The sequence below is a fragment of the Oncorhynchus nerka genome, linkage group LG4, assembly GCF_034236695.1.
Source record: "Oncorhynchus nerka isolate Pitt River linkage group LG4, Oner_Uvic_2.0, whole genome shotgun sequence".
In the NCBI taxonomy this organism is placed as follows: Eukaryota; Metazoa; Chordata; class Actinopteri; order Salmoniformes; family Salmonidae; genus Oncorhynchus; species Oncorhynchus nerka.
Window position 1 is genome coordinate 82,791,322 of NC_088399.1, and position 144,179 is coordinate 82,935,500.

The window sequence follows — 144,179 nt, forward strand, 5'->3', positions numbered from 1 at the left end:
ACTGCTTCAAACACATGAGAAAGAGGAGCAGGAGAAGATCTCATGGCCTACTATAGGAGTGTGGGAGTGGGACGTTGTTTCTACAAGACCCTTCCTTTCTCGTGGCCATTAGACTAAAAGCACTTTACATGTACCACTAGAGAATCCCCAAATAGGTGCTCCTCTGCTGCATGGTGATGTACTTAGCCACTGAAGGTCAATTGGGAATCTCACACTAATAAAATCGACAGCTGAATATAAACATTTCTTCCTCTGAAACAGTTCCTTAGATATGTATAGGGTTGAAAAGGGAGTGTATATTACTGTAAACTTTCAAAGTTTACCAGTAATCTACCTGAATTTTGGTGTCTTTCAAGGATTTTATGTAGTGTCCCTCCAGATTATCACAGGTGTCTGTAATTATCACTGGCCCTCTGTGTGGCCTTATCACATGTACAATATAAGAAATAATGAAATGACAAAGCTGCAAAACATTATCCTAAATATAAACCATTAACTTAGTGAATACCACTGGTGTTTAACATGAGTGTTTCAGCAATAAATATCCTTTTAAATGTTTTTTTTACATAGGTTTAAATTTGACTATGTCAAATCAAATCAAAATCAAATCAAATCAAATTTTATTTGTCACATACACATGGTTAGCAGATGTTAATGCGAGTGTAGCGAAATGCTTGTGCTTCTAGTTCCGACAATGCAGTAATAACCAACAAGTAATCTAACTAACAATTCCAAAACTACTGTCTTATACACAGTGTAAGGGGATAAAGAATATGTACATAAAGATATATGAATGAGTGATGGTACAGAGCAGCATAGGCAAGATACAGTAGATGGTATCGAGTACAGTATATACATATGAGATGAGTATGTAAACAAAGTGGCATAGTTAAAGTGGCTAGTGATACATGTATTACATAAGGATGCAGTACATGATATAGAGTACAGTATATACGTATGCATATGAGATGAATAATGTAGGGTATGTAACATTATATTAGGTAGCATTGTTTAAAGTGGCTAGTGATATATTTACATCATTTCCCATCAATTCCCATTATTAAAGTGGCTGGAGTTGAGTCAGTGTCAGTGTGTTGGCAGCAGCCACTCAATGTTAGTGGTGGCTGTTTAACAGTCTGATGGCCTTGAGATAGAAGCTGTTTTTCAGTCTCTCGGTCCCAGCTTTGATGCACCTGTACTGACCTCGCCTTCTGGATGATAGCGGGGTGAACAGGCAGTGGCTCGGGTGGTTGTTGTCCTTGATGATCTTTATGGCCTTCCTGTAACATCGGGTGGTGTAGGTGTCCTGGAGGGCAGGTAGTTTGCCCCCGGTGATGCGTTGTGCAGACCTCACTACCCTCTGGAGAGCCTTACGGTTGTGGGCGGAGCAGTTGCCGTACCAGGCGGTGATACAGCCCGCCTGGATGCTCTCGATTGTGCATCTGTAGAAGTTTGTGAGTGCTTTTGGTGACAAGCCTAATTTCTTCAGCCTCCTGAGGTTGAAGAGGCGCTGCTGCGCCTTCTTCACGATGCTGTCTGTGTGAGTGGACCAATTCAGTTTGTCTGTGATGTGTATGCCGAGGAACTTAAAACTTACTACCCTCTCCACTACTGTTCCATCGATGTGGATAGGGGGGTGTTCCCTCTGCTGTTTCCTGAAGTCCACAATAATCTCCTTAGTTTTGTTGACGTTGAGTGTGAGGTTATTTTCCTGACACCACACTCCGAGGGGCCTCACCTCCTCCCTGTAGGCCGTTTCGTCGTTGTTGGTAATCAAGCCTACCACTGTTGTGTCGTCCGCAAACTTGATGATTGAGTTGGAGGCGTGCGTGGCCACGCAGTCGTGGGTGAGCAGGGAGTACAGGAGAAGGCTCAGAACGCACCCTTGTGGGGCCCCAGTGTTGAGGATCAGCGGGGTGGAGATGTTGTTGCCTACCCTCACCACCTGGGGGCGGCCGGTCAGGAAGTCCAGTACCCAGTTGCACAGGGCGGGGTCGAGACCCAGGGTCTCGAGCTTGATGACGAGCTTGGAGGGTACTATGGTGTTGAATGCCAAGCTGTAGTCGATGAACAGCATTCTCACATAGGTATTCCTCTTGTCAATATGTATATTATATTTTTGGCCTGGAAACTGGTGACAGTTGTGAAAGTCAATAGTTGGAAGAGTTGCAGAGTTCATTGAAATAATGGTATTGTATTTTTTCATTAATTAGGCTATTTTCTCTTGAATCATATGGTCTATCTACTAGAAAATATGGAAACAGATATCAATACTGCATATCAATTTTAAAAAAGTAAGTTATTGAAGTATAAATGATAAAAGTTCTGATAGAATTTCTTTTAATCACCAAAATTACAGAAGATTCTGGTAGAAGATTCTGGTAAATTACTGGTAGCTTTGCAACCCTAGGCATGTATTAGTCACAATGCACACAACTTCCAGCCCCCCCCCATTTAAGGTTGTCATCATCAAATAGTTGTATTTGATTTTGGTTGACCCCTTCTTAAAGACTATCTCCCACCAAAACATTAGATTTAACAACATATGTCTGATAAAATGTAACTCTACAGAGATGCATGGGGCATGGAGTCCTCCTGTACACAGCAACATTTCCCAGACAATAAAGTCACGGTCAAGGAGCACATTCCTGTTGTGATTTATCTGAAGGAGTTAAGGCAGGGGATTATCTGTACTCTAAGTAATAAATCATTGATGAAGGCCCCTCGTTTGAAGCCAAATGAAGGATCTCTTAATTTATTTCAGTTTTCGAGAAATTCTTGAATGGTATCCAAAAAGGGATTAGCGTCAGACTGTAAGCTAGCTTTAGTAGCAGAAGGGTTCAGATGGCTTCTCTACTCACTGAGGTACGGGTTGAGGGATGTGCTTCTGTCTGTGTCTCTTGTTGTCTGCCTCTGGCTCTATTTGTGGCTGACTTTGGCCTGGATTCAATCAGATGAAGTGTTAATTAACTGGCGATAGCCGAGCTGATGTTTTTGTTATGTCGGAGGTGGAACTGCGTTGGAGCTGTCAAACCCGTTAGCAGCTGCTCTTTTGATCATTGTCACAAAGCCACACCCGTCCCACTCGGGTTAGAAGTTCACAATGAGAAAGTGTAGGCTATATAGAAATAATGACGTTCAAATCAAAAATCATTCAACTAAATAATAAATATTTCTATCAGCCTAATCGAGATGTAGATTACATCTCACTTTCCAGTGTTTGTAAACAAGGACGGATGGGATTTTTCTTAAAAAATAGACCTCCACAACATCACAGCCAGCAACATATTCTTTATTGAAAAACAATACTCATATTTCTTGACAAACACACGCACATGACAAATGCACACACACTTACACAAACACACACATACACACTTTCTAGACCATAATTTGTCTGCACTGGTCCCACAGGTTCTGTTGGGTTTTGGTCCATCTGATACGGGTCTGGATCAGGGTCAGGTATAGGCCAAGTCTGGTGCAGGTCTGGGTCAGTACGGTGAGAACAGAACTGATGTATGTGCCGTACGAAAAGGTCCTGGGGCGGGATGTAACAAGGTCTGGGGGAGGGCCTGAATCTGAAAGATGGCAGGGCCAGGTATAGGGGCAGGGCGCAAATGAAACGGGGACAGGGTTGCCATGGCAGCAGCAGCAGCAAGGGAGAGATGGCGCTGTAAGAGGCACGAGGCGAGAGGCTTCGCCAAGTCCTGCTCCTTCCTCAGAGCGATCCCAACCTGGAAACCAAAAACAACATGATCAAAATCTTTCTACAACTGTTCTACAATGTGATCACCACCATACAGCTATCACACGTTCCACAATCAGTCCACAACAAAACCTCCAGTAAAGTACTGCCACGACTGCGTGGCCAGGCACGACTCTAACACCATCATTACGTTTTCTGACGACACAACAGTTGTAGGCCTGATCACCGACAACGATGAGACAGCCTATAGGGAGGAGGTCAGAGACCTGGCAGTGTGGTGCCAGGACAACAACCTCTCCCTCAATGTGAGCAAGACAAAGCAACTGTTCGTGGACTATAGGAAAAGGAGGGCCAAACCGGCCCCCATTAACAGCAATGGGGCTGAAGTGGAACGGGACGAGAGTTTAAAGTTCCTTGGTGTCCACATCACCAACGAACTATCATGGTCCAAACACACCAAGACAGTTGTGAAGAGGGCACGACAACACCTTTTCCCCCACAGGAGATTTCGCATGGGTCCACAGATCTTCAAAAAGTTCTACAGCTGCACCATCGAGAGCATCCTGACTGGTTGCATCACCACCTGGTATGGCAACTGCTCGGCATCTGACCATAAGGCGATACAGAGGGTAGTGTGTACAGCCCAGTACATCACTGGGGCCAAGCTTCCTGACATCCAAGACCTGTTTACTCGGTGGTGTCAGAGGAAGGCCCCAAAAATGGTCAAAGACTCCAGTCACCCAAGTCATAGACTGTTCTCTCTGCTATCGCACGGCAAGCGGTACAGGAGCGCCAAGTCTAGGACCAAAAGGCTCTTTAACAGCTTCTACCCCCAAGCCATAAGACTGCTGAACAATTAATCAAATGGCCACCCGGACTATTTACATTAACACCCCCTCCCTGTTTTTACATTGCTGCTAATCTCTGTTTATTATCTATGCATAGTCACTTTACAAATGACCTCATCTAACCTCTACCCCTGTACATTGACTCGGTACCGGTACCCCCTGTATATAGCCCCGTTATTGTTATGTAATATTTTTGTGTTACTTTTTGATTTGATTTGATTTTTAAAACTTTTCTTTATTTAGTCAATATTTTCTTAACTCTATTTCTTGAACTGGTTGGTTAAGGGCTAGTAAGTAAGGATTTCACAGTAAGGTACTGTTGTATTCGGTGCATGTGACAAATACAATACAATTTGATTTGATTTCATAATACAATAATGTGGTACTCACTGACTGGTTGCGTTGGGGCGGTAGACCATACGGGCTGAACTTGGGCTTGGCTGGCTTCCCTGCTACTCGGTCTTTATGTCTTCTACTTTTGATGTGCTGAGGAGATTGGGGAGACAGAGACAGACACAGAGAGAGACCCAAACTTAAGGAAAGCTTTGACTATGTACAGACTCGGTGAGCATAGCCTTGCAATTGAGAAAGGCCGCCGTAGGCAGACCCGGCTCTCAAGAGAAGACAGGCTATGTGCTCACTGCCCACAAAATGAGGTGGAAACTGAGCTGCACTTCCTAACCTCCTGGCAAATGTATGACCATATTAGAGACACATATTTCCATCAGATTACACAGATCCACAAAGAATTTGAAAACAAAACCAATTTTGTAAAACTCCCATTTGTACACTACAGTGTGCCATCACAACGTAAACATTTGTGACCTGTTGCCACAATAAAATTACATTTATTTTCCCTTACGTACTTTAACTTTAACACTGTATATAGCCATTGTATGACATTTGAAATGTCTCTATTTCTTAGAAATTTTGTGAGTGTAATGTTTACTTTTAATGGGCTCCCAAGAGGCGCGGTGCTGCTCCCAAGTGGGCTCCCAAGTGGTGCGGTGCTGCTCCCAAGTGGTGCGGTGCTGCTCCCAAGTGGGCTCCCAATTGGGCTCCCAAGTGGTGCGGTGCTGCTCCCAAGTGGGCTCCCAATTGGGCTCCCAAGTGGTGCGGTGCTGCTCCCAAGTGGGCTCCCAAGTGGTGCAGCGGTCTAAGACACTGCATCTCAGTACTGGAGGCGTCACTACAGACAACCTGGTTCAAAACCAGACTGTATCACAACCGGCCGTGATTGGGAGTCCCATAGAGCGGCACACAATTGGCCCAGCATCGTCCGAGTTTGGTCGGTGTAGGCCATCTTTGTAAATAAGAATTTGGTCTTACAGTAACTGACTTGCCTAGTTAAATAAAGGATAAATAAATAACTTTTGACTGTTTATTTCACTTTTGTTTATTATCTATTTCACTTGCTTTGGCAATGTAAAAATATGTTTCCCATGTCAATAAAACCCATTGAATTAACTTGAGAGAGAGAGAGACAGAGAGACACCAACAGAGAGAGACAGAGAGACACTGAGAGAGAGAGAGAGAGAGAGAGAGAGAGAGAGAGAGAGAGAGAGAGAGAGAGAGAGAGAGAGAGAAAAGTAGATAGAGACATTATATTATTACAATGTATATTGTATACATATATTGTATACATTGTTGCTTTGGCACTATTGACGCAATGTTTTTCAGGCCAATGAAGCAGCTTGAACTTGAGAGAGAGAGAAAGAGAGATGAGGCCAGTCTAAATCATAGATTCATATCAGGCCACAGGAAATGAAAGGAAACACTACACCTAATTAAAGTTCCACTTTTTCCTCTCATCTCTGTAATGTACATTTGTTCTTAGCCTTCTAAATGTATAAATATTTATAAAAGGGAGGATTTGATTTTGAGTGGCGTACACAGACAGATGGTTATTAACAATCAGGCCAAACCATGTCTAATGAACTGATGAATATTCATAAGCACCTGACCTTATATAAACCCTAAACATTTCAACTTACAACAACCAGTACAACACATTTGTACCAACACAACCTGATGCTTACCTTCTTATATTTGTTTTGTGTTTCTTTGTATGCTGTTAAACTCAACCTGTATTTCACTCTCCTGTTTCAGTTGTGTCTCGGAGTTGACATAAAGTATATAACTAACCTGTTCGAGTTGTGTCTCGGAGTTGACATAAAGTATATAACTAACCTGTTCGAGTTGTGTCTCGGAGTTGACATAAAGTATATAACTAACCTGTTCGAGTTGTGTCTCGGAGTTGACATACACTATATAACTAACCTGTTTGAGTTGTGTCTCGCAGTTGACATACACTATATAACTAACCTGTTTGAGTTGTGTCTCGGAGTTGACATACACGATATAACTAACCTGTTTGAGTTGTGTCTCGGCGTTGACATACACTATATAACTAACCTGTTTGAGTTGTGTCTCGCAGTTGACATACACTATATAACTAACCTGTTTGAGTTGTGTCTCGGAGTTGACATACACTATATAACTAACCTGTTTGAGTTGTGTCTCGGAGTTGACATACACTATATAACTAACCTGTTTGAGTTGTGTCTCGCAGTTGACATAAAGTATATAACTAACCTGTTTGAGTTGTGTCTGGCAGTTGACATACACTATATAACTAACCTGTTTGAGTTGTGTCTCGGAGTTGACATACACTATATAACTAACCTGTTTGAGTTGTGTCTCGGAGTTGACATACACTATATAACTAACCTGTTTGAGTTGTGTCTCGGAGTTGACATACACTATATAACTAACCTGTTTGAGTTGTGTCTCGCAGTTGACATACACTATATAACTAACCTGTTTGAGTTGTGTCTCGGAGTTGACATAAAGTATATAACTAACCTGTTTGAGTTGTGTCTCGGAGTTGACATACACTATATAACTAACCTGTTTGAGTTGTGTCTCGGAGTTGACATACACTATATAACTAACCTGTTTGAGTTGTATCTGGCAGTTGACATAAAGTATATAACTAACCTGTTTGAGTTGTGTCTCGCAGTTGACATACACTATATAACTAACCTGTTTGAGTTGTGTCTCGGAGTTGACATAAAGTATATAACTAACCTGTTTGAGTTGTGTCTCAGAGTTGACATACACTATATAACTAACCTGTTCGAGTTGTGTCTCGGAGTTGACATACACTATATAACTAACCTGTTTGAGTTGTGTCTCGCAGTTGACATACACTATATAACTAACCTGTTTGAGTTGTGTCTCGGAGTTGACATACACTATATAACTAACCTGTTCGAGTTGTGTCTCGGAGTTGACATACACTATATAACTAACCTGTTTGAGTTGTGTCTCGCAGTTGACATACACTATATAACTAACCTGTTTGAGTTGTGTCTCGCAGTTGACATACACTATATAACTAACCTGTTTGAGTTGTGTCTCGGAGTTGACATACACTATATAACTAACCTGTTTGAGTCGTGTCTCGGAGTTGACATACACTATATAACTAACCTGTTTGAGTTGTGTCTCGCAGTTGACATACACTATATAACTAACCTGTTTGAGTTGTGTCTCGGAGTTGACATACACTATATAACTAACCTGTTTGAGTTGTGTCTCGCAGTTGACATACACTATATAACTAACCTGTTTGAGTTGTGTCTCGGAGTTGACATACACTATATAACTAACCTGTTTGAGTTGTGTCTCGGAGTTGACATACACTATATAACTAACCTGTTTGAGTTGTGTCTCGCAGTTGACATACACTATATAACTAACCTGTTTGAGTTGTGTCTCGGAGTTGACATACACTATATAACTAACCTGTTTGAGTTGTGTCTCGCAGTTGACATACACTATATAACTAACCTGTTTGAGTTGTATCTGGCAGTTGACATAAAGTATATAACTAACCTGTTTGAGTTGTGTCTCGGAGTTGACATACACTATATAACTAACCTGTTTGAGTTGTGTCTCGGAGTTGACGTGAACATCGCAGATCTCACAGTGGAAAGTTTTGTTCTGGAGCCCCGTTGACACCTCGGTGGGAGGGGCCAGCTTGGCTTTGACCCCTGACCTGGGGAATGACTTTATGGCTCCGTCGCCGCTCCTGGCCTCCAGCATTGTTTTGTGTTTCGTGCCTGACAGGGTGAAAGGTCAGATAGGTCAAAGGTGAGAAGCAGAGACGCCAACTAAGTATTAACAAAGTGGGACATCTGGCTACTACATAAAGGTGCATCTCAGTGTAAATGGAGATAATGACAAGAGAGAGGCCCTGTCCTAACATACACTTTACCTGTCAGATCAAGATGGCAGTAATGGCCTTGGCCTTGGGGTAAGGAAGGGAGTGATTGATTGGTGTGGTATTGATCTGATAAGAGCCCTGAGCTCTGTAGATGTCTTAGATTGATTAATAAGACGGACTTGTTGCAGCATGATGATGACACACACAAGTACGCACGCACGCAAACACGCACACAAACGCACACACACACACACACACACACACACACACACACACACACACACACACACACACACACACACACACACACACACACACACACACACACACACACACACACACACACACACAGGTCAGTGATGCTTCATTCTCACCGCTGTTGTGAGCCTGTAGCTGGGATGCAGAGTTGACGGCGACCTTGCAGAGAGAACAGTAGAGCAGTCTCTTAGCCTTCTCTTCCTCCGACTCTCCGACCTCCTCCACCGCTCCTTCCATCTCCTTCTCCTTCTCCACCATGGGACAGGGCGACAGAGAGCGGTCAGGGGGCGTCTCCATTGAAACTGCTGGGCTGCAGGTCGATGGCGCCACCCCAGAGGCAGAGGGTGGTGATAACACGGGTCTGAATGTGACATCTACACAGAATAATAGAATATAATAGAGCATTGTAATAAGACTGCCATCATTTTGGGTGGGATGAGTGAAATCTATACAAGTTTATCCCTCCCATCTTAGAATGAAACCGAATTTGAGTGTGTTGAGTGGTGAATTAGTGAGGAGAGTGTTTGTGTGTGTGATAGTGGTGGTGAGAGAGAAAGGAGAGGTAAGTTAACCCTGATGCTTTCTTCTCTCCATCATCAACCTTTAAAATGTGCTGGTTACTACTGCAGGCCTGCATCTAATGCTGGTTACTACTGCAGGCCTGCATCTAATGCTGGTTACTACTGCAGGCCTGCATCTAATGCTGGTTACAACTGCAGGTCTGCATCTAATGCTGGTTACAACTGCAGGCCTGCATCTAATGCTGGTTACTACTGCAGGCCTGCATCTAATGCTGGTTACTACTGCAGGCCTGCATCTAATGCTGGTTACAACTGCAGGTCTGCATCTAATGCTGGTTACTACTGCAGGTCTGCATCTAATGCTGGTTACAACTGCAGGCCTGCATCTAATGCTGGTTACTACTGCAGGCCTGCATCTAATGCTGGTTACTACTGCAGGTCTGCATCTAATGCTGGTTACAACTGCAGGCCTGCATCTAATGCTGGTTACTACTGCAGGCCTGCATCTAATGCTGGTTACTACTGCAGGCCTGCATCTAATGCTGGTTACAACTGCAGGCCTGCATCTAATGCTGGTTACTACTGCAGGTCTGCATCTAATGCTGGTTACAACTGCAGGCCTGCATCTAATGCTGGTTACTACTGCAGGCCTGCATCTAATGCTGGTTACTACTGCAGGCCTGCATCTAATGCTGGTTACTACTGCAGGCCTGCATCTAATGCTGGTTACTACTGCAGGCCTGCATCTAATGCTGGTTACTACTGCAGGCCTGCATCTAATGCTGGTTACTACTGCAGGCATGCATCCCAAATAGCACCCTATCCCTAACAAGTGTACCACTTTTGACCAGGGCCCATGGTGCACTATGTTGGGAAAGGGTGCCATTTGGGAAGCAGACCAAGTCTCTCAAATTTTACCATAACTCACTGAGATAGAAAACCACACCAGCAACAGTGTTTATGAGATTCATTAGCCTCTGTAATCTCAGTAATAACCAAAGATTTCCCATGGGAATCTGCTTCCATTTTTCAGAGTGGAAAATGAAAGGCTTCGGATTGAAATGATTACGGTCCATTATCTGCAGTGAGACGGACCAGGAACGGAAGGGCTTCCCCAGAGGGAAACCCCATAGTGGTCATGTGTTAATGGGGATTAGGCCTGTAAGCGTTTATTTATTGTCATTGACTGTCTCTCTAAAATGGCAATAAGGCTGTTTGGCAAAGTAATCATCACAAAGTTCCCCTGTTTCTTCCACGCTAAATAGAAAAACTTGCTCACTCTATCACTATGGCATGAAGTCAAATGAATAGACTCTTCCTCTAACACACTCACGCACACCACAACACATATGAACACGCCTCTGAGGCATGCATACATTTATTATTATTTTTTTATTTTAAATCCACCTTTATTTAAGCAGGTAAGCTAGTTGAGAACAAGTTTTCATTTACAACTGCGACCTGGCCAAGATAAAGCAAAGCAGTGCGACAGAAACAACAACACAGAGTTACATGGAATAAACAAGCGTACAGTCAATACAATAGAGAAAAAAGAAAGTCTATATACAGTGTGTGCAAATGGCATGAGGAGGTATGGCAATAAATAGGCCATAGTAGCAAAGTAATTACAATTTAGCAGATTAACACTGGAGTGATAGATGAGCAGATGATGATGAGCAGATGATGTTGTGTAAGTAGTGATACTGGTGTGCAAAAGAGCAGCAAAGTAAATAAAAACAATATGAGGATGAGGTAGGTAGATTGGGTGGGCTATTTACAGATGAACTATGTACAGCTGCAGTGATCGGTTAGCTGCTCAGATAGCTGATGTTTAAAGTTGGTGAGGGAAATGTAAGTCTCCAGCTTCAGCAATTTTTGCAATTCGTTCCAGTCACTGGAAGGAAAGGCGGCCAAAGGAGATGTTGGCTTTGGGGATGACCAGTGAGATATACCGGCTGGAGCGCGTGCTACGGGTGGGTGTTGTTATCGTGACCAGTGAGCTGAGATAAGGCGGAGCTTTACCTAGCATAGACTTGTAGATCACCTGGAGCCAGTGGGTCTGGCGACGAATATGCAGCGAGGGCCAGCCAACTAGAGCATACAGGTCGCAGTGGTATAAAACGGATGGCACTGTGATAGACTGCATCCAATTTGCTGATTAGAGTGTTGGAAGCTATTTTGTAGATGACATCGCCGAAGTCGAGGATCGGTAGGATAGTCAGTTTTACTAAGGTAAGTTTGGCGGCGTGAGTGAAGGAGGCTTTGTTGCGAAATAGAAAGCCGATTCTAGATATGATTTTGGATTGGAGATGTTTAATATGAGTCTGGAAGGAGAGTTTACAGTGTAGCCAGACACCTAGGTATTTGTAGTTGTCCACGTATTCTAGGTCAGAACCGTCCAGAGTAGTGATGCTAGTCGGGCTGGCGGGTGCGTGCGGGTCCGGGCAGCGAACTGTTGAAAGCATGCATTTGGTTTTGGTAGAGTTTAAGAGCAGTTGGAGGCCACGGAAGGAGTGTTGTATGGCATTGAAGCTCCTTTGGAGGTTAGTTAACACAGTGTCCAAAGAAGGGCCAGATGTATACAGAATGGTGTCGTCTGCGTAGAGGTGGATCAGGGAATCACCCGCAGCAAGAGCGACATTGTTGATATATACAGAGAAAAGAGTCGGCCCGAGAATTGAACCCTGTGGCACCCCCATAGAGACTGCCAGAGGTCCGGACAACAGGCCTCCGATTTTACACACTGAACTCTATCTGCGAAGTAGTTGGTGAACCAGGCGAGGCAGTCATTTGAGAAACCAAGGCTATTGAGTCTGCCAATAAGAATGTGGTGATTGACAGAGTCAAAAGCCTTGGCCAGGTCGATGAAGACGGCTGCACAGTACTGTCTTTTATCGATGGAGGTTATGATATCGTTTAGTACCTTGAGCGTGGCTGAGATGCACCCATGACCAGCTCAGAAACCGGATTGCACAGCGGAGAAGGTACGATGGGATTCGAAATGGTTAGTGGTCTGTTTATTAACTTGTCCTTCAAAGACTTTCGAAAGGCAAGGCAGGATGGATATAGGTCTGTAACAGTTTGTTTGGGTCTAGAGTGCCACCCCCTTTGAAGAGGGGGATGACCGCTGCAACTTTCCAATCTTTAGGATCTTGGACGAAATGAAAGAGAGGTTGAACAGACTGGTAATAGTGGTTGCAACAATGGCGGCAGATCATTTTAGAAAGAGATGGTCCAGATTGTCTAGCCCAGCTGATTTGTACGGGTCCAAGTTTTGCAGCTCTTTCAGAACATCTGCGATCTGGATTTGGGTGAAGGAGAAGCTGGGGAGGCTCGGGCAAGTAGCTGCGAGGGTTGCGGAGCTGTTGGCCAGGGTTGGAGTAGCCAGGAGGAAAGCATGGCCAGCCGAAATGCTTATTGAAATTTTCGATTATCATGGATTTATCGGTGGTGACCGTGTCACCAAGCCTCAGTGCAGTGGGCAGCTAGGAGGAGGTGCTCTTGTTCTCCATGGACTTCACAGTTCCCAAATCTTTTTGGAGTTAGAGGTACAGGATGCAAATTTTTGACTGACTGTGTGTATTGGTTCCTGACTTCCCTGAACAGTTGCATATCGCGGGGACTATTCGATGCTATTGCAGTCCGCCACAGGGTGTTTTTGTGCTGGTCAAGGGCAGTCGGGTCTGGAGTGAACCAAGGGCTATATCTGTTCTTAGCTCTACATTTTTTGAAAGGGGCATGCTTAATTAAGATGGCGAGGAAATTTCTTATAAAGAACGACCAGGCATCCTCGACTGACGGGATGAGGTCAATATCCTTCCAGGTTACCTGGGCCAGGTTGATTAGAAAGGCCTGCTCGCAGGAGTGTTTTAGGGAGCGTTTGACAGTGATGAGGGGTGGTCCGCGTTTGACTGCGGACCCATAGCGGATGCAGGCAATGAGGCAGTGATCGCAGAGATCCTGATTGAAAACAGCAGAGGTGTATTTGGAGGGCAAGTTGGTCAGGATAATATCTATGAGGGTGCCCATGTTTACGGATTTAGGGTTGTACCTGGTGGATTCCTTGATAATTTGTGTGAAATTGAGGGCATCTAGTTTAGATTGTAGAACTGCTGGGGTGTTAAGCATATCCCAGTTTAGGTCACCTAACAGAACGAACTCTGAAGATAGATGGGGGGCAATCAATTCACATATGGTGTCCAGGGCACAGCTGGGAGCTGAGGGGGGTCTATAACAGGCGGCAACAGTGAGAGACTTATTTCTGGAGAGATTCATTTTTAAAATTAGAAGCTCGAACTGTTTGGGCATAGACCTGGAAAGTATGACAGAACCTTTCAAGCTATCTCTACAGTAGATTGCAACTCCTCCCCCTTTGGCAGTTCTATCTTGACGGAAATGTTGTAGTTGGGTATGGAAATCTCAGAATTTTTGGTGGCCTTCCTAAGCCAGGATTCAGACACGGCAAGGACATCAGGGTTGGCGGAGTGTGCTAAAGCAGTGAGTAAAACAAACTTAGGGAGGAGGCTTCTGATGTTAACATGCATGAAACCAAGGCCTTTTCGATTACAGTAGTCAACAAATGAGAGTGCCTGGGGACACGCAGGGCCTGGGTTAGCCTCCACATCACCCGAGGAACAGAGGAGGAGTAGGATGAGGGTACGGCTAAAGGCTAGCAAAACTGGTCGCCTAGAGCGTTGGGGACAGAGAATAAAAGGAGCAGATTTCTGGGCGTGGTAGAATAGATTCAGGGCATAATGTGCAGACAGGGGTATGGTGGGGTGCAGGTACAGTGGAGGTAAGCCCAGGCACTGAGTGCATCTCTGGACATGCTGGTTATACTGGGTGAGGTCACCGCATGTGTTGGAGGTGGGACAAAGGAGGTATCTAAGGCATGTACAGTGGGACTAGGGGCTCCACAGTAAACTAAAACAATGATAATTATCAAAAACAACAGTATACAAGGCATATTGACATTTGAGAGAGACATAAAGCGAGGCATAAAGCAATCACATATGTTGATTGGGAGAGCTAGCTAAGTCAACAACGGGTAAGACAACAACAGCTAATCAGCTAAGTGAACAACAGCAGGTAAAATGGTGATGAATGGGCAGAGAGGGTAGGTTAGCTACACACAGGGCCTGAGTTCGGGGCTAGGGCCGACAGATAAACAAAGGTAAACAAAGTGGAGTATCATGATAAATGAACAGTCCAGCAGGCATCAGCTTATATAGCTGATGCCCTGCTGGACTGTTCATTTATCATGATACTCCACCCTACCAAGTGATCATAGGGTCCAATGTACAGCAATAGATGAAACAGGGAAGCAGCTAGGTAGTCGTTACTACGCTAGCACGCGGGAGACACATCGTTTAAAGTTAGCAGTCCAGGGTAAGTAGAAGCGTCTGCTCCGTCGTCCGGCAAAGGCCAGTTGAAGGCACAGCTGATGGAATTACGTCTGCGGACCAGTCGTGGTGGTACGGCGGGACGCCGTGTCGACGAAGGGATCGGGCCAGATGGCGAAAGAGGTATTGTAGTTGTGGGAATTTTGTTTGCTAGCCGGGAGAAGCGCCTGGCTCAGGGCTAGCTTCGGGGCTGGGTCACTCAGTTGAAGATAGCTAGCTGTGATGATCAATGGTCGGCAGGAATCTGGCGTTGTAGTGGAGAAAAACAGTCTGAGGCTGGCAAGTATTATCCAGGCTAAAAATACAGCTGGTGCCTGAGCAGAGGGTAAAGGCCGCTAGCAGTGGCTAACAATGACTAAATGGCGAGTAACTTAGCTAATTAGCTGGCTACCTTCTGATGAAAGTTTTGGCGATAGGGTCTAAAAGAATTGTGTCACAATGAGTGAGGCGGGTTACCGGAAGGTATATTTAATTTAAAAATGGAAAAAGAGATTGAAAAATACAGTGGAATATATACAAAAAAAGATTAAAAATACAAAAAGTAAACGAGAGGACAACAAACCACTTCTGCACTGCTACGCCATCTTGGATTAACAAACAACACAAACTCCTGCACACATACTCCCAGATCTGCATATGTTACAGACACACAAGCAAAGTGCTGCGTTTGAACCTCTAAAGACTCATTAGTGAGAATGTGTGTCTACATGTATACAGGGTCATTTAGAGAGAGGAGAGTTGAATGCCTTTCAACGTTTTAGTCCATCTGCTCTATATAGCAGCGAGGATAGACAGACGAGAGGCTTCCTCACACATCAAAGAGATAGAGAGAGGTGACAGGAAACGCAGGGTCTGTTAGAAGGGATGGTCTGGATGATCAAAGCTACAAGGAGCCTTTATGTGTTTGATGTCAGCACATATTTACAAATACACCCTTGAACGCACACACACATGCACACGTGCACTTACATACACACGCACACATCCTAACGCATGCACTCATTCACGCATGCACGCGCACACACACGTGCTCACACACATCATCCCCCTCTCTCTCTGTCTACCCTTTCTCCCCCCTGGCACACACACACCAACCTGTTGAACTGTAGTCTGAGCTGGGTGGCACAGGGCAGGGAGAGACAGGGCTCTTGTTGACTGCGTCAGGGGCTCTGGTCTTGCAGTCCAGTGGGTCGAGGGCTTTGAGCCTCTTGAAGTGTTTGGTACCGCTGTAATGGGATGAGGCCTGGCTCTACACAGAGAGAGACAATACAACCAGAACCACTGTAATTGGATGAGGCCTGACTCTACACAGAGAGAGACAATATAACCAGAACCACTGTAATGGGATGAGGCCTGGTTCTACACAGAGAGACAATACAACCAGAACCACTGTAATGGGATGAGGCCTGACTCTACACAGAGAGACAATACAACCAGAACCACTGTAATGGGATGAGGCCTGGTTCTACACAGAGAGACAATACAACCAGAACCACTGTAATGGGATGAGGCCTGGCTCTACACAGAGAGAGACAATAGAACCAGAACCACTGTAATTGGATGAGGCCTGACTCTACACAGAGAGAAACAATACAACCAGAACCCCTGTAATGGGATGAGGCCTGGCTCTACACAGAGAGACAACCAGAATCAGAGTGTCACACAAGATACAACAACAAGCCCAATGACTATGCAGTAGTATGTTCTTAAGTCATCAAGTCATATAGCCACAGCGTCAAGCCAGAGATCTAACATTACAGTTTCGTCAGTTAGCAGACACTCTTATCCAGAGCAATTTATATATAAACTCTCAGAGAATTTCATCTCATACACTTCATCCAATATTTCAAGCTTGCGTTCACACGGTTTACACCCACACAACACTTGCATATTCCCCAGGAAGAGTAGCTGCTGCTTTTAGAACAGATAATAAAATAACTAAATAACACATTTGACAATCCCTGCATGTTGAGAAAGACCAGGCACGAGGTGCCATCTACAACCTAAAAGGATTCATTGGCTGTCCCCATAGGATAACGCTTTGAAGAACCCTCTGAAGAACACTTTTCGGTTCCATGTACACTGAACTAAAATATAAACGCAACATGCAACAATTTCTAAGGTTTTACTGAGTTACAATTCATATAAGGAAATCAGTCAATTTAAATAAATTCATTAGGCCCTAATCTATTGATTTCACATGACTGGGAAAACAGATATGCATGTGTTGGTCACAGATACCCTTAAAAATAGGGAGGGGCGTGGATCAGAAAACCAGTCAGTATCTGGTGTGACCACCATTTGCCTCATACAGCGAGACACATAGAGTTGATCAGGCTGTTGATTGTGGCCTGTGGAATGTTCCACTCCTCTTCAATGGATGTGTGAAGTTTCTTTATATTGTTGGAACTGGAACACGCTGTCGTACATGTCGATCCAGAGCATCCCAAACATGCTCAATGGGTGACATGACTGGTGAGTATGCAGGCCATGGAAGAAATGGGACATTTTCAGCTTCCAGAAATTGTACATACACGCTGACTGCCATCTGCCCGGTACAGTTGAAACCGGGATTCATCCATGAAGAGCACACTTCTCCAGCTTGCCAGTGGCCATTGAAGGTGAGCATTTGCCCACTGAAGTCAGTTACGACACCAAACTGCTGTCAGGTCAAAACCATGGTGAGGATGACTAGCACACAGATGAGCTTCCATGAGGCGGTTTCTGACAGTTTGTGCAGAAATTCTTTGGTTGTGCAAACCCACAGTTTCATCAGCTGTCCAGGTGGCTGGTCTCAGACGATCCCGCAGGTGAAGAAGCCGGATGTTGAGGCTCTGGGCTGAAGTAGTTATGCTGCCAAATTCTCTAAAACGACATTGGAGGCGGCTTATGGGAGAGAAATGAACATGTAATGATCATGTTGTTTAATCACCTTCTTGATATGTCACACCTGTCAGGTGGATGGATTATCTAGGCAAAGGAGAAATGCTCAACACATTTGTGCTCACAATTTGAGAGAAATAAGCATTGTGTGCATATGGAAAATTTATGGGATCTTTCATTTCAGCTCAGGAAACATGGGACGAACATTTTAGATGTTGCGTTTATGTTTTTGTTCAGTGTAGAACCCTTTTGGTTCCAGGTAGAACTCTTTTGGGTTCCATGTAGGAACCCAAAAGAGTTCTACCTGGAACCAAAAAAGGTTTTCCTATGGGAACAGCCAAATAACCCTTTTGGAACCCTTTTTCTCTGAGTGTTGAGACAGTAGAGTTCTCAAGCATCCCTGGTACTGCCCTCTATGAGGTCAAACTCTGCCTACCTCTGAGTTGAACCTCAGTCGGCACACAACACACGATGAGCTGGGTTTCCTCATAGGGGGTGTGGCTAGCCCAACCTCTGGACCAATCAGCATTTTGTGAACGCGGTCCATCTGCAAGAACAAGAGTGAAAAGGGGGATGAATTACTGAGCTATGGCTAGGGCAGAGACTAAGGCAGGATCAAAGGTTTAGCAAGAGTTCAATGTTAGAGTACCTCAAATGCTCCCAGACTTAAACAAGCTTAGAGTAATGGTCCTTCCTTTACTTATAACAGATGGTGACTAATGCCTACCTTCCCAAACTAAACAAGAGAGAAAATGTGGTATGGATAGGGAAAAGACTAGGGTTAAGACTAGGGTTAAGAGTAGGGTTAAGACTAGGCTTAAGAGTAGGGTTAAGAGTAGGGTTAAGACTAGGATGAAGACTAGGGTTAAGAGTAGGCTTAAGACTAGGATGAAGACTAGGGTTAAGACTAGGGTTAAGAGTAGGGTTAAGAGTAAGGTTAAGAGTAAGGTTAAGACTAGGGTTAAGAGTAAGGTTAAGAGTAAGGTTAAGACTAGGCTAAAGTGTAGGGTTAAGACTAGGGTTAAGCAAGAGGTCAATGTTGAGGAAGGAGACCTGAAATGGTCCTCTGTAGCTCAGTTAGTGGAGGATAGTGTCACATGAGTTGACTTTGGTGAGGCGAAGCAGGTATGGGGAGTCAAACATTTAATAAGGAACGGACATGGAACGAGACAGGAACAGCGTCAGCATACAAGAAAACAAAGACAAAAACAATCAATGCATCAGCCATCATACGAAGCATCGGGGAGTACTGGCATTCCAGTTGGTATGGTGACATTGGCTCTGGGTCGCCACGATGGAACCGGGGGTGCCTCGCCAGCTCGTTGGGCTTCCACACCCTAGCTGGCTAGAGAGGTTTCCGTTCCACGGTTGGCTCGGATGGCGCCCATCCCACGGCGGGCCTCAGCTGGATCGTCAGCTCTTGTTCGCCCAGCCGGTCCAGGAGTTCATTTTGTTTTGTTGGTGACGTCGGGGTGGATCCCGCCGCCGATGGAACCGGGGGTGCCTAAGCCAGCCCGTCGGGCTTCCACACCCTGGCTGGCTCGACAGGTTTCGTTGCCTCGGTTGGCTCGGCAGGTTTCCATCCCGTTCGCTGGATTGTCGGGCTCCCTCTCTGCAGCGGGATCGACAGGCGTCTTGTCTCGGCTGGATGTTAGGCTCCCATGCCTCAGCCGGCTCGCCAGGCTCCCACACCCCTGTCGGTTCGTCGGGCTTCCACGCCCCAAACGGCTTGCCCAGCGCCCATGTCTCGGCCGGTTCGCCCAGGTGAGACGCCTAGTGGTGCCCCAAGAGGGGGTCACGTCTGCTCCCGCTCTTCCCCTCCTGGTGCTAGAGGGCGCCAGGTTGCCCTGCATCACGTCACCCTCGCTGCAGCGGGATCTAGCCTGCATCACACCTCATAGCCTGGTTCCTCTCTAGGTTTCTTCCTAGGTTTTGGCCTTTCTAGGGAGTTTTTCCAAGCCACCGTGCTTCTACACCTGCATTGCTTGCTGTTTGGGGTTTTAGGCTGAGTTTCTATACAGCACTTTGATGTAAGCTGATGTAAGAAGGGCTATATAAATACATTTGATTTGATCTACAGGCGTCTTGCCTCAGCCGGCTCCCATGCTCCTGACAGTTCGTCAGGTTTCCACACCCCAACCGGCTTGCCCAGCGCCCATGTCTCAGCCGGTTCGCCCAGGTGGGACGCCGGTGGTGCCCCGTCTGCTCCTGCTCCCCCCCCGCCCCCCCGGCGCTTGAGGGCACCAGACTGCCCTGCATCACTCACTCCTTTTATCCGTTACGCACACCTGCTTTCCCTCGTCATGCGCATCAGCGATATTGGACTCACCTGGACTCCCTCATCATCTGTTTATTTCCTCCCCTATATTTGTCTGTTCCCCAGCTCTGTTCCCCGCTACTGCATTGATTGTTTTTTGTCTTTATTATTAGTCTGCTGTCACTGTTCCTGTCTCGTTCCATGTCCGTTCTTCATGAAATGTTTTACTCCCTGTACCTGCTTCGTCTCTCCAGCGTCATTCCATGTGACAGATAGTGCTTCCAATGCCAGGATAGTGGATTACATTCCAGGGACCATCTGTATGTAAAATGTATTTACGCATGACTGTCACTTTAAATTCTCCCTTGACTAGACTGGCTGAGTAGCCAGAAGCTATGTCCCATATGTATCTTAGTCTATGCTGCTCTGACATTACTCGCCCAAATATTTATATATTCTTAATTCCATTCCATTCCTTTACTTTGGATTTGTGTGTTTTGTTGTGAAATTGTTCGATATTACTGCACTGTTATTCCCTATGTAATGTACTGCCTTTGACCAGAGACTGCCAGAGACTGCCAGAGGCTGCCAGAGACTGCCAGAGACTGCCAGAGGCTGCCAGAGGCTGCCAGAGACTGCCAGGGGCTGCCAGAGACTCAAAATAATGGTTATGTTCCTGTGACAGAGTGCATGGTTACTAACCTTTCAACAGCATTCAAGTGGTAAAATGTGGTTTGGGTTTGGTTGATCAAGGGGTCACGGTAGAGAAAAAGAAAGAGAAAGTTATCTCTCCATAACGGATCACAGGGTACTTAGTACCTTTTAACAGTAAATACACCTTAAGACCTCAAATTGCCCTTAAAAGGTGGGCAGGTCCAACATCACTCACTGGACACCCCTCTAGAGGGTGACGGTCATTGTTGTCCACAGAGACGGGCTTAGAAAACTCTGGGTTGAGAGGAGCATCTGTGAGTTCACCTCGACAAGTTCAAAGATGAACTCTTGAGCTTGCTTGGCCAAAAAGCAAGGTGGTCCATAGACATGGATCAGTGGTGGCTGGTGGCACTTTAAATGGGGCAGTTGAGCTCACAGTAATGCCTTTTTTGGTTTCGGTTCCAGGTAGAACCCTTTTGCTTTACAGGATCTAGATGTGAACCAAAGGAGTTCTACCTGGAATCAAAAAGGGTCCTTCAATGGGCTATCTTATGGGGACAGCCGAAGAACCCATTTAGGTTCTAGATAGAACCTAGAGTAGGGAAGTGGTGGTCAGACATCCTCATGCAGAGTTACTGGGTGTCCTAAGAGGACAGTTAAAGAACACATTTGGAAATCTTTTTTCTATGAGTGTAGAGGAATACAATTCACCACTTGGCCAGATCACAATATATACTTTAAATCTGAAATCTTATAGTTAAATAAAATATTGTTTGATTTTGTTTATTAGCTGACTTTGTCTCCCTCCTCCTGTCTCTCTCCTCTCCCTCCTCCTGTATAAAATGTAACAACAACTGGGTAGAGATACAACCACGGAACTCTCTCCTCCAGTGGAGTGCCAGAGTGTGTCTCTTTACGACCGTATAGAAACAAGTGATAAAACGGAGAGCAAAACTGCCTGGGCCTGGTGTGCTGTATCATTATCTCACTGTGTGTTTCTGGACTTGACCTGCTATCACACTGTGTTTGTGTGTGCGCATGTGTGTGTGCGTGTGTGTGCGCGTGTGCGTGTGCTTGTGTGTGCGCTTGTGCGTGTGCTTGTGTGTGCGCGTGCGTGTGCGCGCGTGTGCGTGCACGTGCGTGTGTGTGTGTGTGTGTGTGATTCTGGTATTTACCTATAGTGGGGTTTTAATAAGCAGACACTCCAATAAAAGGGGAATGGGCTTTCTGAAGCAAAACAAAACAATGACCTGCAGTGTAAAACGGAACGAGCAGTAAAACAACACTGATATTCAGAGAGGCTGTAAGTCACGTCTTCAAAGGCCATCTGGTGGGAGTATGGAGATGTGGAGTGTGTGTGTGTGTGTGTGTGTGTGTGTGTGTGTGTGTGTGTGTGTGTGTGTGTGTGTGTGTGTGTGTGTGTGTGTGTGTGTGTGTGTGTGTGTGCATGTGTGTGATGGAGAGCGCTGCAGAACTAAACATGCACAACACTTTCCTGGATTTAGCATCCTTCTAATAATGAACCATAACAACCCATAGAACAGGACTTCTATCATGAGGCTGTCAAACTAGACTGTACTTAGAAAATGAGGTTTTCTTCCGCACTTTTTACCTAGGGATAAATTCCTGGAGGGACAGTGTAGATGTGGGAAGAAAGGGGCTTGAGTTCCTACTGTGATGATATGTTAAGCATGTTATGTGCTCCTGATTCCTACTGTGATGATATGTTAAGCCTGTTATGTGCTCCTGATTCCTACTGTGATGATAAGTTAAGCCTGTTATGTGCTCCTGATTCCTACTGTGATGATAAGTTAAGCCTGTTATGTGCTCCTGATTCCTACTGTGATGATATGTTAAGCATGTTATGTGCTCCTGATTCCTACTGTGATAATAAGTTACGCCTGTTATGTGCTCCTGATTCCTATTGTGATGATAAGTTAAGCCTGTTATGTGCTCCTGATTCCTACTGTGATGATATGTTAAGCATGTTATGTGCTCCTGATTCCTACTGTGATGATATGTTATGCCTGTTATGTGCTCCTGATTCCTACTGTGATGATATGTTATGCCTGTTATGTGCTTCTGAGGTCCAACTGTGATGACACGCTAAAGCCTGTTATGTGCTCCTGTATGCACAAGCAAGAGTGTGTGTGTGTGTGTGTCTGCTCTAAGCCTTTCTCCTCTGCTGTCTTCTATCATGTACTCTGTACCCTTAAGGCCCCCACTCCCCACCTACTAACTCTTCAGCACCCCCCCTTCCAACCCTTCACCACCCTCCTAACAATTTAGTACCGTCAACCCTTATATCCCCCTCTCTGATCTAGCACTCCACATTCCACCCCGTCTGTTCCACGATGAACCCTCTTCACTCCTTAACTTAACTTTTACATGATCATCTTTAAACCCATAGCTCTCTGACCACTACTTTACTGGTTTTGTTTAAGTAATATTCATTAATAAAAAAAAAATCTTCACATTTTACAAACATATATGAATTCATATAAATCAACTCCTTTACACCCTTCCTCCATTCCTTCCTCCCCTCTTTCTCACCTCCTATGTTTCTGTCTCATCAATGTCACATTCAGCTCTCCCCATCATACTCTTCCTCTTAAACCGAACCCTAACCCATTACTCTACACTCTCCCCTCAACCATCACTCTACACTCCCCCCTCAAACCTTACCCTGACCCATCACTTTACAATTTCCCCTCAACCCTAACCCATCACTCTACACTCTCCCTCAACCCCTAACCCATCACTCTACACTCCCCCTCAACCCTTACCCTAACCCATCACTCTACACTCTCCTCTCCTCTCAACCCTAACCCATCACTCTACTCTCTCTCAACCCTAACCCATCACTCTACACTCTCCCCTCAACCCTAACCCATCACTCTACACTCTCCCTCAACCCTTACCCTAACCCATCACTCTACACTCTCCCCTCAACCCTAACCCATCACTCTACACTCCCCCTCAACCCTTACCCTAACCCATCACTCTACACTCTCCTCTCCTCTCAACCTTAACCCATCACTCTACTCTCCTCTCAACCCTAACCCATCACTCTACACTCTCCCCTCAACCCTAACCCATCACTCACACTCTCCCTCAACCCTTACCCTAACCCATCACTCTACACTCTCCCCTCAACTCTTACCCTAACCCATCACTCTACACTCCCCCCTCAACCCTTACCCTAACCCATCACTCTACACTCTCCTCTCCTCTCAACCCTAACCCATCGCTCTACACACTCCTCTCAACCCTAACCCATCACTACACTCTCCTCTCAACCCTAACCCATCACTCTACTCTCCTCTCAACCCTAACCCATCACTCTACACTCTCCCCTCAACCCTAACCCATCACTCTACACTCTCCCCTCAACCCTAACCCATCACTCTACACTCTCCCCTCAACCCTAACCCATCACTCTACACTCTCCTCTCCTCTCAACCCTAACCCATCACTACAATCTCCTCTCAACCCTAACCCATCATCACTCTACTCTCCTCTCAACCCTAACCCATCTCTCTACACTCTACCCTCAACCCTAACCCATCACTCTACACTCTCCCTCAACCCTAACCCATCACTCTACACTCCCCCTCAACCCTTACCCTAACCCATCACTCTACACTCTCCTCTCCTCTCAACCCTAACCCATCACTCTACTCTCCTCTCAACCCTAACCCATCACTCTACACTCTCCCCTCAACCCTAACCCATCACTCTACACTCTCCCCTCAACCCTTACCCTAACCCATCACTCTACACTCTCCCCTCAACCCTTACCCTAACCCATTACTCTACACTCCGCCCTCAACCCTTACCCATCACTCTACACTCTCCCCTCAACCCTAACCCATCACTCTACACTCTCCCCTCAACCCTAACCCATCACTCTACACTCCCCCTCAACCCTTACCCTAACCCATCATTCTACACTCTCTCTCCTCTCAACCCTAACCCATCACTCTACTCTCCTCTCAACCCTAACCCATCACTCTACACTCTCCCCTCAACCCTAACCCATCACTCCACACTCTCCCTCAACCCTTACCCTAACCCATCACTCTACACTCTCCCTCAACCCTTACCCTAACCCATCACTCTACACTCCCCCTCAACCCTTACCCTAACCCATCACTCTACACTCTCTCTCCTCTCAACCCTAACCCATCGCTCTACACACTCCTCTCAACCCTAACCCATCACTACACTCTCCTCTCAACCCTAACCCATCACTCTACTCTCCTCTCAACCCTAACCCATCACTCTACACTCTCCCCTCAACCCTAACCCATCACTCTACACTCTCCCCTCAACCCCTAACCCATCACTCTACACTCTCCCCTCAACCCCTAACCCATCCTCTACACTCTCCTCTCCTCTCCTCTCAACCCTAACCCATCACTACAATCTCCTCTCAACCCTAACCCATCATCACACTACTCTCCTCTCAACCCTAACCCATCTCTCTACACTCTCCCTCAACCATCACTCTACACTCTCTCCCTCAACCCTAACCCATTACTCTACACTCTCCCCTCAACCATCACTCTACACTCCCCCCTCAAACCTTACCCTGACCCATCACTTTACAATTTCCCCTCAACCCTAACCCATCACTCTACACTCTCCCCTCAACCCTAACCCATCACTCTACACTCCCCCTCAACCCTTACCCTAACCCATCACTCTACACTCTCCTCTCCTCTCCTCTCAACCCTAACCCATCACTCTACTCTCCTCTCAACCCTAACCCATCACTCTACACTCTCCCTCAACCCTAACCCTAACCCATCACTCTACACTCTCCCCTCAACCCTTACCCTAACCCATCACTCTACACTCCGCCCTCAACCCTTACCCATCACTCTACACTCTCCCCTCAACCCTAACCCATCACTCTACACTCTCCCCTCAACCCTAACCCATCACTCTACACTCCCCCCTCAACCCTTACCCTAACCCATCACTCTACACTCTCCTCTCCTCTCAACCCTAACCCATCACTCTACTCTCCTCTCAACCCTAACCCATCACTCTACACTCTCCCCTCAACCCTAACCCATCACTCCACACTCTCCCCTCAACCCTTACCCTAACCCATCACTCTACACTCTCCCCTCAACCCTTACCCTAACCCATCACTCTACACTCCCCCCTCAACCCTTACCCTAACCCATCACTCTACACTCTCCTCTCCTCTCAACCCTAACCCATCGCTCTACACTCTCCTCTCAACCCTAACCCATCACTACACTCTCCTCTCAACCCTAACCCATCACTCTACTCTCCTCTCAACCCTAACCCATCACTCTACACTCTCCCCTCAACCCTAACCCATCACTCTACACTCTCCCCTCAACCATCACTCTACACTCTCCCCTCAACCCCTCAAAAAGATAATTGTGTAGTTTAGAGTGTGGAGTCTTAGAGTGATAATTGCGTTATTATCGTATTTCGTCGTCCTCCTATCTGCCTAGCAGCTAGCCAGCTAGCATACGTTCACCGGCTACCGTAGCACTGTAGTAACTATCACACTCACCTGAACGACTTGATTAGTGTAGTATTAGCTAGCTACATAGTTGTCTTTGCTGTCTTCGTATCCAAGATAATTGTGTAGTTTAGAGTGTGTAGTCTTAGAGTGATTATCTTAATTCACCGAGGTTAGCTAGCCAGCTATTTTGTCGTCCTTAACGTAGGAGACACTCCTAGCTAGCCAACAGCCAGCCAACGTCTACTGAATAGAACTTTCGCATTCCGCTTCGCTCCACAGGTAGTATCACATTTCCATTTCATTTCATTACAGTCCCAACGGTGTGATTTGTTTGATCGTAGCTAGCTACATAGCTAGCTACATAGCCGTCTTTGTTTCAAAGATAATTGTGTAGTCTAGAGCGATTTTCTAGGTTAGCTAGCCAGCTATTGTCGTTCTCCTAACGCAACGTAACGTAACCAACACTGCTAGCTAGCCAGCTAGCTCCCGAAAAGCAGCATTGTAGAAACTTCACACTCAACGGTACGACTTGATTAGGGTAGTGTCAACAACGCAGCTAGCCTACCCCAGCAGTACTGTATCATTTTAATCATTTTAGTCAATTAGATTCTTGCTACGTAAGCTTAACTTTCTGAACATTCGAGACGTAGAGTCCACTTGTCATTCCAATCTCCTCTGCATTAGCGTAGCCTCTTCTCTAGCCTGTCAACTATGTGTCTGTCTATCCCTGTTCTCTCCTCTCTGCACAGACCATACAAACGCTCCACACCGCATGGCGCGGCCACCTAATCTGGTGGTCCCAGCGCGCACGACCCACGTGGAGTTCCAGGTCTCCGGTAGCCTCTGGAACTGCCGATCTGCGGCCAACAAGGCAGAGTTCATCTCAGCCTATGCCTCCCTCCAGTCCTCGACTTCTTGGCTCTGACGGAAACATGGAGCACCACAGACAACACCGCTACTCCTACTGCTCTCTCTTCGTCCGCCCACGTGCTCTCGCACACCCGAGAGCTTCTGGTCAGCGGGGTGGTGGCACCGGGATCCTCATCTCTCCCAAGTGGTCATTCTCTCTTTCTCCCCTTACCCATCTGTCTATCGCCTCCTTTGAATTCCATGCTGTCACAGTTACCAGCCCTTTCAAGCTTAACATCCTTATCATTTATCGCCCTCCAGGTTCCCTCGGAGAGTTCATCAATGAGCTTGATGCCTTGATAAGCTCCTTTCCTGAGGACGGCTCACCTCTCACAGTTCTGGGCGACTTTAACCTCCCCACGTCTACCTTTGACTCATTCCTCTCTGCCTCCTTCTTTCCACTTCTCTCCTCTTTTGACCTCACCCTCTCACCTTCCCCCCCTACTCACAAGGCAGGCAATACGCTCGACCTCATCTTCACTAGATGCTGTTCCTCCACTAACCTCATTGCAACTCCCCTCCAAGTCTCCGACCACTACCTTGTATCCTTTTCCCTCTCGCTCTCATCCAACACTTCCCACACTGCCCCTACTCGGATGGTATCGCGCCGTCCCAACCTTCGCTCTCTCTCCCCGCTACTCTCTCCTCTTCCATCCTATCATCTCTTCCCTCTGCTCAAACCTTCTCCAACCTATCTCCTGATTCTGCCTCCTCAACCCTCCTCTCCTCCCTTTCTATATCCTTTGACTCTCTATGTCCCCTATCCTCCAGGCCGGCTCGGTCCTCCCCTCCCGCTCCGTGGCTCGACGACTCATTGCGAGCTCACAGAACAGGGCTCCGGGCAGCCGGCGGAAATGGAGGAAAACTCGCCTCCCTGCGGACCTGGCATCCTTTCACTCCCTCCTCTCTACATTTTCCTCCTCTGTCTCTGCTGCTAAAGCCACTTTCTACCACTCTAAATTCCAAGCATCTGCCTCTAACCCTAGGAAGCTCTTTGCCACCTTCTCCTCCCTCTTGAATCCTCCTCCCCTCCCCCTCCTCCCTCTCTGCAGATGACTTCGTCAACCATTTTGAAAAGAAGGTCGACGACATCCGATCCTCGTTTGCTAAGTCAAATGACACCGCTGGTTCTGCTCACACTGCCCTACCCTGTGCTCTGACCTCTTTCTCCCCTCTCTCTCCAGATGACATCTCGCGTCTTGTGACGGCCGCCGCCCAACAACCTGCCCGCTTGACCCTATCCCCTCCTCTCTTCTCCAGACCATCTCCGGTGACCTTCTCCCTTACCTCACCTCGCTCATCAACTCATCCCTGACCGCTGGCTACGTCCCTCCTGTCTTCAAGAGAGCGAGAGTTGCACCCCTTCTGAAAAAACCTACACTCGATCCCTCCGATGTCAACAACTACAGACCAGTATCCCTTCTTTCTTTTCTCTCCAAAACTCTTGAACGTGCCGTCCTTGGCCAGCTCTCCCGCTATCTCTCTCAGAATGACCTTCTTGATCCAAATCAGTCAGGTTTCAAGACTAGTCATTCAACTGAGACTGCTCTTCTCTGTATCACGGAGGCGCTCCGCACTGCTAAAGCTAACTCTCTCTCCTCTGCTCTCATCCTTCTAGACCTATCGGCTGCCTTCGATACTGTGAACCATCAGATCCTCCTCTCCACCCTCTCCGAGTTGGGCATCTCCGGCGCGGCCCACGCTTGGATTGCGTCCTACTTCACAGGTCGCTCCTACCAGGTGGCGTGGCGAGAATCCGTCTCCTCACCACGTGCTCTCACCACTGGTGTCCCCAGGGCTCTGTTCTAGGCCCTCTCCTATTCTCGCTATACACCAAGTCACTTGGCTCTGTCATAACCTCACATGGTCTCTCCTATCATTGCTATGCAGACGACACACAATTAATCTTCTCCTTTCCCCCTTCTGACGACCAGGTGGCGAATCGCATCTCTGCATGTCTGGCAGACATATCAGTGTGGATGACGGATCATCACCTCAAGCTGAACCTCGGCAAGACGGAGCTGCTCTTCCTCCCGGGAAGGACTGCCCGTTCCATGATCTCGCCATCACGGTTGACAACTCCATTGTGTCCTCGTCCCAGAGCGCTAAGAACCTTGGCGTGATCCTGGACAACACCCTGTCGTTCTCAAATAACATCAAGGCGGTGGCCCGTTCCTGTAGGTTCATGCTCTACAACATCCGCAGAGTACGACCCTGCCTCACACAGGAAGCGGCGCAGGTCCTAATCCAGGCACTTGTCATCTCCCGTCTGGATTACTGCAACTCGCTGTTGGCTGGGCTCCCTGCCTGTGCCATTAAACCCCTACAACTCATCCAGAACGCCGCAGCCCGTCTGGTGTTCAACCTTCCCAAGTTCTCTCACGTCACCCCGCTCCTCCGCTCTCTCCACTGGCTTCCAGTTGAAGCTCGCATCCGCTACAAGACCATGGTGCTTGCCTACGGAGCTGTGAGGGGAACGGCACCTCAGTACCTCCAGGCTCTGATCAGGCCCTACACCCAAACAAGGGCACTGCGTTCATCCACCTCTGGCCTGCTCGCCTCCCTACCACTGAGGAAGTACAGTTCCCGCTCAGCCCAGTCAAAACTGTTCGCTGCTCTGGCCCCCCAATGGTGGAACAAACTCCCTCACAACGCCAGGACAGCGGAGTCAATCACCACCTTCCGGAGACACCTGAAACCCCACCTCTTTAAGGAATACCTAGGATAGGATAAAGTAATCCTTCTCCCCCTTAAAAGACCTAGATGCACTATTGTAAAGTGGCTGTTCCACTGGATGTCTTAAGGTGAACGCACCAATTTGTAAGTCGCACTGGATAAGAGCGTCTGCTAAATGACTTAAATGTAAATGTTTAAATGTTAAATGTAACCATCACTCTACACTCTCCCCTCAACCCTAACCCATCACTCTACACTCTCCCTTCAACCATCACTCTACACTCTCCCCTCAACCCTAACCAATCACTCTACTATCCCCCCTCAACCCTTACCCTAACCCATCACTCTACACTCTCCTCTCCTCTCAACCCTAACCCATCACTCTACTCTCCTCTCAACCCTAACCCATCACTCTACACTCTCCCTCAACCCTAACCCATCACTCTACACTCTCCCCTCAACCCTAACCCATCACTCTACACTCTCCTCTCCTCTCAACCCTAACCCATCACTACACTCTCCTCTCAACCCTAACCCATCATCACTCTACTCTCCTCTCAACCCTAACCCATCTCTCTACACTCTCCCCTCAACCATCACTCTACACTCTCCCCTCAACCCTAACCCATTACTCTACACTCTCCCCTCAACCATCACTCTACACTCCTCCCTCAAACCTTACCCTGACCCATCACTTTACAATTTCCCTCAACCCTAACCCATCACTCTACACTCTCCCCTCAACCCTAACCCATCACTCTACACTCCCCCCTCAACCCTTACCCTAACCCATCACTCTACACTCTCCTCTCCTCTCAACCCTAACCCATCACTCTACTCTCCTCTCAACCCTAACCCATCACTCTACACTCTCCCCTCAACCCTAACCCATCACTCTACACTCTCCCCTCAACCCTTACCCTAACCCATCACTCTACACTCTCCCCTCAACCCTTACCCTAACCCATTACTCTACACTCCGCCCTCAACCCTTACCCATCACTCTACACTCTCCCCTCAACCCTAACCCATCACTCTACACTCTCCCCTCAACCCTAACCCATCACTCTACACTCCCCCTCAACCCTTACCTAACCCATCACTCTATCACTCTCCTCTCCTCTCAACCCTAACCCATCACTCTACTCTCCTCTCAACCCTAACCCATCACTCTACACTCTCCCCTCAACCCTAACCCATCATCACTCCACACTCTCTACACTCTCTCCCTCAACCCTTACCCTAACCCATCACTCTACACTCTCCCCTCAACCCTTACCCTAACCCATCACTCTACACTCCCCCTCAACCCTTACCCTAACACATCACTATACACTCTCCTCTCCTCTCAACCCTAACCCATCACTCTACACTCTCCTCTCAACCCCTAACCCATCACTACACTCTCCCCTCTCAACCTCTCCCCTAACCCATCACTCTACTCTCTTACACCTCTCAACTCTCTCCCTCAACCCAACCCCCCTAACCCCCTCCTAACCCATCACTCTACACTCTCCCCTCATCACCCTCAACCCTAACCCATCACTCTACACTCTCCCCTCAACCCATCACTCTACCTCTCCCCTCTACTCTCCTCTCAACCCTAACCATCATCACTCTCAACCCTCAACTATCCCCCTCAACCCCCCTAACCCAACTCTACACTCTCCTGACCCATCACTCCTCCCTCAACCCTAACCCATCACTCCACTCTCCCCTCAACTCTCACTCTCCTCTCAACCCTAACCCATCACTCTACACTCTCCCCTCAACCCTAACCCTCACTCACTCTACTCTCTCCCCTCAACCCCTAACCTCAACCCTTACCCTCACTCTACACTCTCCTCCTCTCAACCCTAACCCATCAACCCTAACACTCTCCTCTCAACCCTAAACCCTAATCCCCACCCTTCACTCTACACTCTCTCCTCTCAACCCTAACCCATCTCTCTACTCTCTACACTCTCTCTCCCCTCAACCATCACCCATCACTCTACACTCTCCCCTCAACCCCTAACCCATTACTCTACACTCTCCCCTCAACCATCACTCTACACTCCTCCCTCAAACCTTACCCTGACCCATCACTTTACAATTTCCCTCAACCCTAACCCATCACTCTAACCCCTCATCCCCCCTCCTCCCTCACACTCTCCCTCAACCCTTACCCTAACCCTCTCTCCGCCCTCAACCCACCCCATCACTCTACACTCTCCTCTCCTCTCAACCCTAACCCATCACTACACTCTCCCCTCAACCCTCTACCCTCTCAACACTCTCCCCCAACCCCTAACCCATCACTCTACCCTACTCTCCCTCAACCTAACCCATCACTCACACTCTCCTCCTAACCCATCACTCTACACTCTCTCTAACCTCAATCACCTAACCCATCACTCTCCCTCAACCCTTACCCACTCTCTCAACTCTCCCCTCAACTCTCCTAACCCCCATCACTCTACACTCTCCCCCTCAACCCTAACCCTAATCACTACACTCTCCTCTCAACCCTAACCCATCACTCTACTCTCCTCTCAACCCTAACCCATCACTCTACACTCTCCCCTCAACCCTAACCCATCACTCTACACTCTCCCTCAACCCTCAACCATCACTCTACCTCTCCCCTCAACCCTAACCCATCACTCTACTATCCCCCTCAACCCTTACCCTAACCCATCACTCTTCTTCCCTCCTCTCAACCCTAACCCATCACTCTACACTCTCCTCTCAACCCTCAACCCTAACCCATCACTCTCCCTCAACCCCAACCTCTCTCCCCCTCTAACCCATCCTCTTACCCTCACTCAACCCTAACCCATCACTCTACACTCTCTCTCCTCTCAACCCTAAACCCATCTAACTATCACTCTACACCTCTCAACCCCTAACCCAACCCTCATCACTCTACTCTCCTCTCAACCCTAACCCATCCTCTACTATCCCCTCCTCAACCCTAACCCCCTCTACACTCTCCCCTCAACCCTAACCCATTACTCTACACTCTCCCCTCAACCATCACTCTACACTCCTCCCTCAAACCTTACCCTAACCCATCACTCTACAATCTCTCAACCCTAACCCCCTCAACCCTCAACCTAACCCATCACTCTAACCCATCACTCTCCCCTCAACCCTAACCCATCACTCTACACTCCCCCTCAACCCATCACTTACACCCTAACCCATCACTCTACACTCTCCTCTCCTCTCAACCCTAACCCATCACTCTACTCTCCTCTCAACCCTAACCCATCACTCTACACTCTCCCCTCAACCCTAACCCATCACTCTACACTCTCCCCTCACCCCCCCTAACCCATCACTCTACACTCTCCCCTCAACCTCCTCTCAACCCTAACCCATCACTCTACACTCTCCCCTCAACCCTAACCCATACCCATCACTCCTCTACACTCTCCCCTCTCCCCTAACCCATCACTCTCCCCTCAACCCTAACATCTCCTCCCCCTCAACCCTAACCCATCACTCTACACTCCCCCTCAACCCTAACCCATCACTCTACTCTCCTCCCTCTCACCTAACCCATCCTCTACCTAACCCCCATCACTCTACACTCTCCCTCTCATCCCTCTCAACCCTAACCCATCATACACTCCCTCAACTCTCCCCTCAACCCATCCTCTACACTCTCCCCTCAACCCCTAACCCATCACTCTACACTCCCCTCAACCCTTACCCTAACCCATCACTCTACCTCTCAACCCTAACCCATCAACCTTCAACCCTAACCCATCACTCTACACTTCCCCTCAACCCCCCTAACCCATCACTCTCCTCTCAACCCTAACTCTCACTCTCAACCCTAACCCATCTCTCTACACTCTCCCCTCAACCCCCCTCTAACCCTAACCCACTCACTCTCAACCTTACCCACATCACTCTCCCCTCAACCCTAACCCATCACTCTACTCTCCCTCAACCCTCAACCCTAACCCATCACCCTATCACTCTCCCCTCAACCCTAACCCATCACTCTACACTCTCCCCTCAACATCCTTACTCTCCCCTAACCCATCACCTATCACTACACTCCCCTCAACCCTTACCCCTAACCCATTACTCTACACTCCTCAACCCCTCAACCCCTTCAACCCATCATCTCTACACTCTCCCTCAACCCCTCAACCCTAACCCATCACTCTACACTCTCCCCTCAACCTAACCCATCACTCTACACTCCCCCTCAACCCTTACCCTAACCCATCCTCTTACACTCTCCCTCTCTAACTCTCAACCTAACCCATCACTCTCCTCTCAACCCTAACCTCCTCTACACTCTCCCCTCAACCCTAACCCATCACTCTACACTCTCCCCCCTCAACCCTAACTCCATCACTCCACACTCTCCCCCTCAACCCTAACCCATCCTCTACACTCTCCCCTCAACCCTACCCTAACCCATCACTCTACACTCTGACCCATCACCCTCAACCCTAACCCATCACTCTACACTCTCTCAACCCTCCAACCCTAACCCATCTACACTCTACACTCTCCCTCAACCCTAACCCATCACTCTACACTCTCCCTCAACCTAACCCATCACTCTACACTCTCCCCTCAACCATCAACCCATCACTCTAACTCTCCCCTCAACCCTAACCCATCACACTCTACACTCTCCCCTCAACCCTCACCCTAACCCATCACTCTACACTCTCCCTAACCCATCACTCTACACTCTCCTCTCAACCCTAACCCATCCTCTAACTCCCCTCAACCCCTAACCCATCACTCTACACTCTCCCTCAACCCTAACCCATCACTCTACACTCCCCCTCAACCCTCAACCTAACCCATCACTCTACACTCTCTCAACCTCTCAACCCCACCCATCCTCTCCCCTCAAACCTAACCCATCACTCTACACTCTCCCCTCAACCCTAACCCATCACTCTCCTCCCCAACCCTCAACCCTAACCCAATCACTCTACACTCTCTCAACCCCTAACCCCTTACACCTAACCTAATCACTCTACACTCTCCCTCTAACCCTCTCTCAACTCCTTACCCTAACCCATCACTCTAACCATCACTCTCTCTCTCAACCCTAACCCATCACTCTACTCTCCCCTCAACTCTACTCCCCCTCAACATACCCTAACCCATCACTCTCAACCCTAACCATCCTCATCAACCCTAACCCATCACTCTCTCCCCTCAACCCTAACCCATCACTCTACACTCTCTCCCTCAACCCTAACCCATCAACTCTACCCACTCTCCACCTCTCCCCAACCATCACTCTACACTCTCCCCTCAACCCCTAACCCATCACTCTACACTCCCCCCTCAACCCTAACCCATCACTCTACTAACTCTCCCTCTCAACCCTAACCCATCACTCTACCTGACCCATCACTCTACACTCTCCCCTCAACCCATCCTTACCTAACCCATCACTCTATCACTCTCTCTCTCAACCCTAACCCATCACTCTACACTCTCCTCTCAACCCTAACCATCATCACTCACTCTCCTCTCAACCCTAACCCATCACTCTACTCTCTCAACCTAACCCATCACTCAACTCTCCCCTAACCTCCCCTCATCACTCTACACTCTCCCCTCAACCCTAACCCATCAACCCTCTACACTCTCCCCTAACCCATCACTCTACACTCTCCCCTCAACCCTAACCCATCACTCTACTACTCCCCCCTACCCTAACCCACCCTAACCCATCACTCTACACTCTCTCCTCTCAACCCTAACCCATCACTCTACACTCTCCCCTCAACCCTCTCACTCCTCTCCCCTCAACCCTAACCCATCACTCTACACTCTCAACCCTCAACCCTAACCCATCACTCTCCCCTCAACCCTAACCCATCACTCTACACTCTCCTCTCAACCCTAACCCATCACTCTACACTCTCCTCTCAACCCTAACCCCATCATCAACCCTAACCTCTCTACTCTCTCTCTCAACCCTAACCCATCTCTCTACACTCTCCCCTCAACCATCACTCTACACTCTCCCCTCAACCCTAACCCATTACTCTACACTCTCCCCTCAACCATCACTCTACACTCCTCCCTCAAACCTTACCCTGACCCATCACTTTACAATTTCCCTCAACCCTAACCCATCACTCTACACTCTCCCCTCAACCCTAACCCATCACTCTACACTCTCCCCTCAACCTTCAACCCTAACCCATCACTCTACCTCTCCTCTCTCTCTCAACCCTAACCCTCACTCTACTCTCCTCTCAACCCTAACCCATCACTCTAACCCATCACTCTCCCCTCAACCCTAACCCATCACTACACTCTCCCCTCAACCTAACCCATTACCCTAACCCATCACTCTACACTCTCCTCCCCTCAACCCTTACCCTAACCCATCACTTACTCTCAACCCTCCCCCTCAATACACTCTCCTCTCCCTCAACCCTAACCCATCCTCAACCCTCACTCTCCTCTCAACCCTAACCCCATCACTCTACACTCTCCTCTCAACCCTAACCCATCACTCTACTCTCCCCCTCAACCCTAACCCATCACTCTACACTCTCCCTCAACCCTAAACTCTACATCTCCCCTCTAACCCACACACACTCCCCTCTCAACCCCCTCCTCTACACTCTCCCCTCAACCCCTACTCTACTCCCTCAACCATCACTCTACACTCTCCCTCTCCTTCAACCCTAACCCATCACTCTACACTCTCCCTCAACCCTAACCATCACTCTACACTCTCCCCTCAACCCTAACCCATCACTCTACACTCCCCCTCAACCCTTACCCTAACCCATCACTCTACACTCTCCTCTCCCTCAACCCTAACCCATCACTCTACTCACTCTCCTCTCAACCCTAACCCATCACTCTATCACTCAACCCTCCCCTCAATCCTCTACACTCCCAACCCATCACTCTCAACCCTAACCCACTCTCCTCTCCTCTCAACCCTAACCCATCACTACACTCTCCTCTCAACCCTAACCCATCTCTCACTCTACCTAACCCTCACTCTCAACCCCTAACCCATCACTCTACACTCTCCCTCAACCATCACTCTACACTCTCCCCTCAACCCTAACCCATCACTCACTCTCAACCCTCAACCATCACTCTACACTCCCCCCTCAACCCTCATCACTCCTTCAACCCTAACCATCATCTACACTCTCCCCTCAACCATCATCTTTCCCTCAACCCTAACCAACCTCAACCCTTACTCAACCATCACTCTACACACTCTCCCTCAACCCTAACCATCCTCTACACTCTCCCCCATCAACCCTTACCCTAACCCATCACTCTACACTCTCCCTCTAACCCTCTCCTCTCAACCCTAACCCATCACTCACTCAACCCTAACCCATCACTACCTCTCAACCCTAACCCATCCTCTACACTCTCCCCTCAACCCTAACCCATCACTCTACACTCTCCCCTCTCCTCTCAAACCCTCAACCCTTCTACACTCTCCCTAACCCATCACTCTAACCCTCAACCCATCACTCTACACTCTCCTCCTCAACCCTAACCCCATCACTCTCAACTAACCTCAACTCTCCCCTCAACCCTAACCCATCACTCTACACTCCCCCTCAACCCTAACCCATCACTCTCACTCTCCTCTCCCCTCAACCCTCTCTCTCCTCTCAACCCTAACCATCATCACTCTCAACTAACTCTCCTCTCAACCCTAACCCAACCCTCACTCTCCCCTCAACCCAACCATCTCTCTCACTCCTCCCTCAACCCTAACCCATCACTCTACACTCTCCCCTCAACCATCCTAACCCACTCCCTCAACCTTACCCTGACCCATCACTTTACAATTTTCCCTCAACCCATCACTCTACACTCTCCCCTCAACCCTCCATCCTCAACCCTTACCCTAACCCATCACTCTACACTCTCCTCTCAACCCTAACCCATCACTCTACACTCTCCCCTCAACCCTAACCCATCACTCTACACTCTCCCCTCAACCCTAACCCATCACTCTACTCTCCCTCAACCCTTACCCTAACCCATCACTCTAACCATCACTCTCTCTCCCTCAACCCTAACCCTAACCCAACTCCATCACTCTACTCCCTCAACCCTAACCCATCACTCTACACTCTCCCTCAAATCCCTAACCCATCAACTCTAACACTCTACACCCTCAACCCTAACCCATCACTCTACACTCTCCCCCAACCTCAAACCCTAACCCATCACTCTACACTCTCCCCTCAACCCTAACCCATCACTCTACACTCTCCTCTCAACCCTAACCCATCACTCTACACTCTCCCCTCAACCCTAACCCATCACTCACACTCTCCCCTCAACCCTCAACCCTAACCCATCACTCTACTCTCCCTCTCCCTCATCACCCTTCCCCTAACCCATCACTCTACACTCTCCCCTCAACTCCCCCCTTACCCTAACCCATCACTCTACACTCAACCCTAACCAATCCTCTCCTCTCAACCCTAACCCATCACTCTCTACACTCTCCTCTCAACCCTAACCCATCACTCTACACTCTCCTCTCAACCCTAACCCATCACTCTACTCTCCCTCTCAACCCTAACCCATCACTCTACACTCTCCCCTCAACCCTAACCCATCACTCTACACTCTCCCTCAACCATCACTCTACACTCTCCCCTCAACCATCACTCTACACTCTCCCCTCAACCCTAACCCATCACTCTACACTCTCCCCTCAACCATCACTCTACACTCTCCCCTCAACCCTAACCCATCACTCTACTATCCCCCCTCAACCCTCTTACCCTAACCCATCACTCTACACTTTCCCCTCTCTCCTCTCCTCTCAACCCTAACCCATCACTCTACTCTCCTCTCAACCCTAACCCATCACTCTACACTCTCCTCTCCCCTCAACCCTAACCCATCACTCTACACTCTCTCCTCTCCTCTCAACCCTAACCCATCACTACACTCTCCTCTCAACCCTAACCCATCATCACTCTACTCTCTCTCTCAACCCTAACCCATCTCTCTACACTCTCCTCTCAACCATCACTCATCACACTCTCCCTCAACCATCACTCTACACTCTCCCTCAACTCTCCCCTCAACCCATCACTCTACACTCTCCCTCAACCATCACTCTACACTCTCAACCCTCAACCATCACTAAACTCTCCTCTCAACCCTAACCCATCACTCTACACTACCCCCCTCAACCATCACTACTCTCCTCTCAACCCTAACCCATCTCTCTACACTCTCCTCTCAACCATCACTCTACACTCTCCCCTCAACCATCACTCTACACTCTCCTCAACCATCACTCTACACTCTCCCCTCAACCATCACTCTACACTCTCCCCTCAACCATCACTAAACTCTCCTCTCAACCCTAACCCATCACTCTACACTCTCCCCTCAACCATCACTACTCTCCTCTCAACCCTAACCCATCACTCTACACTCTCCCTCACCCCTCAACCATCACTCTACACTCTCCCCTCAACCCTAACCCATCACTCTACACTCTCCCTCAACCATCACTCTCAACCCTAACCACACTCTCCCCTCAACCCTAACCCATCACTCTACACTCCCACACAAACCTTACCCTAACCCATCACTCTACACTTTCCCCTCAACCCTAACCCATCACTCTACACTCTCCCCTCAACCCTAACCCATCACTCTACACTCCCCCTCAACCCTTACCCTAAACCATCACTCTACACTCTCCTCTCAACCCTAATCCATCACTCTACACTCTCCCCTCAACCATCACTCTACACTCTCCTCTTAACCATCACTCTACACTCTCCTCTTAACCATCACTCTACACTCTCCCCTCAACCATCACTCTACACTCTCAACCCTAACCCATCACTACACTCTCCTCTCAACCCTAACCCATCACTACACTCTCCCAACTCTAACCAATCACTCTCTTTCTCCTTTACACTGACATTTACTCCTGAGGTGCTGACCTGTTGCACCATCGACAACCACTGTGATTATTATTATCTGACCCTGCTGGTCATCTATGAACATTTGAACATCTTGGCCATGTTCTGTTATAATCTCCACCCAGGACAGCCAGAAGAGGACTGGCCACCCCACATAGCCTGGTTCCTCTCTAGGTTTCTTCCTAGGTTCTGGCCTTTCTAGGGAGTTTTTCCTAGCCACCGTGTTTCTACACCTGCATTGCTTGCTGTTTGGGGTTTTAGGCTGGGGTTCTGTACAGCACTTTGAGATATCAGCTGATGTAAGAAGGGCTTTATAAATAAATTAGATTCGATTTTTTATTTTAATTTCTCTCCTTTTCTCTCTCTATCTGTCTGTATGTATCTTCCTCTTTTCACACTTACAAATGTCACCTGTCATTCTCTCCATCCCTCCTATAACCTGTCTTTTGTCTACTTCATGTGCTGTAGGAAAGAGAGTTAAGGGCTACGTGTCAGTAGACAGAAACAGATCATGCATAGTATGAACACCGCTGTACTGGAGCTCCCACTTCCTGGTCCCTCTGAGGGAGGTGATAGACAGAGTTCTGAGTTTGAGATGATCAGTACAGTCAGTAGTATGAGGTGTGGCTGTGGACAGAGAGACTAGTCAGTACGGCTCTGGAGTACATGCAGAAGGATGGCGGTTTCATTCTTGACTGTTATTACATCTCTTGACCGTTATTGCATTGCAATATCTTGACTGTTATTAGACAACGCCAGTATTTAATGTGGAACTGAAATGAATGAGTGAGTGTTTGTTTAACTCTCTCAACTCACGAAGAGGCCACTTAGGACACTATGGCCCCCCTCTCTGCCTTTCCCAAAAGAAACACCACACAACAAGCCAAACAACCCATCAATCGCTCCCCTTTAGACGTGCTGCTTGGCACACGACACACACATTCCTGTAACCATGACAACCCCATGTGGGCGCCAAACAAAAATACATGCTGGAGGGTATGTGCGCTTACAGACTCCTGGGGAAAATGCTAACAGTAACACACACACACACACGCACGCACGCACGCACGCACGCACGCACGCACGCACACACACACACACACACACACACACACACACACACACACACACACGCGCACGCGCACACACACTAGCAAATACAAACACTGACAGCGCAGCCAGGGTTCAGCTCAACTGTACACACGAACGCAACTGAAACACCCACAGGTTAAAATCATCAGTGCTGTTTTTGAGAGAGGGGGCGGATTCCCATTACCCTAGCCAGATTTCATTAACATTCTGGCAAAACCTACTGACCAATCACCACCACCATACAGCCAGCCAGCCAGACAGTCAGTCAGTCAGTCAGTCAGTCAGTCAGTCAGTCAGTCAGTCAGTCAGTCAGTCAGTCAGACAGACAGACAGACAGACAGACAGACAGACAGACAGACAGACAGACAGACAGACAGACAGACAGACAGACAGACAGACAGACAGACAGACAGACAGAGTGTAAGAGAAGGCAAAAGGGTGGAATGGATGGAGAGAGAGAGAAAGAAAGAAACAGAGTAAAAGAGAAAGCATGTGAGAGGGGGACATGGAGGCAGTGAGAGGGGGACATGGAGGGGGTGAGAGGGGGACATGGAGGGGGTGAGAGGGGGGACATGGAGGGGGGGTGAGAGGGGGACATGGAGGGAGTGAGAGGGGAGACATGGAGGGGGTGAGAGGGGGGACATGGAGGGGGTGAGAGGGGGGACATGGAGGGGGTGAGAGGGGGACATGGACGGAGTGAGTGAAAGGGGAAATTGAGGAAGTGAGAGGGGAGACATGGAGGGAGTGAGGAGTGAGGAGTGAAGGGACATGGAGAGAGTGAGAGGGGGACATGGAGGAAGTGAGGAGAGAAGGGACATGGAGAGAGTGAGAGGGGGGACATGGAGGGAGTGAGGAGAGAAGGGACATGGAGGCTGTGAGAGGGGGACATGGAGGAAGTGAGAGGGGAGACATGGAGGTTGTGAGAGGGGGGACATGGAGGGATTGAGAGGGGGGACATGGAGGGAGTGAGAGGGGGACATGGAGGGAGTGAGAGGGGGACATGGAGGGAGTGAAGGGGGACATGGAGGGAATAAAAGGGGGACATAGAGGCTGTGAGAGGGGGACATGGAGGGAGTGAGAGGGGATGGACATGGACGGAGTGAAAGGGGGACATGGAGGGAGTGAGAGGGGAGACATGGAGGGAGTGAGGAGTGAAGGGACATGGAGAGAGTGAGAGGGGGACATGGAGGGAGTGAGGAGTGAAGGGACATGGAGAGAGTGAGAGGGGGACATGGAGGGAGTGAGGAGAGAAGGGACATGGAGAGAGTGAGAGGGGGGACATGGAGGGAGTGAGAGGGGGACATGGAGGGAGGGAGAGGGGGACATGGAGGGAGTGAGAGGGGGATATGGAGGGAGTGAGAGGGGGAGACATGGAGGTTGTGAGAGGGGGGACATGGAGGGAGTGATAGGGGGAGACATGGAGGTTGTGAGAGGGGGACATGGAGGGAGTGAGAGGGGGAGACATGGAGGTTGTGAGAGGGGGACATGGAGGAAGTGAGAGGGGGACATGGAGGGAGTGAGAGGGGGGACATGGAGGGAGTGAGAGGGGGACATGGAGGGAGTGAGAGGGGGACATGGAGGGGTGAGAGGGGGACATGAGGGAGTGCGAGGGGGACATGGAGTGAGTGAGAGGGGGACATGGAGGGAGTGAGAGGGGGACATGGAGGGAGTGAGAGGGGGACATGGAGGGAGTGAGAGGGGGGGCATGGAGTGAGTGAGAGGGGGACATGGAGGAGTGCGAGGGGGACATGGAGGGAGTGAGAGGGGGACATGGAGGGAGTGAGGGGGGACATGGAGTGAGTGAGAGGGGGGCATGGAGGGAATGAGAGGGGGGGCATGTCTTTCTCATTGAAAGCTAATCTAAGAAGAAGTGTATCTGTTACATGTGTGCTATTTATATGCTTCCTGTTCTTTAGTTACTATTTATATGCTTCCTGTTCTTTAGTTACTATTTATATGCTTCCTGTTCTTTAGTTACTATTTATATGCTTCCTGTTATTTAGTTACTATTTATATGCTTCCTGTTCTTTAGTTACTATTTATATGCTTCCTGTTATTTAGTTACTATTTATATGCTTCCTGTTCTTTAGTTACTATTTATATGCTTCCTGTTCTTTAGTTACATTTTTGTGTGTTTTACTTTCAGTTTTGTGCACTAGCTTCAAACAGCTGAAAACCAATATTTTTGGTTATGGAAAATATATTTCACAGGAGTTTAGATGGTACTATGATTCTCTACACTATACTTGCTTGTTTCATCACAAACTATTAGGATTTTACCAACCAGGAAACGGTGGAGTGATTTCTGAATACGGCATCATTAATTGTTACTCAGGTTTATATTTTGTGAAACTGCAGGGGGGTTTTGTTCATTTGAATTTCATGCTTGTTTTATTATTTAACAGTGGAACATGAATTGCATCATTCATGTCACGAGTCCTGAAGTTGATGGTGTCAGTAACACGTGACAACAGATGGCCCTCCGAGTGACTTGGTACACACTTAGAAAAACGGTTTCCATAATGGTTTCTTCGACTGTCCCTATAGGAGAACCATTTTTTGTTTTTACATTTACATTTAAGTCATTTAGCAGACGCTCTTATCCAGAGCGACTTACAAATTGGTGCATTCACCTTATGACATCCAGTGGAACAGTAGTGCATCTAAATCTTTTAAGGGGGGGGAGAGGGATTACTTTATCCTATCCTAGGTATTCCTTAAAGAGGTGGGGTTTCAGGTGTCTCCGGAAGGTGGTGAATGACTCCGCTGTCCTGGCGTCGGGTTCCAGGTAGAACCCATTTTGGTTCCAGGTCGAACTCTCTTGGGTTCCATGTAGAACCCTCTGTGATAGGGGTTCTACATGGAACCCAAAAGGGTTCTACCCGGAACCAAAAAGGCTTTTTCAAAGGATTCTCCTATGGGGAGGCGGTGATTTGGGATTCACAGAGGAGAGAAACGTGGAAGGGTTTGGTAAAGAGAAGTGAAATGGAGTGAGACCCTGACCAACGTGTGTTTAGTTTCCCATCAGGGGCAGAGTGGCCTTACAGAGAGAGAGTTATTAGAGGGAGAGCTGTCGTAACACACACAAACACACAAAACACACACACTTTGAAGTGTAGGTGTTAACCTAAAACACTGAAAATGAGGGAATGAAAATGAAGTGAAAGTGGCAACATTCTCCTCTGAGTAAGTGTTTTGCTGTTTATCTCCGAAACCTTGTCATACGCATAGAATTATTTTACACATTCATTACCAAGCGCAGGAAGTAGAGCCCACAGGGGCCAGGAGTAGTCAGCGTGTCTCAGGGGCCAGGACTAGTCAGCTTGTCTCAGGGGCCAGGACTAGTCAGCTTGTCTCAGGGGGCAGGATTAGTCAGCATGTCTCGGGGGCAAGGAGTAGTCAGCGTGTCTCAGGGGCCAGGACTAGTCAGCATGTCTCAGGGGCCAGGACTAGTCCGTATGTCTCAGGGGCCAGGACTAGTCAGCATGTCTCAGGGGCCAGGACTAGTCAGCTTGTCTCAGGGGCCAGGACTAGTCAGCTTGCCTCAGGGGCCAGAACTAGTCAGCGTGTCTCAGGGGCCAGGAGTAGCCAGCGTGTCTCAGGGGCCAGGACTAGTTAGCATGTCTCAGGGGCCAGGACTAGCCAGTGTGTCTCAGGGGCCAGGACTAGCCAGTGTGTCTCAGGGGCCAGGACTAGTCAGCATGTCTCAGGGGCCAGGAGTAGCCAGTGCGTTTTCAACACAGGGGCAACTCACCCACCTGCCCAAAGGCCTGGGCAGAGAGTTCTAATAGAAAGTCCAGGACAAAGAGTTCTAATTGAAAGACCTAGACAGAGAGTTCTAATAAAAATACCCGGACAGAGAGTTCTAATAAAAATACCTGGACAGAGAGTTCTAATAAAAATACCAGGACAGAGAGTTCTAATAAAAAGACCAAGACAGAGAGTTGTAATTGAAAGTCCTGGACAGAGAGTTCTAATTGAAAGTCCTGGACAGAGAGTTCTAATTGAAAGCCCTGGACAGGGAGTTCTAATAGAAAGACTTTAGACAGAGAGTTCTAATAAAAAGACCAAGACAGAGAGTTGTAATTGAAAGTCCTGGACAGAGAGTTCTAATAGAAAGACTTTAGACAGAGAGTTCTAATAAAAAGACCAAGACAGAGAGTTGTAATTGAAAGTCCTGGACAGAGAGTTCTAATAGAAAGACCTGGACAGAGAGTTCTAATTGAAAGTCCTGGACAGAGAGTTCTAATTGAAAGCCCTGGACAGACAGTTCTAATAAAAAGACCTGGACAGAGAGTTCTAATTGAAAGCCCTGGACAGAGAGTTCTAATAAAAATACCTGGACAGAGAGTTCTAATAGAAAGTCCTGGACAGAGAGTTCTAATTGAAAGCCCTGGACAGAGAGTTCTAATAAAAAGACCTAGACAGAGAGTTCTAATAAAAATACCTGGACAGAGAGTTCTAATTGAAAGTCCTGGACTGAGAGTTCTAATAACAAGACCTAGACAGAGAGTTCTAATTGAAAGCCCTGGACTGAGAGTTCTAATAACAAGACCTAGACAGAGAGTTCTAATTGAAAGACCTAGACAGAGAGTTCTAATTGAAAGCCCTGGACTGAGAGTTCTAATTGAAAGACCTGGACAGAGAGTTCTAATTGAAAGACCTGGACAGAGAGTTCTAATTGAAAGACCTAGACAGAGAGTTCTAATTGAAAGTCCTGGACAGAGAGTTCTAATTGAAAGTCCTGGACTGAGAGTTCTAATAGAAAGACCTTAGACAGAGAGTTCTAATAGAAAGACCTAGACAGAGAGTTCTAATTGAAAGTCCTGGACTGAGAGTTCTAATAGAAAGACCCGTATGATGCTGGGCCAATTGTGCACCACCCCATGGGACTCCCGGTCACGGCTGTAGTGACGGCACAACACTGCGATGCAGTGCATTAGACCGCTGCGCCACTTGGGAGGTCAAATGTAGTCCATATTTAGCAATGAATGTAACAAATGAAAGGCCTATTATGATTATTATTATTGTTAACAATTTACATTGTGAAAAGTAATGTAACATTGCTTATAATACCATTAATACTCCCAACTGTTATTATTTTTGGAATAGAAAAAACTGTAATAAACAAAAATCGGCAAAAAATAAATAAATAAATAATAATAATCGCAGACCACCTGCAGTACCCTGGTGGTCCACGGAACCACTGGAGTAAAGCTCACCTCAGGATGTGTGGAGAAATGTCAAAGAATTGTGTACTACTAACTAAGAGACAACAACAAAACAAAATGGTCGAGAGCCATGCGTCCTCCGAAACCTTGCCAAGCCGCACAATCAGCTTGCAGGCACCCAGCCCGCCACAAGGAGACGCTAGAGCACCATGGGACAAGGACAACCCAGCCGGCCAAACCCTCCCCTAACCCAAACGACACTGGAACAATTGTGCGCCGCCTCATGGGTCTCCAGGTCACGGCCGGCTGTGACACAGCCTGGGATCAAACCCATGTCTGTAGTGATGCCTCAAGCACTGCAATGCAGTGCCTTAGACCGCGGTGCCACTCAGGAGGCCCATAGTGTATTACTTATCCATGTTGATTTGAACCTAATCTCTATGGGAGATGGTTAACTGACATGTACTGTAATAAATTAGTTTCTCAACTGCTGTGTTTTACCAGATTTCAGTCTCTGCAGTGTGACATGGTGATTAAACCATTAGACGAATATCATCCTGCAGAGTCCCACCTTTCTTTGTCAATGGTTGTGGCCTTTAGCTGGGTCACTCTAGGTCACCTCAGTGTCAATATGGATTATTGTGACAGGCGCCCAATCCCAAATCAAGCCTTAGGGGGTGTTTCCACCTGGCCTATCAGAAGGGTAAAACAGAGATACCAGTAATAACATCGGTTGCTTATCTAATCTCTTCAGATCTACACAAGTGTGTAGGTGGAAACAGAGCCATATATTTACATATAAATATATGGCTCTGGGTGGTATGGGCATCAATCTTCTGTGATGACAACAAAGTGATTGACAGCATTGTAACTATGGTGATGGTGGTGATTGCCACTACTCACTTCACTGAAGCCAGGGAACAGGCTGAACGGGATGAGGGGCTTCAGCGCCATGGAGGTTTGGGCACCACTCGCAGAGGGCCCACGGGCCAATGAGTGCATGGTGGTGTTCTGACAGACGTTACCTAGGAGACGCAGTGATCAAGTCAATTCTAAACAGATTTTTCTCGTTACAAAAAGAGGGTGAGGGAGAGGGGGTCAATCACAGCTTTACTGACATTCACACACAAGGACATAAACTCATTAATGTGTCCTCCTCTGTGATTAGCTTTGTTTGTGTGGCTGAGTTCCTGATTATCGAGTGATGTTTTTGTTTTTGCATTTCTACAGAGCCTGATTACAGTTTGATTCAGAAGCAGAATATATAATCGTATCAATCAGAGGCCCACGCACACCCTGCTGCACAACCATTAGATCTGATTACCCTACAAGTGTATGTGTGTATGTGCGAGTCTGTGTTTGTGCATGTGTTTTCTCTGTTCCGGCCCCCCCCCCTCTCTCTCTGTCTCTCTCTCCCCCTTTCTCGCTCTCTCTCTCTCTCTTTTCTTGTGATAACAGGTCACAAATCTTGCTGCTGTGGTGGCAGACTGTGGTATTTCACCCAATAGATATGGGAGTTTATCAAGATTGGATTTGTTTTCAAATTCTTTGTGAGTCTGTGTAATCTGAGGGAAATATGTTTCTCTAATATGGTCATACATTTGGCAGGAGGTTAGGAAGTGCAGCTCAGTTTCCACCTCATTTTGGAGGGCAGTGTGCACATAGCCTGTCTTCTCTTGAGAGCACGGTCTGCCTACGGCTGCCTTTCTCAATAGCAAGGCTATGCTCACTGAGTCTGTATATAATCAAAGCTTTCCTTAATTTTGGTTCAGTCACAGTGGTCAGATATTCTGCCACTGTGTACTCTCTGTTTAGGGTCAAATAATGTTTGTCCCATTTTATGAAATCTTGGTAGGTGAGTGGACCCCAGACCTCACAACCATAAAGAGCAATAGGTTCTATATTTTATTTTTTGCCAGATCCTACTTGTGACTCGTTTCAGGAAACTAGGCGTATGTCGTGGTCACTACTTCACATGAGAGTCATTTGAACTTAAAGTTTTTTGTTTTATCAAAATGTGTTGTTTTTGTTGGCCGAAATGCCTTCTGGAACATATGAACCTTCATGTGCCTTAATAACAAACTTGTATGCCATTTCTAAATACGAATACAATTGTTAAATTATGAGCCAGTTGGTTTAACCACAGAAAAAGCGAGCAACCTTCCCACTAGCCATGATTGGCTGAGATAATAAGTGGGCTGGACATGCCGAGAGATGAGTTCAGATTGGTCTGCCATATAGCATGCTTCTGTCTATTTGAGCTGGTCAGTATGTGTAGGTAATCCTGTCTAACGCAGCTTAAATTCGAGTATGATAGCTAAAGAGATGGAGAAAACAGCTGTCTCCGGATTACATCTTCAAACTAAGCACAACCATGGCATCCATGACACGAAGAAGTGTCCATCCATAATGTATACAGGTAAGATAGTCTAGCTAGCTACATTTTCAGATATTACACATTTCTAATTTTGACAGAACGTTGTTTTCATTTCAAGTTAAAGTGTTAAAGTGTAAGTTAAAGTGTACTGTTAGCTAGCTAGCTGGTAAATTCCCTCTGGCTATCTACTCTGAATGTGCCAGAGCGCAGAATAACTGACACATTTCCGAACGCTCAACACCCGCTAAATATGGCCGGTGTCAGTAAACGTTGGCAAAAAAGTGTACACTCTGGATAACATAAAAACAGCCTAACCAGCTCTGCTAGGGCTAGTAAAATGGTCAGTGAGCTGTTCTCTCATTTGTGTCTGGAAGTAGCTAGCAAGCTAGCCAATGTTAGCCAGTTAGCTTGGGTGCTTGACTGCTGTTGTAGGGACAGAATGCTCGGATCAACCCTTAAAGAGATGGGTGGGGGTAAAGCTTAAGAGGGTGTGAATGATGCTGAATGGGTGTAAACAAATTTTTTAATTTAAATTTTACCTTTATTTAACCAGGCAAGTCCTTCTTATTTTCAATGACAGCCTGGGAACAGTGGGTTAATTGCCTGTTCAGGGGCAGAATGACAGATTTGCACCAGGGGTTTGAACTCGCAACCTTCCGGTTACTAGTCCAACACTCTAACCACTAGGCTACGCTGCCACCCCAAAGAAGAGCTCTACAGTAGGTACCAAAACATTCAAAGGCCATTTTCTCAAAAGTGAGGATACAAGTTTATCGAATTTCAAAGCAGAATTACTTTTTCATTGTTCCTCAAATGCAGTGTATGATGTACCATTTTGTAACTCTGTCTCGGCTTTAATCCAATGTAAAAAACACAATTTCATATTTTGCTACATAAGGCCGAATCAAGGTGGTTGGTCACAATTAGTATGTCGAATTTTGTATTCCTTTTGATGGCATAGAAGGCCCTTCTTGCCTTTTCTCTCAGATAGTTCACAGCTCTCTCTCTCAATTAAATTAAATTACATTTCAATTTAAGGGCTTTATTGGAATGGGAAACATATGTTAACATTGCAAAGCAAGTGAAGTAGATAATAAACAAAAGTGAAATAAACAATCCAAATTAACAGTAAACATTAGACTCAGAAAACCTCCAAAAATAATAAAGACAAATAGTGTGTGCAAATAGTTCAAGTACAAAAGGGAAAATAAATAAACATAAATATTCTCTCTCTCTCTCTCTGTTTCTCTCTCTCTTGCAGTGTCTCTGTTTCTCTCTGTCTCGCTCTCTCTCTCTCTGTGTCTCTCGCTCAGTCTCTCTCTTTGTCTCTCTCTCTGTCTCTCTCTGTCTCAGTCTCTCTCGCACTGTGTCTCTCTGTCTGTCTCTCTCTAAGTCGCTCTGTCTCTCTCTGTCTCAGTCTCTCTCTCTCTCTCTCTCTCGCTGTCTGTCTCTCTCTCAGTCCCTCTCTTAGTCCCATGCTCTCTCTCTCTGTCTCTCTCTCTCTGTATAGAGTATAGCCCTGTAATGGAAACTGTATAGATAGTAATAACATTCCCTGTGGCTGAGAGACATGCAGGGAGGCAAATGCATTCTATTATTTGTAATTAATCCCATTGGTCACTCTCATAGGGCTCTGGTCAAAAGTAGTGCACTATGTACAGAATAAGGTACCATTTGGGAAGCAGATAGACTGTGGAGGAGTATTATGTAGCAGATCAGGCATGAAGTAGGGAGTATTGTCATGCTTTATCACCACATAGAGTTCTGAGGTGAGGAAACAGGAGTATCATTATTACAGTAAAGACCATGAATGAAAACATAGTGAAATGCCAGCAGATTGCCTTGAGGCCATGGAGACATTCAGACAGAAAGTGGTAAGAGTTGTGCCCGATCTCTGGGACAATGTGTAGGCCATGTCAACTTAAACATAAACTAAGCGCCCTGGGCACATACGTCAGTTCAATGTCTAGTTTTGATTTACATTCGGTTGGATTTGTCAACTAACGTTTTGTCCACTGGGACTTGATTAGGCTATACTATACTGCATTACACAATAATACATTTTGTAAAACATTTCATGCAACATTAGGCTACACCAAGTGCTTGAAATATATAAAGAAAACAAAACAAAAAGGCAGACTTAACAACTTTGCCGGATGGGCAACATACAGGATGGGCAACAGGCTATTTCTGTTTCACACGCCCGCAAAGAGCGCATCTTTTTACCTGACACATTTTAAATGAAGCAACTATCTGCGCATTTAAGCTACTGAGCCATAAAAAACAATATCGATTAGACTTGGGACATACATTTTAATTTGTATAACCCGTTTCCGTAAAAACAAATATATATACATATATATCTATTTAGGCTACCTAAAAGCATTCTGATAATTTCCTACTGTAGAAGTACCTACTTACCAAAATACATCCTGGTTTTCGTCAATTTATCAACAGGCAATAGTCCGTCTTCATGCAAATTCAGCTCCTGCCGCTCAAGTCTTTCCCCCGCAGCCAAATCGACTCTAGCACAAGGTAGCTGTGCGATGGGTCCGGAATGAGTCTTGTCTCCTCCACAATAGTCTACCTCTCACTGCTGTAGTAGGCTACTCTCCTTCCTCTCAACTCCCTCGCTGCCTCTCTAGCCTTGTTTACACCTTGCTCCAACATGTGGGTTTTGTCATCTGATCATGATGTTCCAATCACTATCTGATCAAGGTTTGTCCGTTTACACATCCTGCTAAAATGTTTCTCTTATCTGTCCACTGTGTCTGCATTTTGACCATATTTCCTGATACCTCCATGTAGGCTATCCAAATTATTTTAGATATTTATTCAAAATAATATGTATGTATTTATTTAAAACTATTATTGATGCTTTTCATCAAGCTACATGTCAATGATTTTAGAGGCTGGTATAATAATAATAATAAGAAGAAGAAGAAGAAGAAGAAGAATTTGGTGGATTATATTTGCAATTGGGTCTGGCTTCAGCAGATACCTTCTCAGGACACAGACGCTGTGAGACGTGAGCTGAGACAGGATGTGGAATGGTGACAGAGAGCTAGCTAGATAGCTAGTGTAGCCAATTTATTCAGGTGACAGCTGAAGTTTGGTTTAGCTTGGTTGTATAGATTTTTCACAAAAAAATTTACAAGTATGGCATTAACAAGTATGAAAATTCGTAACATATAATAGTAATTGAAATTCGTAATTTATCATACGGATCGGTGGATGTAACCATATCATACAAATTGGAGGGAAAGTTACAAATTCAGACATATCGCTGAAACATAACATATCATACAAAACAGAAGGACACAAGAAAACGTCTACTGTGTTACGGCTTGAGTAAGGCCGTTTTTTTACTGTATTATTGACTGTATGTTTGTTTTACTCCATGTGTAACTCTGTGTCGTTGTATGTGTCGAACTGCTTTGCTTTATCTTGGCCAGGTCGCAATTGTAAATGAGAACTTGTTCTCAACTTGCTTACCTGGTTAAATAAAGGTGAAATAAAAAAATAAATAAATAAAAAAAGGGTTGCGCGAGCACATACCATCTGTGTTTTGAGATTCGCCGAGCAGGCGTTTGAGATTCATAGACCAAGCGGTGTCAACCCACATAATCTACAGCTGCATGCTTCTCTATATTGGTCCTATTTTACACATGTACAAGTGTGTATTAATACGCATGTATAATGATGATTTAAATGGTTTGACCATCCAGATCTGTTTACACTTGATTGATATCTAGATTCAATGAGTCTCTGACTACCTCCGAAGGTGGTCAGGAAGATGCATCTTTTAATCGTCTACACCTGTCTAAAAATGTGGGCACAATCAGAATGTGGACAAGATCAGGACAAGGGACGGATGCTAGCACCAGGTGTAAACGGGGCTTCTGTATCCCTCCCCCTCCACCTACCTCCTTTCTAGTGTTCTCTCTCTCTCTCTCTGAGAGTGAAGATTTACTCCACTGCTCATGCATTGTGTTATAAATATTTTGAAAGCACCTGTTGGAAGCACCTGTTGCAAGGTTGTTTATTGTCCTTTCCCACAACTTTATTGGGGTGTAGGCGCCATATGCAGGGTGTGCCTGTGTTATCTGTAGTAGGCTATTTGACGTTATTGGTCAAGTCGTGACTGAGCCAGGTGCTCTTGTTAATCTAAAAACACGTACACACACAGAAAGAGAGAGAAGGAGAAGGAGAAAGAGCAGAGAAGTGGTGTGATCTAGTGGGGCATATAGGACATTGTGATCACATCCAGCCTTAAAAAGGGGGAAATCCCTGCTTCCTCACTGTGATTCATTCCATCCACTGTGAGTCTATGGAGGCTGCCCAGGCTGTTGTCTTTGGATGAGCCTGTGTGTAAATATGTGTATAAATTCTTTCACATCCTCACTCCATTCCTCCAGAGGCAGGTATTTGTTAGATGCATCCCTGGCTTCACTGTGTCAGAAGGAAACCCCATCATATGTCAGGCAGACATGTTGTGGGACCATAACATCCCACTAGGGAAGGGCAAGTGTGTGGTGTGCTGGAATCATCACCATCACCATCATCATCACATGTGCATGTACTAACGCATGTACTCAAGTACACAACAGTCTCTGTTTCACACACACACACACACACACACACACACACACACACACACACACACACACACACAAACATAATATAAATGAGTTTTGGTGTGTGAACCTAGTTTCCTGTCCACTCTCTGTTCCAGCCTCCCCTCTTTTTGGGAGGAGGACAATAACATGTGTTTTCTCACATTCCGTGGCACCTGGGACAGATTAATCAGGAAGAGATTGGCATTTAAATGGAATGGTGTATTGGATCTGCCACTCTCCAAATAATACAAGGGTCTGTGGGTGCGCCAGGGAGGGAATAGGCCCACCCACTGGGGAGCCAGGCCCAGCTAATCAGAATAAGTTTTTCACCACAAAAGGGCTTTTATTACAGACAGAAATACTCCTCAGGTACATCAGCTGTCTGGGGGGCTGGTCTCAGATGATCCCACAGGTGAAGAAGCAGATGTGGAGGTCCTGGGCTGGCGTGGTTACACGTGTCCTGCGGTTGTGAAGCCTGATGTGGAGGTCCTGGGCTGGCGTGGTTACACGTGTCCTGCGGTTGTGTGGCCTATTGGTCGTACTGATAAATTCTCTAAAACAACGTTAGAGGCGGCTTATGGTAGAGACATTAACATTACATTCTCTGGCAACAGCTCTGGAAGACATTCCTGCAGTCAGCATACCAATTGCATGGTATTGTCTTGTCTGACAGAACCGCACATTTTATTGTCCTTTTATTGTCCCCAGCACAGGGTGCACCTGTGTAATGATCACGCTGTTTAATCTTGATATGCCACACTTGTCAGGTGGATGGATTATCTTGGCAAAAGGAGAAATGCTCACCTACAGGGAGGAAAAGAAAATTGTGCACAAAATTTGAGAGAAATAAACTTTTTATGGAACATTTCTGGGATATTTTACTTCAGCTCATGAGACACGGGACCAACAATTTACATGTTATATTTTTGTTCAGTATATATAGTCCAGACTCTGATATTGCTCGTTTTGATAGTTCTTCATTTCTTTCTTTTCATTCTTGGGGTTTTCTGTTCTGCTCGAAGAGGTCACTTCTAGGTTCCATCCATATACTGTATGTACTTCCTATAGTAATCCAGATCCACTCTACATCTCCTGGTCGAGAGGATTGAAATGCTACGTCAACAATCATTCAGGCCACCTGATTGGTGACCACAAAAACATCACCATGGGGATCTGCAGGCCATTGGATCATGTGTTTATGTGATGACGTTAGTCAATGAAATGTGGGATATGTATTTCAACAAATACATTGGAGACATTCCAATGATAAATCTTCAGCGGGGGAACTTGGAATGAGATTCCACATCACAGATACATTCCATGTGGGTAAACACGATACACAAGCATTTCTCTACACCCGCAATAAGATCTGCTAAATATATGTTTATGACAATATGATTTGATTTGACACACACCCACAAATCAAATCAAATCAAAGTTTATTTGTCACGTGCGCCGAATACAACAGTTGTAAACCTTACAGTGAAATGCTTTCTTACAGGCTCTAACCAATAGTGCAAAAAAAAGTATTAGGTGAACATTAGGTAAGTAAAGAAATAAAACAACAGTAAAAAGACAGGCTATATACAGTAGAGAGGCTATAAAAGTAGCAAGGCTACATACAGACATCGGTTATTCAGGCTGATTGAGGTAGTATGTACATGTAGATATGGTTAAAGTGACTATGCATATATGATGAACAGAGAGTAGCAGTAGCGTAAAAGAGGGGTTGGCGGGTGGTGGGTGGCGGGACACAATGCAGATAGCCCGGTTAGTCAATGTGCGGTAGCACTGATTGGTCAGCCTAATTGAGGTAGTATGTACATGAATGTATAGTTAAAGTGACTATATGATAAACAGAGTAGCAGCAGCATAAAAGAGGGGGGGCTAATATGCTAATCACTTCATGGTTAACCTTACAGTAAACACTGCTAGATAGGCTGGAGAGATATCTGATGGCTGCATTCTGTCTGTGGATACTGTAGTTACCAGAAGGGTCTCCACCAGATTACATCTTGTACCTAGATCTAGGTGCTACATAGTGCAGTATAGTGCAGAGAGAAAGAGCGAGAGTGATTGAGAGAAAGAGATCGAGCGAGAGATTGACATCCATCATTTGAATCATCCATCACTTTACAGGGTACCGGTGGATTCTGTTAGATAGGTTCTCCGCTGGGGTTGGGGAGAGGTCCATGCTCTCTGCGGTCAAGGATCAGGGTGAATGCAGAGCTCGTAGGGGTCGTGATAAAACACAGGTGGGGTGCGACAATCGTAAATCCTCACGTTAATCAGATGCCAATCGAGCATAGACCGGAGTGGACGGATAGCACCCTACTCACATGAAAACTGAAACGGGGAGACAGGACCAGTGTTGCTGTTTTAAAGGCTCCGTGGTACTCAACCATTCGCCATGAATGAATCCCAAGGTTTACACATGGTTTTACAGGCTAGGCACAATGGCCATATACCCACGCTCACTAAGACCACTCTCCAACTTACCTTCCATAGCTAGGGGTCAAACCGCAGTCAGACAAGAAAATATGGGAAGCATTTGGGGATTTCGGTCAAATGCACAGAGTACAGTAGAGTAACACATCTCATGCTGCCTGTAAGCTTTCCTATCCCACTCCACAGTGCAATAGGTCTTGAGATTTTTTTTCATGATCTCCCTCACCTTATTTGAAGCAAACTGAGATTTACGGACTTCAAGATCAATCTCCTCAACCTGTAGATCCAGCTCCGCCTGCCCCGATTATCAAACCATATGTTTTCCCCCCGTCTATAACAATATCACAATTCACAGGAAATTATTAAACATTTACTGCCCTGTGCAGAAATCTCAGTATTTTGCGTTTATAAAAGAATTGTAAGGAAACCTATGTGATCATTTCCAGTTGAGACACACACACGGTAAAGGTTCTCTGTAGACATCTGTGAAACAGAGACAGAGCAGTATCTGTCATGAATGTCACTAACCACCAATAGTGGAGATTTATACTCCCTTGGCTGAGCTACAAAAAAAATGAATTTAAACCATGGTCCACAGATGAGCTACACACCATAGATTGATAGTGGACTCCTCTTTGTATCGGTGCCATTACAGCGACTGTGCAGCATGGGCAGCGCCATTGAGGCCATCTCCATTTTCAATTAGTCCATTTTCTTCTTCACGATTGTTTTCTTCTTCACGATCCTTCCTGATGACCTGGTCGGACATGACTTCAACAGGGTCACCAGGAGGAATCAGTCAATGAAGTTGGAAGTCTCATCCAGTTGACTACATTAAAATGATGGAAGCCCTCAATGATGCAGCCCATGGTATTATGGCCTTTTGGCCACTAGAGGACTCTATCAATTCTCTATGGCCACAGACACTTTTATACAGACATGTTCACATGCCCACACTCAAAATGCTTGATCAAAAACGAGGTTTGTTTATGCTTTTTTCTATGGGTGTGAGATGGAATCCCTCACTCCATTAGAATGGTGTCGTAGTAATGTCATATGTAGACGTGCCCCAGGAGCAGACAGGTAGCCACCTCAGGGGTTCTCATCTGTCATGTGACAGCACTAACCTGTCAATAATCTCTATAGAAGTGCATAGGCTGCACTGCTGTCCACTCTAACTGTGTGTGTCTATGTGTGAATGGGAAAAGACAGGTATAGGCGTGTGGGAGTGTTTTGTTGTTGAGAGGATGATACAGGCCATGACCCACATAAACACTCACATAAGCACCACACCCAGACTGACTCAATTATAGATGACGCCATCCATTTCGGGCCGTTTTATTATAAGATTGAAACTCCTGTGCGTGTGCTCTTCATAAACTACTGCTTATGTATGTGTGAGGTAAAGTTAGATATCAATAGCAGATCTGATTTGGAGACATCACTTTCAACTGTGTATTTTGGAGACACCATAGATGTATTGAAAACAGCACTGCCCTCTACAGGATAATAGCAAATGAATAGTGAATGAAACCAGAAATCTCTAAGCATTTTTTCCATCACAAAGATTAATGATACAAGTTTGTCATAAAAGACATGTCTACAAAAGATTAGATACGGTGCATAGTTGTTGCAATATAGAACGTCAATATTTCAAAATCATGAAGCAAGTCACTTTTCTACTTGGTCTCCGAGCCACACATACTATTCATTAAGTTAAAACCTTCACAAGTGTTCTCATGTAGTCAACACAAAACCTCCTACAGTTTTTTCATCTTGGTTACAAACAATACATGCACATGATGAATATCCAAAAATAATGCAGTTCCTCCTTTCAAATAAACCCCAACAAGACGTATTTGGTAACAAGCATAAAAATAAAAATAAACTTTCCACACAAATATTTTCAAGTGGTCTGCAACCTTTCGCCAAACAGGGAGAATATAGGTGACACCAATAGTGTATTTATTAACCAAGTGTAAATGTGGCCTGTGGACTGCCTGGTCTTTGGTTCAGACAGCCCGCCTGTCATAGATGTGGGAAGATGTCCGGTGGTTGGGGTGCTGCGATATTTTTGCCGACGGGGGGGGGGACGGGGGACGGGGGGGGGCAGAATTATATGGGTCTTCTAATACAATACTAGTAAAGGCCCAGTGCAATTTCATTTTCAGGTGTGTGCTGCAGCACCCTGAGCACCCCTACTTCCCACAGCTATGCCTCCTGTAGTCATCAACATAGACTCCCTTAATCCTGAATGCGGGCAGAGTAGGAAGATTCTGTTTAATACCGGAAAGAACCGGTCAGAGCTAGTCAGAACCTGTCAGAGGTTCTTGCAGCAGGTCCTACGTTCCTCCTGGACTTCGCTAGCCGTTCCAGTAGCACTGGACAGGGTCACGGCACTGATTGACCCGCGGGTTACCTCTCGACTGGCCACCTTCTTGTGGATGGCTGGGGGTAACAGAAATGTTCACGTCATGAACACACACATCACATAAAAGGTGCACACAGAAGAATAATAGAGATTCACATGACATGCTGTTGTCCAACGTTTTGTATACAAAAGTATGAAGCACAAGAGCAACATAATAAGAACCTGTGAGAACTTCCTGGAAAGCAGCTTCAACGTTGGTCGAATCCAGAGCTGACGTCTCCATAAACAAGAGGCCCTTCGATTCTGCATGAGACCGATTACCTTGTTGAGTATATTCTCACATACATCATACTCAATCGTGCCATGAAGAACCAACCATAGAATTACTTGTCATTGGTGCAAAGCTGGTCATTTTTTCACATTACTGTCAGAAATGTATATGCTATACTATGAAAAAACAATATGAAAAATGTTGCAATATTCTGTCACTTCAGAACTGTCATTGACTGCATATTCCGCACTTGTCTAACTGGTAACTAAGTAACTGGTAACCGATAAATACCTGGCAATTAGTAAGTAACTATTAAGTTAACTGGTAACTAACTGCTAACTAACTGCTGACTGGTAACTGGTAAGTAAGTAGTAGATAACTGGTAACTAATCTCTCGTGGACAGATTCTGCATTTAACCAAATTACCCAAGATTTCTGTTCTGGGTTAACCAAGATTAACTGAAACTACTGTAACTAGTAAGTAACTGCTAACTAAGTAAATTATCACCTGCAAATTCCTTGGCCTCCACGGTGGGCACGGTCCTCAGGGTATCCAGGTCACTCTTGTTGCCAACCAGCATGACCAGGATGTGAGGGTCAGCGTGATCGTACAGCTCCTTCAGCCAACGTTCCACACTCTCATAGGTTAGGTGCTTGGTGATGTCATACACCAGCATAGCACCCACCGCCCCTCTGTAGTACCTGGAAACACACACACACACACACAGAGGATCAGATGAGTCGAGTCAGAGAAATATGTTCACTTGGTGGGTGGGTGTGTTTGCATACATGTGTTTGTAAATATCTGTGTGTATCTATTCATACTGAGGTGATTGGCTCTGTAGATCTCTGTATTCCTGTGTGTGTATTGTGTACAAGGAGTGAGTGTGTGTGTGTGTGTGTGTACCCACGCTGAGGTGATGGCTCTGTATCTCTCCAGCCCTGCCGTGTCCCAGATCTGAGCCTTGATGGTGAAGGTATCCAGCTGAACAGTGCGAGTGCTGAACTCCACTCCGATGGTCGTGCGGCTGTCATGGTTAAACTCATTCTTGGTGAAGCGTGACAGCAGGTTGCTCTTCCCAACACCAGACTCACCAATCAGAACCACTAAAGGATGATAGACATATTATCAAGTGTAATATATCAATACTGCATTTCTCAATGGTGAAAAGAATCATGACTTAGGTGCAATGTTAGAGGTTTCAGGTATAACTGTAGCACAGGAGGCTGCTGAGGGGAGGACGGCTCATAACAATGGCTGGAATGGAGCAAATGGAATGGCATCAGACACATAGAAACTATGTGTTGGATATATTTGATACCATTCCACCTATGCCGCTTTAGCCTTTACCAGTTAAGGTTCCAACCTCCTGTACCATATGGAGGTAGCATGACTCTCTGCTACATAAAACAGAATAAGGAACTGTTACTTCTCTCAACCCCACTTCACCCTGCTCAAGCATCATTCTGACACATCACCTGTACCCACTACCCTACCTAACATCACCAGACTTGGTGTCAAAGAGGTGCATGTCTAGCTCCGAGTGGAAACTTCTATGAAAATACAGTAATTACTCTTGACACTGTTAAACCTTATTCTCCACAAGTGCATATTGGTGGTAAGGTGACAAAAATCTATTACAAATACAAATAAGCCACAGTAGTCAATATAACCCTCTTTTAGGTCAAAGGTCACATTGGTTCTCTGCCATGCCCAGGAAGCTACTTCCTGCTTTCCTTGTCACCTCTCTTCCCTAAAAATATTAAACACCAAAGATCAAACTGCTCTCTCATACTCTAACCTTTGCACCCCTAAACTAAGCCCAAGGGCTTTGTGCACAAACCAGAGAATGGGGGATTTTTTTCCTTATAGAATCAGATTCTTTGACTAACAAAACACTCACCTTTGAAGACAAAGTTGTAGCTTTCGTCACCCATACTGTGCCTGTGTTGAGCCCTGGCAGGATCCTCCACCTGTTTCAGTCAATATCCTAGGGCTGTTACTGCATTAGATCCCAGGACAGGGAGGACAGAACAAGAGAAAAAGAGAGAACAGCAGACAAGCTACTCTCTTCTCTCCCAAAGAGCCAGGGTGGAAAAACAGCTAAAATGAATGAGAGAAAATGTTAGGGCTAACACTCCTCTTCCTTTATCTGTAGATAGGGGCAGTTCGTTTGTGGTTAGACGATCCCTGCTACTGCCGATCCCTCTGTGGCTCAGCTGACACATGGGAGAGGCAGAGGGGGAGGGAGGAAAGGTGAGGTAAGAGCAGGTGTAACAGGTAGAACCACTAGCATTAACAGCCAGTCATCATAAGAGAATAGACTCTACCCTCTTCATCTAGTCTGCCTACCTCGTCTGACAGGTGCGTCTTCAGTGTATGGCAGTGAGCCAGTGCTACGGCAAATAGGATTACATTTCCCTTAGACAACACTGATCTAAGATCACTTGTGGGTTCCCCCTCAGGTTAGCATTTGTGGAAGATAAATGACAGTATTATATCAAGGAGCCTCCAGGCTACCAGGTAAATGTATTATTAAACTGTGAACTGTGAAGTCATCTAAAAGGTGGCCATTCATTCCAATGGAACCACTTTAGAATAAAAAATAAAAAAAGTTCCCTTCCCCATGATTTGAGGCGATAAAAAAATGACAGTAAATATTGTAGACATTTCAATTTAGCAACGCCATTAAGATACCAAACTTTTAGGTAATGCAGACAAAATATTGAGCGGACTACTGAATGGAACTTGAATAATTCAGGGTTTGGTTCAATTCAGAAAGTAAGCAAATTCCATTTCCACATTTTCCTAATGGAAAAGCATTGGAATTTCAGTGTACTTCATGAATTGCCTGGAATTCAAATGGAATAGACCCCAGCCCTGGTATAATTATATTTTTCCTACAAGTCAGGATGGACACACTTAGAGGGTTCTTATTGACCAACTTTGTTTTATTTTGTAGTACAGTACTGTTAAAGGTTAGTTCCAACATGTTGAATTGGGTGATAGATTTAAGCTGAGGCCAACAGACAAAGCACAGCTATAGAAGCCATTGCCAAGGTTACCATAACGCTGAGATTCTCAGAAAAGCAAAAAGCTAGAACTTCACTGCCACACCATACCAAAAATGGAAAGCATTTTTTTCATTATATTTTATTCATACATTTTCCAGGAAGATTTTTTTTTAATGAGACAAAACAGATTCTATATGTACGACTTACACATCAAATTAAAATACATAATGAATCAGAATAAAATGAAAAGGAAATCTGTCTGTCTTGTCTTTGTGTCTTCTTCCCCAGAACTCCTTTCTGTCTTTTTAATAACCATTATGACAGTTCTCAATCTTGTGACACACCGGTGTGTGAAGTCAATCTAGACCACCAATGGCAGACTCATTTGATTTGACTAGCCAGGGTTTGATCAAATCGATCCATTTGATAAGCGTGGTTGGTGTTAAATGTTTTGTTGAATGTTTTGTTGAAGAAAAAAAAAGCACAGCAATCCTACCTTCAGGGAAGAACTCACAGCTGAGTGGAGATAGAGATATCCTATCTGGAATGACTATTTGTTTTATTTTAGGGAAGTGTGGGGGTTCTTTTAGCAATAAATAGAAAGGGTTTCGGGCAGGCTTAACTGATATCCGTGTGAGATTGACAAAGTTCTGTTTTGTGATTCTCTTCCTCCGGTCTTCATATACCTTACCCTGCAATCAGGGGGCTTAGTCAAAAGGGTGGAAGGTTAAACACATTGCAGCTAGAAATGCAACATATAGACAGGAAACAAATCCCTGGAATGCTTTATGAAGTTTCATAAACGGCTCTATGCCAATGCATTTCTATCTGCCGCACTACGAACCCTCCACCCCATTGAATAAACCAGGGTTAGGCAACCCTGTTCCTGGAGTGCCGCAGGTACTGCAGGATTTTATCCCAACTAGGCACCACACCTGACCAACTGAGCCAATTGATCAGTTCAGTGATTACCTAACCTCAACACACCTGGTCATCCATGTCAGTTAAATCAAAAACATGAAGTTCCTGCAGCCCTCCAGGACCAGGGTGGTCTACCCCTGGAATAAGCACAGCTTTATTAAAGAGGAAGAGGGATTAGTGATTCTGGTAGAGTAAAGAAATTCTGTTTTGGAGAGGGTTTTGAGGGAGGCAAATCTGTGCCGTTCTCGCTCACCCCCCTCCCTTCACCAGGCACCCCTCTGTTGAGGAAATGGTCTGGTCTGGTCAGTCTGGTCCTGCTGAGCAGAGCTCTATGGACGAGGCTAAAACCAGGGGATAGGGGAGCCATGGTTAGGGAATGATCTGACAGGAGACTGCGGTGGATGTTTAGAATGGTACATGTCCTGACCGGGTTTCGTCTGTGTCTTTTTTGGATGGTTTATTTCTTCTCTCTTGGTTCTCTGTAGACAATGTATATGCGTGTGCATTCCTCTTGCTGCAGAGGTGGATAGTATGTATGCATGTGTCTGTATCGATGTGACTGAGTGAGTGTGTCTTTATGAGGGCTGTGAGCCCAGCAGTCTCTCAATGGCAGCGTTGACATCTCCTCCGGTAGCGATCAGGGCCTGCAGGTTGGCCTCTCGGTTGATGAAGCCCATAGCGCCCAGCTGCTCCAGCTGCTGCTGGAACTGCACCTCTGGGGTCTGGCTCTGTAGGGGGACCAGTCAAAAATCTCTCAATCAAATGTATTTATAAAGCCCTTTTTACATAAGCCGATGTCACCAAGTGCTGTACAGAAACCCAGCCTAAACCCCCAAACAGCAAGCAATGCAGATGTAGAAGCACAGTGGCTAGAAAAAACTATTACGGCTGGAACCTAGGAAGAAACCTAGAGGAACCAGGCTCTGAGGGGTGGCCAGTCCTCTTCTGGCTCTCCCAGGTGGAGATTATAACAGTACATGGCCAAGATGTTCAAATGTTCATAGATGACCAACAGGGTCAGATAATCATAATCACAGTGGTTGTAGAGGGTGCAACAGGTCAGCACCTCGGGAGTAAATGTCAATGTCAGTTGGCTTGTCATAGCCCATCATTCAGAGTTAGAGACAGCAGGTGCGGTAGAGAGAGGGTCCAAAACAGCAGTCAACCAGTACAATCACAGTAAAACAGAACGAGGGAAGACAGGTAGGTGTGTGTGTGTGTGTGGTACGTACCGAGGAATTCCCTCCTGCGAACATTTGGAGCATCTGCTGCATCATCAGTTGCTGGGCTGGGTTTTCCCCAGCACTCGGCGAAGAGGCAGGGTTCTCTGGAGCCACACCCCCTCCCGTGGACAGGGGAGTTGTGGGTATTCCACCTGGTAATCCGCCCACTAGTCCCCCTGGTAGACCTCCAGGGAGACCTCCAGGGAGACCTCCTGGTGCCAAACTGGGAGAGACCAAGGGGTTAGGGGGAGATTGCGTAACAGAGTATCTACTACTCAAACAACTCTTTATTTCCCATTTTAACACTTTCTCCAGGTTGTGTGGCTGGAGTGTGTGTGCGTGTCATTGTTTTCCATAAGCGCTGGCTGTCGGCCAAACAACCAGTTAGACTCATTTTCAACTGGCTACATTTTCCACTTCATATTTTAATTTAAAAGTTTACATTTGCTAGTTCGTCGAGCCATCTCCCACTGGAATGAACAATGTGCATCTTCTAGCGATTTGTTGAGAGGATAGGTTCAGTCACAAAGAGAGTGATGACAGGGTCACGCAGCATAGAGGAAGAGGCAAAGCGAGGTTTCACTCCCACCAGAATTCATCCATAATAAGCCCAATGCTTTTCTATGGGCTTATTTTGACCCAAGCTTGTCGTCCGTCAACGGAACGACTCCAATTGTTAGGGCCAGAGACATGAGCATCTTGTCATTATATGCAGATCTCTGGTTGCTGTCTAATTTATATACATGGAGGGAGAGAGAGTGCATCGTGCTTGTGAACTTGCACGTCGCATGTAATGTACGTGGTAATGAGGAGTCGAAAGCCACGACTTAGCCTAACTATTGTTTTCTGACACATTCCTTTATTTCATGTAGCCAGCCAAGTGGAGTCGTGGTGCATAGTTGATTGACAACTGAACAGCAAGTGTTGACTCGTTTATGAAAGGCGTCGAACTGACTGAATAAAGTCGATCTCCTATATCTCTTTGCCATTCATAAATGCGGCAGATGGTTATATGTCCATGGTGTCACATCGGAACAAGTAAACCAAAGGATTTCCTAGGTTTTGGGCCCTAAGGGAATCCTGGTATTAAAATGGAATTCAACAAAATATTTTTTTGTTTGTTGTTGACCTTCAATAGGGTATCAAACAAATGTATTGAAAATGTATTAATTTGGCCAAGTTTATCACAAGACACGAACACAATGGATCAGTGTTTCATATTTCCTGCAACTTTCCTGGAGAGGCAACGAGAACTCCCCGTTTGTGTATGTGCGGCGCATGGTTCACCACTGCATAGCCGTTAGCGATGATGCTAATAAACACAGTCTTCTGGTAGATGGAAAGGCTTTCCCCAAAACCTTTTCAAGTACATCTTAACTACAATGTAGCCTGTGCATACCTGGCAGAATGCTATCATGATTACTTTCATCAATGTAATGGGTATTTGTTACGCAAACTCTACGATCAAGTGTGCTACAAAGACATAGCTAAACAGCCTCACGCTAGGTGCAAACTGGAATTAAAGGGTAATTACAGCCAAAAATCTAAATTTCTCAGATTTTTCCCCAGACCTCAAATGTAGTCTCCTGATGTGGTTTAAGCATTGTTGTGCACTTTCAACATCCAATTTGGCTTGTTTCTCTATTTTTTTTTTTTAAGTTTGATTTTGAGAGTGAAAACATGGGGAAAAAATTAAACCGTGAAATCATTTCCCCAGAAAACGTGGGCTACTTACTTCAGTTCTGCTTTAATACATCATTTGAAGAACAATCATTGTGGTAATTCATATCTTGCAGTAAAACTGTAAATAAGACTTTAATCTCAAGAGTTAAAAGGCTTGATGTTCTCTCTTTGACAATATCCAAAACAACTACCAATACACTGAATTAGTTCATTTTCAGTCATTTAAATGGTAAAGTCATGTCTTTCTACACAATACCACAACTTATGTTTCCAATCTGGGCGGTATTTAAGTATTGAATCATTTAGCTGTGTATTTCAGAAGCAGTCAAGACACCAAATAGACCTCTTTGGGCAAAAAGGAGCTGGGGGTGACTGGCTGGGCTGGGGGCGACTGGCTGGCTACTCTATGTACTTGTGGAGAACACTGGTGTGTGTGTCAGTGTGTACCTTGGCATGAGTCCCGGTGCCTCTGTCTGCAGTGTCTGTAGGCCCTGTTGTATCTGGAGGAGAGCCTGCATGGCCCGGGGGTTGGTCATCACAGAAAGAGCCTCTGGGTTCTGCATCTAAACAACAACAACATCAGTCAATCAAACTAACATTCTAAAACAATCCCCAAATCTTCTGTTTAGGGTCCATCCAGTCTCAAGCAATCCAATCAGGTCCTTGGGACAGGTTCAACCCTCTCTCAGTTTGAGGCAAATACGGCTGTGTGTGTGTGTACCTGCTGCAGGAAGACGGGCAGCTGGCTCCTGAACTGTTCTTGCAGCTGGGGGTTTCCAGCCAACAGAGGGTTATTCATCAACACCTGGGGGAGACACAGGATGTGAGAAAGACAGAGAGAGCAGGGGGGGGTAAAGATAAAGAAAAACAGGAGAGAGAGAAACAGAAGGTCAGGGTCCTGTCGTTCACCAGCTGCTTTCCCAGTGTTCACCCTCTTCCTCACATCTGTCTGTCTATCAAAATGGAGATAACTAGCGGCTAAGCACTGCCAGCTGGATCTGTTCTAGACACCTAGCGGCAAAGCACTGCCAGCTGGATCTGTTCTAGACACCTAGCGGCTAAGCACTGCCAGCTGGATCTGTTCTAGACACCTAGCGGCAAAGCACTGCCAGCTGGATCTGTTCTAGACACCTAGCGGCAAAGCACTGCCAGCTGGATCTGTTCTAGACACCTAGCGGCAAAGCACTGCCAGCTGGATCTGTTCTAGACACCTAGCGGCAAAGCACTGCCAGCTGGATCTGTTCTAGACACCTAGCGGCAAAGCACTGCCAGCTGGATCTGTTCTAGACACCTAGCGGCAAAGCACTGCCAGCTGGATCTGTTCTAGACACCTAGCGGCAAAGCACTGCCAGCTGGATCTGTTCTAGACACCTAGCGGCAAAGCACTGCCAGCTGGATCTGTTCTAGACACCTAGCGGCAAAGCACTGCCAGCTGGATCTGTTCTAGACACCTAGCGGCAAAGCACTGCCAGCTGGATCTGTTCTAGACACCTAGCGGCAAAGCACTGCCAGCTGGATCTGTTCTAGACACCTAGCGGCAAGCACTGCCAGCTGGATCTGTTCTAGACACCTGCACTGCCAGCTGGATCTGTTCTAGACACCTAGCGGCAAAGCACTGCCAGCTGGATCTGTTCTAGACACCTAGCGGCAAAGCACTGCCAGCTGGATCTGTTCTAGACACCTAGCGGCAAAGCACTGCCAGCTGGATCTGTTCTAGACACCTAGCGGCAAAGCACTGCCAGCTGGATCTGTTCTAGACACCTAGCGGCAAAGCACTGCCAGCTGGATCTGTTCTAGACACCTAGCGGCAAAGCACTGCCAGCTGGATCTGTTCTAGACACCTAGCGGCAAAGCACTGCCAGCTGGATCTGTTCTAGACACCTAGCGGCAAAGCACTGCCAGCTGGATCTGTTCTAGACACCTAGCGGTAAAGCACTGCCAGCTGGATCTGTTCTAGACACCTAGCGGCAAAGCACTGCCACCTGGATCTGTTCTAGACACCTAGCGGCAAAGCACTGCAAGCTGGATCTGTTCTAGACACCTAGCGGTAAAGCACTGCCAGCTGGATCTGTTCTAGACACCTAGCGGTAAAGCACTGCCAGCTGGATCTGTTCTAGACACCTAGGGGCAAAGCACTGCCAGCTGGATCTGTTCTAGACACCTAGCGGCAAAGCACTGCCAGCTGGATCTGTTCTAGACACCTAGCGGCAAAGCACTGCCAGCTGGATCTGTTCTAGACACCTAGCGGCAAAGCACTGCCAGCTGGATCTGTTCCGTACAGCTTCCCAAGGACTACTACTCTGAGCAGGGCTGGTGATTTAGGATCACCCCCCCGTTATCTTATTCATTATGGTCTAGAACAGGGATTGGAAACTTTGATGTGAATGGGGGCCACAAAATCTGAACTCAACATGAAGGGCCTCAGTGGCCCGAATTCATACCCACACATACAGCCCTAGCCTTTTGAGTGCCCTAAGTTGCATTTCGTTGCCCCCCTTGACAGGAGAAAAAAAAAGTATTAGATTTAATTTCCTGCAATTCTACACATTTTGCCACGGGGGGGCGGAGAGAAGATTGAGCAATATTATGACACATTCTCTGTAATTCCACTAATTTTGCCATGGGGCAAAGAAAAATGGAGTTTTACAGCTAATTTACTGCAATTCTACTAATTTAGCAATAGGGTGGAGAGAAATGTTTGTAGTTTTGAATATGATATCAGCATGAGACTGACTAACAAATTCAATGGGGGGGCCCCTGGCCGGTAATTTGACCATGATTACAAGTGTAGATAGCTGGCTAGACTAATTTACAAATCTAAAATGATTTAGCTGACATTGGTATTTGAGTGACTGTCGGTGACTGAGATAACAAGAGAACAACTGCTGATGCACAACCAAATTTCAATATTGCACCTTGTGTATTCTACCATTCTAATGCTCAACAATAAGTTGAGACCCCGACAGAGTTCGGGGGGGGAGCCCGTTGCTCATCCCTGGTCTAAAAGGCTAAACTGATCCTAGATCATCACTCCCACGCTTTGTGAATAAAGGCCCAGATCTGCTTTATTGTTCTCATTACAAACAACCCATTCCCACTGATTCCTATAGATCCCCCTGCGTTCAGATTGGTCTCGTCCCAAATGGCACCCTATTCACTTTATAATGCACTACTTTTGACAAGCGCCCTGTAGAGCACCATAAAGCAAATAGGGTGCCATTTGAGACACATCAATGACTTCCAGATCCATGCTAATCCCCAGGGCCCACTACTCTGCTGCTACAGACCTGAGAGGCCATGTCTGGGTTCTGGGCCAGAGACTGCATGATACTGCGCATGTAGGGAGCAGACAGCATGTTCTGCATCAGCTGGGGGTTCTCCGAGATCTGCTGCATCAGACTCTGCATGCCCGGACTGCTGAACATGCCTGGGACACACACACAGAGGGAGGGAGGTTGATGGTGCGTGGGTGTAGGTGTGTGCGTATGCATACTTTTACAATCCCCCACTTGATATATGTATGGGTATCACTAATTTATTAGTATGCATTTATGAATTCACATCCACGTGATATTGCAGAAGCTCTCCTGAATGGTATTCTCTTAAGCAGGAAGTCTATGTATTCTCGTACCGTTACCCAGACTGGCAGAGTTGACGCCCAGAGGGTTGGACACATTGGGGGTGGTGCTGCCAGTGGCAGAGGAGCCTGTGGTGCCCGTGCCCCCTCCACCCTCAGAGGGGTTAGTTGAACCCCAGGGGTTGGGCAGGGGCTCCCGGTTCTCTGTCCTCGATGGCTGCACCCCCCCGTCAGAGTTGCCCCCCAGGGCTGAGAAAGGGTTGTTTCCAAACTGGGAGAGAGGAGAGAGATAAGTCATTAACAACCTGTTTAAAACCGCTTGCGTCCCAACTAGAGCTCTGGAAATGCAAATGCGCTACGCTAAATGCTAATAGTATTAGTTAAAACTCAAACGTTCATTAAAATACACATGCAGGGTATCGAATTAAAGCTACACTCGTTGTGAATCCAGGCAACAAGTCAGATTTTTAAAATGCTTTTCGGCGAAAGCATGAGAAGCTATTATATGATAGCATTCAACAATACACTACAACACAAAAGACCCGCAGGGGACGTAAACAAAATAATTAGCATTTCGGCGTTACACAAACCGCACAATAAAATAGAAAACATTCATTACCTTTCACCATCTTCTTTGTTGGCACTCCTAGATGTCCCATAAACACTATTGGGTCTTTATTTCGATTAAATCGGTCCATATAAAGCCTAGATATCGTTATATGTAGACTGTGTGATAAACGAAAAAAACATTGTTTCAAAACGTAACGTCATTTTTTAAAATTCAAAAAGTCGACGATAAACTTTCACAAAACACTTCGAAATACTTTTGTAATGCAACTTTAGGTATTAGTAAACGTTAATAAGCGATAAAATTCATCAGGAGGCGATGTAAAAATCATTAGCTGTCCGTCTGGAAAAATGTCCGGCTAGAAACTCAACCAAAATATCCGGTCCTAGACCTGAAGAAATGCGCTGCCTTGCATGTGTTTGACCAAGAAAAAACTCGTAGGGAAATGACAAGACTCTAGACACCGTGTGGAAGCTGTAGGTACTGCAACCTCAGTCAATTAATTGTGGTTCACCTTTATCAATGGGTTCAAGTCGCGCAAGCAATATATTTTTCCATTTTCAGTGATCAGTTTTTCCTGTGCTTTTCGATATAAATGCCGTTCTAGTAAAGCCACAGCAGTGATTTAACCAGTTTTATAAACGTCTGAGTGTTTTCTATCCACACAGACTAAGCAAATGCATGTACTATATTCCTGGCATGAGTAGCAGGGCGCTGAAATGTTGCGCGATTTTTAACAGAATGTTCAAAAAAGTAGAGGGTAGAGGGAAGAGGTTAATACCGGTTTCTGTTCAGCACTCTCCATGGGATAGCTGAGAGTTAGTTTATGAGACTAAAATAGCTCCATGAGTGAATCCTTACTTCCACTTAAGCCGAATTTGTACTTCGTCAGCAATGATGTCAATTGATGAACATTTCCCTTAAGTGGAAGTTAGGATTCCCCTTATACTCTCCATCTAACTAAAAAAGTGATTGGAACTAGCGAGACCAAAAGGAATAACTTCAGTTAGTGCCATAATGGGTACCTGGTCTCGTGCGGCGCTGAACATGGGCTCCTGGATGTCTGTGTACATCCTGCGCAGGGCATTGTAGCCTCCGGGGATGCTCTCCAGGTTGCTAAGCGCCCGGTCCTGGTTACGCATCATTTCCTGCATCATGGCAGGGTTCCTGGCCAGCTCCATGGTCTGAGGAGAAGGGAACAGGAAGGGGTTTTAATGATTTGTGATGTTATGAAAGGACAATATTGATAGCTAGACTAGGTTCTGGGGTATAGGTACTGAAGAAGGCTAGGGTGTTTCATCTGTGTTCGAGAAACCACCCCTAAAACGATTTCTTTATACAACTTAGAATGCAGCTAAACAAAGATCAGCCACTCAAAGCAGTCGACTTCCCACAGTTCAAAAATAATGATAGCAAAAACAGCACCGGCCACATGCCCCTACACCTTACTAACCAAGGCCAACTTCTGTGTACACCCCAGCCAATCCCAAGCTGTCTGTGACACAGTAAACTCTGGCCAAACCCCCTTACCTGTCTCATAAGCTCTGGGTTGTTGAGCATGTGGGAGATCTCGGGGTTGCGCTCCATCAGCTGCTGCATCTGGGGGTTGGCCACGATCATCTGCCTCATCAGGTCTGGGTTGGACATCATGTTCTGCACCAGGGGGTTCTCCATGATCTGGGACAGCATCTCCGGGTTGGACATCAGCTGGCTCTGCATCTGCTGCTGCAGCTCCATGAAGTTAGCGGAGCCCATGCCCATGCTGCTCAGGCTGGACAAGCCACCGAACCCGGCTAGGAGGGAGGGAGAGGGGTATGATCAGGAAGCGGTGATGATAATGATGATGGTTGTCTTTCTGTATAAACTGTTGGGGTGGATAGATAAGTGTGTGTATTTAGCCTAGTAAACTCACTCAGTATGTTGGGGGTCTGTGGGGGTGCCGAGGCAGGGCCTCCAGTGGACCCTACAGTAGAAGGGTGGGCTGCAGAACTGGGGCCAGAGGAGTTGCCACTACTGCTGCCCACCTGGGTGGTGACAGAGGAAGAGGAACTAGCGCCATCTCCTGCCCTGGAGGGACAATGCATTGATCAGTTATGTTTAAATATTCACATCAACTTGGTATCTGCCTACAAATCTTCCATTGAAATATATGCAGGCCAGTTGTTGTGCAAACGCATCAGCTCACACACACATGGATTCAGACCATATATTGTATATGTAAATGGCTTCACTGTGCTTATAACCGTATAGCTTCCCTCGCTATCCCTGTTTGTACCACGGCTCCAACAAGTGATACTCTTGTTTGGAAACCCACATGACCGCCCGCTTCAATATGTACTAACCAATTGCGCAAGTGGAGACACTTCAAGCTGTGGAGTAAGTAAGCATATGGCCTGAGTCAATCTAAACTCCACTACATACAGTTTGGACATGACTCCAAGGGTTTTTCTGAAGTTTTAAAAACTATTTTCAACATTGTACAATAATAGTGAAGCCATCAACACTATGAAATAACATATATGGAATCATGTAGTAACCAAAAAAGCAGCCACCCTTTGCCTTGACAGCGTTGCACACTCTTGGTATTCTCTCAACCAGCTTCATGAGGTGGTCACCTGGAATGTATTTCAAATAACAGCTGTGCGACAGTCCATATTTACTTTAAGACATGAAGGTCAGTCAATACAGAACATTTCAAGAACTGTGGAAGTTTCAAGTGCAGTCGCAAAAACCATCAAGCACTATGATGAATCTGACTTCCATGAGGACCACCACAGGAAAGGAAGACCCAGAGTTACCTGTTTAGAGGAGACTGTGTGAATGAGGACTTCACGGTCAAATTGCTGCAAAGAAACCACTACTAAAGGACACCAATAAGAAGAAGAGACTTGCATGGGCCAAGAAACACGAGCAATAGACATTAGACTGGCGGAAATCTGTCCTTTGGTCTGATGAGTCCAAATTTGAGATCTTTGGTTCCAACCGCCGTGTCTTTGTGAGACGCAGAGTCGGCGTGGTTCCCACCGTGAAGCATAGTGGAGGAGGTGTGATTGCGTGGGGGTGCTTTGCTGGTGACACTGTCGGATTTATTTAGAATTCAAGGCACACTTAACAAGCATGGCTACCACAGCATTCTGCAGTGATACACCATTCCATCTGATTTGCGTTTAGCAGGACTATCATTTGTTTTCAACAGAACAATGACACACCTCCAGGCTGTGTAAGGGCTATTTGACCAAGAAGGAGAGTGATGGAGTGCTGCATCAGATTATCTGGACTCCACAATCACACGACCTCAACCCATTTGCAATGTTTTGGGATGAGCTGGACCGCAGAGTGAAGGAAAAGCAGCCAACAAGTGCTCAGCATATGTGGGAATTCCTTCAAGACTGTTGGAAAAGCATTCCAGGTGAAGCTGGTTGAGTGAATGCCAAGAGCGTACAAAGCGGTCATCAAGGCAAAGGGTGGCTATTTGAAGAAACTCCAATATAAAATATATGTTGATTTGTTTAACACTTCTTTGGTTACTACATGATTCCATGTGTGTTATTTCATATCTTTGATGTCTTAACTAGTATTATACAATGTAGAAAATATTAAAAAATAAAGAAATGAATGAATGAGTAGGTGTCCAAACTTTTGACTGATACTGTATAGCTTATTCACTTCTTCAAAATGTTATCAAGCAATTCCTATTCCTGCCACTGACATATCCTACTGAAACACACAATGTTCATGCTGCTTTGAGAAGTTGCACCATCTTACTTGTGTGCTGTCTTTATGACCAGATGGACTGTCAGGCCATCCTTGATGCCATGCTGGTTGAGAGAGTCCCCGTCTTTCAGTATCTTCCCTGCAAAGATCAGAACCAACTGATCCTGCTTGGCTTTGAACCTCCGTGAGATCTCCTCTTTAAACTGGAGAGAGAGAGGTCATTGTTTGTTTATTTCACTTTTATTTATTATCTATTTCACTTGCTTTGGTAATGTAAACATATGTTTCCCATGTCAATGAAGTCCCTTAAAATGAGAGAGACAGAAAGATATGGATGGACAGCAAGAGAAAGAGGCAGAAGAAAAGGGAGAAATCGAGTAAAGAAACAATTAGCTCTACTAAGCAGATTTGAATTCTAAAGCCTTGTTTCTGAGTAAATCCTCATTGCTTAACCTATTATAGAAATCCTACTACCTGATTACAAATATCATCTCATTCTTGGTGTTGTGCTTTTCACAATGGGAGAAGCTTAATATTAAAATAACTGAATCCAACTGTGAAACAGCAAGCATACACATTCCTCTGAATACAAGACTACAGTGTGATTCAACACCTGGCCCCAGTCTACAACTAACTACAAAAATACTACACATATGAGAAGCACATTAAACAGGATAAGATGTAGGCTATTTAGCTTTTCAGGGTACCAACCAGGACTGTAGGGACAGGAAGAAGTGGCATTTGTTGACAGATTCATGACAAAACAACTTAAAGTGAAACATGGGACCAGTGTATCATTCATTGGGAGAGGAGATTCACATGAACAACAATCTACAGTCCAGTAACTGACATTCAGAACAATGAGGTGCGGTTACATTCTGAAGAATACTGTTTCTAGACGACCTACTTAGGAAGCGCAAATGTCCTGGAGAAACAGCTAAGATTAAGAAACTAGCTAGCTAGCATACTGGTTAGCACGTAGTCAACAGAATTAGCCCAACGTTAGCTAGTTAGCAATTTACCTAATGTTAGCTACTTACCTAGAAGCTGATTAGATGTTTTTGTTGCCATGACTAACATACAGAAGTCACGCGACACATTTTACTGACTGTGTAATCAGGGAATTCCTTACTAGCAAGCCGGTTAGATAAATTCGCTAATTAGGGAACATACACTGTTCAACTGTTTTCAATACGGAGCGAGGAATAGTTGTGAGCCGTATTAACTAGCTAACTATAGAACAACGCGTGTGAATAGCGTGTCAAGTCAATAGCTAGCTTTAAATGTCGCTAAACTTGCCGATTCTGAAATGTTAGTTCGCTAGCTAGCTCGCAACATGCTTACACACACAAGCTAATCAAGCAAGGCAAGTGGGCAGGGGCATGATGATGTAGCATAGCAGCAAGTTGCCGCTCGCTAGCCAGCTATTACTGGTTCACAAAATCAACGAACCTGAGTGACAGAGGCATCTTCCGAGATGGCGATTTCCTCCTTGTCTTTCGGGGTTTTGACTGTGACCTTGATAATAGTTCCCTCCAAACCAACAGTTGTATCATTGTTGTTATTAACAGGATCTGCGCCGCCGTTGTCCGCCATCTTTACTCCTCCGATGGAATCGTTCAGATTTGGCGTCCACTTCCGGATCAATATGGGTAATTACTTCCTATCCAGAAAAGTTTACTCATATCAACGATCTATTGAAGGCCCGCGTCACGTCTATTTCTTTGTGCACAAGCACTGTTCATTACACACTGTTCATTACACACTGTTCACACCCTGAGATAACAATTAGCAGGTTTAAAGCTTATTTCCTACAATTCTACACATTTGTAAAGGTAATTTTCTATAAATGTTGCCATGTCTAATGTTTAGTCGTGCTATTTGAGTGACTCGAACATTACAAAACCTATGGGCTAAAAAAAAACGTTAGCTGACGTGCTAGTTGATTTGGACATTTTTAACCAGTTATAAATAGCGCTCTAGTGCCGCGTTCACGTGCTAGTCGGCACTAGGAAACTGACATTTCTGACTTGCTAACTGGTTGTAGTTATACAAAAGCCGGGTTCAAAGAATAAGCAATTCGGACATTTCAACGTTTCCTAGTTCTGACGAGTACAGGCTTGGGAAATTATTTTCCTTGGAGGGCCACATTAGAGTATATTCTTGCGATCGCGGGCCAGAATCATATTGCAGGATTATACATCTGTGTTGACAGATATATCTACTGTAAATAACGTCCAGATATGCTACTTATTTTACTTCTTTTTTTAACATGCACAGAAATTAACCACATCAATGTTCTCCTTTTGGTAGTTATTTCCTTATTAAATATGCAATGAACTACATGGAGGGAAAAGTACACGGACAGAATTCTTGTTAACGGGTTTGCACAAAAACCCAAGAAAGACTAATGAAATATATACACAGCCTCAGTTTCACAGGTCATGAAATTGTCAACCATCACTTTTATCTCTATAAGGTTATCACTACCCACCCACCGCCTTGCATAATGAAGCAGACAGAAACACGTCCTTATCTGCATCTGTGGTGTCTGCATCCTCTGGCCATCTGTCCCATGAATATATACTAACACTGATTGTAAGATTGTGCGAAATGAAATGGCAGTTCTAATTGCTATGTTTTGATCCATTGATTCTGTTAAATGCCACGGTGGTGGTGGCTTTTGATGAACGGTATGACATTTCTGTCATTCGAAGATGACCTATCCATTGCTCAGGTCTCACATAACCGTTTGTAGCTGTCTTAAGAATGGCAGAGTGTGTGGGTGTGTGTGTTCCTGTGTGTGGTTTAAGTGAGTGTATTGAAGTGTGTGTATACACTATATAAATACTGTGTAATGAAAAACTACGATCACATTGCTCAACTAACGGTGTATTTTAAAGACAGTATTATGAGGATGCAGGTGATCTACAGATTACATATGTATTCTGTATATTAGAGAGAGGACAACCAGTGAGACAGAGGGGCCATCTCTCCCTATATGTGTGCCTAAATGTCTATCCATGCCACCACAGCCCCAGATCCATTGAAAGAAAAATGTTGGCTTCAGCATGTTACATTGATTCCAGCAGTACTTCATACCTATGTACACCCACAATTCTAGAACATACCAAATACAAACATAAAGGATATGTAGCCCCCCAGCCAAAGCCCCTACCTTAACCCCCTGACCCCATCCCAGCTGCCCACACTGAAAGGACTGAGGGGGTCACGTGATCCCGTGCCCCACGCGATAGTACATCCGTTACATAGGGACCGATTGTTTAAGGATTCTGCTTCCATCAACAGAAAAAACAGAGGGGATAACTTTTTGGAATTCAGCCCAATGGAGTTCTTTTTCATTCTCCTATCTCCCCTCCTCGGCTTGCAACGTCTCTCCCTCTCTCTCTCTCTCTCTCTCTCTCTCTTTCCCTCTACCCTCTCTCCCTTTCTCCCCAGAAAGGTAGACGGTTAAGAGCGTACTTTTACTGAAGAAACAAGGTAAGGGACATCCTAAATATGTCTATATAATGTTACCTTGATAGAAATGTATAGTTGTGCCAAAGAATAAGTTACTCAACTTAATGGTGAACTGAAGTCTTAAAGGTAAAGACAATGTTGAACTAGTGGTTGACTAAGCCTTGATCAAACGCAATTTATTAAGTGCTTGGCAAAAGAGCTGATGTTTACCGCTGCTAGTTGTAAACGTCTATTCCATGACAATGTTTGTTTATTATATTTGGAGCACATGTTCATATATGTTAACAGGTCTCATTTTAAGACTCAGCTACAGTTGAAGTCGGAAGTTTACATACACTTAGATTGGGAGTCATTAAAACTTGTTTTTCAACCAATCCACAAATGTTTTGTTAACAAACTATAGTTTTGGCAAGTCGGTTAGGACATCTACTTCGTGCATGACACAAGTATTTTTTCCAACTATTGTTTACAGACAGATTATTTCAGTTATATTTCACTGTATCACAATTCCAGTGTGTCAGAAGTTTACATACATTAAGTAGACTGAGCCTTTAAACAGCTTGGAAAATTGCAGAAAATTATGTAATGGCTTTAGAAGCTTCTGATAGGCTAATTGACATAATTTGAGTCAATTGGAGGTGTACCTGTGGATGTATTTCAAGGCCTACCTTCAAACTCAGTGCCTCTTTGCTTGACATTGTGGGAAAATCTAAAGAAATCAGCCAAGACCTCGGAAAAAAATTGAATTGTAGACCTCCACAAGTCTGGTTCATCCTTGGGAGCAATTTCCAAATGCCCGAAGGTTCCACGTTCATCTGTACAAACAATAGTATGCAAGTATAAACACCATGGGACCACACACCGTCATACCGCTCAGGAAAGAGACACGTTCTGTCTCCAAGAGATGAACTTACTTTGGTGCGAAAAGAGCAAAGGGCCTATTTTTTTCCCACCTTTATTTAACCAGGTAGGCTAGTTGAGAACAAGTTCTAATTTGCAACTGAGACCTGGCCAAGATAAAGCAAAGCAGTGTGACACAGACAACAACACAGAGTTACACATGGAGTAAACAATAAACAAGCCAATGACACAGTAGAAAAAATAAAGTCTATATACAGTGTGTGCAAAAGGCATGAGGAGGTAGGCAATAAATAGGCCATAGGAGCGAATAATTACAATTTAGCAGATTAACACTGGAGTCAGAAGTATACAGAATGGTGTCGTCTGCGTAGAGGTGGATCAGGGAATCGCCCGCAGCAAGAGCGACATCATTGATATATACAGAGAAAAGAGTTGGCCCGAGAATTGAACCCTGTGGTACCCCCATAGAGACGGCCAGTGGTCCGGACAACATGCCCTGATTTGTCACGCTGAACTCTGTCTGCAAAGTAGTTGGTGAACCAGGCGAGGCAGTCATTAGAAAAACCAAGGCTATTGAGTCTGCCGATAAGAATACAGTGATTGACAGAGTCAAAAGCCTTGGCCAGGTCGATGAAGACGGCTGCACAGTACTGTCTTTTATCGATGGCGGTTATGATATCGTTTAGTACCTTGAGCGTGGCTGAGGTGCATCCGTGACCGGCTCGGAAGCTGGATTGCACAGCGGAGAAAGTACGGTGGGATTCGAGATGGTCAGTGACCTGTTTGTTGACTTGGCTTTCGAAGACCTTCGATAGGCAGGGCAGGATGGATATAGGTCTGTAACAGTTTGGGTCCAGGGTGTCTCCCCCTTTGGCAGCTTTCCAATCCTTGGGGATCTCAGACGATATGAAAGAGAGGTTGAACAGGCTGGTAATAGGGGTTGCGACAATGGCGGTGGATAGTTTGTCCAGATTGTCAAGGCCAGCTGATTTGTACGGGTCCAGGTTTTGCAGCTCTTTCAGAACATCTGCTATCTGGATTTGGGTAAAGGAGAACCTGGAGAGGCTTGGGAGAGTAGCTGCGGGGGGGTAGTAGCTGTTGGCCGAGGTTGAAGTAGCCAGTCGGAAGGCATGGCCAGCCGTTGAGAAATGCTTGTTGAAGTTTTCGATATTCATGGATTTATCGGTGGTGACCGTGTTACCTAGTCTCAGTGCAGTGGGCAGCTGGGAGGAGGTGCTCTTGTTCTCCATGGACTTCACAGTGTCCCAGAACTTTTTGGAGTTGGAGCTACAGGATGCAAACTTCTGCCTGAAGAAGCTGGCCTTAGCTTTCCTGACTGACTGCGTGTATTGGTTCCTGACTTCCCTGAACAGTTGCATATCGCGGGGACTATTCGATGCTATTGCAGTCCGCCACAGGATGTTTTTGTGCTGGTCGAGGGCAGTCAGGTCTGGAGTGAACCAAGGGCTATATCTGTTCTTAGTTCTGCATTTTTTGAACGGTGCATGCTTATCTAAAATGGTGAGGAAGTTACTTTTAAAGAATGACCATTCATGTGTTTAATCTGATACTGTTATAGCTCCGGCTAAACTGTTTATGTATGTAAGCACTTCAGAGTTATACCAAGCTAATAAGTCACTCGTAAGATAAGAAGGTTGTAAGAGTGTGCTTAACTGTATTTTTCATTTACTTTATAGTTCTCACGGAAGGTGATAATTCTGACTAAAACTACAGAATAAAGCCGCCAGTTAAAATCAAGGAACGGTTGTGCTCGTGGTTACTGGAGGGAGCTACACAAGGTTTTTTCAATCACAGAAGTCAACAAATGAGGGAGCCTGGGGACACGCAGGGCCTGGGTTTACCTCCACATCACCCGAGGAACAGAAGAGGATTAGGATGAGGGTACGGCTAAAGGCTAGCAAAACTGGTCGCCTAGAGCGTTGGGGACAGAAAATAAAAGGAGCAGATTTCTGGGCGTGGTAGAACAGATTCAGGGCATATTGTGCAGACAGGGTTATGGTGGGGTGCGGGTACAGCGGGGGTAAGCCCAGGCACTGAGTGATGATAATCATCTCTGGATAAGCTGGTTATAATGGGTGAGGTCACCACATGTGTGGGAGGTGGGACAAAGCAGGTATCAGAGGTATAATGAGTGGAACTAGGGGCTCCATTGTAAACTAAAACAATGATAACTAACCTAAACAACAGTATACAAGGCATATTGCCATATGAGAGAGACATACAGCGAGGCATAAAGTAATCACAGGTGTTGATTTGGAGAGCTAACTAAGACAACAACTGTTCCTAGGCTGTCATTGAAAATAAGAATTTGTTCTTAACTGACTTGCCTAGTAAAATGAAGGTTAAAAATTATTATTTTTTTAAATAAAAAAAAACAACGGGTGAAACAACAACAGCTAATCAGCTAAAACAACAACAAGTAAAATGGCGATGACTGGGCAGAGAGGGTCAGTTAACTACACACAGAGCCTGAGTTCGCGGCTGGGGCCGACAGATAAAAATAATAATAATCATTAAAAAATAAACCGAATGGAGTACCTTGTGAAGATGCTGGAGGAAACAGGTACAACAGTATCTATATCCACAGTAAAACGAGGCCAATATCGACATAACCTGAAAGGCCGATCAGCAAGGAGGGAGCCACTGCTCCAAAACCGCCATAAAAAAAACAGACTACGGCTTGCTACTGCACATTGGGACAAAGATCGTACTTTTTGCAGAAATGTCCTCTGGTCTGATGAAACAGAAATGGAACTGTTTGGCCATAATGGCCATCGTTATGTTAGGAGGAAAAAGGGGGAGGATTGCACAGCCGAAGAACACCATCCCAACTTGAAGCACGGGGGTGGCAGCATCATGTTGTGTGTGGGGTGCTTTGCTGCAGGAGGGACTGATGCACTTCACAAAATAGATGGCATCATGAGGCAGGAAAATTATGTAGATATATTGAAGCAACATCTCAAGACATCAGTCAGGGAGTTAAAGCTTGGTTGCAAATGGCTCTTCCAAATGGACAGTGACCACAAGCATTTACATTTACATTTAAGTCATTTAGCAGACGCTCTTATCCAGAGCGACTTACAAATTGGTGCGTTCACCTTATGACATCCGCATACTTCCAAAGTTGTGGCAAAATGGCTTAAGAACAACAAAGTCATGGTATTGGAGTGGCAGTCACAAAATCCTGACCTCAATCCTATAGAAAATGTGTGGGCAGAACCGAAAAACTGTGTGCGAGCAAGGAGGCCTACAAACCTGACTCAGTTACATCAGCTCTGTCAGGAGGAATAGGCCAAAATTCACCCAACTTATTGTGGGAAGCTTGTGGAAGGCTACCCGAAACGTTTGAGCCAAGTTAAACAATTTAAAGGCAATGCTATCAAATACTAATTGAGTGTATGTACACTTCTGACCCACTGGGAATGTGATGAAAGAAATAAAAGCTGAAATAAATCATTCTCTCTACTACTATTCTGACATTTCACATTCTTAAAATAAAGTGGTGATCCTAACTGACCTAAGACATGGAATATTTACTAGGATTAAATGTCAGGAATTGTGAAAAACTGAGTTTAAATGTATTTGGCTGAGGTGTATGTAAACCTCCGACTTCAACTGTACTTACAAAATGAAAATTGCTCAAATTAGGTAATATTCACTTAGCATGTCTTTAGTCGTCAAGCTTTGATTCTCGTCGTCAAGCTTTGATCCTAGTCGTCAAGCTTTGATTTAGCTGTCAAGCTTTGGTTGTTTCTCATTTATTGTGTTTGCCATAGCATCATACAAAGTAGTTATAATGAGTGAGCACAACTGATCCTCAATATCAGCTCTGTAATTTACAGTTTGGACACACCTATTCATTCAAGGGCTTTTCTTAGTTTTTTACTATTTTCTACATTGTAGAATAATAGTGAAGACATCAAAACTATGAAATAACACATATGGAATCATGTAGTAACCAAAAAAGTGTGAAACAAATAAAAAATATATGTTATATTTGAGATTATTCAAAGTAGCCACCCTTTGCCTTGATGACAGCTTTGGCTTTCTTTCAACTTGCGTCATGAGGTAGTCACCTGGAATGCATTTCAATTAACAGGTTGCTTTGTTAAAAGTTAATTTATGGAATTTATTTCCTTCTTATCAGTTGTGTTGTGACAAGGTAGGGGTGGTACAGAGAAGATAGCCCTATTTGGTAAAATACCAAGTTCATATTATGGCAAGAACAGCTCAAATGAGCAAAGAAAAAATAACAGTGCATCATTACATTTCAAGAACTTTTAAAGTTTATTCAAGTGCAGTCGCAACAACCATCAATACCTATGATGAAACTGGCTCTCATGAGGACCAACACAGGAAAGGAAGACCCAGAGTTACCTCTGCTGCAGAGGATAAGTTAATTAGAGTTACCAACCTTAGAAATTGCAGCCTAAATAAATGCTTCACAGAGTTCAAGTAACAGACACATCTCAACATCAACTGTTCAGAGGAGAACAGGCCTTCATGGTCAAATTTCTGCAAAGAAACCATTCCTAAAGGACACCAATAAGAAGAAGAGACTTGCGTGGGCCAAGAAATACGAGCAATGGACATTAGACCAGTGGAAATCTGTCCTTTTGGTCTGATGAGTTCAAATCTGAAATCTTTGGTTCCAACCGCCCTGTTACTTTATGAGACGATGAGTAGGTGAACGGAGGATGTGTGGTTCCCACCGTGAAGCATGGAGGAGGAGGTGTGATGGTGTGAGGGTACTTTGCTGGTGACGCTGTCTGTGATTTATTTAGAATTCAAGGCACACTTAACCAGCATGGCTACCACAGCATTCTGCAGCGATACGCCATCCAATCTTGTTTGCGCTTAGTGGGAATATTATTTGTTTTCAACAGAACAATGACAAAACACACCTCCAGGCTGTGTAAGGGCTATTTGACCAAGAAGGAGAGTGATGGAGCGCTGCATCAGATTACCTGGCCTCCACAATAACCCAACCTCAATCCAATTGAGATGGTTTGGGATGAGTTGGACTGCAGAGTGAATGAAAAGCAGCCAACAAGACTTCAGCATATTTGGGAACTCCTTCAAGACTGTTGGATAAGCATTCCAGGTGAAGTTGGTTGAGAGAATGCCAAGCGTGTGCAAAGCTGTCATCAAGACAAGGGTAGCTACTTTGAAGAATCTAAAATATATTTTGATTTGTTTAACACTTTTTTGGTTACTACATGATTCCATATGTGTTATTTCATAGTTTTGTTGTATTCACAATTTTTCTACAAAGTAGAAAATAGTAAAAATTAAGAAAACCCCTGCAATGAGTAGTTGTGCCCAAACTTTTGACTGGTACTGTATATGATTTGAGATCATTGATACTCGGCGATTTGTACTTTGTCTTTTCGATTTTGTTGTCCACTGTCACCATGTCACACTTTTCCCCAGTGTCAGGACAAGTACTAAACTTATTCATGTTTCTATTGAAGTCTGCATCACAGTGTTTTGTCTTTGGCTATGCCGGATTAAGTGATATGACATGCTATTCTATAAAATAATTTCTCCGTAATTAATATTACCTGATTGAGCTAATCATGCATGTAAATTTAATTAACTAGAGAGTCGGGCACCACGAAATAATATTTATAGAGCTATTATCTTCCGAATAAACTCTTAAAGACCTAGTAATATTTTACATCAATAGCAGTCAATATTAATCGTCATCTTAATTCAGTCTCATCTGAAAGTGGTAAATTCTTTGTTATCTGCACGAACCCTGGCTCACAAGTTGAATCAGCTATGCAAAATTGGGTTTAATTATTTATTTACTAAATACCTAACTAATCATACAGAATTACACATACACATAATTAAATCATAACTTGATTACAAATGACGTCATAAAGGAAAACGTCCCTAGCGGGCAGAACAGATATGACAGCTTGTTACACAAAAGAAAAGGGGCTGTGTTTGAGTGAAAGAGCGGGAAGACTGAGGAACAATGGGAAGACGCTGTGCTATCGTAAATACAGTATCTTATGCATTCTAAATTGCCGCCCATTTGGAAAAGGAAAATGCAATAAATATTTACTCTGAGCTGCGCTTCGGTAGGTTGGTGGTAGATGGGAGGCCGTGTTGCCCAACCGAGTCCTTTGAAGATAGTCTCTGGTTGTCAATTGGATATGTTGTAGTAACGTCGTTGGGTGATAGACGGGATACTCTGTCTGTTCCTTCCTAGCCCACGTTTGTATCTGCTGTTGCTAACTCAACGGCTAGGAGGTATCACTTCTGTAGTGAATAAGAGTTCAAAGTTCATACCATTTGCAACCAAAGCTCACGCTGATGTTAGCTTCGTTCTGTAGTTATTATCTGAACCATTCTGACATAGGACCGTCGTCCTCACGTCCTCGGAACTGGAGGTTATATTGTCGTCAAGGGCTTTAATAGGAAGGGAGAGGAGGGCGTGCTTGAAAAGTTTTATAGCCCATGTCCCTTCACAGGGGTGGGCCACTGATTGAGCAGAGCCCTATTTTATGAAAACCCAAATCTCACATTTTAGAAGCTAAAATCACATTTCATATTCAAACATTTAAATTGAACAACAATTCCATGTGAATCCGATAACTCTGATGTGTAGACTTTCCACTGTTTAGTTTATGTCATCTTATCATTGATGAGAATGTCTCAGATGACAACCGAACTGACATCATATTCATTAATATGTTCCATTTGTTGGATTACCAGAATATAGTTAATTTCCCCCCACCTTCTGATGTTCCCAGAATCTCTATGTTATTCAAGGGTTTTGCAAATGTAACCTCAGTAGGGTAGAGAGAGGAAAAAGGGGGGGAAGAGATATTTATGACTGTCAAAAACCTACCCCCCAGGCCAACGTCATGACAACAGCATGGAATAATGAGTGTGTGCTATAAAGATCATATCATACAGATACAGGTTTCTAACTCCCACATCTCCTCCCCAGTATCAGTACAGGTGTGTCTAACTCCCTCATCTCCTCCCCAGTATCAGTACAGGTTTGTCTAACTCCCACATCTTCTCCCCAGTATCAGTACAGGTGTGTCTAACTCCCTCATCTCCTCCCCAGTATCAGTACAGGTGTGTCTAACTCCCTCATCTCCTCCCCAGTATCAGTACAGGTGTGTCTAACTCCCTCATCTCCTCCCCAGTATCAGTACAGGTGTGTCTAACTCCCTCATCTCCTCCCCAATATCAGGAGCTATGAGGTGACCATTGCAAACTGAGTGTCCATCTGTCATATAATCCAGGTGTGTTTATCCAGTATCAGGTACCACGCAGCAGCCACAGCAGCATCTCTCAGGATGCATAGCTTCATGGGCGGGGGCCTATTCTGTGCCATGGTGGGGAACATCCTGCTGGTGGTCTCAATGGCAACAGACTACTGGATGCAGTACCGCCTGTCAGGCAGCTTCGCCCACCAGGGCCTGTGGAGGTACTGCATGTCGGGCAAATGTTACATGCAGACGGACAGCATCGGTGAGACCACACACCATGGAGGGGTCAGGGGATGGAAGGATATAGATTATATACAGAGGGATAGCAATGACCACTTGAGATATGTTAACCGTCTGACTTTGTCTGATGGAAGGGAAGGTCTAAGTGCATCCATTCACTGGCAGAAACGTAATAAATGGTTGCTTTACTTCAGGATAGAGACCTGTTGGTGAGAATGTCGGGCCAGTAATCAAAAGGTTGCTGGTTAAAATCCCTGAGCCACTAGGTGAAAAATCTGTTGATGTGCCTGTGAGCAAGGCACTTAAACCTAGTTGCTCTGGATAAGAGAGTGTGCTAAATGTTCAAATGTTGACTTGAAAATGAGGAGAAATGTTACAAAAGGGTACCACCTAGTGTCTGGGCATGACACTACAATACCATTCATTTTCACTCTTGGCTGGAAGAAGGGATGCATTTGTCAAAGGCCTCTGTTTTATCACCCTGCACACCTCTTTTACTGTTGCCCTCTAGCGTACTGGAATGCCACCCGGGCCTTAATGATCCTGTCCGGGATGTCGTGCTTCGCGGGCATCATTGCGGGCATCCTCTCCTTTGCCCACTTCTCCACCTTCGAGAGGTTCAACCGCTCCTTCGCTGCAGGGATCATGTTTTTCATCTCCAGTGAGTCTCATAACACACACACACACACACACACACACACACACACACACACACACACACACACACACACACACACACACACTAGTTTTGTGCAGTATTTTCACCTCTTATATCCCCCTTCCTTCTCCCAGCTTTATTTGTTCTGCTGGCGATGGCCATCTATACGGGTGTGACAGTGAACTTCCTGGGCAAGCGCTTCGGTGACTGGCGTTTCTCTTGGTCTTACATATTGGGCTGGGTGGCACTGCTCATGACCTTCTTTGCAGGTAAGAACTGACACACAGGATCAATCACAGTACTCAACCAACCCAGTCCAAAAACAATCAACCCTCAAGTCTCCCAGTGTTAGCAGATCTGAAGAGACCAGATTGTTAAAAGCAATATGGTGATGGTTTTTCCATAGCCTTCCAATGGGTTAGGGGAGCCTGGCTGCATCATATTGCTGACGCCTATCTGGATCCATCAGACCTGATTGAGGGGTAGTGGCTGAAGGGAGGGTATGTCTACAGCTGGATTCTGATGCAATGTCCATTGTCCATTAACCTGTACGTGCTCTGTGTGTTCCAGGGGTATTTTACATGTGTGCCTACAGAATGCATGAATGTAGGAGAGGGGGCGGCCCTACACGCTAGAGAGAAAGACACAGCAAGATACACAAACTGTTTTTAAAAAGAGGACCATTTTACACTGAATGAATGACCATGTTTATCCAGAGGCCAACATATGACAGAAAGCCTTTGCGACTGCATGGGCCTCCATTCCCTGATGTTTCCAATGGATTTCCTGGATAAATAAAGGTTTGATAAAAAAATATATACAACAGCTTTCTGCCATTCACATGAAAGGAACATTTACGAGAATGATAATGCATTTATTTATAAAGTCAATATGACTCATTTCATTATCTATGTGCAGTTAACAGGAGAATATGTTTCAAAATGGCTGACACGGCAAGGGTTATGATATCTCCGTAGTGCCTTTTTCAAAAGCATATATGCAAGATGACAACAGGCTTTTTGTATATGCAAATGTGTTGTAGTTTTGATAAGGAATATGGGCAGCAATGCTGACTTTACAATTTCTCATATTTTCAATAAAGTTCCTCTCTAAATGTTTTGTTGCCTCTAAGTTGATCCTTAATGCAAGGTCCACCTTTCAATGGCTCATTTTCCTTATTTTACATCCCTTTGTGATGCACACAAAGTTATACCACAAGATGGCGGCACTAAACCAGTTTACATGAGCAGGGCTTTGCACATAGTGCTAGATGAGTTGCTTCTGTTGCCTGGGAAATCCCATAGCCAAAGCTACCGGATGATGGTGAAAGAGGACCACACCTTGCAACAGGTAAAGAATTGTCATACATTGTGGATATTATTATCTACCACAATGAATCATGTTTTTACTCTCCCAGAGGCGCAGAGTCTGCCCAAGGTGGCCCCAGACACAAGCTAAAACCTGAAACCTCCAGGACATATCAAGATGCTTTTTATAGTTGAGATTAAGTTTATAAATAGCTTGGCTGGGCTGATGAGACAGTGGATTGCGCAGTCAGACGGAAAATAGTAAATTGACATTTTAACATCATAGAATCACCCTGTGGTAATACTGGAATAGGCACCAGCTGGAATGGGGATTTAACCAATCAGCATTCAGGATTAGACCCACGTCAGCCACCTGTTGTATAATCTGTAATAATGAAAGTATTGCACAACCAAGTGGAAAACAATACATCAAGGTAAAGTCCAGAAGGTTTCTCAGGGGGTTCACTAGGGCTACATGAACTGGCATGATGTCAACAGTCTGACAGGAGATAAGAATCCCACACGCTGAGTGAAGCCAGTCACCTTTATTTCACAGCTTAGTTGTTTGTGATAAAGGGCTTCCCCCGAACCCCAGCCCTCGTCCTGTGGAAACTCCTATTGTCCTTTACGGCTGTTGACGTCTTCAAGAATATTTTTTGTTTAGCAGATCTACTGAAGGAACACGGGGGGGGGGGGCACAGACAATGAGAGAAGAATGGGCTAGAATGTGAGGAAGAACAGAATGTGACGGATAATTCCTGGACCACCGGGGTGGGGTGGGGTGGCAACATGTTCTTTCCAATGCTTAGTCCATAATCACAGCTTCCTCCTCGACTGAGATATTTGGCAATTGTCATCATCTGGAAGGGAATGTAACAGTAAGCGTTGAGGTAATGGGTGATTGGGCTATTCCTGAACCACAAACCATGACAGAAATGTAAATACATAGTCGCCAAATGCATACCTCTGTCCAAATTTCCTTACTTGGTGCCTTTGGCATCCTTACTTGGCCCACACAGTGTACTGTTCTGGACAGATGTATTCAATGCCAGTAACAGTGAATCTGGACAAGCAAATATGTAATGGGTGCCGCACTGAAAAATATTTAGCTTAAAAGCTTACTTTTATTTAATTATTTTTACTGCATCATGGATACCATAGCGTCTGTCGTTTCGGCTTAACATCCTTCTCAGTGTTAAGGTCTTCATAAAACCAATAACAGTGACAGCAAAACAGGTTGTCTGCAAACAGAGGGTACATTTGGGGATAGTTCTCCACCATCACGTTGTTCTAGAGAGTCACAAGTGGATGCTATCTGTACTCTTTGACGGTATTACACATAGATCTGTTTGTGTGACTGAATGTTTAATTGTATTTAATTGGTATATTGTAATAACTTCCCCACCATTGCCTAATTATTCGCCTTACCTCCCTTATCTCACCTCATTTGCACACACTGTATATGTACTTTTTTTCTACTGTATTATTGACTGTATGTTTGTTTATTCCATGTGTAACTCTGTGTTGTTGTATGTGTCGAACTGCTATGCTTTAGCTTGGCCAGGTCGCAGTTGTAAATGAGAACTTGTTCTCAACTAGCCTACCTGGTTAAATAAAAGTGAAATAAAATAAATCAATAAAAATGATGGTCTGAAGGTTGTTTGCCAACCTACTGATCAAATTCATCTTCTTTTTGTTGGCTGAACTCACTCACTCGCTCGCTCGCACGCACGCAAGCTTGAACGATGAAACGCACGCACACAAGCACGCACCCACCAAACAGGCATGGCATGCACAGAGAACCATGAGGATGTTGGAAAGGCTATGGTGATGAGCTTTCCTCATACAGCAGCATCACAACTCAGTTAAAGTACTTACAAATAAGTAAATGAAAGTTATCATATAACCACTGTGGGCACACCAAAAAGTCATTTATTTGGGTTTCACAGTGATCAGTGATTTCACAATGATCAATCAATACATTCTCAGTCTGCAGTGGAAGAATGGATTACAAGGTCAAAAACCTTGGACATAACTCCAGGAAACTTTAGCAATAAAGGCATCACATGCCGTTAGAGACCAGCCTTTCGGTCGGTCTCTGTTTGAGGTATGGCTAGTCAGACTGGGCCGATGACACCTGGTTTTGTAGAAAGTCAAAGCAGTCCATAATCCTGATTGTGTAGACCTGCAATTATTATTCTCAATTATTATTATTATTTAATTATTATTCTCAGTTCAAAAGAAGAGATCCTCTTTCTCCAAATGAGGGTAAGCTATAGCTTCATAGACAGATGTTCAGACAGCGTGTATACACATGGTCACATATGGATGCAGCCAGGTCACCCGCAATATAAGTCCGTATTCGACGTCCATCCATGTTTGAGGACGTCTAGAGATAATGTGGAAACCGGTCACCATGGGCAACAGTTACCTTCAAATAGGTTTTGGTTTTGCTAGGGTGTTGTGGATGGGTGTAAGCATCTGCCTCTGATTCCAAAGGTTGCAAGTTTGAATCCAGTGATAGAAAGTAATTTTTGTTTTAAGCCTATCCCAAACCCTTACCTTAAAAAACTTATTTTTTTCCCGCCTAAAATGACATACCCAAATCTAACTGCCTGTAGGATATGCATATTCTTGATTCCATTTGAAAGGAAACACTTTGAAGTTTGTGGAAATGTGAAATTACTGTAGGAGACTATAACACATTAGATCTGGTAAAAGACAATACAAAGAAAAAAACATGTGTTTTTTTAGTTTTTAGTTTGTTCCACTATCTTTGAAATGCAAGAGAAAGACCACAATGTATTATTCAAGTTTAGGCACAATTTAGATTTTGGCCACTAGATGGCAGCAGTGTATGTGCAAAGTTTTAGACAATGAACCATTGCATTTCTGTTCAAAATGTTGTATCAAGTCTGCCCAAATGTGCCTGGTTTATTGATACATTTTCAATTGTGCACTCTCCTCAAACAATAGCATGGTATTATTTCACTGTAATAGCTACTGTAAATTGGACAGTGCAGTTAGATTAACAAGAATTTAAGCTTTCACTCATATCAGATATAGCTATGTCCTGGGAAATTGTCTTGTTACTTACAACCTCATGCTAATCACATTAGCGCACGTTAGCTCAACTGTCCCGTGGGGGGAGGTCACCTATCCCGTAGAGGTTTTAATGATTCAGAGTTAATGCCTAAGACTTCAGTGTTAAGGCCTAAAGTTAACCCTAACCTTACAAATTCAGAGTTAATGCCTAAACTTAACCTTAAACACTTCAAAATGTGATATTTGTGAAACATGGATGAATGTCCAATTCTGACCTGAGACTGTGAGAGACATGTACAAGCAGGTACACACACACACACACACACACACACACACACACACACACACACACACACACACACACACACACACACACACACACACACACACACACACACACACACACACACACACACACACACACACACACACACACACACACACACACACACACACACACACACACACACACACACACACACACACACACACACACACACAAACAACGTAACTGACTCTCACGCAAAGTATAAGAGTTCCATAACCCTCCTGTATTTTTGTCCCTGGATTGAGTCTGTCTGGTGGTGGAGTGAGCTGACACAGCACATTCCTATACAAATTGTCCCCATCCCACCCTTGTCCCTCACTTGTCCCATGGGCCTCTCTGTGCCCCCACCCATACCCCCACCCCCACCCTCTCCCCCAGTGTGGCCCCCTTCGTCCCAACAGAGGAGTGCCAACAGCTCCCAAAACTAAATGCCTGCTGTCCTCTGACCATTTTCTCTCTCTGACTACACTTGTTTATGAATTATATTTCCAGACACTACTAGTTACTTTTTCTTTTGCATTTGCATTTCTTTAAATGAGAAAACGTTTGCCAAGACAATGCTTCAACTCTTTTTCCGAACGGAAATCAACAGTTGACATCAACAAACAATTTCATATCCTTTTTTTCTACATTTGGACTCTGCTGCTGGTTACGTTTGTATTATGTTGGGTATTGTGTTCCACTATTAGACAATGAGTCATACGTGGATGGTTGTTTTAAGATACTTTATTGTGCCTCACAAGTGAAAACTATGGTGGTGTGAACTTAGGGCACACAATACACGAGACAGAGAGATAATAATAAACATTGCACAGAAAATATATAATTTACACATCTTGCCGCATCATAAATAAAGTATATGTATCACTGAATATGAAGTGATTCATTGACTTTGAATACACAGCTTCTGACAGGGGATCTGTACATGTTTTGAGGGTGTTTTTGAAGGACAGTCTGGTAGTATAAGATGTTTGGTTGGGTGAGTGAGTGAGTGAGTGAATGAGTGAGTGAGTGAGTGAGTGAGTGAGTGAGTGAGTGAGTGAGTGAGTGAGTGAGTGAGTGAGTGAGTGAGTGAGTGAGCGGTCTTCAATGTCAGAGTAATTGTATTAGCTGAATACCATCCAAAATGGCTGACAGACAAAGATCTTGTTGATGACCAAGATGTCATAACTCATTATTTGTCCATGGAGAGTGTGTTGTACCCCTTATCCACATACATCTTTTCATTTTAGTATCCCACAAGGATCTTCTGTCGACGGATCTTGACACCTTGGGCAGACTAAACATGGAACCCAGTGAATCGCACTCAGGAGTCACTCAAACTGAAAAAGAACAGTCTTGACTTGGATCCAGCTTTGGACAAATTCCACCCCCTTTCTCCGCATGACTTGGATCCAATCGCCTGCTCCTCTCATCCCATTGATCCAGACAGGCTTATCTGTCTATCACTGGTTTATCCCTATAAGGACACAGCTGTCTGGATGACTGCATGGGAAAATGGATCCATCTGGTTAGCCAACAGTTTGACAATAACCTCATACAGTAGGCCTACTGGTCAAGGTAGTGCACTATAGGGAATATGGTGCCATTTGGGACACAGCCCTAGTGTTTTCAGTGGTTAGGGGCTGTATCTTATAGACTAACGGGATAGTACTATAATATTCTTTTCAAGGATAAACTGATTTGACTTGCTCCCGAGTGGCACAGCGGTCTAAGGCACTGTATCTCAGTGCTAGAGGCGTCACTACAGATACCCTGGTTCAATTCCAGGCTGTATCACAACCGGCCGTGATTGGGAGTCCCATAGGGTGGCATACAATTGGCCCAGCGTGTTCCGGGTTTGCCGGTGTAGGCCATCATTGTAAATAAGAATTTGTGCTTAACTGACTTGCCCAGTTAAATAAAGGTTAAATAAAAAAATATATAAAAAATGGATAGGTTATATCTATGAACAGTTATGGTAGCTTATAACGGTATTGTAAAATCTAGAATAAATGCATAATGTGGAACACCTCCCAACTCAACTCATCAATATTTAGTCAATTGGAAAGAAGAAATGAATGCACAACAACCTGTCATTGACTCCCCCCAGTCCCAACCTCCACCTCCACTTCCACCTCCCTTCTGTCATCCATTCTTTCCCCACTGTCATGCCTCGTGAACCCATGATGCACCTCATCCCAACCCTGGCCGCATCATCCTCCCTTAATTAAATCAAATGTATTTATAAAGCCATTTTTACATCAGCAGATGTCACAAACCCCAAACAGCAAGCAATGCAGATGTACGATGTACTGTAGAAGGACAGTGGCTATATAACCGTCCGTCCTTGGAAGGAGACCAAAGTGCAGCGTGGTAAGTGTTCATGATTCTTTATTTACTCAGAACACAAAACAACAAAAGAATAACGAACGTCACGTTCTGCAGGCTTCACAGAGCTAACAAAAAACAAGATCCCACAAACACCAAAAGGAGAATGACAACTTATATGTGATCCCCAATCAGAGACAATGATAAACAGTCGCCTCTGATTGGGAACCACACTCACCCCGAAAGGGGTGTGTGTGTGTGTGTGTGTGTGTGTGTGTGTGTGTGTGTGTGTGTGTGTGTGTGTGTGTGTGTGTGTGTGTGTGTGTGTGTGTGTGTGTGTGCGCTCCAGCATTGTGCAATGCTAAAGCCACATAATAAAAACTGGAGTTGGAGGGTTTGTTGTCTTTGGCTTGGGGGGGGGGGGATCGTCGCTGGAACATGTCTCACCGGACTGAGGAGACGTACTGGCAGCCTAGTGAGTGGAGCTGCCACAACACGTCCTGGCTGGATACCCACTCTAGCCCGGTGAGTGTGGAGAGCTGGCACCGGACGCACTGGGCTATGACGGCGCACTGGAGGCATAGTGCGTATAGCCAGAGCAGGACTATACTGGACCATGGAGGCGCACTGGAGGTCTGGAGCGCAGAGCTAGCACAACTCGTCCTGGCTGGATACCCCCCGTAGCCCGGCAAGTGCGGGGAGCTGGAACAGGCCGCACTGGGTTGTCCTGGCGAACTGGGGATACCGTGCGTAGAGCTGGTGCAGGATAACCTGGGCCGACGGGCTGTGGCTGCTCACCGAAGGCATGGTGCTTGACCAGTCATTCTCTCCCCACGGTAAGCACGGGGAGTTGGCTCAGGTCTACAACCTGACTCCGCCAATCTCCCCATGTGCCCGCCCCCCAATTTTTGGGGGGGCTGCCTCTCATGCTTGCTTCGTTGCCGTGACTCCCTCGCTGCTTCCACCTGTTCCCATGGGAGGCGATCCCAGGATCTCTTCCCATGTCCAGGATCCTTTGCCGTCCAGGATGTCCTCCCATGTCCAGTCCTCCTGACCACGCTGTTTGGTCCGTTTGCGGTGGGATCTTCTGTATTTTTCCTTGTTGGAACATTGCTTACATTTTGAGTAAATTCAGATTATTACTCATACCTGTGTCCTGTGCCTGACTCCGCGTACCTATGAAAGGCTATGAAAAACTCCCTAGAAAGGCAGGAACCTAGGAAGAAACCTAGAGAGGAACCAGACTCTGAGAGGTGACCAGTACCTCTGGCTGTGCCGGGTGGAGATTATAAGAGTACATGGCCATTAAGACCAGATCGTTCTTCAAGATGTTCAAAAGTTCCCACAGTAGATGACCAGCAGAGTCATACTAATCCTCATTTGCACCGTTTGCAATTAAAGTAAAGATTCTGTAGACTGCATAGCTCACACAACACACAGCTATGTGATTCTGTAGACTGCATGGCTCACACAACACACAGCTATGTGATTCTGTAGACTGCATGGGTCACACAACACACAGCTATGTGATTCTGTAGACCGCATAGCTCACACAACACACAGCTATGTGATTCTGTAGACTGCATGGCTCACACAACACACAGCTATGTGATTCTGTAGACCGCATAGCTCACACAACACACAGCTATGTGATTCTGTAGACTGCATAGCTCACACAACACACAGCTATGTGATTCTGTAGACTGCATGGCTCACACAACACACAGCTATGTGATTCTGTAGACCGCATGGCTCACACAACACACAGCTATGTTATTCTGTAGACCGCATGGCTCACGCAACACACAGCTATGTCTGCTCTGCCTCCTATAGCCTACACTCGTAGAAAAAAACGTGTTATCTTGAACCTTAAAGGGTTCTTCGGCTGTCTCAATAGGAGAACCCTTTGAAGAACCCTTTTTGGTTCCAGTAAAGAACCCGTTTTTGTTCCAGGTAGAATTCTTTTGGATCTAGGTGGAACCATTTTGGTTCCAGGTAGACCCAATCAAATCAAATCAAATTTCATTGGTCACATACACATGTGACCAAGCAGATGTTATTGTGAGTGTAGTGAAATGCTTGTGCTTCTAGTTCTGACAGTGCTGCAATATATTAACAAGTAATCTAACAATTCCACAACAACTACCTAATACACACAAATCTAAGTAAAGGGATAAAATAAGAATATGTACATTTTTTTTTCCAATATGGATGAGCAATGACCGAGCGGCATAGGCAAGATGGTATAAAATACAGTACAGATGTCCAGGAGGAACAAGAGAACAATGATTTAGAAGAGATGGGATGAGTAATGTAAGAAATGTAAACATCATTATTAAGATGGCAGTAATAAAATGACTAGTGATCCATTTGTTAGTGGCCAATGATTTCAAGTCTGTATGAAAGCAGCCTCTCTGTGTTAATGATGGCTGTTTAACAGTCTGATGGCTTTGAAATAGAAGCAATTTTTCAGTCTCTCGGTCCCAGCTTTGATGCACCTGTACTGACCTCGTCTTCTGGATGGTAGCGGGGTGAACAGGCAGTGGCTCGGGTGGTTGTTGTCCTTGATGACCTTTTTGGCCTTTCTGTGACATCGGGTGCTTTAGGCATCCTGGAGGGCAGGTATTTTGCCCCCAGTGATGCGTTGTGCAAACCGCACCACCCTCTGGAGAGCCCTGTGGTTGTGGGCGGTGCAGTTGCCAGTATCTGGCGGTGATACAGCCCGACAGAATGCTCTCAATTGTGCATCTGTAAAGGTTTGTGAGGGTTTTAGGTGACAAGCCAAATTTCTTCAGCCTCCCGAGGTTGAAGAGGCGCTGTTTGCCTTCTTCACCACACTGTCTGTGTGGGTGGACCATTTCAGTTTGTCCGTGATGTGTACGCCGAGGAATTTAAAACTTTTTGCTAGCCAGCACCTCACCTAAACAGGTGTTCTACTCTGCTGGCCAGCTCCTCGTCTAAACAGGTGTTCTACTCTGCTAGCCAGCACCTCGCCTAAACAGGTGTTCTACTCTGCTAGCCAGCACCTCTCCTAAACAGGTGTTCTACTCTGCTAGCCAGCACCTCGCCTAAACAGGTGCTCTACTCTGCTAGCCAGCACCTCACCTAAACAGGTGTTCTACTCTGCTAGCCAGCACCCCTCCTAAACAGGTGTTCTACTCTGCTAGCCAGCACCTCTACCTAAACAGGTGTTCTACACTGCTAGCCAGCACCTCTCCTAAACAGGTGTTCTACTCTGCTAGCCAGCACCTCTCCTAAACAGGTGTTCTACACTGCTAGCCAGCACCTCTCCTAAACAGGTGTTCTACACTGCTAGCCAGCACCTCTCCTAAACAGGTGTTCTACTCTGCTAGCCAGCACCTCTCCTAAACAGGTGTTCTACACTGCTAGCCAGCACCTCTCCTAAACAGGTGTTCTACTCTGCTAGCCAGCACCTCTCCTAAACAGGTGTTCTACTCCGCTAGCCAGCACCTCGCCTAAACAGGTGTTCTACCCTGCTAGCCAGCACCTCACCTAAACAGGTGTGAGTTTCTTTCGCCTCCAGATTACCCAAAAGGGTTCTACCTCTAACAAAAAGGGTTCTCCTATGGGGACATCTGAAGAATCCTTTTGGAACCCTTATTTCTAACAGTGTACCCTTCCTCCACATTGAACATTGCTTGTCCATCTGAACCTGTCGGTTATTCTGCATCTCTATCCTTTTCTCATGAGGTGACGGTTGTGATGGGGGTTTAAAACTGAGGCCTACTCGAAATGTACGAAATTGTGTATAGGATTTACATTAACAATGTGAAAACTGGAAGACATATTGGAAAGGTGGCACAGTTAATAAAAAGACAACTTCTGGGAAGCCAAGCAGTTTATTGTGAAGTGAGACTGCACAGTGTGAACTGATACATGATGTGGTCTCTAAAAGGACAGTTGCCACCTCTGGAAACTTAGACATTAAAACTCATGATAGGCACAGAAATAATAGATCTGAATTGGAGACAGTATAAAAAGAGCACCTAGAGCAACATTACATAAGGCAGTTATATCAAGTTATATCAGTATATCAGAACCTGTGTGATTACTGGCTTCATTTGAGGATTGAACTACCTACCCAACACTTCTTTGGAAATACACAACCTTTGAAATGTCACAATGAGTCTGCTGTAGGCCTACACATGCCTATTGCTGAATACTGAAGTGTTAGTGGCATGTTGCGTCTGTGAGATTTAGGCTATAAAGAAACAGCATTTAACAGACTTTGGCAGCTGAGTCCGACCTCCTCCTCTCCCTAGAGTCAGGCACTTTGATTTTGTGTGTGTTCACCTTCAGAAGGAGCAAGTGCACCACCCAAGCACTCTTCAAAGCAGCTGGTAAGGGGAGGGGAGTGTGTGTGTGAGACAACCACATCTCTCAAAGCAAGTAAGAAAATAGGAGTAAAATACAACAATATTTTCAGCATTATAGTAACACAGTGTACACGGAAGGAAACAGATTAAGATTATAATACACAAACCATGGGATATTTTCAACCAGAGGTCGAAAAACAGCACTTATTTCTTTAAGGCATTTGATCAACCAAGACGTTTCCATGTTGAAGCAACATCTGAAAATGACATGGTGGTGGCCATTTTACCTTCTTCAAAGAAATGACAACTCAGATATTTCAATCAATGCCTCGTTTTTTCCAAGATATGTTTTTGTCAACCAGCTGATTAATAAACGGAATGTGTACACTCTTAGAATTAGTGGTAACTCGAGGAACACTGGAGGTACTCAATGAACCCCTGGAGTTCCTCAATATTTGCACCTTAGGTTAGTTGAGGGGTTCTTGGAGGAACCTTTCATGTTTCAATGTAGCAAAGGGTTCCTGTCGGAACCCTGGACTGGAGGTGTGGCTTGGTAGGGGTGTGGCTTTCAGATTTTCTGTTGTATTTTCATCACATGTTAAGGTTGAACAATGACAGTTCTGTAGCTTCAATGAGGCTTACAGAGGTGTACGAGTTCCTCAAGAGCCTATGCAAATCCCAATTTTGGACCTTATGTCATCAGCAATGTTAATATTATTAATATTATATTAGAATATGTAATATGCATGAATATTCAAGGAAAATAGAAATTTGCATGATGAAACATGATGAACAGGAATTACATTTACTGTAATGGGTGGCCAAAAATAACTATCTGAAAGCCATACCTCCAATAAGATACACCTCCAATCTTCTGATAGGCTGCCACCTCTGCAATATATTATTAAAAATGTTCAGATTTGAACCTCACTCATCACAAAAAGGTTCTAATGTGAACCTTTACACAGGGGTTCCTCGAATATTTTTTATAATTGCTTCTTTGGTTCTAAAGGTTCTTCCAGGCTCTGTTACTTCTAAGAGTGTATACTGTCTATTAAGGGAGATTTATAAATGGTTGACCCACTAAAATGATTCTTACAGAAACATTATGTTCAAGCAGTTGGAATCAGTCAAGAGCTGTCATGGTCATGAGACTGAAGTTGATTTGATATCATTGGAAGATTGACACCATCTCTTCCATAACCAGACAGGTTATGTGGTACTGAACATTTCCAGAGCTTGCTGAGAATCCATCCTGTACTATACACTTAGTATAGTATAGGATTGTACTAAAAAGAAAACAGTGTTTTTTGGTAAATGAGGTGAAATAAATTATTGGTCAAAAGGACAGTTCACTAAACTCAATCCCACCTACCACCAAGCCTTAGACCAGCACCCTTTCCAGTGTAAAATTCTGCTAGAAAACTTTTTGGGGAATGTGTAGAGAGATGCGTGGCTACTGCAACTGCAGATCTGCTGACAGTAATAGGAATACATTAATCAATGATATAGCTAGCATGATTAAGAGTTAGGTCCTCAGTGATAACACTAACTAAACTGTAACACAAGTGGATTGTTAGTTTATCTCTGGTGCTTGTGTCATCTAACATTCTATCTCTCTGGTTCTCACTATCCCAATCTGTCCGTAAGGGGTTGGCTTCCAGAGAGAGAGAGCGAAAGAGAGAGAGAGAGTTCAGATCAAGCCAGTCCTTTCATCATCATAGCAGTGGAAATGGAGACTTCTGAACAGAAGCAGGAAGTAAACAGTCGATCCCAGGCCAAAGCCAAGGAGTCTGGGAAGTGTGGTCTTTGGGATAGTGAGTCCTGAGGTGATTATGGCTGTGTCCTGAAGCCGGCGAGGCTGTATGGAGGAGCCCCTCTAAGCCTGCAGGCCGTGAGTTTGTTTTGATGCCATAAACCTTGAGTTATGTTGGGGGTGGCTGGAGTTTCAATACCTACAGTGTTGGGTAAGGGGATATGGGTGTAAGGGGTAAGAGTAGTGGTTCTTGGGGTAGTTGGTTCCTCGAAGGGTCAGAGTGTGAACTCCGGGATTCTGGTTGTGTTGCTCCCCCAGAGTTTAGTACGGGGCTGGTTGAGTGCCACCCCGAGGGTAGGAAGGGGAAGTGGCTAGGGGGTGAAGGGTAGGGGGTCTGGGGCTGGTTGTGCTGCTCCCCCAGGGTAGGAAGGGGTAGAGGGTTTGGGATGAAAGGAAGGGGCTCTGAGGATGCTGAGTTCCTGGAGTGCCTGTCTCTACTTGCGTCGGCGATGTTGGTGGTGATGGTGGCTTTGCATGTCTTCCATGGTGACCCTACCCCACACGCCGATCACGAACGCCTCGATCTCACACTCATTCTCTCCACGAGCGATACGGAAGTAGCCGTTCTCCCCCCAGTTCTTCCCCCACGAGTTGGCAGCAATCTGGGAAAAGTCATTAGAAAGGGTGGCATGGGTTAGAATGTGGATATAGTAGAGAGAGACCACAGGAGGCTGATGAGGGGAGGACGCTTCATAACAATGGCTGAAACAGAGGAAATGGAATGGCAACAAACACATGAAAAACATGATTTTGATACGGTTCCCTGAATCGGCTTTGGCCATTACCACAAGCCTGTCCTCCCTAATTAAGGTGCTACCAACCTCCTGTGGTAGATACAAAATAAGATATTTACACAAATAAGAGACAACAAAGAGAAAAAGATGTGATGAGTAATGTGATAGGAGACATTACTTACCCAGTACTTCTTAGTTGTCCTATCATAGTTCCTCTCTTCTCCCCACCTGGAACAGAACACACAGACAAATTACTGACATGATTGTTTTAAACTAAAGGGAATACATTATTATGAACTTCAGAGGTTTCTTCATTTTTCACTGGAAGTAAAAATAATCTGATAATTATTCTGTTGTGAATTGGGTTGTTTTTAACCTTTTACAAGAAGCTTTTTAAATATATCCCACGCCCACATAGGAATGTGCACACCTGAGAGTGTTTTGACACAACTGACACAATTTGAGTAAGAGCTATAAGTATAGGTAGAGATGCGGAGTACAAAACATCTTTCATCTCTTAACAGCATCCTGAAAACAAGACGTTATTTATGACCATGGCTAAGGAAGACCAAAGCGATTATACTACCCAAACACACACACACACACACACACACACACACACACACACACACACACACACACACACACACACACACACACACACACACACACACACACACACACAATCTACCCTGCATCCCACATCATTCAGATTCCTCAGCAGCAGACAGAATTCCCCCCTCTGCCACTTCCCCCCTCGCAGCTCAGGAAACAGGAAGGAGAGGGATGGCCAGTGAGGAAGTGGTCACCGCCTGACTCCTGTCATCTCACAGACAACAACAACATTGCTGAAGGTTGAGTGAGGCTCTAATAAATACACCTTACTCCTGTAGAGGTCTCTCTCTCTCTCCTGGCCAATGCCCATAAATTCCCATCATCCTTAGCTTCTGGTCCTATCTGTTTGTGAACACCAGTTCCTAGGGCCCCTAGGAGTCTCATATTTTGTAAGGGAATAGGAATGCTGGGAAAGAGAGGTGGTGTTTTCAGTTGTTGCCAACTCGGTAGCCTGCCACCAAAACATTGGCGAATAATGTTTTATTACTTGACTCTGGTTTGGACAAGAGTTCAAGGGTCATCATGCTCTGAAAAAGCAAATACAAACAGCTGTACAAACATCACAACCACATCTGAAATAGATAGAGACTGGATGTTGCCTGACGACTCAGACTGGATTTAATTCCGCTATCGCTACATACATTCAGTCTGAGACTGCCATCCTAGAAGCCATTTCTGCTGACACCAAAGTGAGGGACGTTGTCCCCCACGCCGTTTTAACCACTTGTGTTCAGGCTCTGGCCCAACCCATCGGTTTCTAGGACCAATCAGAACAGTTAGAATGGGAGAAGTTGTCGGGGAGGAGATCAAATTCAGACTCACGGTGGAGAAGAAATGTTAGTGGGCGTGGAGTTTGGCCGGAGCGATGTGGATGAATAGCCAGGCAAGGCAGGATGTGGGTTTTGGGAGGCCAAACTGCGTGTGTGTGGGTGCGTTTGCGTGTGTGTGCGTTTGTGCATGCGTGTGTGTGTGCGCACATGTGTGCATTTGCATGTGTGTGTGTACTTGTGTGTATACGGGCTGAGCCAGAGAGCCAGACAGAATTGGACCACTACGGAGCCCTTATCTCCCCCAGTTAGCGTTGTTCCCCCTGGACAATGAGGGACATACCAGTCCTCCCCCACCTTACCCCTGATCTCCTCTATGGGCCTGATCCCCTCTCTGTCCAGTACAGTTGGGATCAACACACCAGACAATTCCCTTTCCACCAGAGTGGACCTCAATGCCCTAAACACAAACTTTCCCAGGCCCTTGGCTTAATAGAACGCACTGCAGCAGGATTTTGCTTGTAAAAACATCAAAGCTTGTGACAGTCAGGCTCTACGCACCCTGTCCTGACCCCCTTCTTCCCCCCCAACCCGTCCCCAAATCCATACCCTCGGTACCCACGAGCCTCGCGTTCGTAGCCCAAACCAGCGAAAGAACCGCAGTGTCAGCGGAGGTTGGATGCAAAGGGAAGTTGAGCTTCAACAATCATCCTCATCATCATCAGTAGAGCATGCTGCTCAGACTAGACAACAGCAGCGTTTTAGGACAGACCAGACAGGACAGACCGACCAGACAGGACAGACCGACCAGACAGGACAGACCATACTCCAGCAGTGTTCCAGGACAGACCAGAGCTAGAGTGCACCCCAAATGGCACCATGTTCCCTATACAGAGCACTTATTTTGAGCTGAGCACTATGGGCCTTGGTGAAAGTAGTGCACTATAAAGAGAATAGGGCACCATTTGGGAATCAGATTTAAGCAATTGATCTTGATAGACAGAGACTCTAGACCAGAGTTCCCCAACTTACTTTTTTTTATATCTTTTTTTTTATTGTTGGAAATCAGCTCCAAATGATTCTGTTCCCAAGTATTCCCACGCATAATAGAGAGACACGTGATTGCAGGGAAACTTCTATCAACATGTTAAATGTGCAACCAGAGGGAAAAAAATTCTAGATCACCTGTACTTCCCACACAGAGACAAAGCTCTCCCTCGCCCTCCATTTGGAAAATCTGACCACAACTCTATCCTCCTGATTCCTGCTTACAAGCAAAAATTAAAGCAGGAAGCACCAGTGACTCGGTCTATAAAAAAAAGTGGTCAGATGAAGCAGATGCTAAACTACAGGACTGTTTTGCTGTCACAGACTGGAACATGTTCCAGGATTCTTCCGATGGCATTGAGGAATACACCACATCAGTCACTGGCTTTATCAATAAGTGCATCGAGGACATTGTCCCCACAGTGACTGTACGTACATACCCCAACCAGAAGCCATGGATTACAGGCAACATCCGCATCGAGCGAAAGGGTAGAGCTGCCGTTTCAAGGTGCGGGACTCGGAAGCTTACAAGAAATCCTGCTATGCTCTGCGACAAACCATCAAACAGGCAAAGAGTCAATACAGGGCTAAGATTGATTCATACTACACCGGCTCCGACGCTCGTCTTATGTGGCAGGGCTTGCAAACTATTACAGACTACAAAGGGAAGCACAGCCGCGAACTGCCCAGTGGCACGAGCCTACCAGACGAGCTAAATCATTTCTATGCTCACTTCGAGGAGAGCAACACTGAGGCATGCATGAGAGCATCAGCTGTTCCGGATGACTGTGTGATCACCCTCTCCGTAGCCGAGTAAGACCTTTAAACAGGTCAACATACACAAGGCCGTGGGGCCAGACGGATTACCAGGATGTGTGCTCCGGGCATGTGCTGACCAACTGGCAGGTGTCCCTGATTGAGTCTGTAATACCAACATGTTTCAAGCAGACCACCATAGTCCCTGTGCCCAAGAACACAAAGACAACCTGCCTAAATGACTACAGACCCGTAGCACTCACATCCGTAGCCATGAAGTGCTTTGAATGGTTGGTAATGGCTCACATCAACACCATTATCCCAGACACCCTAGACCCACTCCAATTTGCATACCGCCCAAACAGATCCACAGATGATGCAATCTGTATTGCACTCCATAATGTCCTTTCCCACCTGGAAAAAAGGAACACTTAAGTGAGAATGCTGTTCATTGACTACGGCTCAGCGTCCAACACCATAGTGCCCTCAAAGCTCATCACTAAGCTAAGGATCCTGGGACTAAACACCTCCCTCTGCAACTGGATCCTGGACTTCCTGACGGGCCGCCCCCAGGTGGTGAGGGTAGGTTGCAACACATCTGCCACACTGATCCTCAACACTGGAGCTCCCCAGGGGTGCGTGCTCAGTTCCCTCCTGTATTCCCTGTTCATCCATGACTGCATGGCCAGGCACGACTCCAACACCATCATTAAGTTTGCAGACGACAACAGTGGTAGGCCTGATCACAGACAACAACAAGACTATAGGGAGGAGGTCAGAGACCTGGCCGGGTGGTGCCAGAATAACAACCTATCCCTCAACGTAACCAAGACTAAGGAGATGATTGTGGACTACAGGAAAAGGAGGACCGAGCACGCCCCCATTCTCATCGACGGGGCTGTAGTGGAGCAGGTTGAGAGCTTCAAGTTCCTTGGTGTCCACATCAACAACAAACTAGAATGGTCCAAACACAGCAAGACCGTCGTGAAGAGGTTATGACAAAGCCTATTCCCCCCCCAGGAAACTAAAAGATTTGGCATGGGTCCTGAGATCCTCAAAAGGTTCTACAGCTGCAACATCGAGAGCATCCTGACTGGTTGCATCACTGCCTGGTACGGCAATTGCTCGGCTTCTGACTGCAAGGCACTACAGAGGGTAGTGGGCTAAACTGCCTGCCATCCAGGACCTCTACACCAGGCGGTGTCAGAGGAAGGCCCTAAAATTTGTCAAAGACCCCAGCCACCCCAGTCATAGAATGTTCTCTCTGCTACCACATGGCAAGCGGTACCGGAGTGCCAAGTCTAGGACAAAAAGGGTTCTCAACAGTTTTTACCCGCAAGCCATAAGACTCCTGAACAGGTGATCAAATGTCTACCTGGACTATTTGCATTGTGTGCCCCCCCCAACAACCCCCCCAAACCCCTCTTTTTACGCTGCTGCTACTCTCTGTATATCATATATGCATAGTCATTTTAACTATACATTCATGTACATAGTACCTCAATTGGGCCGACCAACCAGTGCTCCCGAACATTGGCTAACCGGGCTATCTGCATTGTGTCCCGCCACCCGCCACCCACCACCCGCCAACCCCTCTTTTACACTACTGCTACTCTCTGTTCATCATATATGCATAGTCACTTTAACCATATCTACATGTACATACTACCTCAATCAGCCTGAATAACCGATGTCTGTATGTAGCCTCGCTACTTTTATAGCTTCGCTACTGTATATAGCCTGTCTTTTTACTGTTGTTTTATTTCTTTACTTATTGTTCACCTAATACCTTTTTTGCACCATTGGTTAGAGCCTGTAAGTAAGCGTTTCACTGGAAGATCTAAACCTGTTGTATTCGGTGCACGTGACAAATAAACTTTGATTTGTATACAAATGATAGTAAGGTTTGAAACTGCTATGTTTTAGTCAGACATTATATATGTTTGGTCTTTTTGTGGTCAATTTGCAGTCTATAAATGATTTGTAATTATGTTCCTCCCACCCGACCATCCGCTCAAGAAAAAAATCAGCCTGCTGCCCGAATCTAGATCATCTACTGCATTTATAACATCCATGTGAAATACATACTCACAAACAACCAAGCAAACAGAGCACTCACTTGTTGTCAGAGACAAACCAGGTAAATAAAGTCTTCAGACATGGCTATGAATTATACCACAAAAATGCAGGTAGAAATACACACGGACAAATACACACATTACTAAAAGTTAAATGACACAATATCACATGGAGACCCAAACAAAGGCAGCAGGACGGGGCAAGAAGTGGATCCCCACTTCTTGATCAATGGCCGATCAGATAAGAGTTAGAGAAACTGCCTCCATGACGGCTCTCAGCGGCTCTGCTCAGAGCTCCTTTTTATTCAGCTGACAGCATTGTTCAAGCCAAAGACAACAAACTCTCCAACTCCAGTTTTTATTATGTGGCTTTAGCATTGCACAATGCTGGAGCACACACACACACACACACACACACACACACACACATGCCAAAAATTCCACCGGTAGCTAACAGACTCAGATGGTGATAATTTCCGATAGGAAAGTATAGCATGTCATTGACATTTAAAAACCAGCTGGAGAAAAACACATCAAATGTCTCTTTACAAGAGGAAAGTGTGTTCATAACACATGCCTTTCCTCATTCTAGTCATAAGGGTTGTAATGCCTAGAATAGACAGCCCAGACAAACAGTAGAAAACAAACACCTGGTCACTCAGACTAAACTATGATGTAAGTATTTGGGTGGGATGGGGTGTTGGGGGTAAAATGTGGGGAGGGGAGATTAAGAGAATACTGTCTGGGAGGAAATGTGAGCTCTTCATAGAAGTTGCCCTTAGGCACAGATCTAGGATCAACTTATCATCCCCAAAACCTAACCTAATCTATTAACCTCCAAACATCAACATTGACCTTAGATCCGTGTCTAGGGACTAGTTCATTCTACTCCCAGCGGGAGACAGAGGGGTGGGGGTGGGGTGACAGGGGCGTGACGAGAGGGGTGGGGAGGTGATCCAGGTGTGTAGTGTCTGCCTGCATTTTTGTGGTCTCCGTAGTAACTAAGGGGCTTGTCTGGGGAATAGAGGACTGGAGCCAAGGTGTGTCTCCGACAGAAGGAGCGACAGACAAAACGGGAGGGAGACTCTCTTTGGCACACTGGGGAACATAACACACCTGTGGTAGCATGCGGTCTGGGACTGTATACATGAAGATGCTTTCAACATTTGATAACTTGGAAAATGCAAACAAGTACACTGAGGTTTGCTATTGTTGGTAGACTTAGGCCGGAATTCAATGCAAGGTGAATTATAGCACAGTGCACTGTAACATACTGTAAAGGTAATTTACACGTCAGCTGCAATGTCACCTGTATAGTGTGCTGCACTATAATCCACCTTGTATTGAATCCCTACCTTAGATATGAATTATGGAACATTTGATAAGATATATTGAATGCATTTAGCCTACAATAACATTTGAGGAAGGTGAAGACTGAACACAAGACATCCACAGTAATACCACCCTTTTCTTCCCATACTGCCTCCCACATACTGACTGCCGAATGAAATGTAATCACAGAGCAACGGATAGAAGACAACACAAAGCTATAACAGACAGCAGATGATTGACAGCCTTACCCTGTGATCCTGACGGAGTGTGTGTTGTGTTTGCGGTAGTGTGGCGGTTTGGTGAAGCTGACATCTGTGTGTTTATAGATCCCACTCTTATAGACGAAGAAGTCCTCATGGACCTCCAGGATGGCTGCAGGATACACAGGAAGAAAAACACAAGCTAGATGAACTGGAAACACAGAAACACACTTTATACAGGCAGACAAATCTATAGCTTCTCAGATGGTTACAAAAGGACCAACCAAAGGCCCTTAGTTCATTCTTCAATATTGTTTGAAAACATAGCTATAATCAACTTTACTATTAACCCATATTAGGTAAAGAAAGCATCACTGTAGTTCAGAGGTAACCAAGGCCTGGTTTCCCAAAACCATCTTAAGGCTAAGGTAATTGTTCAAAGCTTTTTCCCAAAACCATCGTTACTAAAGTTGCGCTTTAAAACGCTTGTTATTTATGGACTGCCTCAGACCACTCATCAAACAGCTAATTACTTCGTTAGATGTTTTTTTTTCTCTACGCCACATTATACACAGAAGATCTCTGCTAAACATAGAATCAAGATGTTTATCTGTCTCTCTGTGACCGCCAATAACTTTACAATGAAGTTGACTACAAATTAGTCCTGGGACGATGAATCGAAAATGATTGACACCGACCATGCCGATCACTTATCGCAGGCATTTTGCTGATATCGTTTATTACGATAAGTAGCCTATACTAGTGAAATGTGAAGTTTGAAATTAAAGAAGTTTGCTAATATTGGTGATTGGCTACAACCATCAATCTAGTAGTAGTAGTTGAAAGGATCATTGAAAAAACTATTGTGCACATTAATGTTGTACACGTATCGTTCTATGTATGATTGTTGCATTGTTTTAGGCAATTTATTGCAACAAGCATTTTTTTCCCCATATAGCACAGCTGTACTACAAATATAAAGTTGCCAATTACAGCCTTATTGTAGCAGCTCTCGGTGGTGGTAGGAAGAGTAGAACTAAGCGCAGCGTGGAAAGTGTTCATGATTCTTTTATTCAAGAAACACTCAAACAAAATAACAAAAGCGAAAACGGAAGCGTACAGGCTAAGACACTAAACAGAAAACAAGATCCCACAGCCTAATGGTGGGAAAAGGGCTGCCTAAGTATGATCCCCAATCAGAGACAATGATAGACTCTGATTAGGAACCACATTCGCCCAAAAACAAAGACACAGAAAATATAGAATAGAATTTCCCACCCGAGTCACACCCTGACCTAACCAAACATAGAGAATAATAAGGATCTCTAAGGTCAGGGCGTGAAACTTATTCTAAAATGGATTGAAAAATATATATACAGTACCAGTCAAAAGTTTGGGAACACCTATTCATTCAATGGTTTTTTTGTTGTTGTTTTTTTTTACAATTTTCTACATTGTAGAATAATAGTGAAGACATCAAAACTATGAAATAACACATATGGAATCATGTAGTAACCATAAAAGTGTTAAATAAATCAAAATATAGTTGATATTTGAGATTCTTCAAAGTAGCCAGCCTTTGCCTTAATGACAGCTTTGCACACTCTTGGCATTCTCTCAACCAACTTCATAAGGTAGTCTCCTGGAATGCATTTCAATTAACAGGTGTGCCTTGTTAAAAGTAAATGTGTGGAATTTCTTTCCATCTAAATGCGTTTGAGTCAGTCAGTTGTGTTGTGACAAGGTAGGGGTTGTACAGAGAAGATAGCCCTATTTGGTAAAATACCAAGCCAAAAGTATGGCAAGAACAGCTGAAATAAGCAAAGAGAAATGAAACTCCTTCATTACTTTAAGACATGAAGGTCAGTAAATCTGGAATATTTCATGAACTTCGAAAGTTTCTTCAAGTTCAGTCGCAAAAACCATGAAATGCTATGATGAAATTGGCTCTCATGAGGACCGACACAGGAAAGGAACACCCAGAGTTACCTCTGCTGTTGCAGATAAGTTCATTAGAGTTACCAGCCTCAGAAATTGCAGCCCAAATAAATGCTTCACAGAGTTCAAGTAACAGACACATCTCAACATCAACTGTTCAGAGGAGACTGTGTGAATCAGGCCTTCATGGTCGAATTGCTGCAAAGACACCACTACTAAAGGACACCAATAATAAGAAGAGAGTTGGTTGGGCCAAGAAACACAAGCAATGGACTTTAGAACAGTGGAAATCTGTCCTTTGGTCTGATGAGTCCAAATTTGAGATCTTTGGTTCCAACCGCTGTGTCTTTGTGAGACGCAGAGTAGGTGAACGGATGATCTCCGCATGGGTATTTCCCACCGTGAAGCATGGAGGAGGAGGTGTGATGATGTGAGGTGCTTTCCTGGTGAGACTGTCTGTCATATATTTCTAATTCAAGGCACACTTAACCAGCATGGCTACCACAGCATTCTGCAGCAATATGCCATCCCATCTGGTTTGCCCTTAGTAGAATATAATTTGTTTTCAACAGGACAATGACCCAACACAACTCATTTAAGGGCTATTTGACCAAGAAGTAGAGTGATGGAGTGCTGCATCAGATGACCTGGCCTCCACAATCACAAGACCTCAACCCAATTGAGATGGTTTGGAATGAGTTGGACCGCAGAGTGAATAAAAAGCAGCCAACAAGTACTCAACATATGTGGGAACTCCAAGACTGTTGGATAAGCATTCCAGGTGAAGCTGGTTGATATAATGGCAAGAGTATGCAAAGCTGTCATCAAGGTCATCTCTGGACTGATGAAACCAAGGTTGAACTCTTTGGCCTTAATGCCAAGCGTCACGTCTGGAGGAAACCTGGCACCATCCCTACAGTGAAGCATGGTGCTGTGGGTACAGGGACTGGGAGACTAGTCAGGATCGAGGGAAAGATGAATGGAGCAAAGTACAGAGAGATATAATAAATCTGTTTTTTATTTTTAATACATTTGCAAAACAATCTAAAAACCTGTTTATGCTTTGTCATTATGGGGTATTGTGTGTAGATTGATGAGGGAAAAAACTATTTAATCAAGAATGGAATAAGGCTGTAGCGTAACAAAATGTGGAAAAAGACAAGGGTACTGAATTCTTCCTGAATGCACTGTATATCATTAAATATATTGAAATAAATGTCATGTTCAATTGAGTTCTCTTTTGCAAATTGTAGGCTACTGTCTGTAATTTTGCTTAAATATATTTAATGATGTGTAACTACGTGTGCAATTTTTTGCCAAATCCTGATTTAGTGCATTATCATAGGGTAAGCATTGGAATAAGCCACCACAATATTTGAAGCCGTAGGTGATAATATCTCTCTAGGACAGTAGCTCTCAAACCCTGTTCCTGGAGAGCTACTGTCCTGTCAGTTTTCACCCCAACCCTATTCTATCACACTGTTTGATACGCTGAATCAGGTTAGTTGCGACTGGGGTTGGAGTGATAACCTACAGGAGGGTAGATCTCCAGGAACAGGGTTGGAGAACCCTGCTCCAGGAGCTGATCTGTCATCAGTATTGCGGAATAATTCTAATGTTAAGGTAAGATTTGAAAGGAGAAAGCTGATCTGAGAGCAGCGTTGCCTTTCTTTAACTCTTATCAGCATTGACACATGCCTTCCCGAATGCACTGTATATCATTAAATATGTTGAAATAAATGTCATGTTCAATTGAGTTCTCTTTTGCAAATGGTAGGCTACTGTCTGTAATTTTGCTTAAATTCAACGAAGCACTTAGGGAACTTTCTCTCTGCGTGGTGTTTTGGGAAACGTGTGATATAAATCTCCAGCCGTTGAAGGGAAGATGCGTCGTAAGCCGAAGTTCCATTGGAATCGGGAAACCAGGCCTTGGACACCTTAAACATCAGGGAAAATGTTTCTATACTGAATGTTCAACCATATTGTAGCGAACAGTGGGGCAAGGACGCGAACCTGGGGAAATAATATCCTGACTTCTTCTGAGGACAATTTGCAATTTCCCCCTGAGTAGAACACACCCAAACATCAGAGTACAATGGTAGTGTCGGGACTCTCTGATCTGGTGCACTGGAAACCCATTAGAGCTGAACTCCCTGTGACTTTCTCACTAGAAACCCCAGTGGGAAAAACAATCTGGAACTCTCGCTGAGTAATTCCCACATTTGGAGGACTACCTGTTCTTACTAGGTTACCGTTCTCTTGTTCTCTTACTGCCAATAAACAAGGACACACACTCCTCTATGGCAAAGGCAACAGCAGAAATTGAAGGAAAAAAGAAAGGACAAGTTGTCAGCAGGCCAATGTTTCAGTCCTGCTGTTTGCAACAATTACATCAAGGCTGGAACAGGCTCAGGCTACCTCTGTACAACCACACGTACACACATACACATTCACTCACACACACATAAAGGTATACAGTGTACTAGCACTCACACAGTCTACATTCCACTGTCTATTTGTCATTCTCTATGTCTCTCTTCCTTTCAGTCTCACTTTCTATGCATTTCACTCTCTCCATCCAATCTTCTGAGGAATTTGTTATTGTTTCGGACAACCGTGTAAAATGAATAGCATCAGGAACACCAGTTGTATCCCCTGGCTAGGTGACCCAGATCAAATTGAGTCCGAGGTCACAGACATCAGTCAACATCACAGTTCTTTCAAAGGTCAAATTCCCTACCTGAGGCCTCACCTTGTTACACTTGCCACTTTTCACTGCTTGTGAGAGGCAGTGTGAAACATGTGTTAAGAACCTCTCTCTGTTCTACAAAGAGAGAGGGAGCTCAGCCATGTCTGTTTGTGAATACTAGCAGATGCTTGGTGATGTTAACTATTTTCAGCCAGCTGTTTTCCAGGTGACACATTTGTGTCCAAAGTAATTGTATCTTAGGACATTGTCTACAAATCATCAGTCCAACAATGTCCAACAATGGCATGATAAATCAGAATTATAGCCAAACATCTGATACACATCCTCTCATACCCAATTGTCTTGCCCATTTGTATTCATTCAGAAAACCAAGAGATGGCTTTGAGCACATACACATATGGTTCCAGTATCTCAAAATTGTACAGTTGCCGATGGCAATTGCATACACGCGCACACACAGTAAGTCATCATCACTAGACCATCCTACCTTGCACTGGGCCGTTATCCATAATCTCCTTCATGATCTCCTTCTCCTGTGAAGAAGCGAGAGATGGACAGAACTGTGATTAGATGAAAGGAAAGAGATGGACAGATCTGTAATTAGATGAAAGAGACAGTGGAGTGAATATCAACATAAATCTGTAGATAATACAGTACATCTCTCGGTGACTTGAGAGGTTATAGAGACAGATAAATATGCTGTAATGATTTCCAACATTAGGCATAATTTAGAATGATTGATGGTGAGAGATAATACACCACAGGTAGGCTGTAGCTCAGTGAGTCTACTTTGATTAGGATATAGAACAAGTGGGTGCATGTGGGTTCTCTAAGTGTACATGTACTCTGGAAACAGTTAGGCTACCTCCTTAATGACACCCTATTCCCTACATAGTGCATTACTTTTGACGAGAGTCCACAGGGTAGTGTACTATGTAGGGAATAGGGTGCTATTTGAGACACGGACTTAATGTAACAGATACGGGCTTTCCAGTTGATCTACTGTAGCTCACTCCAGTAACATTCCCTGCTGCTACACACTCTGTCTCTGATCAGTTGAGAAATCTGGCATGTTCAAGTGTAAACCGGAAAATAGGCCCTACAGGTGAGTGATGTTGAGGGCTGATGTTGCCCAGAAGTTATCTAACTTTAGCCTACCATTTAATATCTACACTACTCTCTCTCTCTCTTTCTGACACATGGAAATGGAAAGGCCTGCATCACAAGGAATTCATTTATGAGCGAGCAAACGGAGAATTCTGTACTTTCTCGATGGTAGAGAAAACACATTAAGACAAATACTTGAGAGAGATTATGGGCTAATGTAACGTGAGGAATTCAGCCATCTGTGTACGGAGCTCATGCAACGTACTTTACCCTGTTTATGGAGGATTACAGTGTATGTTTTGCAAGCGGTGATAAACTGATGTCAGAGGTACACATCCCGTGGAGAGGTGTAGGACAGGAGATGTTTTGATGGTGGTAATAGTGTCTGTGTGTGTGCGTGTCAGTGAGTGTGTGTACATACGTTTGATGAGAGCCTGTAGGGAGGTGTAGACTGGTAGATGTCATTGTGGTAGGTGTGTGTGCTGGGGCAGCGTGCAGTAGCCTGTCTCTTCCCTCTGCCCACAGAGCGACTCTGCATCATACAGCGGCCCACCTCTGCTGTCGTCTGCTGGGGAGCAGAGAACGGGTAGCACTCCTCTGTCACCACACTAAGAGAGAGAGAGAGATGGAGATGGATAGATGATGAGAGATAGAGACATAGCGTATTCAATAAATCATTAACTTAATCATAAGGAAATATTGTGCCTGGTGTCATAGTGAAATATGTCCTACCCTCTGCGTCTCAGGTACCACCAGGCTCCGTCGATACGTCCTCCAGCACAGCCCCCTTGGTTGCGCGTGTCACAGGAAATTAGGTTCTGGGGCGACAGCTGAGGGGTCATGTGACCCATCGACTGGATGGAGATTCGATCCGATGCCACCGCTGAGCAATGGAAAGTGAGATAGAAAGAAAGAGCGTGTTTTTAAAAAAAATCTGTGAAATGTCCCAAGAGATGTTCTGTGGAAATGAGATGGAACTTCAAATGAGTCATTTTATGACCAGTATTTTGCAATATTGCTACATTTTCTTTACCCACATTTACCAGTATTTTACCAAAATTCCAGTAATTCACCAAAATACCAGCGTTTTACCATTATTCTGCTAGTATTTTACCAGCCTTTGGCCAGTATTTTATCAGTACTTTGTCAATATTTTGCCTGTCTTTACTTGCATTTTGCCAGTATTCTGCCAGTATTTAACTAGCATTTTGTGCCTCACCTGCAGTGGAGAAGGCCCAGGAGGCAGCGCAGTTGCCCTGGTCCAGAGGTTCATGGATCTTTCCAGGCCACTTCTCTGCGGCATTAAAATACTGAGGCAGACGGTCATTCTGAGTATCCATATTCATCTGAGCATGGGGATAGCGAGGAGAAGGAATTAGCTAATGTGCAGTTTCAATCCTGTTTAAATGTACTTGACCACCTTGATATTTTATTTGGATGTATACAAATACAATTTATTATTACTCCCAAAAACCTACAGTAGGTGTTGACAAACCCAGCAAGAGGAGGTTGACAAACCAACAAGAGGAGGTGAGACAAGAGGTGGTGACTGACAAACCAACAAAGGAGACTGACCCACCAACAGCAAGAGGAGGAAGACAAAACAACAACAAGAGGAGGTTGACAAACCAACAACAAGAGGTGACTGACAAACCAACAAGAGGTGACTGACAAACCAACAAGAGGAGGTTGACAAACCAACAAGAGGAAGTGACTGACAAACCAACAAGAGGAAGTGACTGACAAACCAACAAGAGGAGGCTGACAAACCAACAAGAGGAGGTGACTGACAAACCAACAAGAGGAGGTGACTGACAAACCAACAAGAGGTGACTGACAAACCAACAAGAGGAGGTGACTGACAAACCAACAAGAGGTGACTGACAAACCAACAAGAGGAGGTTGACAAACCAACAACAAGAGGAGGCTGACAAACCAACAACAAGAGGAGGCTGACAAACCAACAAGAGGAGGCTGTCAAACCAACAGTAAGAGGAGGCTGACAAACCAACAAGAGGAGGCTGACAAAGCAAGAGGAGGCTGACAAACCAACAACAAGAGAAGGCTGACAAACCAACAACAAGAGGTAACTGACAAACCAACAACAAGAGGTAACTGACAAACCAACAACAAGAAGAGGCTGACAAACCAACAACAAGAGGAGGCTGACAAACCAACAGTAAGAGGAGGCTGACAAACCAACAACAAGAAGAGGCTGACAAACCAACAACAAGAGGAGGCTGACAAACCAACAATAAGAGGAGGCTGACAAACCAACAATAAGAGGAGGCTGACAAACCAACAACAAGAGGAGCCTGACAAACCAATAACAAGAGGAGGCTGACAAACCAACAACAAGAGGAGGCTGACAAACCAAACAACACGAGGATGCTGACAAAGCAAACAACACGAGTATGCTGACAAACCAAACAACACGAGTATGCTGACAAACCAACAACAAGAGTTGACTGACAAACCAACAACAAGAGGTAACTGACAAAACAACAATAAGAAGAGGCGGACAAACCAACAACAAGAGGAGGCTGACAAACCAACAACAAGAGGAGGCTGACAAAACAACAATAAGAAGAGGCTGACAAACCAACAACAAGAGGAGGCTGACAAACCAAACAACAAGAGGAGGCTGACAAACCAACAATAAGAGGCTGACAAACCAACAATAAGAGGAGGCTGACAAACCAACAATAAGAGGAGGCTGACAAACCAACAATAAGAGGAGGCTGACAAACCAACAATAAGAGGAGGCTGACAACAACAAGAGGAGGCTGACAAACCAACAACAAGAGGAGGCTAACAAACCAACAACAAGAGGAGGCTGACAAACCAACAAGAGGAGACAGACAAACCAACAACAAGAGGAGGCTGACAAACCAAGAGGAGGCTAACAAACCAACAACAAGAGGGGACTGACAAACCAACATCAAGAGGGGACTGACAAACCAACAACAAGAGGAGGCTGACAAACCAACAACAAGAGGAGGCTGACAAACCAACAATAAGAGGAGGCTGACAAACCAACAAGAGGAGACAGACAAACCAACAACAAGAGGAGGCTGACAAAAGAGGAGGCTAACAAACCAACAACAAGAGGAGGCTGACAAACCAACAACAAGAGGAGGCTAACAAAACAACAACAAGAGGAGGCTGACAAACCAAGAGGAGGCTGACAAACCAACAACAAGAGGTGACTGACAAACCAACAACAAGAGGAGGCTGACAAAACAACAACAAGAGGAGGCTGGCTCCTATGGAGCCATATGGGGCCCTATGAGCCCTATGGAGCCCTACGGTGCCCCATGAGCCATACAAAGCCCAACAAGAGGAGGCTGACAAGCCCAACATGGAGACAAGCCATAGGAGGCTAACAAACCCCAAACCAACATAGGGGCCTGACAAAGCCCTATAGAGCCCTATAGGCCCTGGTCAAAATTAGAGCACTACATTGGGACGGAAACAGGCCAGGTATGGAGGTGGGAGGCATGCTTAACCCTGCAGGTAAAGTTGAAGTTGGAAGTTTACATACACCTTAGCCAAATACATTTCAACTCAGTTTCACAATTCCTGACATCTAAAATGAGTAAAAATATCCCTGTCTTAGGTCACTTAGGATCACCACTGATTTTAAGAATGTGAAATAACAGAATAATAGTAGAGAGAATGATTTATTTCAGCTTTTATTTCTTTCATCACATTCCAAGTGGGTCAGAAGTTTATATACACTCAATGAGTATTTGTTAGCATTGCCTATAAATGGTTTAACTTGGGTCAAACGTGTCGGGTAGCCTTCCACAAGCTTCCCACAATAAGTTGAGTGAATATTGGCCCATTCCTCCTGACAGAGCTGGTGTAACTAAGTCAGATTTGTAGGCCTCCTTGTTTGCACATGCTGTTTCAGTTCTTCCCACACATTTTCTATTTAAAAAAATATATATATATTTCACCTTTATTTAACCAGGTAGGCTAGTTGAGAACAAGTTCTCATTTGCAACTGCGACCTGGCCAAGATAAAGCATAGCAGTGTGAACAGACAACACAGAGTTACAAATGGAGTAAACAATTAACAAGTCAATAACACAGTAGAAAAAAAAGGGGGAGTCTATATACATTGTGTGCAAAAGGCATGAGGAGGTAGGCGAATAATTACAATTTTGCAGATTAACACTGGAGTGATAAATGATCAGATGGTCATGTACAGGTAGAGATATTGGTTTGCAAAAGAGCAGAAAAGTAAATAAATAAAAACAGTATGGGATGAGGTAGGTGAAAATGGGTGGGCTATTTACCAATAGACTATGTACAGCTGCAGCGATCGGTTAGCTGCTCAGATAGCAGATGTTTGAAGTTGGTGAGGGAGATAAAAGTCTCCAACTTCAGCGATTTTTGCAATTTGTTCCAGTCACAGGCAGCAGAGTACTGGAACGAAAGGCGGCCAAATGAGGTGTTGGCTTTAGGGATGATCAGTGAGATACACCTGCTGGAGCGCGTGCTACGGATGGGTGTTGCCATCGTGACCAGTGAACTGAGATAAGGCGGAGCTTTACCTAGCATGGACTCGTAGATGACCTGGAGCCAGTGGGTCTGGCGACGAATATGTAGCGAGGGCCAGCCGACTAGAGCATACAGGTCTCAGTGGTGGGTGGTATAAGGTGCTTTAGTGACAAAACGGATGGCACTGTGATAAACTGCATCCAGTTTGCTGAGTAGAGTGTTGGAAGCAATTTTGTAGATGACATCGCCAAAGTCGAGGATCGGTAGGATAGTCAGTTTTACTAGGGTAAGTTTGGCGGCGTGAGTGAAGGAGGCTTTGTTGCGGAATAGAAAGCCGACTCTTGATTTGATTTTCGATTGGAGATGTTTGATATGAGTCTGGAAGGAGAGTTTACAGTCTAGCCAGACACCTAGGTACTTATAGATGTCCACATATTCAAGGTCGGAACCATCCAGGGTGGTGATGCTAGTCGGGCATGCGGGTGCAGGCAGCGATCGGTTGAAAAGCATGCATTTGGTTTTACTAGCGTTTAAGAGCAGTTGGAGGCCACGGAAGGAGTGTTGCATGGCATTGAAGCTCGTTTGGAGGTTAGATAGCACAGTGTCCAAGGACGGGCCGGAAGTATATAGAATGGTGTCGTCTGCGTAGAGGTGGATCAGGGAATCGCCCGCAGCAAGAGCAACATCATTGATATATACGGAGAAAAGAGTCGGCCCGAGAATTGAACCCTGTGGCACCCCCATAGAGACTGCCAGAGGACCGGACAGCATGCCCTCCGATTTGACACACTGAACTCTGTCTGCAAAGTAATTGGTGAACCAGGCAAGGCAGTCATCTGAAAAACCGAGGCTACTGAGTCTGCCGATAAGAATATGGTGATTGACAGAGTCGAAAGCCTTGGCAAGGTCGATGAAGACGGCTGCACAGTACTGTCTTTTATCGATGGCGGTTATGATATCGTTTAGTACCTTGAGTGTGGCTGAGGTGCACCCGTGACCGGCTCGGAAACCAGATTGCACAGCGGAGAAGGTACGGTGGGATTCGAGATGGTCAGTGACCTGTTTGTTGACTTGGCTTTCGAAGACCTTAGATAGGCAGGGCAGGATGGATATAGGTCTGTAACAGTTTGGGTCCAGGGTGTCTCCCCCTTTGAAGAGGGGGATGACTGTGGCAGCTTTCCAATCCTTGGGGATCTCAGATGATATGAAAGAGAGGTTGAACAGGCTGGTAATAGGGGTTGCGACAATGGCGGTGGATAGTTTCAGAAATAGAGGGTCCAGATTGTCAAGCCCAGCTGATTTGTACGGGTCCAGGTTTTGCAGCTCTTTCAGAACATCTGCTATCTGGATTTGGGTAAAGGAGAACCTGGAGAGGCTTGGGCGAGTAGCTGCGGGGGGGGGGCGGAGCTGTAGGCCGAGGTTGGAGTAGTCAGGCGGAAGGCATGGCCAGCCGTTGAGAAATGCTTGTTGAAGTTTTCGATAATCATGGATTTATCGGTGGTGACCGTGTTACCTAGCCTCAGTGCAGTGGGCAGCTGGGAGGAGGTGCTCTTGTTCTCCATGGACTACACAGTGTCCCAGAACTTTTTGGAGTTGGAGCTACAGGATGCAAACTTCTGCCTGAAGAAGCTGGCCTTAGCTTTCCTGACGGACTGCGTGTATTGGTTCCTGACTTCCCTGAAAAGTTGCATATCGCGGGGACTATTCGATGCTATTGCAGTCCGCCACAGGATGTTTTTGTGCTGGTCGAGGGCAGTCAGGTCTGGAGTGAACCAAGGGCTGTATCTGTTCTTAGTTCTGTATTTTTTGAACGGAGCATGCTTATCTAAAATGGTGAGGAAGTTACTTTTAAAGAATGACCAGGCATCCTCAACTGACGGGATGAGGTCAATGTCCTTCCAGGATACCCGGGCCAGGTCGATTAGAAAGGCCTGCTCACAGAAGTGTTTTAGGGAAGGTTTGACAGTGATGAGGCGTGGTCGTTTGACTGCGGCTCCGTAGCGGATACAGGCAATGAGGCAGTGATCGCTGAGATCCTGGTTGAAGACAGCGGAGGTGTATTTGGAGGGCCAGTTGGTCAGGATGACGTCTATGAGGGTGCCCTTGTTTACAGAGTTAGGGTTGTAACTGGTGGGTTCCTTGATGATTTGTGTGAGATTGAGGGCATCTAGCTTAGATTGTAGGACTGCCGGGGTGTTAAGCATATCCCAGTTTAGGTCACCTAACAGAACAAACTCTGAAGCTAGATGGGGGGCGATCAATTCACAAATGGTGTCCAGGGCACAGCTGGGAGCTGAGGGGGGTCGGTAGCAGGCGGCAACAGTGAGAGACTTATTTCTGGAGAGAGTAATTTTCAAAATTAGTAGTTCGAACTGTTTGGGTATGGACCTGGAAAGTATGACATTACTTTGCAGGCTAACTCCTCCCCCTTTGGCAGTTCTATCTTGACGGAAGATGTTATAGATGGGTATGGAAATCTCAGAATTTTTGGTGGCCTTCCTGAGCCAGGATTCAGACACGGCAAGGACATCAGGGTTAGCAGAGTGTGCTAAAGCAGTGAGTAAAACAAACTTAGGGAGGAGGCTTCTGATGTTGACATGCATGAAACCAAGGCTTTTTCGATCACAGAAGTCAACAAATGAGGGTGCCTGGGGACATGCAGGGCCTGGGTTTACCTCCACATCACCCGCGGAACAGAGAAGGAGTAGTATGAGGGTGCGGCTAAAGGCTATCAAAACTGGTCGCCTAGAGCGTTGGGGACAGAGACTAAGAGGAGCAGGTTTCTGGGCATGGCAGAATATATTCAGGGCATAATGCGCAGACAGGGGTATGGTGGGGTGCGGGTACAGCGGAGGTAAGCCCAGGCACTGGGTGATGATGAGAGAGGTTGTATCTCTGGACATGCTGGTTGTAATGGGTGAGGTCACCGCATGTGTGGGAGGTGGGACAAAGGAGGTATCAGGGGTATGAAGAGTGGAACTAGGGGCTCCATTGTGAACTAAAACAATGATAACTAACCTGAATAACAGTATACAAGGCATATTGACATTTGAGAGAGACATACAGCGAGGCATACAGTAATCACAGGTGTTGAATTGGGAGAGCTAGCTAAAACAGTAGGTGAGACAACAACAGCTAATCAGCTAGCACAACAACAGCAGGTAAAATGGCGTTGACTAGGCAACGGGGCCGGCAGATAAAACATAAACAAGCAGAATGGAGTACCGTGATTAATGGACAGTCCAGCGTGCATCAGCTATGTAGCCAAGTGATCAGTGTCCAGGGGGCAGCGGTGGATGGGGCAGGGAAGCTGGACTGGCGAGTGTTATCCAGGTTAAAAAAACTAACAATGACTAAATAGCTTGTAGCTAGTTAGCTGGTTAGCTTCTGGAGGTTCTTGAGTGTGTTCTAAAAATTAAAAATAATAGCGATTCCGTATCACATTGGGTGAGGCAGGTTACCGGAAGGTATAAACAAATAAAAAATCGAAAAGAGATAGAAAGTAAATATGGGTCCAGTGAGTGTTTGGGACGCGGCGATTCAGACGGTTAGCAGGCCTGTGCTAACAAGCTAACAGTTAGTAGGCCGGGGCTAAACAAGGTAGAAGTTAGCGGACCGGGGCTAAACAAGCTAGCAGTTAGCAGGCCGAGTTAGCAAGCAAGGAGATAGCAAAGGATAGAGAGTTAGCCTTTGGGGGACGTCGCGATGGGGTGAGTCTGTTTATTCCTCTTCATGCGGTGACATCGATAGACCGGTCGTGGGTCCGGGTATTGTAGCCCGGTGGTAGCACAGGGCCTCTGGCCGGGCTAGCTTCAAGCTAAGTGGGTGGAAACGCTAGCCAGGAGTAATCATCCGGGGTTGCGGTTTAGCAAGATAGCTAGTTGTGAAGATCCAGCTGAAAAAATGTTCCGTTTGCGGTGGGAATCCGGGGATAAAAAAATAAATAGGTCCGTTATGCTCTGGTTAGAGTCGCGTTGTTCGAACTGGCGAGAGCTTTCCGAGCTAAAGGTTAGCTGATGACCGGTTAGCTGAAGGCCGCTAGCATAGCTGGTAGTTAGCTGGCTAGCTTCAGTTGAGGGGTTCCGAGATCCGAAGTAAATATAAATACTTTAGGAAAAATAGCTACATTGGGTGAGGCGGGTTGCAGGAGAGTATTTAGAAGCTGAGGTTTAGCAAAATGTTTTAAAAGATATGCGAAGAAAAATATGTAAAAACGAGAAAAAAAATATATATATACAAGGGACACGACACGACAGGACGTCTGACTGCTACGCCATCTTGGTTCCAAGGATTGAGGTCAGGGCTTTGTGATGCCAACTCCAATACATTGCCTTTGTTGACCTCAAGCCATTTTGACACAACTTTGCTTGCAAGATTGCTTGTGGTCATTGTCCATTTGGAAGACCCATTTGCGACCAAGCTTTAACTTCCTGACTGATGTCTTGAGATGTTTGCTTCAATATATCCACATAATTTTCCTCCCTCATGATGCCACCTATTTTGTGAAGTGCACCAATCCCTCCTGCAGCAAAGCACCCCCACAACATGATGCTGCCACCCCCGTGCTTCACGGTTTGAATGGTGTTCTTCGGGTTGCAAGCCTCTCCTTTTTCCTCCAAACATAATGATGGTCATTATGGCCAAACAGTTATATTTTTATTTCATCAGACCAGAGGACATTTCTCTAAAAAGTACAATCTTTGTCCCAATGTGCAGTTGCAAACCGTAGTCTGGCTTTGTTTGTGGCGGTTTTGGAGCAGTGGCTTCTTCTTTGCTGAGCGACCTTTCAGTTTATGTCAACATAGGACTCGTTTTACTGTGGATATAGATACTTTTGTACCTGTTTCCTCCAGCATCTTCACAGAGTCCTTTGCTGTTGTTCTGGGATTTTCGCACCGAACTATGTTCATTTCTAATAGTCAGAATGCGTCTCCTTCTTGAGCGGTATGGCGGCTGCGTGGTCCCATGGTGTTTATACTTGCGTACTACTGTTTGTACAGATGAGCGTGGTACCTTCAGTCATTTGGAAATTGCTCCTAAGGATGAACCAGACTTGTGAAGGTCTACAATTTTTTGTAGAGGTCTGATTTCTTTTGATTTTCCCATGATGTCAAGCAAAGAGGCATTGAGTTTGAAGGTAGGCCTTTAAATACATCCACAGGTACGGCTCCAATAGACTCAAATGATGTCAATTAGCCTATCAGAAACTTCTAAAGCCATGACATCATTTTCTGGAATTTTCCAAGCGGTTTAAAGGCACAGTCAAGTTAGTGTATGTAAACTTCTGACCCACTGGAATTGTGATACAGTGAATTATAAGTGAAATTATCTGTATGTAAACAATTGTTGGAAAAATTACTTGTGTCATGCACAAAGTAGATGTCCTAACCGACTTGCCAAAACTATAGTTTGTTAACAAGAAATGTGTGGAGTGGTTGAAAAACTAGTTTAATGACTTCAACCTAAGTGTATGTAAACTTCCGACTTCAACTGTATGTAGCATTAGAGCATTATGCATTGAACTCTAGCTCTGTTTAGACATACCACACCTACTGATACGGCCTAACATTCCTCCTGTTAATACCTCAACTATTCTCCCCAGACAAACACCTGATAGAAAATCTACAAATGTGTGTGTGTGTGTGTGTGTGTGTGTGTGTGTGTGTGTGTGTGTGTGTGTGTGTGTGTGCGTGCAAACGCTGTAGGTCAGAGTCCAAACCATACCTCGGAGTCACGCATGACCCAGCTTGGAGGTGAGAGCACTGTACTGATGTGTTTAGAGATAAGAGGTATAAGAAATTGGAGACAATTCTGCCTGTGCATGCGTGTGTGGCTGCAACCCCCCAGGCCTCAGTTAGGACTGGGCCTGTCCATTACCCAGTAGAAAGACTGTTAGACATGCGGGACTCAGCTGGGAGACAGACAGAACAGACCGAGAGATTTATGAATAAGCTCTCCTGCTTAAATTTGTCTCCAGGTACAGGTAGGGGCATGTTGGGAGGAGAGGGACAGGTGGATGAGGGAGTGGTGGGTTGGAGAGAATAGAGTTGAAGGGAGGAGGGGTGGGGGAGTGGTGGGTTGGAGAGAATAGAGTTGAAGGGAGGAGGGGTGGGGAAGTGGGGGTTGGAGAGAGTGGATTGAAGGGAGGAGGGGTGGGGGAGTTTGGTCTGGAGGATGTAGGGTGGGAGAGGTGGGGGATAGGGATTGGGAAGGGTAGCACGGAGAGCAGAGAGTCAGTCTGTTGTGTTGTCTAAAAGAAGATGACTCTACCCCATCCTCCACCTCTATCCTCTACCCCATCCTCCACCTCTATCCTCTACCCCATTCTCTCCACCTCTATCCTCTACCCCATTCTCTCCACCTCTATCCTCTACCCCATCCTCCACCTCTATCCTCTACCCTATCCTCCACCTCTATCCTCTAACCCATTCTCTCCACCTCTATCATCTACCCCATCCTCCACCTCTATCCTCTACTGCATCCTCTCCACCTCTATCCTCTACCCCATCCTATCCACCTCTATCCTCCACCTCTATCATCTACCCCATCCTCCACCTCTATCCTCTACCCCATCCTCTCTACCTCTATCCTCTACCCCATCCTATCCACCTCTATCCTCTACCCCATCCTCCACCTCTATCCTCTACCCCATCCTCCACCTCTATCCTCTACCCCAACCTCTCCACCTCTATCCTCTACCCCATCCTCCACCTCTATCATCTACCCCATCCTCCACCTCTATCCCTCCATCCTCTCCACCTCTATCCTCTACCCCATCCTATCCACCTCTATCCTCCACCTCTATCATCTACCCCATCCTCCACCTCTATCCTCTACCCCATCCTCTCCACCTCTATCCTCTACCCCATCCTCCACCTCTATCCTCTACCCCATCCTCTCCACCTCTATCCTCTACCCCATCCTCTCCACCTCTATCCTCTACCCCATCCTCCACCTCTATCCTCTACCCCATCCTCCACCTCTATCCTCTACCCCAACCTCTCCACCTCTATCCTCTACCCCGTCCTCTCCACCTCTATCCTCTACCCCATCCTCCACCTCTATCCTCTACCCCGTCCTCTCCACCTCTATCCTCTACCCCATCCTCCACCTCTATCCTCTACCCTATCCTCCACCTCTATCCTCTAACCCATTCTCTCCACCTCTATCATCTACCCCATCCTCCACCCTATCCTCTACTGCATCCTCTCCACCTCTATCCTCTACCCCATCCTATCCACCTCTATCCTCCACCTCTATCATCTACCCCATCCTCCACCTCTATCCTCTACCCCATCCTCTCCACCTCTATCCTCTACCCCATCCTCCACCTCTATCTACCCCATCCTCTCCACCTCTATCCTCTACCCCATCCTCTCCACCTCTATCCTCTACCCCATCCTCCACCTCTATCCTCTACCCCATCCTCCACCCATCCCTACCCCAACCTCTCCACCTCTATCCTCTACCCCGTCCTCTCCACCTCTATCCTCTACCCCATCCTCCACCTCTATCCTCTACCCCATCTTCCACCTCTATCCTCTACCCCATCCTCCACCTCTATCCTCTACCCCATCTTCCACCTCTATCCTCTACCCCATCCTCCACCTCTATCCTCTACCCCATCCTCCACCTCTATTCTCTACCCTGTCCTCTCCACCTCTAGCCTCTACCCCATCCTCCACCTCTATCCTCTACCCCATCCTCCACCTCTATCCTCTACCCCAACCTCTCCACCTCTATCCTCTACCCCATCCTCCACCTTTATCCTCCCAAGCCCCTCTGTGATGATTTGATTGGCTCTTACATAATCTGTCTGGTTAGAATGTAAACAGAGTTAAAGACAACACATAGCAGAGGGGAGGCTTCCAAGATCCAGACAGACAAAGAATTATCAACAGATCAATACCAGACTCCGCCTGGTAGCCATAGCTGGTAATGATACATGCCAGGAAAGTAGAATCTTTAAATAAAATGTTATATCATAGGTCCCTTTTGATGCATATACCTTTTTATTACACCAACTGATCTTTGGAAGATTCTTCTCAGGTTTACATAGGTCATTTTCTGAGAGCGACGTGCTTTGATAAAGTGAAAAACAGACTGTACTGTCCCTCACTCTGAATGTGAGGCCGCGACACCATGTCTGCATCCCAATTGGCTATCTACTCGCTACGTACAGTAGGGTGCTCTATGGTCCCTTACATGGGCCCTCATCAAAAGTAGTCACTTTATAGGGAATAGGGTGCCATGGCATTGGAGATCCATTCCATGAATCACCCAGCCTCACCCAGCCTCAACCTGCCCCCTATCCCACCCTTGCCCTACCCAGCAGACAGGACTTCTCACCTGCATCTCGTTCATGCTCATGATGGTCCTGGAGGGCCTCTGTGTCCCCAGGCGATACCTCAGGCCCTCATCCAGAGACATGCCATAGAACTGGCTGTAGTTTGCTGCCCGCCAGCTAGGGAGAGAGAGGAAAGTCAGGACAGTGAGTGTAAAATATGTGTGTATGTGTGTTTGCGTGTGTTTTTAAAACTTCTTCAGGATTGGTGGATCCCCTGCGGGATGGTTGAGCTAACGTAGGCTAATGCGATTAGCATGAGGTTGTAAGTAACAAGAACATTTCCCAGAACTTAGATATATCTAATATGGGCAGAAAGCTTAAATTATTGTTAATCTAACTGCACTGTCCAATTTACAGTAGCTATTACTGTCACGATCGTCGTAAGAAGCGGACCAAGGCGCAGCGTGATCTGAATACATGTTCTACATTTAATGAAGAAAGAACACTAAAACAAACTTACAAAACAACAAAGATGATGGTAAAAAAAAAATACAAAACAAAGGTTGGTTTTTTCTTTGTATTATCTTTAACCAGATCAAATGTGTTATATTCTCCTACATTCCTTTCACATTTCCACAAACTTCAAAGTGTTTCCTTTCAAATGGTACCAAGAATATGCACATCCTTGCTTTAAAGGCCTGAGCTACAGGCAGTTAGATTTGGGTATGTCATTTTAGGAGAAAATTTTTAAAAAAGGGTCCGATCCTTAAGAGTTTTTTTTGAAGTGCCCTTACCCAAAGTTTCCTCTGTTGACAGCCTGGATCATATCATTCTCTATCAGACAGGCATGCTGCTCACACTCCCAACGGCCAGTTGTTCCACACGTGCTGTAGGAGGTAGAGAAGGGGAGGGGGAGAAGAGCAGAGAGAGAGGAGAGAGGGGCAGATAAAGAGGGGGAAGATGAATGAAGAGGGCAGCACAGAGAGGGTACAAGAGCTCAAGTTAGAATGGACAGGGGTCAGAACTCAGAACACTGCTTTAGATTCATAGATAATGGTGCCACATTTTATTCATTATAATAATTGGAAGTCTACTACTGTACTGCACAGACTGTAGTTCAAGTGATTGATGTAATTTACTGCACAAAAGCACAACTGACCGTTGTCCACTGTTGTGAAGTAATGAGGCTGAATTAACGGAAGGAACAAGGAAAGCCAACAGTCAATATAGAGAGAACATTTTAAAAATAAAACATGTATAAGAAGCTACACTGTATAGCCTAATTCCCAGGGAGAGACTGAACAAGATGAACACGGGACTTGGCAAAGGGAGAGGGAAAAGAGAGAGCGAGAGGAGAGAGAATGAAGGGATGAAGAAGAGGCCTTTTAAGGCAACAGATCACAGAAAAATGTCCATTTTTAGTCCTAAGGAACCAGGGGGGAGTGAATACTAACCAGTCTGATGGGCGTGATAAGTAGATATTGAAACATGACCGCATAAAATGTTTGTGATCCACTGAAAGAGAGCATTTCTACTGTCTGTGCTGTGCTGAGTGACTGCGGGGAGGGAGGTGTGTGTGCAATGGCCACCTGAAACAACTAGTAGCTGGACAAACACATACAGTACAGTACAGTCATAGGCTAAAATCACACATTATCCCCTAGTGCACTCCTTTTGATCAGGGTCTATTAGGTTACGGTCAAAAGTAGTGTACTATGTAGGGCATGTGATGCCATTTGGGACACAGACATGAAGTCTGATAGGCCTCCTGTACAACATACTGAAAGGAAGAGAGTGGGATGTAGATATACATTACCATGGTAACAACTCTTTAAACCAGCTTCATCTAATATGTTTAGGGTCTGACACCCATAGACTTGCCATAAACATTCACACTAGCTCATGATTCCTAATAGCAATCTATGTATTCACAATGAGTTGCAATACATACTCACACAGGTGGTTCATATACAGTACTATCTAAAGAAAGATGATGAAGATGACTTAACTTCTTACCTTATCATTATCTTAAGATAATACTAACCCTATCTCTGGTGCTATCTAGAACGTAAAAGGGTTATTCGGCTGTCCCCATAGGAGAACCCTTTGTAGAACCCTTTTTGGTTCCAAGTAGAACCCTTTCCACAGAGGGGTATTAGAAAGAGGTTTCCAGGTGTCTGTGTATTAGAAAGAGGTTTCCGGGTGTCTGTGTATTAGAAAGAGGTTTCCAGGTGTCTGTGTATTAGAAAGAGGTTTCCAGGTGTCTGTGTATTAGAAAGAGGTTTCCAGTTGTCTGTGTATTAGAAAGAGGTTTCCGGGTGTCTGTGTATTAGAAAGAGGTTTCCAGGTGTCTGTGTGTTAGAAAGAGGTTTCCAGGTGTCTGTGTGTTAGAAAGAGGTTTCCAGTTGTCTGTACTAGAAAGAGGTTTCCAGGTGTCTGTGTGTTAGAAAGAGGTTTCCGGGTGTCTGTGTGTTAGAAAGAGGTTTCCGGGTGTCTGTGTATTAGAAAGAGGTTTCCAGGTGTTTGTGTATTAGAAAGAGTTTTCCAGGTGTCTGTGTATTAGAAAGAGGTTTCCGGGTGTCTGTGTATTAGAAAGAGGTTTCCAGGTGTCTGTGTATTAGAAAGAGGTTTCCAGGTGTTTGTGTATTAGAAAGAGGTTTCCAGTTGTCTGTGCTAGAAAGAGGTTTCCAGGTGTCTGTGTATTAGAAAGAGGTTTCCAGGTGTCTGTGTATTAGAAAGAGTTTTCCAGGTGTCTGTGTATTTAGAAAAACGTTTCCGGGTGTCTGTGTATTAGAAAGAGGTTTCTGGGTGTCTGTGTATTAGAAAGAGGTTTCCAGGTGTCTGTGTATTAGAAAGAGGTTTCTGGGTGTCTGTGTATTAGAAAGAGGTTTCCAGGTGTTTGTGTATTAGAAAGAGGTTTCCAGGTGTCTGTGTATTAGAAAGAGGTTTCCAGTTGTCTGTGCTAGAAAGAGGTTTCCATGTGTCTGTGTATTGGAAAGAGATTTCCGGGTGTCTGTGTATCAGAAAGAGGTTTCCAGGTGTCTGTACTAGAAAGAGGTTTCCAGGTGTCTATGTGTTAGAGAGTTTTCCAGGTGTCTGTACTAGAAAGAGTTTCTAGGTGTCTGTGTGTTAGAAAGTGGTTCCAAGTGTATTGACATGTTAGACAGATGTTGCCCAGATGTATTGCCATGTTAGACAGATGTTGTCCAGATGTATTGACATGTTAGACAGATGTTGCCCAGATGTATTGACATGTTAGAGAGATGTTGCCCAGATGTATTGACATGTTAGACAGATGTTTCCCAGATGTATTGACATGTTAGAGAGATGTTGCCCAGATGTATTGACATGTTAGAGAGATGTTGCCCAGATGTATTGACATGTTAGAGAGATGTTGCCCAGATGTATTGACATGTTAGAGAGATGTTGCCCAGATGTATTGACATGTTAGAGAGATGTTGCCCAGATGTATTGACATGTTAGACAGATGTTGCCCAGGTGTATTGACATGTTAGAGAGATGTTGCCCAGATGTATTGACATGTTAGAGAGATGTTCAGGTGTATTGACATGTTAGAGAGATGTTGTCCAGGTGTATTGATATGTTAGAGATATGTTGTGCAGGTGTATTGACATGTTAGACAGATGTTGCCCAGGTGTATTGACATGTTAGACAGATGTTGTCCAGGTGTATTGACATGTCAGACAGATGTTGCCCAGGGGTATTGACATTTTAGAGAGACGTTGTCCAGGTGTATTGACATGTTAGACAGATGTTGTCCAGGTATATTGACATGTTAGACAGATGTTGTCCAGGTGTATTGACATGTTAGACAGATGTTGCCCAGGTGTATTGACATGTTAGACAGATGTTGTCCAGGTGTATCGACATGTTAGAGAGATGTTCAGGTGTATTGACATGTTAGACAGATGTTGTCCAGGTGTATTGACATGTTAGAGAGATGTTGGCCAGGTGTATTGACATGTTAGACAGATGTTGTCCAGGTGTATTGACATGTTAGAGAGATGTTGTCCAGGTGTATCGACATGTTAGAGAGATGTTGTCCAGGTGTATTGACATGTTAGAGAGATGTTCAGGTGTATTGACATGTTAGACAGATGTTGCCCAGGTGTATTGACATGTTAGAGAGACGTTGTCCAGGTGTATTGACATGTTAGACAGATGTTGTTCAGGTGTATTGACATGTTAGACAGATGTTGCCCAGGTGTATTGACATTTTAGAGAGATGTTGTCCAGGTGTATTGACATGTTAGACAGATGTTGTCCAGGTGTATTGACATGTTAGACAGATGTTGTCCAGGTGTATTGACATGTTAGACAGATGTTGTCCAGGTGTATTGACATGTTAGACAGATGTTGTCCAGGTGTATTGACATGTTAGAGAGATGTTGCCCAGGTGTATTGACATGTTAGACAGATGTTGTCCAGGTGTATTGACATGTTAGACAGATGTTGTTCAGGTGTATTGACATGTTAGACAGATGTTGCACAGGTGTATTGACATGTTAGACAGATGTTGCCCAGGTGTATTGACATTTTAGAGAGACGTTGTCCAGGTGTATTGGCATGTTAGACAGATGTTGTCCAGGTGTATTGACATGTTAGACAGATGTTGCCGAGATGTATCAACATGTTAGAGAGATGTTCGGGTGTATTGACATGTTAGACAGATGTTGTCCAGGTGTATTGACATGTTAGACAGATGTTGCCCAGATGTATCGACATGTTAGAGAGATGTTGTCCAGGTGTATTGACATGTTAGACAGATGATGTCCAGGTGTATTGACATGTTAGACAGATGTTGCCCAGATGTATTGACATGTTAGACAGATGTTGCCCAGGTGTATTGACATGTTAGACAGATGTTGTCCAGGTGTATTGACATGTTAGACAGATGATGTCCAGGTGTATTGACATGTTAGACAGATGTTGTCCAGGTGTATTGACATGTTAGAGAGACGTTGTCCAGGTGTATTGACATGTTAGACAGATGTTGTCCAGGTGTATTGACATGTTTGACAGATGTTGTCCAGGTGTATTGACATGTTAGAGAGATGTTGTCCAGGTGTATTGACATGTTAGAGAGATGTTCAGGTGTATTGACATGTTAGAGAGATGTTGTCCAGGTGTATTGACATGTTAGAGAGATGTTGTCCAGGTGTATCGACATGTTAGAGAGATGTTCAGGTGTATTGACATGTTAGACAGATGTTGTCCAGGTGTATTGACATGTTAGAGAGATTTTGTCCAGGTGTATTGACATGTTAGAGAGATGTTGGCCAGGTGTATTGACATGTTAGACAGATGTTGTCCAGGTGTATTGACATGTTAGAGAGATGTTGTCCAGGTGTATCGACATGTTAGAGAGATGTTGTCCAGGTGTATTGACATGTTAGAGAGATGTTCAGGTGTATTGACATGTTAGAGAGACGTTGTCCAGGTGTATTGACATGTTAGACAGATGTTGTTCAGGTGTATTGACATGTTAGACAGATGTTGCCCAGGTGTATTGACATTTTAGAGAGATGTTGTCCAGGTGTATTGACATGTTAGACAGATGTTGTCCAGGTGTATTGACATGTTAGACAGATGTTGTCCAGGTGTATTGACATGTTAGACAGATGTTGTCCAGGTGTATTGACATGTTAGACAGATGTTGTCCAGGTGTATTGACATGTTAGAGAGATGTTGCCCAGGTGTATTGACATGTTAGACAGATGTTGTCCAGGTGTATTGACATGTTAGACAGATGTTGTTCAGGTGTATTGACATGTTAGACAGATGTTGCACAGGTGTATTGACATGTTAGACAGATGTTGCCCAGGTGTATTGACATTTTAGAGAGACGTTGTCCAGGTGTATTGGCATGTTAGACAGATGTTGTCCAGGTGTATTGACATGTTAGACAGATGTTGCCGAGATGTATCAACATGTTAGAGAGATGTTCGGGTGTATTGACATGTTAGACAGATGTTGTCCAGGTGTATTGACATGTTAGACAGATGTTGCCCAGATGTATCGACATGTTAGAGAGATGTTGTCCAGGTGTATTGACATGTTAGACAGATGATGTCCAGGTGTATTGACATGTTAGACAGATGTTGCCCAGATGTATTGACATGTTAGACAGATGTTGCCCAGGTGTATTGACATGTTAGACAGATGTTGTCCAGGTGTATTGACATGTTAGACAGATGATGTCCAGGTGTATTGACATGTTAGAAAGATGTTGTCCAGGTGTATTGACATGTTAGAGAGACGTTGTCCAGGTGTATTGACATGTTAGACAGATGTTGTCCAGGTGTATTGACATGTTAGACAGATGTTGTCCAGGTGTATTGACATGTTAGAGAGATGTTGTCCAGGTGTATTGACATGTTAGAGAGATGTTCAGGTGTATTGACATGTTAGAGAGATGTTGTCCAGGTGTATTGACATGTTAGAGAGATGTTGTCCAGGTGTATCGACATGTTAGAGAGATGTTCAGGTGTATTGACATGTTAGACAGATGTTGTCCAGGTGTATTGACATGTTAGAGAGATTTTGTCCAGGTGTATTGACATGTTAGAGAGATGTTGGCCAGGTGTATTGACATGTTAGACAGATGTTGTCCAGGTGTATTGACATGTTAGAGAGATGTTGTCCAGGTGTATTGACATGTTAGACAGATGTTGCCGAGATGTATCAACATGTTAGAGAGATGTTCGGGTGTATTGACATGTTAGACAGATGTTGTCCAGGTGTATTGACATGTTAGACAGATGTTGCCCAGATGTATCGACATGTTAGAGAGATGTTGGCCAGGTGTATTGACATGTTAGACAGATGTTGTCCAGGTGTATTGACATGTTAGAGAGATGTTGTCCAGGTGTATCGACATGTTAGAGAGATGTTGTCCAGGTGTATTGACATGTTAGAGAGATGTTCAGGTGTATTGACATGTTAGACAGATGTTGCCCAGGTGTATTGACATGTTAGAGAGACGTTGTCCAGGTGTATTGACATGTTAGACAGATGTTGTTCAGGTGTATTGACATGTTAGACAGATGTTTCCCAGGTGTATTGTCATTTTAGAGAGATGTTGTCCAGGTGTATTGACATGTTAGACAGATGTTGTCCAGGTGTATTGACATGTTAGACAGATGTTGTCCAGGTGTATTGACATGTTAGACAGATGTTGTCCAGGTGTATTGACATGTTAGACAGATGTTGTCCAGGTGTATTGACATGTTAGAGAGATGTTGCCCAGGTGTATTGACATGTTAGACAGATGTTGTCCAGGTGTATTGACATGTTAGACAGATGTTGTTCAGGTGTATTGACATGTTAGACAGATGTTGCACAGGTGTATTGACATGTTAGACAGATGTTGCCCAGGTGTATTGACATGTTAGAGAGACGTTGTCCAGGTGTATTGACATGTTAGACAGATGTTGTCCAGGTGTATTGACATGTTAGACAGATGTTGTCTAGGTGTATTGACATGTTAGACAGATGTTGCCCAGGTGTATTGACATTTTAGAGAGACGTTGTCCAGGTGTATTGGCATGTTAGACAGATGTTGTCCAGGTGTATTGACATGTTAGACAGATGTTGCCGAGATGTATCAACATGTTAGAGAGATGTTCGGGTGTATTGACATGTTAGACAGATGTTGTCCAGGTGTATTGACATGTTAGACAGATGTTGCCCAGATGTATCGACATGTTAGAGAGATGTTGTCCAGGTGTATTGACATGTTAGACAGATGATGTCCAGGTGTATTGACATGTTAGACAGATGTTGCCCAGGTGTATTGACATGTTAGACAGATGTTGTCCAGGTGTATTGACATGTTAGACAGATGTTGTCCAGGTGTATTGACATGTTAGACAGATGTTGTCCAGGTGTATTGACATGTTAGAGAGATGTTGTCCAGGTGTATTGACATGTTAGACAGATGTTGTCCAGGTGTATTGACATGTTAGACAGATGTTGTCCAGGTGTATTGTGTATTGACATGTTAGACAGATGTTGTCAGGTGTATTGACATGTTAGAGAGATGTTCAGGTGTATTGACATGTTAGACAGATGTTGCCCAGATGTATCGACATGTTAGAGAGATGTTGTCCAGGTGTATCGACATGTTAGAGAGATGTTGTCCAGGTTTATTGACATGTTAGAGAGATGTTCAGGTGTATTGACATGTTAGACAGATGTTGCCCAGGTGTATTGACATTTTAGAGAGACGTTGTCCAGGTGTATTGGCATGTTAGACAGATGTTGTCCAGGTGTATTGACATGTTAGACAGATGTTGCCGAGATGTATCAACATGTTAGAGAGATGTTCGGGTGTATTGACATGTTAGACAGATGTTGTCCAGGTGTATTGACATGTTAGACAGATGTTGCCCAGATGTATCGACATGTTACAGAGATGTTGTCCAGGTGTATTGACATTTTAGACAGATGATGTCCAGGTGTATTGACATGTTAGACAGATGTTGCCCAGATGTATTGACATGTTAGACAGATGTTGCCCAGGTGTATTGACATGTTAGACAGATGTTGTCCAGGTGTATTGACATGTTAGACAGATGTTGTCCAGGTGTATTGACATGTTAGACAGATGTTGTCCAGGTGTATTGACATGTTAGAGAGACGTTGTCCAGGTGTATTGACATGTTAGACAGATGTTGTCCAGGTGTATTGACATGTTAGACAGATGTTGTCCAGGTGTATTGACATGTTAGAGAGATGTTGTCCAGGTGTATTGACATGTTAGAGAGATGTTCAGGTGTATTGACATGTTAGACAGATGTTGCCCAGATGTATCAACATGTTAGAGAGATGTTGTCCAGGTGTATCGACATGTTAGTGAGATGTTGTCCAGGTGTATTGACATGTTATAGAGATGTTCAGGTGTATTGACTTGTTAGAGAGACGTTGTCCAGGTGTATTGACATGTTAGACAGATGTTGTCCAGGTGTATTGACATGTTAGACAGATGTTTTCCAGGTGTATTGACATTTTAGAGAAATGTTGTCCAGGTGTATTGACATGTTAGACAGATGTTGCCCAGGTGTATTGACATGTTAGAGAGATGTTGTCCAGGTGTATTGGCATGTTAGAGAGATGTTGCCCAGGTCGTCTGTATTGACATGTTAGACAGATGTTGCCCAGGTCGTCTCTATTGACATGTTAGACAGATGTTGCCCAGGTGTATTGACATGTTAGAGAGATGTTGTCCAGGTGTATTAACATGTTAGACAGATGTTGTCCAGGTGTATTGACACTTTAGAGAGATGTTCAGGTGTATTGGCATGTTAGACAGATGTTGTCCAGGTGTATTGACACTTTAGAGAGATGTTCAGGTGTATTGACATGTTAGACAGATGTTGTCCAGGTGATTTGACATGTTAGAGAGACGTTGTCCAGGTGTATCGACATGTTAGACAGATGTTGCCCAGGTGTATTGGCATGTTAGACAGATGTTGTCCAGGTGTATTGACATGTTAGACAGATGTTGTTCAGGTGTATCGACATGTTAGACATATGTTGTCCAGGTGTATTGGCATGTTAGACAGATGTTGCTCAGGTGTATTGGCATGTTAGACAGATGTTGTCCAGGTGTATTGACATGTTAGACAGATGTTGTCCAGGTGTATTGACATGTTAGACAGATGTTGTCCAGGTGTATGGACATGTTAGACAGATGTTGTCCAGGTGTATTGACAGGTTAGACAGATGTTGTCCAGGTGTATTGACATGTTAGACAGATGTTGTCCAGGTGTATTGGCATGTTAGACCGATGTTGTCCAGGTGTATTGACAGGTTAGAGAGATGTTGTCCAGGTGTATTGACATGTTAGAGAGATGTTGTCCAGATGTATTGGCATGTTAGACAGATGTTTTCCAGGTGTATTGACATGTTAGAGAGATGTTCAGGTGTATTGGCATGTTAGACAGATGTTGTCCAGGTGTATTGACATGTTAGACAGATGTTGCCCAGGTGTATTGGCATGTCAGAGAGATGATGCCCAGGTGTATTGGCATGTCAGCGAGATGTTGCCCAGGTGTATTTGCATGTTAGATCTCAGACTGCATGTTGTATCACAGACTAACCAACAGTTATTCTGTAATCAGTAGAACATAAGTGAATTACAGTGGGTGTAAAGTTTTGTGGGGTATCTGTACTTTACTTTTCTATTGATATTTTTGACTACTTTTACTACTTTTACTTTTACTACGGTCATAAAGAACTTTTTACTCAATACATTTTCCCTGACATACAAAAGTACTCATTACATTTTGAATGCTTAGCAGGACAGGAAAATTGTCTAATTCACACACTTATCAAGAGAACATCATTGGTAATCCCTACTGCCTCTGATCTGGCAGACTCACTAAACACACATGCTTTGTTTGTACATTATTTGTTGAACTGTGCCCCTGGCTGTCCGTAAATGAAAAAAATGAAAAAGAAAATTGTGTCGTCTGGTTTACTTAATATAAGAAATGTTTAATGATTTATACTTCTACTTTTGATACTTAAGTACATTTCAAACCAAATACTTTTAGTAGTACTATAGAAGTATAGTAGTAATATAATAGTATAGACGTGTAGTAGTACTTTAGTAGTAAAGAAGCATAGTAGTAGTATAGTACTATATAAGTAAATTAGTACTATAATATTATAGAAGCATAGTAGTACTATAGTAGTGTCACGCCTTGGTCATTATATTTTGTGTTTTTGGTATATGTTTGGGTAAGCCAGGGTGTGACATGGGTTTATATGTTGTGTTTCGTATTGGGGTTTGTAGTAATTGGGATTGTGTTGATTAGGGGTGTGTCTAGTTAGGCTTGGCTGCCTGAGGCGGTTCTCAATTAGAGTCAGGTGCTTCTCGTTGTCTCGGATTGGGAACCGTATTTAGGTAGCCTGTGTTCACGTTGTATTTCGTGGGTGATTGTACCTGTCTTTGTGTATTCACCAGATAGGCTGTATAGTTTCACGTTCCGTCTGTTGTTTTTGTATCTCAGTTATTTCATGTATCGCTATTTCCTTTATTAAAGCACATGAGTAACCTACACGCTGCATTTCGGTCCGACTCTCTTCTTTCAACAGACGAACGCCGTTACAAGTAGTATAGAAGCGTAGTAGTACTATAGCAGTATAGAAGCACAGTAGTATTATAGTACTATAGAAGTATAGTAGTAATAGAATAGAATAGAAGTGTAGTAGTACTATAGTACTATAGCAGTATAGAAGTTTAGTAGTAATATAATAGTATTGATGTATAGTATTTGTCAGGATTTGGCCAGGGTTGTTCCGGTTTTTGGTCACTAGATGCCCCCATTGTGCCTTTTGACCTTTTGTTTTCCCTTGATCCCCATTATTATTTGCACCTGTGCCTCGTTTCCCCTGATTGTATTTAAACCCTTTGTTTTCCTCAGTCCTTTGCTCTGTGTTTGTATGTTAGCACCCAGCCCTAGTATTCTGTTAACTCTTGTTGATCCCGGTGGATGCTCTTGTGGAATTCTGTTTTTTGTTCTTGTTTATTTATTTTTGAGTATCTTTTGAGGCTTTTTGTGCTATACCTACCACCTTGTGGATTTACCTTTTTTGTCTTGGAGGATTACCTTTGTTCTTGTGGAATTCCTTTTGAGGTTGTGGAGTTACATGTGTTCCTGAAGGACTTCACTTTTTACTACATTAAATACACCGTCTCAAGTACTGCTGTGTCTGCCTCATCTTCTGGGTTCTGCCGACTATTCGTGGCTCAGTTGGTTAAGTGACTGTTTCTCACTCCGGAGACCCGGGTTCGTAACCGGGTCCTGACAGAAACACAGAGCCAAAAATGAACCCAGAGGCAGCCAGTTCCCAGGACCTTGTTGCCATGCTGTCCCACCACCAGGAGACTGTCCAACGCCACCAAGCCGCCCTGGTTCAGCAAGAGGCCTTAATGGCTAGACATTCTCATCTTCTGTCGGAGATGCTGACTTCCATAAAGCAGATATCTGATCGACTTACCTCGGCAACAGTTCCCGTCCCAGTACCTCAGATTCACGTACCCATGGCAGTTAACCCTCTGGCTGAACCTCGCCTTCCACCTCCCCAACGGTTCTCAGGTGATCCAAGTGCTTGTAAAGGGTTTCTCACCCAATGTTCTCTCTCCTTCGAGCTGCAACCCTCGTCGTTCCCCACCGACCGGTCTAAGATCGCATATATCATCACCCTGCTGTCGGAAAAAGCCCTGGCCTGGGCTACTGCTGTGTGGGATGCCCATAGTTCCTGCTGTGCCAGCTACTCTGCCTTTGCTGAGGAATTCAAACGAGTGTTTCAAGGCCCAAGCAGTGGTCCTGACTCAGCCAAACAGCTCCTGACTCTCCACCAAGGTCGGCGCAGCGTGACGGACTATGCCATCCAGTTCCGCACGGTGGCAGCAGCGAGTGGTTGGAACAACGAGGCGCTCACTGTGTGCTTTCTGAAAGGCCTTTCCGACACTATCCAAGATGAACTGGCCACTCGAGAACCACCGGACAATCTCGAGTCCCTGATCAAGTTGGCCTCACGCATTGACCAGCGTCTGAGAGAGAGAGAACTCAACCGTAGACCTCTAGCCCCTATCAGTCCCAGCTCCGAGTCCCCACCTTTATCCTCGCTGGCTCCACCGGAACCCATGCAGATTGGACGCATCTCCCAGGCTGAGAGAGACCGCCGGATGAGGGAGCGACGCTGTCTATATTGCAGCAAACCGGGCCATTTCCGTTCCACGTGTCCCGGGCTCCAGGGAAACGCTCTGTCCCGTACAGACCGGGGGAACTGTAACGGGAAACATAACCTCCTCCCATCCGTCCAACTCCCGTCTGCTCATTCCAGTCACCCTTTCCTGGGACAACCACAAGCTTCACCTTCAAGCCTTGGTAGACTCTGGAGCCGCAGGTAACTTCATGGATGGTGTCTGGGCGAAGGAGAATGGCGTTCCCTTTGAACCTCTAAGTGACCCCATGAGGGTTACTACATTGGATGGAAGCCCTTTGGGATCTGGACTTGTCACTCATGTCACTACCTCCTTGCGACTTTCAGTTTCACAACACAAGGAATTGATGAACTTTCATTTGATCTCCTGCTCCGAGTTCCCTCTCGTCCTTGGATACCCCTGGCTTCACAGCCATAACCCTCACATCGACTGGTCTGTGGGCACTATCAAGCAGTGGGGTCCTACGTGCCAAGCTACATGTATTTTCCCGAATTCCCGAGTTCTACTCCCGAGTCTTTAGAATCCATCGACCTGACCCGAGTTCCCGAGTGTTACCATGACCTCAAACTGGTATTTAGCAAACAGAGGGCCACCATGCTACCACCCCATAGACCTTATGATTGCCCCATCGAACTGTTTCCGGGCACTTGCCCCCAGGGGTCGGATCTTTTCCCTATCTCCACCCGAACGAGCTGCTATGGATACCTACATCAAGGACGCTCTGGAAGCAGGCCTCATGCGTCCATCCACCTCCCGGCGGGAGCAGGGTTTTTCTTTGTGGCCAAGAAAGACGGTGGATTACGTCCTTGCATCGACTACCGGGGACTCAATGCCATAACCGTCCGTAACCGTTACCCGCTACCCCTTATGGCCACAGCCTTCGAGCTGCTCCAGGAAGCAGTTGTTTTCACTAAGCTTGACCTGCGGAACGCATACCATCTTGTGCGGATCAGACCTGGTGATGAGTGGAAGACCGCGTTCAACACGCCTACTGGTCACTATGAATACTTGGTGATGCCCTTCGGCCTGACCAACGCCCCAGCGGGGTTCCAAGCGCTCATAAACGATGTGCTTAGGGATATGCTTAACATATTTGTGTTTGTTTACTTGGATGACATCCTCATCTTTTCGAGCTCTCTTCAAGAACACACAAAGCATGTCAGACAAGTACTCAAACGCCTCCTAGACAGCCATCTGTACGTTAAGCCGGAAAAATGTGAATTCCATTCATCCCGAGTACAATTCCTGGGATTTGTAGTGGAACCCGGTCGAGTCCAAATGGACCCCAGGAAGGTAGGGGCGGTAGCGGATTGGCCCACCCCCAAATCCGTTAAGGAAGTTCAGCGTTTCTTGGGCTTCACAAACTTTTACCGCAAGTTCATCAAGAACTTCAGCTTGGTGGCAGCCCCTCTCTCAGCTTTAACCAAGGGTGGCAATGCAAGGTTTTTGTGGGGAAGAGAAGCTGAGACGGCCTTCCAAGGACTCAAGCAGCGCGTCCTCTCTGCTCCCATCCTGATACTACCGACTACGGATGAACCGTTTGTGGTGGAGGTAGACGCCTCAGAGGTTGGTGTTGGAGCTGTCCTGTCTCAGAGGGGTGAAGACAAGAAGCTTCATCCGTGCGCTTTCTTCTCACACCGGCTTACCCCGGCTGAGAGAAACTACTATGGGGGATCGTGAACTCCTAGCGGTTAAGATGGCATTGAAGGAATGGAGACACTGGCTCGAGGGGGCTTCTCACCCGTTTCAAGTGCTTACGGACCACAAAAATCTGGAGTATATCCAGCAGGCGAAGCGGTTGAACTCTAGACAAGCTAGATGGTCTCTTTTCTTCAATCGATTCCAGTTTATCCTCACCTATCGGCCCGGGTCGAAGAATCTCAAACCGGATGCCCTGTCCCGAGTCTACGCTCCTGCCATTCGAGATGACACGGACATGCCTGTCCTTCCTGCTGCTAAGATCGTGGCTCCGATTTCGTGGCAAGTTGAGGATACCGTGAGACGAGCTCAAGCTATCGAACCGGACCCGAAAGGGGGTCCTGCCAATCGGTTGTTTGTCCCCAAGGCAGTGAGGACTCAGGTCCTTCTGTGGGGGCACTCCTCTCGCCTCACCTGTCACCCGGGCGTAGGTCGCACCTTGGAGTTCATCCAGCGTAAGTTCTGGTGGCCTACCATAAGAGAAGACGTTGCCTCTTTCGTCAATGCCTGCCCCGTGTGCTGCCAGGGCAAATCTTCTCACCTCCGCCCTCAAGGACTCCTTCACCCTTTACCTATTCCCCACAGACCCTGGTCCCATATCTCGTTGGACTTTATTACTGGCCTTCCTCCATCCCATGGCAATACTACTATCCTAGTCATAATCGACAGGTTTTCAAAGGCGGCCAGGTTCGTCCCTCTGACTAAGTTACCTTCTGCCAAGGAGACGGCTGAGTTGGTAATTAATCATGTGTTCCGAGTCTTCGGCATTCCTCAAGATATGGTTTCTGACAGAGGTCCCCAGTTCGCCTCAAGGTTTTGGAAGGCCTTCTGCCAACTCATGGGTGCTTCTGCCAGTCTATCTTCAGGGTACCATCCGGAGTCCAACGGCCAAACAGAGAGGATGAATCAAGAGCTGGAAGCCACCCTCCGATGTATGACTCGTAACAACCTGTCCACATGGTCGTCCTTCATTGTTTGGGCCGAATACGCGCACAACACTTTGCGCTCCTCCTCCACTGGTATGTCCCCGCACGAGTGTCAGTTTGGCTATGCCCCTCCATTGTTCCCGGACCAGGAGGCAGAAGTCAGAGTGCCTTCAGCCTTGAAGTTCGTCAGACGCTGTCGGCTTATGTGGAGGAAGACCCGTCTTAATCTTATGCGTTCTTCACAGAGGTACCAACAACAAGCCAACAGACGTCGCCGTCCCGGGCCTACCCTGCGCCCCGGCCAGAGAGTCTGGCTCTCCACAAGAGACTTACCACTACGGGTGGAGTCTCGCAAGCTGTCCCAAAAATACATCGGTCCCTTTAAGGTTGCCAGGAGAGTTAACCCAGTTTCTTATCGCCTACACTTACCCAGATCCCTTAAGATTAATCCCACATTTCACATTTCCTTATTAAAACCTGTTGTTTTTTCTCCCCTTGTCCCGGCAGACAGACCTCCCCCTCCGCCTCGTGTCATTGGAGGCCAGCCGGCTTATACCGTCCATCGGATACTGGATTCCCGCCGGGTGCAGCGGTCCTGGCAGTATCTGGTGGACTGGGAAGGCTACGGTCCCGAGGAGCGCTCCTGGGTTCCTGCCAAAGACATACTGGACCCTGACCTCATTCGTCAGTTCAGGGCTCTCCACCATGAGAGAGCTGGTAGGAACGTCAGGAGCCGTTCTAGGGGGATTCTGTCAGGATTTGGCCAGGGTTGTTCCGGTTTTTGGTCACTAGATGCCCCCATTGTGCCTTTTGACCTTTTGTTTTCCCTTGATCCCCATTATTATTTGCACCTGTGCCTCGTTTCCCCTGATTGTATTTAAACCCTTTGTTTTCCTCAGTCCTTTGCTCTGTGTTTGTATGTTAGCACCCAGCCCTAGTATTCTGTTAACTCTTGTTGATCCCGGTGGACGCTCTTGTGGAATTCTGTTTTTTGTTCTTGTTTATTTATTTTTGAGTATCTTTTGAGGCTTTTTGTGCTATACCTACCACCTTGTGGATTTACCTTTTTTGTCTTGGAGGATTACCTTTGTTCTTGTGGAATTCCTTTTGAGGTTGTGGAGTTACATGTGTTCCTGAAGGACTTCACTTTTTACTACATTAAATACACCGTCTCAAGTACTGCTGTGTCTGCCTCATCTTCTGGGTTCTGCCGACTATTCGTGGCTCAGTTGGTTAAGTGACTGTTTCTCACTCCGGAGACCCGGGTTCGTAACCGGGTCGTGACAGTATTACTATAGTAGTATAAGTATAGTAGCACTATAGTTGTATAGTACTATAGTAGTATAGAATAATAGAAATACTATAGTACTGTAAAGGTACAGTAGGACTATAGTAGTAAATAAGTGTAGTAGTACTACAGTAGTATGGAAGTACAGTAGTACTATAGTAGTATAGAAGTACAGTAGTACTATAGCACTATATAAGTATACTAGTACAGTAGTACTATAGTGCTATAGAAGAAGTATAGTAGTAGTATAGAATAATAGTAGTACTATAGTACTCTAGAATAATAGTAGTACTATTGTAGTATAGTACCACTATAGTAGTATAGAAGTATAGTAGTACTGCAGTAGTATGGAAGTGTAGTAGTACTATAGTAGTACATAAGTATAGTAGTACTATTGTAGTGTAGAAGTGCATTAGTACTATACCAGTATAGAAGTAATAGCAGTACTATAGTATTATAGAAGTACAGTTGTACTATAATAGTATAAAAGTATAGTAGTACTATAGAAGTATATTAGTAATATACACTACCATTCAAAAGTTTGGGGTCACTTAGAAATGTTCTTGTTTTTGAAAGAAAAGCACATTTTTTGTCCATTAAAATAACATCAAATTGATCAGAAATACAGTGTAGATATTGTTAATGTTGTAAATGACTTTTGGAGCTGGAAACGGCAGATGTTTTATGGAATATATACATAGGTGTACAGAGGCCCATTATCAGCGACCATCACTCCTCTGTTCCAATGGCATGTTGTGTTACCTAATCCAAATTGATCATTTTAAAAAGCTAATTGATCATTAGAAACCCTTTTGCAATTATGTTAGCACAGCTGAAAACTGTTGTTCTGATTAAAGGAGCAATAAACTGGCCTCAGCATTTGTGGGTTCGATTACAGGCTCAAAATGGCTAGAAACAAATAACTTTCTTCTGAAACTCGTCAGTCTATTCTTGTTCTGATAAATGAAGGCTATTTCATGCGAGAAATTGCCAAGAAACTGAAGATCTCGTACAACACTGTATACTACTCCCTTCACAGAACAACGCAAACGGGAACTAACCAGAATAGAAAGAGGAGTGGGAGGCCCCGGTGCACAACCGAGCAAGAAGACAAGTACATTAGAGTGTCAGTTTAAGAAACAGATGCCTCACAAGTCCTCAACAGGCAGCTTTATTAAATAGTACCGCAAAACACCAGTCTCAACATGAAGAGTGAAGAGGCGACTCCGGGATGCTGGCCTTCTAGGCAGAGTTGCTCTGTCCAGTGTCTGTGTTCTTTTGCCAGTCTTAAACTTTTCTTTTTATTGGCCAGTCTGAGATATGGCTTTTTCTTTGCAACTCTGCCTAGAAGGCCAGCATCCCGGAGTTGCCTCTTCACTGTTGACGTTGAGACTGGTGTTTTGCGGGTACTATTTAATGAAGCTGCCAGTTGTCTGTGCATTGTTTGTGTCTCTTATTTTGTGTTTATTTATTAAAACACACTGCCTGAACTTGCTTCCCGACTCTCAGCGCACATCATTACAGAATAACGCCTCACCTAAGGGAAGGATCAGGGAGTGTTGACTTTTTTTTCTTTTTCGGTGGGAATGATGTCGGGTCCGGGAGCTCCTACAGGCTTCCCTGCTACCGCCGATTTGTCAGGCTCTCATGCCTCAGCCGGATTGCCAGGCTCCCCTGCCTCAGCTGGCTCGTCGGGCTTTCATGCCTTCGCCAGATCGCCAGGCTCCCCTGCTTCCACCGACTCGCCCCGCCCCGCCCCAGCCGGCAACAGGTTCCAGCATATCAGCAGTGGTGACTGGTCCACTCCTGATCCCCGGGATTATCTCTTTGGTTGGTGTCTTGCGGGTGGAGCCGAAAGTGCCAGGAAGGGGGTACCGTCAAGTATGCTCTCTCCGGCACTCTAGGTCGCCATGCTCCCGCATCTCAGCCAGACTGACAGGTTTCCCGCACTTAGGTAGAGGTGACTGGTCCTCTCCTGATCCCCAGGATCGTAATTTTGGTCGGCGTCCTGCGGCTGGAGCCGTGCGCCAGGGAGGGGGTACTGTCACATGTGCTCCCTCACCGGCCTCTAGGTCACCAGGCTGACATGCGCGTCATCAGACTCATCTGGACTCCATCACTTCCCAGATTACCTTCCCTATACATGTCACACCCTTTGGATCTTTCCCCAGGCATTATTGTTTCTGTTCCTGTGTCATGTCTGTGCGTTGTTCATGTCTCTTATTTTGTATTATGTTGTGTTTATTTATTAACGAAGCCCTAGCTGGGATGATATTGTAGCTTAGCCTGCGTATAAGTTAACTAAGCCCTAGCTGGGATGATATTGTAGTTTAGCCTGTGTGTAAGTTAACTAAGCCCTAGCTGGGATGATTTTGTAGCTTAGCCTGTGTGTAAGTTAACCAAGCCCTAGCTGGGATGTGACTGCAGTTTAGCCTCTGTGTAAATTAACTAAGCCCTAGCTGGGATGTGATTGCAGTTTAGCCTGTGTATAAGTTAACTAAGCCCTAGCTGGGATGTGACTGCAGTTTAGCCTGTGTATAAGTTAACTAAGCCCTAGCTGGGATGTGACTACAGTTTAGCCTGTGTATAAGTTAACTAAGCCCTAGCTGGGATGTGACTGCAGTTTAGCCTGTGTATAAGTTAACTAAGCCCTAGCTGGGATGTGACTGCAGTTTAGCCTGTGTATAAGTTAACTAAGCCCTAGCTGGGATGTGACTGCAGTTTAGCCTGTGTATAAGTTAACTAAGCCCTAGCTGGGATGTGACTGCAGTTTAGCCTGTGTATAAGTTAACTAAGCCCTAGCTGGGATGTGACTGCAGTTTAGCCTGTGTATAAGTTAACTAAGCCCTAGCTGGGATGTGACTGCAGTTTAGCCTGTGTATAAGTTAACTAAGCCCTAGCTGGGATGTGACTGCAGTTTAGCCTGTGTATTAGTTAACTAAGC

General features: G+C 45.3%; 5 protein-coding genes across 8 annotated transcripts in view; 1 reads left to right on the forward strand and 4 right to left on the reverse strand.

Moving 5' to 3' along the window:
* Nucleotides 1-3,276: 3,276 nt before the first annotated feature.
* LOC115129060 (zinc finger protein 385D-like) lies at nt 3,277-51,040 on the reverse strand. 2 transcript variants are annotated; one of them, XM_029659205.2, is made up of 8 exons: nt 50,854-51,040; nt 46,959-47,080; nt 18,286-18,396; nt 16,062-16,215; nt 9,160-9,417; nt 8,500-8,681; nt 4,945-5,040; nt 3,277-3,734 (listed from the first exon to the last, which is right to left on the reverse strand). In XM_029659205.2, the coding sequence occupies exons 1-8, from the start codon at nt 50,861-50,863 to the stop codon at nt 3,492-3,494; spliced, it is 1,176 nt and encodes a 391-aa protein (XP_029515065.1). In that variant the 5' UTR covers nt 50,864-51,040; the 3' UTR covers nt 3,277-3,491. The 2 variants fall into 2 exon arrangements, with proteins under 2 accessions (XP_029515065.1, XP_029515066.1); XM_029659206.2 differs by lacking the exon at nt 46,959-47,080 and having other exon boundaries at nt 50,854-51,039.
* A 5,762-nt stretch (nt 51,041-56,802) lies between these two features.
* On the reverse strand, nt 56,803-60,364 carry LOC115128677 (ras-related protein Rab-25-like). The gene is made up of 5 exons (XM_029658752.2): nt 60,046-60,364; nt 59,053-59,248; nt 58,650-58,843; nt 58,093-58,173; nt 56,803-57,947 (listed from the first exon to the last, which is right to left on the reverse strand). The coding sequence occupies exons 1-5, from the start codon at nt 60,077-60,079 to the stop codon at nt 57,820-57,822; spliced, it is 633 nt and encodes a 210-aa protein (XP_029514612.1). The 5' UTR covers nt 60,080-60,364; the 3' UTR covers nt 56,803-57,819.
* Nucleotides 60,365-61,072: 708 nt separating this feature from the next.
* LOC115128678 (ubiquilin-4-like) lies at nt 61,073-74,483 on the reverse strand. The gene is made up of 11 exons (XM_029658753.2): nt 74,295-74,483; nt 72,894-73,045; nt 71,041-71,195; nt 70,659-70,921; nt 70,154-70,312; nt 68,615-68,831; nt 68,271-68,410; nt 65,705-65,788; nt 65,431-65,546; nt 63,310-63,523; nt 61,073-62,805 (listed from the first exon to the last, which is right to left on the reverse strand). The coding sequence occupies exons 1-11, from the start codon at nt 74,436-74,438 to the stop codon at nt 62,653-62,655; spliced, it is 1,797 nt and encodes a 598-aa protein (XP_029514613.1). The 5' UTR covers nt 74,439-74,483; the 3' UTR covers nt 61,073-62,652.
* A 1,538-nt stretch (nt 74,484-76,021) lies between these two features.
* LOC115129061 (lens fiber membrane intrinsic protein-like) lies at nt 76,022-86,458 on the forward strand. Its single transcript, XM_029659207.2, has 5 exons — nt 76,022-76,343; nt 84,490-84,704; nt 85,194-85,343; nt 85,475-85,609; nt 85,911-86,458. The coding sequence occupies exons 2-5, from the start codon at nt 84,530-84,532 to the stop codon at nt 85,973-85,975; spliced, it is 525 nt and encodes a 174-aa protein (XP_029515067.1). The 5' UTR covers nt 76,022-76,343; nt 84,490-84,529; the 3' UTR covers nt 85,976-86,458.
* Nucleotides 86,459-96,171: 9,713 nt separating this feature from the next.
* The window catches only part of LOC115128679 (tubulointerstitial nephritis antigen-like), a 78,112-nt gene continuing 30,104 nt past the window's right edge, over nt 96,172-144,179 (reverse strand). For all 3 annotated transcript variants that reach the window (XM_065017936.1, XM_065017937.1, XM_029658754.2), the window contains 9 exons: nt 125,358-125,450; nt 124,626-124,740; nt 112,987-113,113; nt 112,500-112,650; nt 112,189-112,375; nt 111,148-111,193; nt 106,061-106,184; nt 99,400-99,445; nt 96,172-99,085 (listed from right to left, as the gene is read on the reverse strand). In XM_065017936.1, the coding sequence (XP_064874008.1) occupies nt 98,918-99,085; nt 99,400-99,445; nt 106,061-106,184; nt 111,148-111,193; nt 112,189-112,375; nt 112,500-112,650; nt 112,987-113,113; nt 124,626-124,740; nt 125,358-125,450 (1,057 nt within the window). In that variant the 3' untranslated portion in view covers nt 96,172-98,917. The remainder of the gene's footprint in view (nt 99,086-99,399; nt 99,446-106,060; nt 106,185-111,147; nt 111,194-112,188; nt 112,376-112,499; nt 112,651-112,986; nt 113,114-124,625; nt 124,741-125,357; nt 125,451-144,179) is intronic.

Bases quoted from the DNA above. Each gene is read 5' to 3' on its own strand.
- LOC115129061 (XM_029659207.2), top strand. From the start codon at position 84,530: ATGCATAGCTTCATGGGCGGGGGCCTATTCTGTGCCATGGTGGGGAAC. The intron at 85,344-85,474 runs GTGAGTCTCATA...TCCTTCTCCCAG, and splicing joins GATCATGTTTTTCATCTCCA to CTTTATTTGTTCTGCTGGCG. The intron at 85,610-85,910 runs GTAAGAACTGAC...TGTGTGTTCCAG, and splicing joins GCTCATGACCTTCTTTGCAG to GGGTATTTTACATGTGTGCC.
- LOC115128677 (XM_029658752.2), bottom strand. From the start codon at position 60,079: ATGGGTGACGAAAGCTACAACTTTGTCTTCAAAG. The intron at 59,249-60,045 runs GTGAGTGTTTTG...ATCATCCTTTAG, and splicing joins CTACAACTTTGTCTTCAAAG to TGGTTCTGATTGGTGAGTCT. The intron at 58,174-58,649 runs GTGATAATTTAC...GGTCTCATGCAG, and splicing joins GGAGGCCAAGGAATTTGCAG to AATCGAAGGGCCTCTTGTTT.
- LOC115129060 (XM_029659205.2), bottom strand. The intron at 8,682-9,159 runs GTGAGAATGAAG...TCACCCTGTCAG, and splicing joins GCTACAGGCTCACAACAGCG to GCACGAAACACAAAACAATG. The intron at 3,735-4,944 runs GTGAGTACCACA...TTTGGTTTCCAG, and splicing joins CGCCCCAACGCAACCAGTCA to GTTGGGATCGCTCTGAGGAA.
- LOC115128678 (XM_029658753.2), bottom strand. From the start codon at position 74,438: ATGGCGGACAACGGCGGCGCAGATCCTGTTAATAACAACAATGATACA. The intron at 68,411-68,614 runs GTACGAGAATAC...TGTGTGTCCCAG, and splicing joins CTCTGCCAGTCTGGGTAACG to GCATGTTCAGCAGTCCGGGC. The intron at 65,789-68,270 runs GTCTGTAGCAGC...TGTCTCCCCCAG, and splicing joins ACCCAGACATGGCCTCTCAG to GTGTTGATGAATAACCCTCT.